The following is a 123,031-nucleotide window of genomic DNA, read 5'->3' as shown; positions in this document are numbered from 1 at the left end:
CTCCAAACACGACTTGAGTTTTTACCAAAAAGTTCTATTTTGGTTTCATCTGACCATAAGACATTCTCCCAATCTTCTTCTGGATCATCCAATGCTCTCTAGCAAACTTCAGACGGGCCTGGACATGTACTGGCTTAAGCAGGGGGACACGTCTGGCACTGCAGGATTTGAGTCCCTGGCGGCGTAGTGTGTTACTGATGGTAGGCTTTGTTACTTTGGTCCCAGCTCTCTGCAGGTCATTTACTAGGTCCCCCCGTGTGGTTCTGGGATTTTTGCTCACCGTTCATTTTGACCCCACGGGGTGAGATCTTGCGTGGAGTCCCAGATCGAGGGAGATTATCAGTGGTTTTGAATGTCTTCCATTTCCTAATAATTGCTCCCACAGTTGATTTCTTCAAACCAAGCTGCTTACCTATTGCAGATTCAGTCTTCCCAGCCTGGTGCAGGTCTACAATTTTGTTTCTGGTGTCCTTTGACAGCTATTTGGTCTTGGCCATAGTGGAGTTTCGAGTGTTTGAGGTTGTGGACAGGTGTCTTTTATACTGATAACAAGTTCAAACAGGTGCCATTAATACAGGTAACGAGTGGAGGACAGAGGAGCCTCTTAAAGAAGAAGTTACAGGTCTTTGAGAGCCAGAAATCTTGCTTGTTTGTAGGTGACCAAATACCTATTTTCCACCATAATTTGCAAATAAATTCATTAAAAATCCTACAATGTGATTTTCTGGATTTTTTTCTCATTTTGTCTGTCATAGTTGAAGTGTACCTATGATGAAAATTACAAGCCTCTCTCAACTTTTTAAGTGGGAGAACTTGCACAATTTGTGGCTGACTAAATACATTTTTGCTCCACTGTACATGTTATTCAATAATTTCATCCAAACTGCTTGCGCCTGTCAATGAGCATCTGCATAGCTAGGAGCTAAAATATAACTTGGTTCTATTTTTTACACTTGATACGCTGCAAGTCCCTACTCTGCCAACTCATTGGTTTTTAGGAGCATAAACCCACATGGGTGATTGAAAGATGAACTGAGGTCCACACTCCAGTCCAGTTGGTACCTTAAAGTTGGTTGCCAACCGCCATATAAAGTCAAAATAAGAACAAGAATGAAGGAGGAGAGATTACTAGAAACGAACTCGGTTTACCCTTTTATCTATGGATTAATTGTTATAGTAAAGGACTTTGTGCATTTCAGGTCAAATAACAATCCAGTGTTTATATCCCAGGACAAATGAGCTAGCAACAGCAAGCTAGCTAGCTAAATTGCCATGAATGTTTAATGCATTTAGATCTGTCCCTAAACTAATATAGTTGGTTCAGAGTTCATTTTGATATTTCAAATTGCGTGTCCTGATCGTGTCTGGTGTGGATGGACAAAATCAACATGCGCGCAATGGAGGACACACGTGTGGGTTCTCGTCAGAATGCTGGTCTATACTGCTTTGGTGGAGGATGATGAAAAGGTTCCTATGGGTGATTGAGTACACCCTGTAGACGTGCAACTGTGAGAGTTGGAACTAAAGGCAAAATGGAATCAACAGATATTAGACCTTGAGCACAAGGAAATGGAAAGAGGTACAGGCAGACTAGAACAAGAACTAGGAGAACATGCACATACCATCTGATTAAAAGAGATGGAGCTGGAAGCGTGACAAAAAGAGATAGATCTGGAAGTACTCCGAATCAAATCAGGCCATCCTACACCCTCAACAGAGTTTAATCTTGGTCGGGAAACAGCCGGATTGTACCGCCTTTCAACAAAAAAGGAAATCGATGTATATTTTACCCTGTTTGAGCAGATTGCCACATCCCTCAAACTTCTACAAGATATTTGGTCACTGATCCTCCAAAGCATTCTTGTGGGAAAATCCCAGAAAGTGTACACCGCTTTATCTCGTGAACAGAGCTCAGATTATAACACTGTTAAAGCTGCTATCCTTCAAGCATATGAGTTGATCTCAGAGGCATACAGACAACAGTTCCATAAACTATGAAAGACCGAATCACAAAGCCATGTTCAGTTTGCAAGGGAACAAGCATGACTTTTTGATTGGTAGTGGGGTTCTCAAGAGGTCAAGGACCTTGAGGATTGAATTAAAGACACTCGTACTTCTCATGCAGTTTAAGAATTGCCTTTATGAAAGGGTTGGTACCTACATTTATGAGCACAAGGATCTCACTCCTGAGAAATCTGCAGTCTTTGCAGATGAGTTTGTGTTGACACATAAAACTACCTTCACAAATAAAGCACCCAGTAGTTATCATTACTCAAAAAGCAATCCAGAGAAGCCACGTCCTACTGTGAGGTTTCAGTCTTTTTTCAACAATCCCAAAAGATAAGGATCAGCAGAAAACTGGTTTGAAGTATCCACCAGTTTGTCATTACTGCTGTGACAAAGGACACAATGTCCTTCCGTGTTCAAAGTTGAAATAGAGAGAGAGGGAGAGAAAAAGCTGTTTCTTCTTATGGGAACCCTCCAGCTCATCAAGTCTCTGGTTGGGACTGGTGTATCACCTAAACAAGATTTTGGATCCGATGTGTATGAACCCTTTGATTCAGACGGTTTCGTGTCTCTGCCAAGTAGCAATTATGTTAAGCAGGCGGTAAGATACTGCGAGACATTGGGGCAGCCCAATCCTTTATTTTGGAGGGTGTTATGCCTTTGTCTGACCCTTCATCAACTGGTTACAGTGGGTTAGTGGACCTCAAGTCTAATCTTGCTTCTGGTTTCGTTGTCGTTGGAGTGAGGCCTAGCCTAGCAGTGAAGGGGGTCCCATTAATTTTGGGAAATGATTTGTCTGGAAGGAAGGTCATGCCAAATCCTCTTGTTTGTAATGAACCCAGAGTAGAGGAACCTGATCCCACCATGGTCGATCTGTCCAAGATGTTTGTGTGATCCTGATTTTAGTAAACCTCCTGAGTTGACCTCTCCTTTGAAAACCCCAAAGGTGAGCGAGTTTGTAGGACCACTGAAGACAGAGAGGGTCCCTGCAGTTGGCACATCAAAGTCTAGGAAGCAGCTCATTGCTGAACAGAGTAAAGATGTTTCCCTCTACAGACTCTTTTCTGAGAATCTGTTTGTCCGGAATATGATGGCGTTTGTGTGGGTTACTTTGACAGAGATGGTGTTCTAATGAGGAAATGGCATTCTCGCTCCACTTCTGGGAAAGACAATTGGTCCAGTGTATCTCAAATTGTCGTTCCAGTTACACTTTGACAATATATGCTGAGGTTGGCTCACGACGGTAGTATGGCAGGCCATCTTGGGGTCAACAAGACATATGACCATATCATGCGTCACTACTTTTGGCCTGGTCTGAAGCAGGATGTTGTGACTTGCTGTAAATCTTGTTGCATTTGTCAGAGGATGGGTAAACCAAATCAAGTTGTACCGGTTGCACCTTTGCAGCCTATTCCTGCTTTTGACAAACCTTTCAGCGAACTGTTCTGGTGGACTGCGTTGGTCCTTTGCCCAAACCAAAGAGTGGTAATCAGTTTCTCTTGACCGTCATGTGCGCTGCCACTAGATTCCCTGAGGCCATTGCACTGAGGAAAATCACAGCTCCCAGTATTGTTAAGGCCCTGGTAAAATTATTTTCAATGTTTGAACTTCCGCAAGTAGTGCATTCAGACCAAGGTTCGAATTGTATGTCAAATAACTTCCAGGAAGTGCTACAGCAGTTGGGGGTTTGCCCATTTTCCTTCTAGTGCCTACACCACAGAGTCTCAAGGTGTTCTTGAGAGATTATATCAGACTTTGAAGTCTATGTTGAGAGCTTACTGCTTTTGAGTTTGAGAAAGACTGGAATGACGGGATTGCTCTTGTGCTGTTTGCAGCATGGGAGGTTGTTCAGGGAACTCTCGGTTTTAGTCAGAATGAGCTCAAGCTAGGATATCACGTCAGAGGTCCTGAAAGAGAGGTTGTTGCAGGGCAACACCTTAAACACAAAAACACATCTGTTGGAGCATGTTAGCGCTTTCCGATACAGATTGAACCGTGCCTGTGAGTTTGCCAGTGAGAATCTGGAAAGGGCGCAAATTAAAAGGAAAGTTTGGTACAATCAAAAGGTTAGAAGCCGCACTTTAGATGTGGGTGACCTAGTCCTGTTTTTGTTGCCAGTTCTGCGGTCACAGTTGGAAGCTCGCTTTTCAGGCCATTACCCCATAGTGTAAAAAAAATGTCATTTGGATTAAATCATCAGTACAGGAAAAATAGTGTCTGTCATATCTGTGCCATGTCAACATGTTGAAACCATACTTCACCCTCTGTGATCGGGTGGAGACGTTGGTGGGGACCGGTAGTGATGTTCTGCCAGTGGCCACTGCTGTCACCATTGACAATAGACTTCCACTAGAGCACGAGGAAAGCTTAATACACCCTGTGCCTGTGGGGCGGCAGAGTAAAAAACACCTTGATGTATTTTTGACGCACTTGTCTCTGATATGCGTATTATTAAGTGAATCCCGAAAAGAGAGAAACTCCCAAGTGATGTGGAATTCATGCTTGAGCACAGCATTGCACAACATGGCAACTGTATTTGGAGTTCGCCCTGTATTCAGACCCCTTGACTTTTTCCACATTTTGTTACGTAACAGCCTTATTCTAAAATTGATGACATTGATTTTTTCCTCATCAATTTACACGCGCTACTCCATAATGACAAAGCAAAAACAGGTTTTTAGAAATGCTTGCAAATTTATAAAATAAAAAAACTGAAATATCACATTTACGTAAGTATTCAGACCCCAGCAATTACAGCCTTGATTCTTCTTGGGTATGATTCTACAAGCTTGGCACACCTGTACTCGGGGAGATTCTCCCATTCTTCTCTGTAGATCCTTTCAAGCTCTGTCAGGTTGGAACCACTATTTCCAGGTCTCTCCAGAGATGTTCAATTGGGTTCAAGCCCCGTCTCTGGCTGGGCCACTCAAGGACATTCAGAGACTTGTCCCGAAGCCACTCCTGCATTGTCTTGGCTGTGTGCTTAAGGTTTTTGCCTGGTTGGAAGGTGAACCTTGCCCCAGTCTGCAGTCCTGAGCGCTCCGCAGTTAGCTTTCAGTCATCTTTCCTCGATCCTGACTAGTCACCCAGTCCCTGCCGCTGAAAAACATCCCCACAGCATGATGCTGCCACCACCATGCTTCATTGTAGGGATGGTGCCAGGTTACCTCCAGACGGCACATAGAATGGCACATGATTCTGTCTATTGTTTTCGATGCTTTTAGAGTGACACTTCTGTTTTTAGTGGGAAATACCTGGAAAATATTAAACCCTACTGAGTACTGAGCTAGTTCACCTCAATGTGGGGCAACTAGCCCTTTAGTGATGTAACACAGGGCTGATGTATATCAGATAACTGGGTCTGTCTGTCATAATGGGATCAGCCTGGTGATTAAGAGTTATTTGAAGAGGCGAGCACATCCCAAGGCAAAAGCAGGCTTAACCGTAGGTCTTGTATGTTTACATTGGCTGTTGTATGTGTATATTGACAGAATTTGTTAGTGAATAATGGTGCACTAAGCTTAAGAGATAGGATCATATGTGCATGATTCAAATATTCTGTAATGTGTAGGCTATATAACATCTATATTTTGAACATATATTTGATTTATCTTTTCATTTGCATGCATGGTTGAGAAAAAGAGCCCAACATGGAATACTAGGTACATGCATGCAGGTACCTAGTATTATCTGTAAATAGCCCACCTAACTGCCTCATCCCCATATTGTTATTTATTTTTGCTCTTTTGCACCCCAGTATCTCTAATTAGGTTTCACTTTTCTTGCAGTTCTCTCATGTCAGGGAAGGGGTGGATAGGTCAACGAGACAGTGATAAACAGCTGACACTAATAGAGGGAAAGGAGGGAACAAGCATGCATCTTAGAAAGAAAGGTCATGTGGTAACACTAATTTACAGCCGCTTCAGTACTAGAAAGTAAAGTCCATTTTAGCAGCTAATCTTAATACCAGAAACATACGGTGGAAATACAAGAAAATCAAAGGGCTATCAAATGAAGATCAACTAACTATTATAAACTGTAAGACTCTATCCAAAGGTTGGAGTGATTATAGACTCCTGATTATAATGCACTCTTTCTCTCTCCCCCTCTCTCTTTCTCTCTCGCTCGTCCCCCCTTTCCTCTATCTCTCTCCCCCATTTCTCTCTCTCTCTCTCTCTCTCTCTCTGAATCCTTGAGAAGCACATCCAAGTCATTTAATAGTTGAGCTCTGTGGCCTGCAGGGATTTACCTTTCCATCATCAACAGTGGCCAGGGACCAGGATAAAAGCTCTATTGTAGCTCTACAAAAAGACACTGTTGCCATTCCTATAGCACATAGGGAAAGTTAAATGGAAATTGTTACACACCACAGGATTGTGTGTGTGAGACGACATATGATTGCAATGCTGTTCTGTTGCAGTCTGGTGATGCCAGATTGTTTGTATTTGCTATACATTTCTCTGTAAAAGTTAAATAAAGTTAGGAAACAGCTACTCATTCAAGGGTTTCACTTTAATTTGACTATTTTCTGCATTGTAGAATAATAGTGAAGACATCAAAACTATGAAATAACACATATGGAATCATGTAGTAGCTAAAAAAGTGTTCATTTAAACAAATAAAAAAAATGTATATTTCAGATTCTTCAAAGTAGCTTTGCACACTCTTGGCATTCTCTCAACCAGCTTCACCTGGAATGCTTTTCCAACTGTCTTGAAGGAGTTCCCACATGTGCTGAGCGCTTGTTGGCTGCTCATCAAGGCACAGGGTGGCTACTTTGAAGAATCTCCAATATAAATTATATTTTGATTTAACACTTTTTTGGTTACTACATGATTCCATATGTGTTATTTCATCGTTTTGATGTCTTCACTATTATTCTACAATGTAGAAAATAGTACAAATAAAGAAAAACCATTGAATGAGTAGGTGTGTCCAAACTTTTGACTGGTACTGTATGTCATCATGTAGGCCTCCAGCCTTTTATCCACAATAAATCACTCTCTGGTGGGAAAATGCTCATATTGTTTCATCAAGAATGAAGAATATTCACATAAATCTTTTGCCAATTAGATGGAAGCCTATTTTATCATTCCATCTCTCCTTGATTTACTATATACAGTATCTGTCACCTGAAGGGATACATCCTGTATACAGGTTTTGGCTGACTTCTAAACCCTGTATTAGGGATTTGCGTTGGAGATTAAGTAGAGTGCTGCAGGCGGCCAGGATTAGGATTAGGGTTTTAGTGGCACAGTGTAGTGGGTCTCTGGGTTAGTGTGTCAGTATATCAGTGATTCACTAGGTTTGTTTCCACTGGAGCTCAATATACTTTTCATGAATTCACTTTCTGGGGCAGTGCATAGGCCACTCCTGCAGTGAATGCCTCACATGTCAACATAAAGCTACTGTCCTCAAACTGAAGAACACATACAGCACAGCCAACTGCATGGGCAGAGATGGTTTTCATGTTATTATTTAACAAATGTTTATCCCAAAGTGATTATTATTGACATGTAAAATGTATGGATTTGCATCACTCAACAATACTTTTTAAATGCTCCCAATGGAACGTTTTATCTCTATGCGTATTGTAACCTTCAGTTTAAGCATGAGAATAGTGTGCTATTCACCTGCTATTCATTCGGCATGGAGTGGAAATGAAAGAAATGAAGGTGTGTCTACAGATACGCCTTATGCTGACCATGACTTAATTCCCTCATAATTCCACCACCTTCAAGTGCGAGGAAACCATGAATACGGTAGAGCAAACGTGCCAGTCCCAAGTTGAAAAAGCTAGAAATAACAGCATTCTCTATGCACTGTCATTTATAAATGTATAAGAGCTACAGGTAAATGAGTAAGTAATCCGCTTGTAGAAGGGGATTGTAAAATACACAAAGTAATTGTTTTAGATTATTTTTTCCTTATGATCACTGGAGACTAATATGAAACCAGTCATAAGGAAGTAAACTGAAAATCATATCAAAATTACATGTGTTGTGGCCCTTTTTCAACAAGTAGGCTATAAATAGCTGTGCCGTTATTTCCTCATAATTTGCGTGGATGAAATTTGGAAGCCTGCCGAGTTGAGGTGTACACTTTAAAATGTTTTTATTTTATGCCCAGGCTTTTCTCTGTTTTATTTTACAATTTCTATCATGTTAAATATTAGCCAGTATCGGAATCCACCATCACTAATACCCACATACATTCATAACTGTCACTTAGTGCTAGTTTCCTTGAATTGTAGCCTACATTTTGCATCATTCCATTCCGTTGACCTTTCTTTCCTCTGTCACGTCTGTGTAGTTGTTCCTGAGGGTCGCTAGCATTAGTGAATCATGTTACACTAACGTTGTGCAATAATTTGGGACATCTAGCCTATTTGAATCATTATGGAACTCAGACCAAAATTTGCCTAAATAATCGTCAACAGGATTTGGACCTAGGGCCCCCCCTGGGTGCACGTTTTGGTTTTTGCCCTAGCACAACACATCTGATTCAAAATAACTTACTCATCATTCTCATGCTGAAACAGAAAAGGGCTTTCGCCAAACTGTTGTCACAAAGTTGAAGCATAGGATCGTCTAGAATGTCCTGTAAGCCGTCATTGTCAATAAGAATTTGTTCTTAACTGACTTGCCTAGTTGAATAAAGGTTCAATTAAAAAAATATGTATCCAAATGGCTTACTCATTTACCTAGCTATTATCAATAGGTCAGGCTCTTATCAATTTGTAATTTAAAGTGCATAAAGAATGGTGTTATTTCGATCGGGAAAAATAAAGTAGATGTTGTTCCACAGGTTGCTCAATCTTATTTCTCGCACGCAAAGGTGATGGAATTGTAAGGGAATTAAGTCAAAGTCAGAAGAAGCGTATAGAGAAAAGTGTATAAAAAGGAAATTATATTCAATTTAACTCGGGTTGGAATTCTCCCCTTGATTTTCAGTGCAAAAGAAAGACACTGAACAAAAATATAAATGCAACATGTAAAGTGTTGGTCCCATGTTTCATGAGCTGAAATAAAAGATCCCAGAAATGTTCCATACGCACAAAAAGCCTATTTCTCAAAAAATAAATAATGATCAGCATGACTCAGTATGATTCAGCATTACACAGGTGAACCTTGTGCTGGGAACAATAAAAGGCCACTCTAAATGTGCAATTTTGTCAAACAACAACAATGCCACAGATGTCTCAAGTTTTGACGAAGCTTGCAATTGGCATGCTGACTGCAGGAATGTCCAAGTTGACAGAGAAATTAATGTTAATTGCTCCACCATAAGCAGCCTCCAACGTTGTTTTAGAGAATTTGCTAGTTCGTACAACCGCAGACTACATTTATGACGTCGTGTGAGCGAGTGGTTTGCTGATGCCAGCGTTGTGAATAGAGGGCCCATGGTGGCGGTGGGATTATGGTATGGGCAGATATAAACTACGGACAATGAACACAATTGCATTTTATCGATGGCAATTTGAATGCACAGAGATACCGTGACAAAATCCCAAGGCCCATTGTAGTGCCATTCATCTGCCGTCATCACCTGCTGTTTCAGCATGATAATGCATGGCCCTGTGTCGTAAGGATCTGTACGCAATTCCTGGAAGCTGAAAATGCCTCAGTTCATCCATGGACTGAATACTCACCAGACATGTCACTCTTTGAGCATGTTTGGGATGTTCTGGATTGATGTGTACGACAGCGTGTTCCAGTTCCAGCCAATATCAAGCAACTTCGCACAGCCATTGAAGAGGAGTGAGGCAACATTCCAAAGAGCCACAATCAACAGCCTGATCAACTCCATGCGAAGGAGATGTTTCACGCTGCATGAGGCAAGTGGTGGTCACACCAGATACTGACTGGTTTTCTGATCCATGCCCCTTCCTTTTTTTGTATTTGTGACCAACAAATGTATTGCTGTTTTGCCAGTAGTGAAATCTATAGATTAGGGCCTAATTTATTAATTTCAGTCGACTGAGTTCCTTATATGAACTGTAACTCAGTAAAATCTTTGAAATTGTAGCATGTTGCGTTCATATCTTTGTTCAGTATATATTACCAATGTATCCAACTATGTATTTTGAAGAGCTTATGATTATAGAGAACTTGGTGTGATATGAAACACTACACTACTACATACCAGATAAACTTTCGGAAACTCCAGCAAACTGAGTGCGTCAACTATTCAAGTTTTATCATTCTAACTTTTCAACCTTTCGGCCTTCGCCAGTCCATTTACGTGCTGACCATAACCTATTTCTCTCTGACCTTTGGGGCCGGGTGCGGGTGGATGCATGATATGCTCACAGAGGCTGCTTGGGTGCCAGAAATATGGCAACTATTTACCTGACAAACACAGACAGTCCATAAAACCACTTCCAGTATTTGTCCGGGCAAACACGCTCTTTGCCTTTCAGACGCTATTGATTTTCATTTTTGATATATATATATATATATATATATATAGATAGATATAGATATATAGATATATACATACAAATAAATCCAATCACTGTCATAGTACTTTGCAGATTAAATATGGGAAGTTGAATTGTGTTACTGTCTTTTCAAAGAGAGTAGCTTAGAATTTTGTATTTTGATGAAGATGTTTGAAGTCATAGCTGTGTAAACATTAAATGGGAACTTGCAGTCATCACTTGCAGTTGACTATAATGCTATATGCAAATAGGTCTGAAGCGTATTAGAAAACACTACAATTCTCAACACCAACTCATATTGCATCATCCCATTTTGAATGATGTCTTTGCACTCAATAAAATATATATATATATATTCCACTGTGCCATAAATCCATGTTTGAATGATACTGTTCACAACAATAACAAAAATATGCAAATATTGATTTATGGGACAGTGGATATTTTTTTAACAAAATAGAGTGCAGAGAAATCATTCAGAATGGGATTCTGATGTAATATGAGTTTAGAGTTTGTGTTTTCTAACATGCTTTAGACATTTTCATAAGGCATTGTAGTCAAAGGCAAGTGATGACAACCAATTTTCTATGTAACAAAACAAAATATATAAAAAAAACTACAAGGACAGAAGAGTGAAAATAAGTCCACATGTATTATAAAAAGATTTAAAAAAAAAAAAAAAAAAAATCCCCTTAAGTTGCAGTGTTGTGTTGTTCTTTGTAAGCATTTTCTTTCTGGTAAAACAGGAAGTGCAACTCCTTGAGAAATCAAAAACATCAGTGTCAAGTCAAAAATATTTATTTGTTTAAAATACATTTTCAATAGAATTATGGAATACAGTACAATAGACACATAAAAAATAAAGTTTATTAATACAAATTATTCAAAATATCATGTAATATAAAAAGACAATAGAATCTACTGGAATTGATATTCAATCAAAATGCTGGTGTCATTATCCAGTTACAGTGTAGAGAAATTCTGTTTACAACAGATACAATATGAAGTTATTTCAAGGGCCACACATACTGTACATAAAAGCAAGGGCTTACGGAAATAACCTGATAACAACATTTTGGCCATTATCATTGTTCTAAATATGCAGTGACTGAGTACCAAAAATAGGAAATGGCAGTAGAGAACAACCCGTTGCAGAATCTCATAAATATACAGTAAGCCGATAAAGTGCTCATGAAGAAATCATTGCCAATCATGAAAGTTATGAGGCTTTCTGTTTGGAAAAACTTTCACTTTTTGGTCTCACAATCAACGGTATTAGTTATCATCATCATGGTACATTCCAGACTGCAGTACATGTTCCCTATGGAAGGATGGCTCCTCAATGTGACATACATTAAGCTCTAGGACAGGAAGTGCTTGCAGAAAAACAATATAATGTTCTATTATTCTAATGTTCTAAAGAGCAAGGTAACCAGGATGTGTTTGCTATAGGATCCTGAGGGCAATGCTAGCATATCATACTGCAATGCAATATGGGGACTTTTGAACCATAGTCCAGGGTAGGGTAGGAAAGTCTACAGTACAGTATACACGGTTACTGCCAACCACACACAAGATGCACACCAGTAACAAAGCTGCAAAGAGGTTTCAGCTTTAAAAACTTATCATAAACACACATTATACCCATTTAGTGTAAACATTATAGCACGAAAACAAAGATAGATACTTCATTTGCTTGAATGAATTAATCTAATTTACATCAGCCCTAAACTTTAGATTTTGGAAAATGCAAACTCCAATGTGCCTTGGAACATGCACATGCTTGTTGACCTGTGTGCTTCATGGACCTTCACGTTCCCTGACACTGTGGCAATAGCTAAATGTTTGCTTGTACAGCTGAGTAATAACCTTGAGTTCATGCCGTCAAAGCCAGACTGTTGCCTAACTGACTATCTGAGCAAATAATACAGTGCAGATGCTGATGAAACCATTTTTAACCTATCCACATCAGATATCTGCTCCTGTCTGGGTGGTTTCCCAGGAGTGAGATTTTTTGAAAGCTTTTACTGCTGTCTTGTGTTGTATAAATCATCAGAATTGCATGAGTCTCTAGAACGTAGCTCCTCTGTGGCTCTCAAGACAGTTTAGAATTCAGAATCAGAACACCCAATTTGCCTTCTAAATTACAAAACAGTGGGGAAGTCCAAAATGCTCTGCAATGTATGTAACTATACTTGTAATGGACTAGAAGGAGTTTGACAACTTTCAACTTAAGATTTTTATATTTTTATACTAGTGTATACAATGGCACTATATTATGATGTGCATTCTCAGTCGGATATGTACGTGGGATATGTGTGAAAATTGTTGATGCAACACACATCTTATTAGAAACAAAGAAAAAGAGTAAGCTCTACTCCATTTCCCTTAGGTCCAGGCACTGACTGCATAAATCTTACTGTCTTAGCTCACCTCACGCTCACCAGTAATACAAAAAAACTAAGTATAAAAGGAAATACAATAATAACAGCTCATAGTTTTACAGTAAATTAAAAAAGGAATGAAGGCGATACATGAATCTCTCTCCTCTTTCTGTCATGTGCTATCTGTGTATGACCAATTGACTGAACAAACCCCTTTGAGCACTCAGTATTATTCCCCATTGGCATTCAAAAACCCTCTATCGAATTGATGAAGACGGAATATCTTAAATTCTATACTACATGATCGTGAAGTATGTGTTATGTGTTTGCATCTGTTTGTGCATGTGTGACACGTTCAATCTAGTCTTCTCAGACTAAAAGCATAACTAGCTGAATGTCTCGTCTTTCTCTTTCTTCCATTTCTTTACGTACAGCCGCAGGACTCTACGATCATGTCAGGGACGTCGGTCTTCACGATGCTGTGCTGTGAGTTGAAGTAGACCATAGACAGAGGCCTGCGCTGGATGGGCACACAGCAGGAAGACACTGCTGTATTGATGCCATTGGCTTTGAGCTGGCTGAAGACTGTAGCGTGGAAGGAAGACGCGATGCCTGGAGACCCAGCCAGGGCCTGGGGACACTGGCCCATACAGTAATTCATGTGGTACCCTTCTGGAGCTATTATCCAGTCCTGCCACTGGATATCCTTGAACTTCACGTAGAAGTCCTTCTTGCAGCAGACCGTAACATCATCTCCGCACTGCAGGGACCTCTTCTGGAGGATGTGTTTGGGGTCCTCGCGGAGCCGCACCTGGGCCACCATGAACGGCTGGTGGGCCATGTCCACGGTCTTACCCAGCTCACACAGGTTCTGGCTAACGCCATTCTCCCCGGCTACCCTGGACTCTGCGCAGGTGACTTCCAGCTGTAGCAGCCGCTGGCCCCCATCCATGAACGCTTGCAGGGTGTGTGTAATGGGGAAGGTGTACCAGTTGCTCTTCTGCACATCCAGGATCTTCTCTAGGAGAAGGGTGCGGTTAGAGCAGCTTCCCCCAGGCCCGGAGAGGTAGATGTGTGCTGTGACGGTGGGGCGGGGCCCCGAGTTAGGGGCGTCAGAGGAGCGGACGTACAGCCACAGGGCTGACTGGAGCACCTGAATGCTGTGGCCTTGCTCCTGCAGGAACTGGAAGGTGAGGCGTGGCTGAGCACCAGTAGTGTCCATCTCATCTAGATCACAGAGAGAAGATAGAGTGTGAGGATTGGTTTGGCATTTTATCGCAATAAACAGTATTACATGTAGGTGTATATATAATTTACTGTAAATCACGTGTCAAACTCATTCCATGGAGGGCTGAGGGTCTGGGGTTTTCGCTCCTCCCTTGTACTTGATTGATGAATTAAGGTCACTAATTAAGGTCACTAATTAAGGTCACTAATTATCTGGTTGTCTTGGGCTTAATTGAAAGGAAAAAACAAAAACAGGCAGAAACTAGGCCCTCCATGGAATGAGTTTGACAGCCCTGCTGTAAACCCTGTACCAGTCTTTCAGGGTAGTTCTAAGTGATGCCAATATTTTTCATATAAGTTCACAAGTCAAAGTTACAGCATGTTATTTATTTAAGCAAAGATACAAATCTCAATATATGTAACATATCACACTAATTGAAGTGTCCTGGATTTACCTTACTATGTTACGTCATCCAGGTTCAAAATTGAAATCAAATCATTAATAGTTTCAATTGGTATGAGGTCAAATAGAAATGACATGAGCTAAAGCTCGAGGTACAGATGTCGGATCTTAATATTTAATCGCAGGAGGAAAATAATCCTGGAGGATTTTAATGGACATTTAATATTTAGAATTGCCGCCAGGGGGCAGCTGGAAGCAGTGTTTGGAGCCTATACAATCATTTAGACCGCAGGTTCACTGGGTGTCAGTTCAAGTAGCTTATGTAAGCTACGTGCAGGCTACAGCAGGTCTCATGTGAATTCTTATGTGGAATATAATAAATTGCCAATATCTGTAGGGTGAAGATGTATTTTTCATTTGGGATAATCCATTTTTTTTAAATAAATTGTTTTATTATATATTGAAGGCAAGCAATACGCGAGATAACCATTAATTTATCTTAGGTCCAGCGGGTACAGCCACTGACAATGGCACACATATGCCAGAGTAGGCATGGCTTCAAATCTGGCCCACTACTGCCCTTTAAATTGACGGAATTCGTACTTTTCTAGTTACGCTCTGTCGGCTGTACTTTTACTCAAGTAATTTCTGAATGAAGCAACTTACTTTTTACTCTGTTACATTATTTATACCAAATAACTTCAGTTACATAGATTTATACTATATCGTCACTGTCAGATAACCTCCTAACCCATTTTTTTTTACACATTAAATCGATACTATTGGTTCCCCTTTACGTCTGTATGAACGTTTCACAACCCCTTGACCTATGAAATGTATTCAAAATAGCTTGTTATCCAAACTCCTCAGTCCATTGCTGTCAAAGTTGTCCGTTAAACCAAGTTACCTCCACCACCGCTCAATTCTCTCCTGAGGATATCTTTGTTCGTGGGTTCTTAGCCAGACTCAAGCAGAGGAAAGTTACACTTTAATTACCTTCAGCATTTGTAATATTATAGATTTCTGGAGTAAGATAAGTATTTATAAGATATATTTCTGCTATTGAAATTGTGTTTTGAGGACTAGTTAAATAGCTTTGGCTAATCCACAATCTGACAAAGTTTAATCTCCTGTTTTTAGCTCCCCATATGATCTGTTTGTTGGCCAACTAGCCAACTTGTTATTGGCATAAAGAGTGAACAGATTAATCGAATGTGTGTGGCAATAGCTAACTAGCTATTACAGTAGGTTGCCAAGCTGACTAAGACAGCTAGCTGCAGTGTCAACCATGTAGCTAGCTAAAAAAAAAAAAATGTAATTCCATGGTGAAACGTCTTTGATTTCCATATTAGTAACATGATTGAAAGTGAAATTTCGGTATTGATTGTTTGACTGTTGTAACACTTGTAACAATTAAAACATCACACTTGGTGTAAATCTTTTTAGTATGCATTCACCATCACATATACATGAAATTATATAGTGAACATTTTTTAATTAACGCTATTGAAATCGTAAAATTATTCCAATGTCTCGACTACCATATACAGTGCAAAGTATTCAGACCCCTTGCCTTTTTTTCATTTTGTTATGTTACAGCCTTATTCTAAAATTGATTAAATAAATACAAATCCTCAATCTACACACAATACCTCATAATGACAAAGCGAAAACAGGTTTTAAGAAATGTAGAAATTGAGCTCAGGTGCATCCTGTTTCCATTGATCATCCTTGAGATGTTTCTACAACTTGATTGGAGTCCACCTGGGGTAAATTCAATTGATTGGGCATGATTTGAAAAGGCAGACACCCGTCTATATAAGGTCCCACAGTTGACAGTGCATGTAAAAGCAAAAATCAAGCTATGAGGTTGAAAGAATTGTCCGTAGAGCTCTGAGACGACAGGATTGTGTCGAGGCACAGATCTGGAGAAGGGTACCAAAAAATGTCTGCAGCATTGTTCCAAGAACACAGTGGTATCCATTCTTAAATAAAATAAGTTTGGAACCACCTAGAACCGGCTACACGGCCAAATTAAGCAATCGGTGGAGAAGGGCCTTGGTCAAGGAGGTGAACAAGAAACCGATGGTCACTCTGACAGAGCTCCAGAGTTACTCCCTAACTATAACATTTTCCCACAAGATAGAACTGCCAAAGGGGGTGGAGTTGGAATCTACTGCAGAGATAGCCTGCAGAGTTATGTCATACTATCCAGGTCTGTGCCCAAACAATTCAAGCTTCTTCTTTTAAAAATCCACATTTCCAGAAACAAGTCTCTCACCATTGCCACTTGTTATAGACCCCCTTCAGCCCCCAGCTGTGCCCTGGACACAATATGTGAATTGATCGCCCCCCATCTATCTTCAGACTGGTTACTGTTAGGTGACCTAAACTGGGACTTGCTTAAAACCCCAGCCATCCTACAATCTAAGCTAGATTCCCTCAATCGCACACAAATTATCAAGGAACCTACCAGGAACAACCCTAAATCCGTAACCATGGGCACCCTCTTAGATATCAATTCAATTTACCAGCTTGCCCTCTAAATACACATCTACTGTCTTCAACCAGGATCTCAACGATCACTGCCTCATTGCATGCGTGGGTAATGGGTCCGCAGTCAAACGGCCACCCATCTCTGTCAAACGCTCCCTAAAACACTTCAGCGGGCAGGCCTTTCTAACCAACCTGGCCCGGGTATCCTGGAAGGATATTGACCTCATCCCGTCAGTAGAGGATGCCTGGTTGCTCTTCAAAAGTGCTTTCCTCTCCATCTTAAATAAGCATGCCCCATTCAAAAAATGTAGAACTAAGAGCAGATATAGCCCTTGGTTCACCCCAGACTTGACTGCTCTTGAACAGCACAAAAACATCCTGTGGTGTTCTGCATTAGCATCGACTAGCCACCGCAATATGCAACTCTTCAGGGAAGTCAAGAACCAATATACTCAGTCAGTTAGGAAAGCTAAGGCTAGCTTTTTCAAACAGAAATTTTCTCCCAGTAGCACCAATTCCAAAAGGTCTTGGGACACTAAAGTCCATGGAGAATAAGAGCACCTTCTCCAGCTGCCCACTGCACTGAGGATAGGAAACAATGTCACCACCGATAAATCTATGATAATCGATAATTTCAATAAGCATTTTATCCACGGCTGGCCATGCTTTCCACCTGGCAACCCCTACTCCGGCCAACACCTCAGCACCAACTGCAGCAACGTGCCCCCCATAACCGCCATCGATAAAAGACAGTACTGTGCAGCCGTATTCATCAACCTAGCCAAGGCTTTCGACTCTGCCAATCACCGCATTCCTATCGGCAGACTCAATAGCATTGGCTTCTCAAATGACTGTCTTGCCTGGTTAACCAACTTCTTCTCAGACAGAGTTCAGTGTGTCAAATCGGAGGGCCTGTTGTCCGGACCTCTGGCAGTCTCTATGGGGGTGCCACAGGGCTCAATTCTTGGGCCGACTCTTTTCTCTGTATTTATCAATGATGTCGCTGTTGCTGCTGGTGATTCTCTTATCCACCTCTACACAGACAACACCATTCTGTATATATCTGGCCCTTCTTTGGACACTGTGCTAACAAACCTCCAGGCGAGCTTCAACGCCACACAACACTCAATCCGTGGCCTACAACTGCATTTAAATGCTAGTAAAACTAAATGCACTCTTTTCAACCCATCGCGGCACGCACCCGCCCGACCGACTAGCATCACAATTCTGGACTGTTCTGACTTAGGTATTTGGAGTTGTCCACATATTCTAGGTGTCTGGTTAGACTGTAAACTCTCCTTCCAGACTCACATTAAGCATCTCTAATCAGAAGTTAAGTCTAGAATCGCTTCCTATTTCGCAACAGAGCATCCTTCACTAATGCCGCCAAACATACCCTCGTAAAACTGACTATCCTACCAATCCTTGACTTCGGCGATGTCGTTTACAAAATAGCCCCTAACACTCTACTCAGAAAACTAGATGTAGTCTATCACAGTGCCATCCGTTTTGTCACCAAAGCACCATATACCACCCACCACTGTGACCTGTATGCTCTCATTGACAGACCATAACTACATATCCATCGCCAAACCCACTGGCACCAGGTCATCTATAAGTCTTTGCTAGGTAAAGCCCCATCTTATCTCAGCTCACTGGTCACCATAGCAACACCCACTCATAGCACACCTCCAGCAGGTATATTGCACTGGTCATCCCCAAAGCCAACACTTCCTTTGGCTTTCTTTCCTTCCAGTTCTCTGCTGCCAACGACTGGAACGAATTGCAAAAATGTCTGAAGCTGGAGTCTTATATCTCCCTCTAACTTTAAGCATCAGCTGTCAGAGCAGCATACCGATCACTGTACCTGTACACAGACAATCTGTAAATAGCACACCCAACTACCTCAGCCCCATTTTATTACTTACCCTCTTGCACCCCATTATCTCTACTTGCACATCGTCATCTGCATATCTATCACTCCAATATTAATGCTAAATTGTAATTATTTTCGCCTCTATGGCCTATTTATTGCCTACCTCCCTACACTTCTACATTTGCACACACTGTACATAGATCTTTCTATTTTTCATTTGTGTTATTGACTGTACATTTGTTCGTGTAACTGTGTTGTTGTTTTTGTCGCACTGCTATGCTTTATCTTGGCCAGGTCGCAGTTGTAAATGAGAACTTGTTCTCAACTGGCCTACCTGGTTAAATAAAGGTAAAAATAACATAAAAAAATAAAATAAAATAAAATACAGAGATTACAGAGGAGTATAGAGTGCAGTGATGTGTCCTTAAATTAGCATTGGTGGCAAATCTGATGGCGGAATATTAAAGAACATCGAGCAGCTCAAGAGCACCCTTACCTGCCGATGTATAATTTACATCTCTGAAATCTAGCATGGATAGGATGGCCATTTGATTAATAAATACAATAAGAAAGGTAGCTTATAAAACTAAATTTAGGGTCTTCAATTTAAGTACAGAATAATACAAAATGTTCTGAGACCAGCTTGAATCACTAAATTCATTTGAATTTCCTGAAGCATCTAGAAAATTATTGCCAACAAAATAGTGATCAAGTTAAGATTAGACATCTGTATGCCTACCTTGATATCCCCCAGTTATCTCAAGTCAGGGTTTCAATGTAAATGTCTGAGCTCAGTATTTTAATTGACCTGGCTTATTTCCAATTTTCCAAAAGCGCATTCGATTCAGTCAGTCGTGCACAATGGAGGTAAATAACCAAACGCCCAATAAAGTCCATAAGAAAGTAAACAATAGTGACACTAGTGTAGGCTACACTATAACGTTCAAAATAACTGAACTTACCCATTTCTGCGAAACTCACTATTTCATATCCCTGATCTTTTTTATCATTGATCTTCATTTCAAGTTCAATGGTGCCGTCCGGTCTGACTCGCCCCGCGTGCAGTTTGCGGAGAGCCGTGATAAGCGCAGCGCTGGGCACAGTGGAGGTGATGTTCGGTCTCTCTTTCAGGTGCAGCTTGTTCAAGATCTGTTGCTTAGCGATCTCAACCAGGAGCCTCTGCTCCGAATCCTTCTCCATCGGCGGAATGCCACAAGACGCGCAGCCAGACGTGGTCCCTGCGGTGGTCGCAGTCTCCAGTCCCTTCACCAGCAGAGACGTCATCAATGAAAACATTAGAAATGTGGAAGAATAAAATAGCATGTTGGTGGGCTCTCTAGACACATGGATACTATGTATTTTAGAAGCAGGCGCAAGTTTAAGTTCCGATAATATTAAAGAGAGCATGTTTGAAAAAGTTGTTCCCCGAGTTGCTTTGGATGCTGATCGATTTGCATTCATTCAGTTCCTGAACTGTTCCAGTCAGAGGGACCTTGTTCCTGCAGGTGGATACCTCGAAGACAAGGATGAGAGAGCGTGAGCGGTACTTCAACACCTAATGATGCTCCACAGAACTGGGGTTATCCACCAAAAGTTGTGACACGTTATAGGAACACACCAATGAGCGCATCAAGGAAATGACAGGCACCGTCTCTGACAGGACACACACACACACACACACACACACACAAAAGCAGAGAGACGGCGGATAGCATGGCACATGCGCTTTAGCACAATTGGCCACATTATTACGCACAGTGCTGTGAAGGATAAGAGAGGGTATATTATCGATCACAGTCATCACTACACTATATCACCGAATAATAAACTCCAGTTGCCAAACACTTGTGGAATGCCACGTAGCCCATAAGCGTAGGCAACTTTGACGCGTCCTTATTTGAATAATGGCATGGAGCCAAGGTATTACTCAGCGCGACGCGTCACGAACTGTGAACTTTATCCCAGGTAGTTACCCCTCTTTTTACTCAAGCTCCATCTGGTCAAATAGCTTGATAATGTAAAGCAGCACATGTAGGCCTACAATAAACATGACGCAATCAATTAGGCCTATTGCTCTGTCGGGAAGGTTTCTGCAGAGGGAGGGGCCAGTATTGATAACTGAAGTACTCTCTCAATTACAACTTGAAATCGAAGTCTTGTATAATCTATGCTTTTTCTGTATCATGTATTTAACCATGTGAATAATTTGCTTTATATTGGCAAGGTCGCAGATGTAAATGAGAACTTGTTCTCAACTAGCCTACCTGGTTATAATAATTCACATGGTTATTCACATGGTTATTTTATTTTATCACATCTCAATACTTGCCTTGCATGATTGCCATCTCTGTTCAACTATTACATTCCACTCCTTGCCACTCCAATCATTGGTCAAATGATTCTTTGGCAAATGACAGGAATGGATTGGAATCTTCGCTAAAAAAACTGGTACCCAGACTAGTACTTCCTCGCCACCATGTGGGGAGTTGTGGATACTAGAATGAAACTACAACAGGCATTGCAACACTAGAGGCTACAGTAAGGTGCACATTTTATTATTGTGGCTTATGAAATGACATCTTTTGTTGCTCGCGCTACAGACAGCTAAATCGGTCCGCTAATAGGTGACTAGTAAAGGCCTAGTGCACAAGTGCACTAAGTTGTTGTTGTCCTTTTTGTTTGCTGTCACAGTTTACCATAAGGTGTAAAACATTACCAAACTAAATATGTAACTAGTAGTTAAGTGGTTTTCTGACCAGGTACATTTTTGCTCTTACTTGAGTAGTTTAAGGCTAATTTTACTTGAGTAAATTACAATCTAAGTCACTGCACTTTTACTTAACTACACATTTTCAGTACTCTACCCACCTCTACAAATTATTATTGGTCGGTCACCGCTACCGCTCAGCTGCTCCCTAAATAAAGATGACGTCGGTGTTAGTCAGAGATATGTAAATAATGACGAGATACTCATGTCTCCGCCCTAACAATGGAAGTCGTTCCAAAGGCAGTGAGGCAGGCAACAAGTTTAAGTTTGCATATTAAACGCATAGAAATGAATTGGTCTTATTTTGGTGAGAGTGAACCCTCTCGCTTCACTTCTTCCTCGTTGCTTTAGTCCTGCTTGCAACAAAAGTCTTTCAATATATATTTACCCTCTGGTTGGTATCGTCATCGGAACAATTTAGTCCTTTTTTAACAGACTAAGGTTGATTGATCTATTTTACAAGCATGGCAAATCTACTGTGGCAATTTTACCCAACATTTTGTATGAATGGAAACTGACATTGGTGTACTGTTATTTAATTTGTTTACTATTTATGTTTTCCAAAAGTGTATGGTATGATCATTTCTCAAGATTAGGGGTAAAATGACCTTGGACTGTCCTTCATTTTTTATATGTGTAACTTTCTAGAGTCAATCGGGAGATTATGTTATTTTTTTTTTTTTGTGGAAAAGTTTTATTGGCACAATTCCTTTAAAAACAGTTCATACATTTTTTACATCATTTATACACATAAAAACGGCAGCAAAGCATAAAACACAGCATTTGAAAGTTACATTTAAATTTGTTAAAAAGTACATGTTGTTAAAACCAATGAAAACAACTATGAATAAAGGGAGATTATGTTATTCCGCTAGACCATGCCAGATCGTCCACCCATGACAGCAGAATCCTTGACAATGCATATGAAGGCCACCTACTCGGTGACAATGGATATGCCTGTCGTGGGTACCTTATGACTCCCCTTTTAAAACCCCAGACATCTGAAGAGAGAATTACAACCCCTCTCATATCCTGGCAAGAAGTCTCACAGAGAGTTTTTGGGAGTGTGGAAAAAAAAGATTCCCCTACCTAAAGGAGGGGCTCCGCACAAAGATGGACACTACCATGACAATCATTATTGCAGTGGCGGTTCTGTATAACTTTGGCAAGAGACAAGGAGATGAGTCACCTGAGGAGGACCTACCTGAGGAGAATGAGGAAGGTGGCCAGGTGCAAAATGCTGCCAATGCAAATGAGAATGCTGTGAGGAGACCTTGATTGAGAACCATTTTGCAGCCAAAGGTGTGTATAATGTAACATTGGTAACATGTAAAAAGCAATATTATGTTTTGATCGAAACTCACAATTCCTAATTAGGCTATCTGTATTCAAATGTATTATTAAGACTTTGTTATTCTCAATACCATACAGGGTGGAACTAGAAGCACCAGAACACAAGAGTGGGGACAAGACTGGAGGACACAAAATTGTTTGGGAAAGCATTTGTTTTGATAAATTATTGTTTAAATAAATAAAAAGATCAGCATTCTTTACACAGTGGGCATTTGTTACTCTGCAGGAGTTTCTGTTTCTGAAATTGCAGTAGCTCTTTTTGTAAATTCAGGACCTCAATGTGCAGTAGATTTTTCTGCACATCTATCACTCCAGTGTTAATAATGCTAAATTGTAATTATTTCAGCACTATGGCCTATTTATTGCCTTTCTTCCCTAATCTTACTACATTTGAACACACTGTATATATATTTTTCTATTGTGTTTTGTTTTGTTTGTTTTGTATTGTGTTTGTTTATCCCATGTGTAACTCTGTGTTGTTTGTGTCGCACTGCTTTGCTTCGTCTTGGCCAGGTCGCAGTTGTAAATGAGAACTTGTTCTCAACTGGCCTACCTGGTTAAATAAAGGTGAAATAAAATTAAATTAAAGATTTCTCTCTCCAGCTCCAAAACTTCAATATGAGCACCTGTCTTGTGTTTTTGCTGCTGCCGCAATATCCAGGCACGGCTGTTTCTCCAGATCACAGGGTATCGGCTCAACTAAAGGAAATAAAATTAACTCATTTTTAGTAGGCAATTTACGTGCCAATTGTGTACAACAATTGAATTGGGGCTTATGATATGCCCAGCCTTGGTACGAATTATGATGTTTACAGGCCTGATAACAGTCAGATTGTAGTAAAGTAGCATTAACGTTCATTATAGTCATTGATATTTACCAGTTCAATCAATCAATCAAATGTATTTACAGTTGAAGTCAGAAGTTTACATACGTCTGTTAATGACTCCAACCTAAGTGTATTTCAACCACTCCCAAAATGTCTTGTTAACAAACTATAGTTTTGGCAAGTCGGTTGGGACATCTACTTTGTGCATGACACAAGTAATTTGTCTAACAATTGTATACAGACAGATTATTTCACTTTTAATTCCTTGTATCATAATTCCAGTGGGTCAGAAGTTTACATACACAAAGTCGACTGTGCCTTTAAACAGCTTGGAGAAATTCCAGAAAATTATGTCATGGCTTTAGAAGCTTCTGATAGGCTAATTGACATCATTTGAGTAAATTGGAGGTGTACCTGTGGATGTATTTTAAGGCCTACCTTCAAACTCAGTGCCTCTTTGCTTGACATCATGGGAAAATCAAAAGAAATCAGCCAAGACCTCAGAAAAAAATTTGTAGACTTCCACAAATCTGGTTCATCCTTGGGAGCAATTTTCAAATGCCTGAAGGTACCACATTCATCTGTACAAACAATAGTATGCAAGTAAAAACACCATGGGACCACGCAGTCGTCATACTGCTCAGGAAGGAAACGCTTTCGGTCTCCTAGAGATGAACGTACTTTGGTGCGAAAAGTGCAAATCAATCCCAAAACAACAGCAAAGGACCTTGTGAAGATGCTGGAGGAAACAGGTACAAAGTATCTATATCCACAGTAAAACGAGTCCTATATCGACATATCCTGAAAGGCCGCTCAACAAGGAAGAAGCCACTGCTCTAAAACTGCCATAAAAAAGACAGACTACGGTTTGCAACTGCACATGGGGACAAAGAACATACTTTTTTGAGAAATGTCCTCTGGTCTGATGAAACAAACGTAGAACTGTTTGGCCATAATGACCATTGTTATGTTTGGAGGAAAAGGGGGGATGCTTGCAAGCAGAAGAACACCATCCCAACTGTGAAGCATGGGATGGCTGCATCGTGTTGTGGGGGTGCTTTGCTGCAGGAGGGACTGGTACACTTCACAAAATATATGGCGTCATGAGGAAGGAAAATTACGTGGATATATTGAAGCAACATCTCAAGACATCAGTCAGGAAGTTAAAGCTTGGTCGCAAATGGGTCTTCCAAATGAACAATGACCCCAAGCATACTTCCAGAGTTGTGGAAAAATGGCTTAAGGACAACAAAGTCAAGGTATTGGAGTGGCCATCACAAAGCCCTCACCTCACTCATACAGAAAATGTGTGGGCAGAACTGAAAAAGTGTGTGAGAGCAAGGAGGCCTACAAACCTGACTCAGTTACACCAAATCTGTCAGGAGGAATGGGTCAAAATTCACCCAACTTATTGCGGGAAGCTTGTGGAATGCTACCCGAAATGTTTGACCCAAGTTAAACTATTTAAAGGCAATGCTACCAAATACTAATTCAGTCTATGTAAACGTTTGACCCACTGGGAATCTGATGAAAGAAATGAAAGCTGAAATAAATAATTCAAATCAAATTTTATTTGTCACATACACATGGTTAGCAGATGTTAATGCGAGTGTAGCGAAATGCTTGTGCTTCTAGTTCCGACAATGCAGTAATAACCAACAAGTAAACTAACTAACAATTCCTAAACTACTGACTTATACACAGTGTAAGGGGATAAAGAATATGTACATAAGGATATATGAATGAGTGATGGTACAGAGCAGCATAGGCAAGATACAGTAGATGGTATCGAGTACAGTATATACATATGAGATGAGTATGTAAACAAAGTGGCATAGTTAAAGTGGCTAGTGATACATGTATTACATAAGGATGCAGTCGATGATATAGAGTACAGTATATACGTATGCATATGAGATGAATAATGTAGGGTAAGTAACATTATATAAGGTAGCATTGTTTAAAGTGGCTAGTGATATATTTACATAATTTCCCATCAATTCCCATTATTAAAGTGGCTGGAGTTGAGTCAGTGTCAGTGTGTTGGCAGCAGCCACTCAATGTTAGTGGTGGCTGTTTAACAGTCTGATGGCCTTGAGATAGAAGCTGTTTTTCAGTCTCTCGGTCCCAGCTTTGATGCACCTGTACTGACCTCGCCTTCTGGATGATAGCGGGGTGAACAGGCAGTGGCTCGGGTGGTTGATGTCCTTGATGATCTTTATGGCCTTCCTGTAACATCGGGTGGTGTAGGTGTCCTGGAGGGCATTCTCTCTACTATTATTCTGACATTTTGCATTCTTAAAATAAAGTGGTGATCCTAACTGACCAAAGACAGGGAGTTTTTACCAGAATTAAATGTCAGGAATTGTGAACAATTGAGTTGAAATGTATTTGGCTAAGGTATATGTAAAACTTCCGACTTCAACTGTATAAAGCCCTTTTTACATCAGCCAATGTCACAAAGTGCTATACAGAAACCCCACCTAAAACCCCAAACAGCAAGCAATGCAGATGTAGAAGCACGGTGGCTAGGAAAAACTCCCTAGAAAGGCAGGAACCTAGGAAGAAACATAGAGAGGAACCAGGCTCTGAGAGGTGGCCAGTCCTCTTCTGGCTGTGCCGGGTGGAGATTATAATAGTACATGACCAAGATGTTCAAACGTTCATAGATGACCAGCAGGTTTAAATAACAATAATGACAGTGGTTGTAGAGGGTGCAACAGGTCAGCACCTCAGGCGTAAATGTCAGTTGGCGTTTTCATAGCCGATCATTCAGAGTTAGAGACAGCAGGTGTGGTAGAGTTATTTATGCTTACTAAACACATCTTCATCCGATTTGGGTCCATCTTCTCTTTAATCTGCGTCGATTCATTAAATCTTCTTTCTTTTTGACAGTCGTGTTGTCTGTCTTTTCATCCTCAAGTATGTTACTAAATTCCTCCATCAGCTCCGACAAGAGGTTTTTTTCATGAGCGGAGAAATGTGAACTTCTTTGATGTGCAATGATCAGGTGGCTAGCGGACAAATAATAAAATGCCTAAATAAAGTTAAGTAATGACAACAATAAATTATATTTTATGATATCTTAGTTTATAAACTAGCTAGCTACAGTAGCTACCGTTAGCTAACAAATACATTTTTGGTCTAGTGCAGCAAATAACGGATTTTATTTCAAAGCAGCCAACCCATGATAACCTTTCACGATGGAGTTGCAGTAGTTCTAACATTACATTGTTATTAATCACAGTTTAAAACCGTTAATTTTAAATCTGGATAAGTAAATATATGATTAAGAGGTGCAACACATAACTGATTAATTATAAACCTAGATTTACAAAACCTAGATTAGTTCTAATCTTAGATTAATTTAAACCATGTTGGTGCAGCCCACCCAGAGCATATGACATTTTCCTCTGATTTTCAAAACAGAATACATTTTAGCAATACCTTGTATCAATCAGTAGATAAATCTGTTTAATAACCCATTAACTGCTCTATTTCTAGATTCATCAAGTCATGTCAGAAGCTAGCAGATTAACGATAGTTTACAGCTGTAAATTCCAATAAAACTACATCACGTTTTGAATTTCACTTTCCTTGCGTTTTTTTACAACACTATCCTGAATCTTGCAAATACTTTTTGTGGGTCAGAGTGCAGTATTTATTTAGTATTAAATGCCAAAAATACTGTAAATTAGCATGTTTTTTTACACTTGCTTTAGCCATAGGGAGCAGTGTTGTCAAGACAATTGTTGCCTAGCAACGCTTGGGTCAGCAGGAGAGAACATTTTCATAGCTCGACAAAATCACATGATCGGTGAAATGGCATTAGACCAAATAGCTATTGCAAAGATTTCGAATGCTTCCCTGGTCTGGATGACCTGGAATGATAAAGAGAAGATTTCTCATGCTCACTAGCTTAATCCTCCTTCTCAGGATTGTGCTCCATGCTTTAAATAACTAACTCAACTGTACCCCTCTGATTGGATAGAACGGATTAGGAATAGCTTCTACCAAAAAACAGTTACAGCTGTTTATCAGAGTTTAGAGTGACAAAAGTGGTTAGCTAACGTCTACTACCACCTCTCTGTGTCATCATTAATTAAGCAGCCTGAACAGAGCCGTTGCTATGGATACTCACAGACAGAGGGCAAAGATTATGATGAGGGTGAAGAGTGACCACAATCACACAACTTCTGACTACACAACTACTGACCACACATCTAAATCACCACAACTACCTGGCCACAACTACTGACCACAACACGACTGACCACAACCACAAAACTACTGGTCACAACAACAAACCTACTGACCACAACTACTGACCGCAATTACTGACCACAACCACACAACTACTTACCAGAACTACTGACCACAACTGACTACACAAATGCTGAACCACACAACTAAGGACCACAACCACATAATTATTGACCACAACAAAACAACTGACCACAACTAATGACCACAACTACTGCTCAGCACTAGCTCTTGTCCAGCTCTGGTCCTGGGCATAGCTAGCTTACTCTGGCTCGCACTAGCTTTGGTCTAACTGGTTTGCACTATAAATTATAACTCATTAATATGTATAAATTAGCATATAATACCTAACAATAATAATTGTAACTCTTGATTCGTTCAAGCTAAATACACCGATAAACTTTCATATTATTCATGCTATCCTAACTTTTCATGTACCAACTTTTTTTTTTAGCTATAACCAGTTACCACAATTACTACCGTAGACACTACTATAATGTTTTTCAAAACCATACATACTTTACTATTTAAAGCAACAAAAAAATAAAGTAAAAGGTTTTAAATTCCACCACAAAATTCCACCACGTCTTCTTCTTCATATTTAGCACGCTACTCCTCTTACACCGTTTAAGCTAGAAATGCGGCTCAAACTTTAAAATGTGCATAATGGTCACGCCTGAGTTGCTTGTATACAACTTTTTGAAATATTAAACTTTTTGTCCTTTTTGTCATCCATCAAAAAGGCATTATTGTAGGCCCTATTGTGACATTATCACTTCCAACTTCCATTTACTGTAAATGCAATAATGCAATTTGACACAATTCAGCTACTTTGAGCGCTTGGCTAAAATTTAGACAAAATTTAGATCGTTTACATCTTTGTTTACTTCTCTGTTACTCATATGGCGTTTCAACCCCGAAAAATATTCTGCTAAAACATTACAGCTGTTTTAGTAATCACATCAACAACATTTTCTGTAACGTTTTTGCAAACAACTGCCATTTTGACCACTACCCCAACAAGTCAGAAAAAACAGAGCATTTGACATTTTAGGAATAGCTTGAATCAGATAGAGCTGTTTTATTTAGCCATCAACTGCTCTTTTTCTAGATGTAGCAAGTCATGTCATCAACAGCTGCAACAACAGATGCAAATTCCAATAAAACTACATCACACTTTGAAGGTCACTTTCGTTGTTTTGTCTAACAACAGTATCATGAATCTAACAAATACATTTTGTGGGTCAGAGTGCAGTATTTATTTAGTATTAAATCACAAACGTACTGTATGTTAGCATGTTTCTCACACTTGCTTTAGCCATAAGGGAGCAATGTTTCCAAGGCTACTGTTCCCTAGCAACGCTTTGCTCGGCAGGAGAGAACGTCTTCATAGCTCGACAAATTCCCATGATTTATGAATCTTTTTCAGACCGAACAGCTAGTGGTAAGATTTCAAATGCTTCCCTGGTCTGGACGACCTGGAATGATAAAGAGAATATTTCTAAGGCTCAATTGCTTTGTCCTCCTTCTCAGGATTATGCATCAGCTCCATGCTCTATATAACCCAACTGACTAGTTTACCTGTCTCTAAAGACACGGGTGGGCTCTACCCCTCTGATTGGATAGAGCGGATTAGGAATAGCTTCTAGGGTGACAAAAAGTGGCTAGTTAACATCTACTAACAGCTCTCTGTGTCATCATTGAGCAGCCTGAACCGAACCGTTGCTATGGATACTCTATAGCCGCAGAAGGCAACAAAAGCCGCAGAAGGCAACAATTATGATGAGGGTGAAGAGAGTGACCACAATTACTGACCACAACCACACAACTGCAGACTGCAGTCACACAACTACTCACCACAATTACTGACCACGTCCACACAACTACTGACGAAAACCACACAATTTCTGACCACATCTAGTGACCACAATCACACATCTAATCACCATAACCACTGATCACAACCACCTGGCCACATCTATTAACCACAATTAATACCACAACCACACAACTACTGATCACAACCACACAACTACTGATCATACACCTGCTTATATAAATTACTAACTGAACACAACTACTGACCACAACTAAACAATTACTGACCACAAAACTAAGGACCACAACCACTCAACTACTGACCACAACACTACTCAACACAATTACTGACAACTACTGAACACAACTACTGGTCATTTAGCTATTTGATTTGCAATTTTAGGACCCCTTTACGTGCATCTCTAGAAGACAGAATACATCTCCTTCCTGAGTGGTATTTATTATTTTGTATTTTTTTATTTAACCTTTATTTAACCAGGTAGGCTAGTTGTGAACAAGTTCTCATTTACAACTGCGACCTGGCCAAGATAAAGCAAATCAGTGCGACACAAACAACAAAGTTACACATGGAATAAACAAGTGTACAGTCAATAACACAATAGAAAAAAAGAAAGTGTATATACAGTGTGTGCAAATGGATTGAGCAGGTAAGGCAATAAATAGGCAAAAGTAGTGAAGTAATTAAAATTTAGCAAATTAACACTGGAGTGATAGATGTGCAGATGATGATGCTCAAGTAGAAATACTGGTGTGCAAAAGAGCAGAAAAAGTACATAAAAACAATATGGGGATGAGGTAGGTAGATTGTATATTTAAAGATAGGCTATGTACAGCTGCAGCGATCGGTTTGATGCTCAGATAGCTGATGTTTAAAGTTAGTAAAGGAAATATAAGTCTCCAGCTTCAGCGATTTTTGCAATTCATTCCAGTAATTGGCAGCAGAGAACTGGAAGGAAAGGCAGCCAAATGAGGTGTTGGCTTTGGGGATGACCAGTGAGATATACCTGCTGGAGCGCATGCTATGGGTGGGTGTTGTTATCATGACCAGTGAGCTGAGATAAGGCGTAGCTTTACAGAGCAAAGACTTATAGATGACCTGAAGCCAGTGGATCAGGCGACGAATATGTAGCGAGGGCCAGCCAACGAGAGCATACAGGTTGCAGTGGTGGGAGGTGTATGTGGCTTTGATGACAAAACGGATGGCACTGTAATAGACTGCATCCAATTTGCTGAGTAGCGTGTTGGAGGCTATTTTGTAAATGACATCGCCAAAGTCAAGGATCGGTAGGATAGTCAGTTTTACGTGGGTATGTTTGGCGGCGTGAGTGAAGGAGGCTTTGTTGCGAAATAGGAAGCCGATTCTAGATTTAATTTTGGATTGGAGATGTTTAATATGAGTCTGGAAGGAGAGTTTACAGTCTAGCCAGACACAGGTATTTGTAGTTGTCCACATATTCTAAATCACAACCGTCCAGAGTAGTGATGCAAGTCGGGTGGGCAGGTTCGGGCAGCGAACGGTTGAAAAGGATGCATTTAGTTTTACTAGCGTTTAAGAGCAGTTGGAGGCCACAGAAGGAGTGTTGTACGGCATTGAAGCTCGTTTGGAGGTTTGTTAAAACAGTGTCCAAAAAAGGGCCAGATGTATACAGAATGGTGTCGTCTGCGTAGAGGTGGTTCGGGAATCAACCGCAGCAAGAGCGACATCGTTGATGTATACAGAGAAAAGAGTCGGGCCGAGAATTGAACCCTGTGGCTCCCCCATAGAGACTGCCAGAGGTTCAGACAACAGGCCCTCCAATTTGACAAACTGAACTCTGTCTGAGAAGTAGTTGGTTAACCAGGCAAGGCAGTCATTTGTGAAACCAAGGCTGTTGAATCTGCCCATAAGATTACGGTGATTGACAGAGTCAAATGCCTTGGCCAGGTCGATGAAGATGTCTGCACAGTACTGTCTTTTATCGATGGCGGTTATGATATCGTTTAGTACCTTGAGCGTTGCTGAGGTGCACCCGTGACCAGCTCGGAAACCGGATTGCACAGCGGAGAAGGTAGGGTGGGATTCGAAATGGTCAGTGATCTGTTTATCAACTTGGCTTTCGAAGACTTTAGAAAGGCAGGGCAGGATGGATATAGGTCTGTAACAGTTTGGGTCTAGAGTGTCACCCCCTTTGAAGAGGGGAATGACTGCGGCAGTTTTCCAATCTTTAGAGATCTTGGACGATACGAAAGAGAGGTTGAACAGACTGGTAATAGGGGTTGCAACAATGGCAGTGGATAATTTTAGAAAGAGAGGGTCCAGGATGTCTAGCCCAGCTGATTTGTACGGGTCCAGGTTTTGCAGCTCTTTCAGAACATCTGCTAACTGGATATGGGTGAAGGAGAAGCTGGGGAGGCTTGGGCAAGTAGCTGCAGACGGTGCGGAGCTATTGGCCAGGGTTGGGGTTGCCAGGAGGAAAGCATGGCCAGTCGTAGAGAAATACTTATTGAAATTCTTGATTATATCATGGATTTATCAGTGGTGACAGTGTTACCTAGCCTCAGTGCAGTGGGCAGCTGGGAGGAGGTGCTCTTATTCTCCATGGACTTTACAGTGTCCCAAAACGTTTTGGGAGTTTGAGTTATAGGATGCACATTTCTGTTTGAAAAAGCTAGCCTTTGTTTTCCTGACTGTATTGGTGTATTGGTTCCTGACTTCCCTGAAAAGTTGCATATCGCGGGAACTATTCGATACTCGTGCAGTCCGCCACAGGATGTTTTTGTGCTGGTCGAGGGCAGTCAGGTCTGCAGTGAACCAAGGGCTATATCTGTTCTTAGTTCTCCATTTTTTGAAAGGGGCATGCTTATTTAAGATGGCGAGGAAATTACTTTTAAAGAACGAGCAGGTATCCACGACTGACGGGATGAGGTCAATATCCTTCCAGGATACCTGGACCAGGCCGACTAGAAAGGCCTGCTCGCAGAAGTGTTTTAGAGAGCGTTTGACAGTGATGAGGGGTGGTTGTTTGACCGCGGACCCATAGCGGATGCAGGCAATGAGGCAATGATCGCTGAGATCCAGAATGAAAACAGCAGAGGTGTATTTGGAGGGAAAGTTGGTCAGGATAATATATATGACTGTGCCCATGTTTCCGGATTTAGGGTTGTACCTGGTTGCTTCCATGATAATTTATGTGAGATTTAGGGCATCTTGCTTAGATTGTAGGACTGCCAGGGTGTTAACCTCTTGATGCTCTGGGGGCGCTATTTCATTTTTGAATGAAAAACGTTCCCGTTTTAAACAAGATATTTTGTCACAAAAAGATGCTCGACTATGCATATAATTGATAGCTTTCGAAAGAAAACACTCTGACGTGTCCAGAACTACCAAGATATTTTCTGTGCGTGCCCTAGAACGTGAGCTTCAGGCAAAACCAAGATGAGACGGCATCCAGGAAATGAGCAGGATTTTTGAGGCTCTGTTTTCCATTGTCTCCTTATATGGCTGTGAATGCGAGAGGAGTAAGTCTGCCCTTTCTGTCGTTTCCCCAAGGTGTCTGCAGCATTGTGACGTATTTGTAGGCATATCATTGGAAGATTGACCATAAGAGACCACATTTACCACGTGTCCGCCCGGTGTCCTGCGCCGAAATTGGTGCGCAAAAGTCAGTATTTTTCCATGGAATTTAGAGAAGAATGCAAGCTTCCACGAACGATATATCAATGAAGAGAGATGTGAAAAAACACCTTGAGGATTGATTCCAAACAACGTTTGCCATGTTTCGGTCGATATTATGGAGTTAATTCGGAAAAAGTTTGACGTTGTAGGTGACTGAATTTTCGGTTCGTTTCGGTAGCCAGATGCGATGTACAAAACGGAACGATTTCTCCTACACACAGACGCTTTCAGGAAAAACTGCGCATTTGGTATGTAACTGAGTCTCCTCATTGAAAACATCCGAAGCTCTTCAAAGGTAAATGATTTTATTTATTTGGTTATCTGGTTTTTGTGAAAATGTTGCGTGCTAAATGCTACTCAAAATGCTAAGCTAGCTTTGCATACTCTTACACAAATTAGTCAATTTCTATGGTTCAAAAGCATTTTTTGAAAATCTGAGATGACAGTGTTGTTAAGAAAAGGCTAAGCTTGAGAGCAGATGCATTATTTTCATTTTATTTGCGATTTTCAGAAATCGTTAACGTTGCGTTATGCTAATGAGCCTGAGGCTTTAGTCACGATCCCGGATCCGGGATGGGGAGTTTCAACAGGTTAAGCATATCCCAGTTTAGGTCACCTAACAGAACGAACTCTAAAGATAGCTGGGGGGGGCAATCAATTCACATATGGTGTCCAGGGCACAGCTGGGAGCTGAGGGGGGTCTATAACAGGCGGCAACAGTGAGAGACTTATTTCTGGAGAGATTCATTTTTAAAAGAAGAAGCTTGAACTGTTTGGGCATAGACCTGGAAAGTATGACAGAACTTTGCAGGCTAACTCCTCCCCCTTTGGCAGTTCCATCTTGACGGAAAATGTTGTAGTTGGGGATGGAAATCTCAGAATTGTGAAGGCTGCGTGGTCCCATGGTGTTTACAGTGGGGCAAAAAAGTATTTAGTCAGCCACCAATTGTGCAAGTTCTCCCACTTAAATGTACAGGCCTCTCTCATCTTTTTATCATAGGTACACTTCAACTATGACAGACAAAATTAGAAAAAAAAATCCAGGAAATCACATTGTAGGATTTTTAATGAATTTATTTGCAAATTATGGTGGAAAATAAGTATTTGGTCAATAACAAAAGTTTATCTCAATACTTTGTTATATACCCTTTGTTGGCAATGACAGAGGTCAAACGTTTTCTGTAAGTCTTCACAAGGTTTTCACACACTGTTGCTGGTATTTTGGCCCATTCCTCCATTTGTTTGTTACTTTGATCCCAGCTCTGTGCAGGTCATTCACTAGGTCCCCCCGTGTGGTTCTGGGATTTTTGTAGGTGACCAAATACTTATTTTCCACCATAATTTGCAAATGCATTCATTAAAAATCCTACAATTTGATTTTCTGGATTTTTTTTCTTTCTCATTTTGTCTGTCATATTTAGTGTTCCTATGATGAAAATTACAGGCTTCTCTCATCTTTTTAAGTGGGAGAACTTGCACAATTGGTGGCTGACTAAATACTTTTTTGCCCCACTGTATACTTGCGTAGTATTGTTTGTACAGATGAACATGGTACCTTCAGGCTTTATGAATGAACCAGACTTGTGGAGGTCTACATTTTTTTTATTAGGTATTGGCTGATTTCTTTTGATTTTCCCATGATGTCAAGCAAAGAGGCACTGAGTTTGAAGGTAGGTCTTGAAATACATCCACAGGTACACCACCAACTGTATGCGAACATGTTTACACAGGGCCCAGCTGTAAAAGTCTCAGTGTTCCTTGTTGAAATGAAGCTATAATAATAATACAAAATACTCAAATGGTGTCAATTAGCCTATCAGAAGCTTTTAAAGCCATGACATCATTTTCTGGAATTTTCCAAGCTGTTTAAAGGTACAGTCAACTTAGTGTATGTAAACTTCTGACCCACTGTAATTGTGATACTTTGAATTATAAGTGAAATAATCTGTCTGTAAACAATTGTTGGCAAAATGACTTGTCATGCACAAAGTAACAAAGATAACAGACTTGCCAAAACTATAGTTTGTTAACAAGAAAGTTGTGGGGTGGTTGAAAAATGAGTTTTAATGACTCCAACCTAAGTTTATGTAAACTTCAGACTTCAACTGTATGTATATGAAAAGTTAGGATAGCCTGAACATGTGAAAGTTGGTTTTGTGTCTCTAGCTTGAATGGTTCAAGATTTATTGTTGGTTGGTTATTTTAAGCGAATTTCTGCACATTTACACTACCGGTCAAAAGTTGTTTTTTTAAAACTATTTTGTATATCGTAGAATAATAGTGAAGACATCAAAACTATGAAATAACACATGGAATCATGTAACCAAAAAAGTTGAGTATGTATTTGAGATTCTTCAATTAGCCGCCCTTTGCCTTGATGACCGCTTGACACACTCTTGGTATTCTCTGATCTTGATACCTTTCAGTGTCCCTTGCTAGTTTCTGTCCCACAATATTGTTGTGCTCCATAAGGTGTTTCCATTCCCTCATGCTTGTGTACACAAAATTCTGCCGCTTTGGGGAATTAAAACACATTAATCATTACTACCAACACACAAACAGCGAGTGAGTTAGCTACAGTATATCGACAATTCTATTTTTAGTAACAGAGTGTTTTCCAGACAAGGCTGAAATAGATGGGTACCAAATTGAATTACCAAATAAGAGTAACATGAGTTATCTGAAAAGATTTGGCATGGGTCTTCAGATCCTCAAAAAGTTCTACAGCTACACCATTGAGAGCATCCTGACCGGTTGCAACACTACCTGGTATGACAACTGCTCAGCCTCCGACCGCAAGGCGCTAGAGGGTAGTGCATATACGGCCCAGTACATCACTGGGGCAGAACTTCCTGCCATCCAGGACCTCTACATCAGTCAGTGTCAGAGGAAAGCCTTAAAAATTGCCAAAGACTACAGCCACATAGTCACTTTACCCCCACATTGACTCAGTACCGGCACCCCTGTATATTGCCTCTTTATTGTTATTTTATTGTTGCTCTTTTATTTGAAAATGTTTTACTTTAGTTTATTTAGTAAATATGTTGTTAATTCTTATTTTTCTTAAAACTGCATTGTTGGGCATGTAAGTAAGCATTTCATGGTAAGGTCAACACCTGTTGTATTCGACGCATGTGACAAATCAAATTTGATTTGATTTAGGTGTCAAGCTTATGGTCATGTGGCAGCAGTGTGTAGGAGGGAGATTCCTAGATATGAGAAGTGTGCAAGATGACATGAGACAAAGGAATGTATAGTATCGGTGGAAAAAGTGTGTGTAAACTGTAGGAGTAACCATGGTTCTGGAGGTAAGCGGTGTCCGGTGAGAGAAAGGCTGGTTGATATTGCCAGAATCAGAGTAGTGTAGAAGATGTTGTGTGCTGAGACAGTGCCGAGAGTAGTAGAGAAAGTGCCAAGGCTCAGGAGAAGACCAACGGCAGGAGGGCTCAGGATCATGGCAGGCAGAGGTCAGTAGTCCAGAGTGGTGTGACAAGGCAGGCAGAATGGTCAAAAACCGGGAGAGCTAGAAAACATGAGGCGACTCCAAGATGCTGGCCTTCTAGGCAGAGTTGCAAAGAAAAAGGAATATCTCATACTGGCCAATATAAAGAAAAGACTAAGAAGGGCAAAAGAACACAGACACAGGACAGAGGAACTCTGCCGAGAAGGCCAGCATCCCGGAGTCACCTCTTCACTGTTGACGTTGAGACTGGTGTTTTACGGGTACTATTTAATGAAGCTGCCAGTTGAGGACTTGAGGCGTCTGTTTCTCAAACTAGACTTGTCCTCTTACTCAGTTGTGCACCGGGGCCTCCCACTCCTCTTTCTATTCTGGTTAGTGCCAGTTTGCTCTGTTCTGTGAAGGGAGTAGTACGCAGCGTTGAACGAGATCTTCAGTTTCTTGGCAATTTCTCACATGGAATAGCATTCAATTCTCAGAACAAGAGTAGACTGACGCGATTCAGAAGAAAGGTCTTTGTTTCTGGCCATTTTGAGCCTGTAATCAAACCCACAAATGCTGATGTTCCAGATACTCAACTAGTCTAAAGAAGGACAGTTTTATTGCTCCTTCAGCTTTGTTTTCAGCTGTGCTAACATAATTGCAAACAGGTTTTCTAATGATCCTTATGCCTTTTAAAATGATAAACTTGGATTAGCTAACACAACGTGCCATTGGAACACAGGAGTGATGGTTTCTGATAATAGCCTTCTATGTAGATATTCCATTTAAAAATCTGCCATTTCCAGCTGCAATATTAATTTACAACATTAACAATGTCCACACTGTATTTCTGGGGGTAAAGGCGGTCAAGCAGGAACCAATTGGAATCTCGAGGGGAGGGGAGGGCGTTCCTGCAGATGCAGGAATGCCCACATGCAGGAACACCCCGAATTGCGGGTTGCAATCACACAGTATTGGAAGCCGGAGCTGAAGGGTATCTCGTTTTTCTTTATTTTATCGAAAGTGTAAGGTTCTCGTTGTTTTCATTTTAGAAGTTATTGGATTCGTTCTCTCTGATTTCATCTTCCACGTTCGATGTAGATACCTCTCACGTGTGTGCGGTTTTGAGTCGATTGCGTTTGACAGTGCAGTGGCTTTCACCGTGAGCCAACTCAGCCAGGGCAGCGTTTGGTTAGCCATGGAACCAACGTTACTAATTAGCTAGCGATTTATTCTTACCATTATTAGTTGGCATTGGGTAAACCATTCGGAGGGTGGTTGACAAGCGGTAATCGCTAACTAACCGCATACATATCGGCATTTCTTCAATTGTCTCGTAACCCATGATCTTGTCATCGATATTTTTTTAATCGAATTTGTTACGTTAGCTAACGTTGAAGATAATTAGCTAGCTAAAAGGAGCAGGTGAGCTGACACCTTGTTTGACAGCTAAGTTAACGTTACTGTTACCGTTAGATAAGAAGGAAAGGCTAACTTGGTTGCTGCGTATTGTCCGTGTGAACTGTCCGTTTAGCTAGCTAACGTTAAACATTTGGGAACTCGGCACTGCACTAGCAGCTGCTAGCTTACCCTACACTAATGTTAGCCTGTCTGTGTACCAGCAGTAGCTAACGCGTTAGCAGCCTTCAACTCGAAAAAAAAAACATCGAAGAAGCTTTCATTTGAGAGAAGACTCATCTAAACAGTAAGCAAGAGTTTTTCAAATCTTCTACCAACCACTGTAAATTAGCTAACTAACTAGCTAGTCTACCTAATGTACTTGCCAGAATATACCGACCCTATCGTGAAGCTATTTTACACTGAGCTGCACTGAAGTCTGAACTCAATCATGGCTACATTAAGAGACAATGGAGCTGGTGTGAGATATGGGTTGGAAAACGTACCTCAATGTAGGGATGGGATATGCCACTGTACTCCAAATCGTACCTTTTATCAATACTGCTAGTTATCCCTGAAAATTGCCCTTTTTGTCATGTTAACTAGCAGTAGCCAACAGCAGCCATTATGAAATTACATGTTGGGTTGAACAACAAATGAGCTGATTGGCTGACACTGCCATTCCAAAATGGCTGCGGTGGCTCCTGCTAGTTAGCATTACGACGAAAAGGGCAGTTTTCCTGGAAAACTAGCAGTATTTCAATCTTTTCGATGTGTCCGTGTGGATGAAGTTAACTTGGAGTACAGTGGCATATCCCATTCCTGCATTGAGGAAAGTTTTCTGACCCATATCTCCTGTCGGCTCCAGTATCTTTAATGTAAACATGATTGCACTCCGAACTCCGTGTATTGGAGTGCGGCACTTGGGGTGGACACCCACCTCGATCAATGATAGAAGATTTGAAATGGACAAGATGGTGGCGAAAACATTGGATTACTTCATGCAGCAAAACATTTATTTCATTTAATAACGGAGCATTTTTTTCAATTCAAATTAACCCTCTGCAACAAGACATGGAAATTTAGAAGACATGTGTTGTCTTCCATGTCGCTGTGCTATGCTTTACACAAACTACTTTGTAACGGCGGTATGGAAGTGTAGCTATATTTTGTTATGGTCTCAACATATGCACAGTGCCAAGCACTGTGTGTGTGTGTGTGTTAGTTAGTCATTCTCCCAAAAATGAAGGTAGAGGGGCAATAGTTGATTTCTGGATGCATTGTTGGATACCCTACATATCATACAGATTCCTAGGAACTGTGTTGTGGGGGGATTGAAAGCTTTACTGGAAATATAGCCTCAGCCTACATGTTTTGGGAAGCACTATTCAAATACTCTTAGTTGTAAAGGATCAAATACCCATCATATACTATACAGCCTAAACTAACGGTACTCCACAATCTGGTTTGAATATCACAGAATAGCATGGTCTATTCCCCCCAACTCATCTTGCCTAATGAGCACATAAGAGATTGGATAGGAAAAGCATGTAGTGCAGATGAATGTACGCTGCTCACTAACTGTGCAGCAGCAGCATATAGTAAATTGGTGTCAGAATGTTATGGGTGGGGCATGTGGTTTTTAGAGAGTAGCTTGTGTGGTTTTAAGGACAGGCTTGTCTTCAGTAGGTGAACCATTGATTCAACAGTCTGCTCCTAATGAAGCGGCAGTGTGGTGGGAGTTGCCTGCTGTGACTGCCTGTCTCTGTCATCCACCTCAATTTGCTATTGCACTGGTGGCTGTACCCTAACTATCATTTGGTACATAAACACATGTAAATATGCAGTTTCCCTTATTTGAGTCTGTTTAGTTTACATTTTTTTGTTGGAACATGAAAAGGCTCAAGAGACATTTGATTTTCTATCCTTACCATGTGTTATCTAGCCACATTTAAAACATATATTTTATTTTATAGATTTAACTGGTTTGACTAGATTAGACATACAATTGATAGGCCTATAGATGGAAGTTGTATATCATAAATATAATTCTTTGAGATGGTGATTTGATAGCCCTGAGTAATTGTGATTCAAAGTGATGAGTCATCTCATTCTGTTCTACCCTATTCAAAACCACTTACATATTGTGTCTTGCCTATTCTCCCTCTGAATGGCACACATACACAATCCATGTCAAGGCTTAAAAACTCTTCTTTAACCTGTCTCCTCCCCTTCATCGACACTGATTTGAAGTGGATTTAACAAGTGACATCAATAAGGGATCATAGCATTCACCTGGTCAGTCTGTCATGGAAAGAGCATGTGTCCTAATGTTTTGCACACTCAGTATCCTATCTATCTGAGAACTAAACATTTTTAGTTTTATAAAATTGTTAATTTTATGTTTGAGCAAAGAACACAGCATAAGCCATGGCAAAATTAAATGAATTCCATGAAACTTGCTTTAAAACGGCATTTTTCACTCAGCTAAATTGCAAAATGGGAGTAATTGCAGGAAATCAGCTTTAAAAACAGAAATAAAAAAATCTCTGCTCTATGGATAAATTTGTAGAATTGCAGGAAGTTGGCTTAAAAATGCAACTGTTTCTATACCTTTTTGATCCAGATAAAATCCTGGGGTAGATTCACCGCCATAGAACCCTATCCCTACTCATCAGTTTGTCTACCTGAGATCTGCTTCTGTGTTTGCAGCAGCAGCGGCAGTGGAGATGGTGGCTTTTTCTAGAGAGACGTGAAGAGATATTTATAGATCTTTGCCTGAGCACAGATCTGGTGCTACTGCTACTTCTCTCTTTCTCCTCCTCTTTCCCCCCTCTCTATTCACCCTCTCCCTCCCTCTCCTTCTATCTACCCCCTCGAATTTATCTATGTATCTCTCCTTCTCGCTGTCTTTCCCTCCACACCTTGTTAGATGTATATAATCCTTCCACTGCTTGCTAGATGTAAATAATTGATCAGACCTGGAGGCTGGGAGGGAATAGGTGACAGGTTGCAGGGCTCTGGGTCCAGGTTTACATTGGACGTGTGTGTGTGTGTTGGATTGCATGGCTGTGGGTCCAGACTGGATCAGACCTGTCATTACTGTCAGTAGCTCGACTTCCATCCAATTGACGACACATTTTAATGCGAATATTCTAAAATCTGTATGAAAACAATATGCACATTGTCCCACAAGATGTTCCATCAATTGTACTTTTTGCGGATGAAAAACTGTGCGTGATGATGTAGTGCACATGAAAATAAAATTTTTTTGTGGTTAAATTCCCATGTACGGAATAAAAAAACAAACAAGTTATTGGTTTTATCCCCAATAAAAGGTTGGCTATATAGCGGTCTTGGCACGTGTGCTCTTGCCAACAGCTCACAGATACAGTGCAGGTATAGCCTACATGATGACATTGTTATGCACAAAGTAGCAAGATAATTTTTTTGTCAAACTGCAGTCAATAATCGATCATCATGTCACCAGAATAAGACCCTCAATATTTATTGGAAAGGAGCATCATCGCTGTGCACTTTCACCACCCTGTGAAGTATATGACTTATTTAATCTGTAATTTGTAGCCTAATAAACTGCATGCTTTCCCAAATCGTAGGGGGAGGACCCCACAACATATCATCGCGTGACTCCAAGTTACTTTGGTATAATGATTATTATATAAATATTTCACATAAAATAATTTCCCATCGCCAATTCATGCACAGATCATTTTACAGGCAGAAAAATATCCCACCTTGTCTAGCATATTTTATTTTGTCGACATTGTCAACATGTACTTTTATCGCAAAAAAAGGTTGGGGGGGGGGGTGCTGGTTTGTGCTGCAAAGGAGAGGATTTAGGCAGTAAACCACTCACTGGGAGAAGACATGAACCGGTATAGAGGGGGAGAGAAACTGGATCATCAGTCATCACTATTAGAGCTGATATTTCAGTCACAAGATGTCCAAACAAAAGCATGCAATTAATCCATTGTTGTGAGATGTATAAATTTGGGGCAGCAGGTAGCCTAGTGGTTAGAGCGTTGGGCCAGTAACAGAAAGGTTGCAAGATTGAATCCTCGAGCTGACAAGGTACAAATCAGTCGTTCTGCCCCTGAACAAGGCAGTTAATTCACTGTTCCTAGGCCGTCATTGAAAATGAGAATTTGTTCTTACAGTGGGGCAAAAAAGTATTTAGTCAGCCACCAATTGTGCAAGTTCTCCCACTTAGAAAGATGAGAGGCCTGTAATTTTCATCATAGGTACACTTCAACTATGACAGACAAAATGAGAAAAAAAAAATCCAGAAAGTCACATTGTAGGATTTTTAATGAATTTATTTGCAAATTATGGTGGAAAATAAGTATTTATTTGGTCACCTACAAACAAGCAAGATTTCTGGCTCTTACAGACCTGTAACTTCTTCTTTAAGAGGCTCCTCTGTCCTCCACTCGTTACCTGTATTAATGGCACCTGTTTGAACTTGTTATCAGTATAAAAGACACCTGTCCACAACCTCAAACACTCGAAACTCCACTATGGCCAAGACCAAAGAGCTGTCAAAGTACACCAGAAACACAATTGTAGACCTGCACCAGGCTGGGAAGACTGAATCTGCAATAAGTAAGCAGCTTGGTTTGAAGAAATCAACTGTGGGAGCAATTATTAGGAAATGGAAGACATACAAGACCACGGATAATCTCCCTCGATCTGGGGCTCCACGCAAGATCTCACCCCGTGGGGTCAAAATGATCACAAAAACGGTGAGCAAACATCCCAGAACCACACGGGGGGACCTAGTGAATGACCTGCAGAGAGCTGGGACCAAAGTAACAAAGCCTACCATCAGCAAGGGCATTGAAGATGAAACGTGGCTGGGTCTTTCAGCATGACAATGATCCCAAACACACCGCCCGGGCAACAAAGGAGTGGCTTCATAAGAAGCATTTCAATGTCCTAGAGTGGCCTAGCCAGTCTCCAGATCTCAACCCCAAAGAAAATCTTTGGAGGGAGTTGAAAGTCCGTGTTGCCCAACAACAGCCCCAAAACATCACTGCTCTAGAGGAGATCTGCATGGAGGAATGGGCCAAAATACCAGCAACAGTGTGTGTGAACCTTGTGAAGACTTACAGAAAACGTTCGACCTCTGTCATATATATAAAGGGTATATAACAAAGTATTGAGATAAACTTTTGTTATTGACCAAATACTTATAACCATAATTTGCAAATAAATTAATTAAAAATCCTACAATGTGATTTTCTGGATTTGGTTTCTTCTCAGTTTGTCTGTCATAGTTGAAGTGTACCTATGTTGAAAATTACAGGCCTCATCTTTTTAAGTGGGAGAACTTGCTCAATTGGTGGCTGACTAAATACTTTTTTGCCCCACTGTAACTGACTTGCCTAGTTAAATAAAGGTTACATTGTAAAAAAATAAAAAATAATAATTATACATACATACAAAAAAATAAATGGCAATAAGATTTGGCTACATCTGCTGGTCGTTCTGTGTTTTGGAGGATTGGACATATTATCACTACGCTTGGAGTGTGAATGGTTAAACATTAAAACGAAATTGAAAAATGTGTCTTCCCCAGAATTAAAGGCACATTCCAGTTATCACGAAACTACCATGAACAGGTCCCGATCATCATAAAGGGGAAAAATAAAAATGTAACATACCCAATGCAACAATGCTGTAACGTTAGTATGAGATTTGCATCGTTCAAATTATATGCCATGATTATAAAGTGCTCGACACGCCATCGTTGTTAAGTTGAAAAATGGCAGTGAAAGGTATGCGACAGCAGCGAAACTCTGCCCCCCAGTCAGTACAATATCGAGTCTGCTGCTGCTCTCTGTGCTTTTAGCTGACCCTACTTTACGTAGCTATATATTTTTATATATTTATTTCCATACTTTATAGATTTATATCTATATACTGTATCGATTTTATTTCTATATACATTTTTCTTTCCTCTGCTCCTGACTGCATATGCTGCCATAGAAATTGAATGACTAGAACGTACATCCCAATTCAAGTCAGTGAGGGCATAATAGGTGGTCATAAACGCTTATGACAGTTTTATTTTCATGACTTGTCTTCATCCATAACCTTCGATTATACGGTAATTGTGCAAACCCTAATGTTTATCAGTGCTGTGCCCAGCTAGCTAAAACTCCATCCCTGTGTTTGTCAGTGACGCTAGCTAGACGCAAGCAGGCTACAACAATTTTAATCAGCTGATGAAATTACTTGTGACCGATATAGCCTACTTGTACAGGAAAATAGACAGTGAGAAAGTTGTAAAAACATCTATCAGAGTATGCATCTGTCTACCCCAGTGCCTGTGTATCATTGTGAGTGAGCCATGCACAATTTAGGTCACAGGAGACAATGCTCCCAAATAGATTTTTAATTTTGGAATATTGATAAGTGGCAGTTGATGTCAAGTGCGCGTTGTCTCTGCTAATTTAGGTTAAAACACTTAACAGACTAGATTGATCACTATTGAACACAAGGGCAAGTGGCAACTCGATAAAGGGGTTATGGGCCATGTGTTTGGTTTGAGATTCAGCCTGTGACTACATTTGATAGAACGTCACTAGCCTAACATTTGCCATATTTTTGTCATGATGCATGAGAGCGTGTGCGTGTGCATGCATGCATACATAACGGTGTCTGCATGTGAGAGAGGTGCATGCATACTAGAGGTCGACCAATTAATCGGAATGGCTGATTAATTAGGGCCAATTTCAAGTTTTCATAACAATCGGTATTTTTGGACACCGATTTGCCTTTTTAATTTTTTTTTAATTATTATTTTTTTTTTTTACACCTTATTTAACAAGGCAAGTCAGTAAAGAACACATTCTTATTTTCAATGACGGCCTAGGAACGGTGGGTTAACTGCCTCGTTCAGGGGCAGAACGACAGATTTTTACCATGTCAGCTCGGGGATTCATTTTGCAACCTTCCGGTTACCAATCCAATGCTCTAACCACCTGCCTTAAATTGCACTCCACGAGGAGCCTGCGTGGCAGGCTTGACTACCTGTTACGCGAGGGCAGCAAGAAGCCAAGGTAAGTTGCTAGCTAGCATTAAACTTAACTTATAAAAAACAATCAATCTTAACATAATCACTAGTTAACTACACATGGTTGATGATATTACTATGTTATCTAGCGTGTCCTGCGTTGCATATAATTGATGTGGAGCCTGTTAATTTCTCATTGAATCACAGCCCACTTCGACAAACGGGTGATGATTTAACAAGCACGTTTGCGAAAAATCACCTTTGTTGCACCAATGTACCTAACCATAAACATAAATGCCTTTCTTTAAAATCAATACACAAGTATATATTTTGTAACCTGCATATTTAGTTAATATTTCCTGCCAACATGAATTTCTTATAACTAGGGAAGTTGTCACTTCTCTTGCGTTCCGTGCAAGCAGTCAGGGTATATGCAGCAGTTAGGGCCGCCTGGCTCATTGCGAACTGTGTGAAGTCCATTTATTCCTAACAAAGGCCATAATTATTTAGCCATAATTGTACATAATTATGACATAACATTGAAGGTCATAAAATGTAACAGCAATATTTAGACTTAGGGATGCCATCTGTTAGATAAAATATGAAACGGTTCCATATTTCACTGAAAGAATAAACATATTATTTTCGAAATGATAGTTTCCGGATTTGACCATATTAATGACCTAAGGCTCGTATTTCTGTGTGTTATGTTATAATTAAGTCTATGATTTGATAGAAGCATTCTGACTGCGCAGCGGCAGGCTCGGCTCGTAAGCATTCATTCCAACAGCACTTTCGTGCGTTTGCCAGCAGCTCTGTTTATGACTTCCAGCCTATCAACTCCCGAGATTAGGCTGGTGTAACCGATGTGAAATGGCTATCTAGTTAGCGGGGTGTGCGCTAATAGTATTTCAAACGTCACTCGCTCTGAGACTTGGAGTAGTTGTTCCCCTTGCTCTGCAAGGGTTGCGGCTTTTGTGGAGCGATGGGTGCTTCGAGGGTGGCTGTTGTCGATGTGTTCCTGGTTCGAGCCTAGGTAGGGGAGAGGGACGGAAGCTATACTGTTACACTGGCAATACTAAAGTGCCTATAAGAACATCCAATATTCAAAGGTATATGAAATACAAATGGTATAGAGAGAAATGGTCCTATAATAACTGCAACATAAAACTTCTTACCTGGGAATATTGAAGACTCATGTTAAAATGAACCACCAGCTTTCATATGTTCATAGCTTTCATAGCTTTCTTACATGGCACATATTGCACTTTTACTTTCTTCTCCAACACTTTGTTTTTGCATTATTTAAACCAAATTGAACATGTTTCATTATTTATTTGAGGATAAATTGATTTGATTGATGTATTATATTAAGTTAAAATAAGTGTTTGTTCAGTATTGTTATAATTGTCATTATTACAAATAAATAAATACATGTAAAAAAAATAATCGGCAGAGTAATCGGTATTGGCTTTTTTGGTCCTCCAATAATTGGTATCGGTGTTGAAAAATCATAATCGGTCGACCTCTAGTTCATACCTGTGTGTGTGCGCGAGAGAGTGTGTTAGGCATGGGTGGTATCCAGATTATCTTCAAACCGACCTTGTGCCATACCGGCATATTCGGTAATACCGGCACTGAACACGGGGTGCTTTAAAAAAAAAAAAACACTGAGCCTTTGCTCCAAAGGTTAGCAGTGCTAATAAATGCGTATAAAATGCAATAGAGCATGCTACTTAAATGCTAATGAGTGCATTGCAAACAATTTATATAGTGTCTTACCTAAAGTATTTGCAGGACAGACATCCCAGCTCATATTTATACAAGTAACAAATTATTTGCTGTTACTAAGCAATGCTTGATTTTGGAAGAAGCCCACCACTAAATAGCATGTTATCAGCATGTTAAATGTGCAACTGGAGGGGAAAATAATTCTATACCACCTTTACGTACATACCCCAACCAGAAGCCATGGATTACAGGCAACATCCACACTGAGCTAAAGGCTAGAGCTGCCACTTTCAAGGAGCGGGACTCTAACCCAGAAGCTTATAAGAAATCCTGCTATGCCCTTCGACGAACCATACAACAGGCAAAGCATCAAAACAGGACTAAGATCGAATCGTACTACATCGGCTCTGACGCTCGTCGAATGTGGCAGGGCCTGCAAGCCATTACAGATTACAAAGGGAAGAGCCAAGAGCTGCCAAGAGCTGCCCAGTGACACATGCCTACCAGACAAGCTAAACTTCTTCTATGCTTGCTTCGAGGCATGTAACACTGAACCATGCATGAGAGCATCAGCTGGAAGACTGTGTGATCATTCTCTCCTCAGCCGATGTAAGTAAGACCTTTAGACAGGTTAACATTCACAAGGCCGCAGGGCCAGACGGATTACGTGAACTCTGAGCATGCGCTGACCAACTGGCAAGTGTCTTCACTGACATTTTCAACCTCTCCCTGTCCGAGTCTGTAATACCAATATGTTTTAAGCAGACCATCATAGTGCCTGTGCCCAAGAACACTAAGGTAACCTGCCTAAAATGACTACCGACCTGTAGCACTCACGTCTGTAGCCATGAAGTGCTTTGAAAGGCTGGTCATGGCTCACAATCAACACCATTATCCCAGAAACCCTAGACCCACTACAATTTGCATACCGACCAACAGATCCACAGATGATGCAATCTCTATTGCAGTCCGCACTGCCCTTTCCCACCTGGACAAAAGGAACACCTATGTGAGAATGCTATTCATTTACTACAGCTTAGCATTCAACACCATAGTGCCCTTAAAGCTTATCACTTTGTATGATATGTATGATTTTATCTTTCCTTTTGAGCCCACGGCAAGAAGGCACCAGAGCCTACCGTGATAATGGGTTCTCTCCAGATAAGTCACACAGTACATGGAAAGCATGAGGTGTGGCTAACATTTGCAAGCTTGAGCTAGCATGCACACTCCGTAGCACAGAGTAGATCCTCCATATGACGTTGAGAAATAGTGCATTATAGGTAGTTTAGAAGATATCTGTAAATAAGTGAATAAAAATGTAATAACGCAAAAACATAACTGTTTGTTCTACACTTTAACTTTTGTCTGAAAATTAAATATACATTTTACTCTACTACGTTATCCACTCCAGTCAGCAGATGTAAAATCTAGTGGACGGAACGCTTCTTTCAACAGCAGCAAGTTTGTCCGCCACCTCGGTAGCTTGCTAGCCAAAATAGCCAAACCAATAAAGCTCTTTAGACGCTTTAGTGTATATTAGCCACAGTCTTTTAAACCCTCTTCTGTCGTCTAGTTAGTTATCCGATTTAAATTCATATTTACGGTGTTGTTATTAGTCAGCTAGTGGGTTGGTCAAGTTAGCAATGACCTAGCTAGCTAACAACACAGCAGCAGGACCGCTACCTCTGCCTTTGTGCAAGGAGGAGCAGGAGGAGCACTGCCAGAGCCCTGCAAAATGACCTCCAGCAGGCCACAAATGTGCATGTGTCTGCTTAAACGGTCAGAAACAGACTCCATGAGGCCCCGACGTCCACAGGTGGGGTTTGTGCTTACAGCCCAACACCGTGCAGGACGTTTAGCATTTGTCAGAGAACACTAAGTTTGGCAAATTCGCCACTGGCGCCCTGTGCTCTTCACAGATGAAAGCAGGTTCACACTGAGCACATGTGACAGAGTCTGGAGATGACATGGAGAACATTCTGCTGCCTGCAACATCCTCCAGCATGACAGGTTTGGTGGTGGGTCAGTCATGGTGTCGGGTGGCATTTCTTTGGGGGGCCGCACAGCCCTCCATGTGCTCGCCAGAGGTAGCCTGATTGCCATTAGGTACCGAGATGAGATCCTCAGACCCCTTGTGAGACCATATGCTGGTGTGGTTGGCCCTGGGTTCCTCCTAATGCAAGACAATGCTCGACCTCATGTGGCTGAAGTGTGTCAGCAGTTCCTGCAAGAGGAAGGCATTGATGCTATGGACTGGCCCGCCCGTTCCCCAGACCTGAATCCAATTGAGCACATCTGGGACATCATGTCTCGCTCCATCCACCAATGCCACGTTACACCACAGACTGTCCAGGAGTTGGCGGATGCTTTAGTCCAGGTCTGGGAGGAGCTCCCTCAGGAGACCATTCGCCACCTCATCAGGAGCATGCCCAGGCGTTGTAGGGAGGTCATACAGGCACAGAGGCCACACACACTACTGAGTGTCATTTTGACTTGTTTTAAGGACATTACATCAAAGTTAGATCAGCCTGTAGTGTGGTTTTCCACTTTAATTTTGAGTGTGACTCCAAATCCAGACCTCCATGGGTTGATGAATTTGATTTCCATTGATAATTTTTGTGTGATTTTGTTGTCAGCACATTCAACTATGTAAAGAGAAAATTATTTAATAAGAACATTTCATTCATATCTAGGATGTTATTTTAGTGTTCCCTTTATCTTTTTTGAGCAGTGTACATTTGATTGATTGGACCCTGGGACTAAACACCTCCCTCTGCAACTGGATCCTGGACTTCCTGACAGGCCACCCCCAGGTGGTAAGGGTAGGTAACAACACATCCGCAACGATGATCCTCAGTTGGTGTGTGCTCAGTCCCCTCTACTCCCTTTTCACTCATGACTGCACGACTCCAACACCACCATTAAGTTTGCTGATGACACAACAGCTGTAGGCCTGATCACCGACAACGATGAGAGCCTATACGGAGGAGGTGTGAGACCTGACCGTGTGGTGCAAGGACAAAAATCTCTCCCTCAACGTGATCAAGAAAAGGAGATGATTGTTGATTACAGTAAAAGGAGGACCGAGCACGCCCCCATTCTCATCGATGGGGCTGTCGTGGAGCAAGTTGAAAGCTTCTATTTCCTTGGCGTCCACATCACCAACAAACTAACATGGTCCAAGCACCACAAGACAGTCGTGATGATGGCACGACAAAACATATTCCCCCTCAGGAGACTGAAAATATTTGTCATGGGTTCTACAGCTGCACCATCGAGAGCATCCTGACAGGTTGCATCACTTCCTGGAATGGCAACTGCTCGGCCTCCAACCGCAAGGCTCTACAGAGGGTGGTGCATATTAGAGGTCGACTGATTATGATTTTTCAACGCTAATACCGATTATTGGAGGACCAAAAAAGCCGATACCGATAAATCGGACAATTTTATTTGTAATAATGACAATTACAACAATACTGAATGAACACTTATTTTAACTTAATATAATACATCAATAAAATCAATTTAGCCTCAAATAATGAAACATGTTCAATTTGGTTTAAATAATGCAAAAAAGATGAAGAAAGTAAAAGTGCAATATTTGCCATGTAAGAAAGCTAACGTTTAAGTTCCTTGCTCAGAACATGAGAACATATGAAAGCTGGAGGTCCCTTTTAACATGAGTCTTCAATATTCCCTGGTAAGAAGTTTTAGGTTGTAGTTATCGGAATTATAGGACTATTTCTCTCTCTACCATTTGTATTTCATTAACCTTTGACTATTGGATGTTCTTATAGGCACTTTAGTATTGCCAGTGTAACAGTATAGCTTCCGTCCCTCTCCTCGCTCGAACCAGGAACACAACGACAACAGCCATCCTCGAAGCAGCGTTACCCATGCAGAGCAAGGGGAACAACCACTCCAAGGCTCAGAGCGAGCGAGTGACGTTTGAAACGCTATTAGCGCGCGCTAACTAGCCAGCCATTTCACTTCGGTTACACCAGCCTCATCTCGGGAGTTGATATGCTTGAAGTCATAAACAGCGCAATGCTTGACGCACAACGAAGAGCTGCTGGCAAAACGTAGTTACGTGTAGTTAACTAGTGATTATGATTGATTGTTTTTTAAAAGATAAGTTTAATGCTAGCTAGCAACTTACCTTGGCTTACTGCATTCACGTAACAGGCAGTCTCCTTGTGGAGCCGGGGCCGAGCTTCCTGCCTTCCAGGACCTCTATACCAAGCGGTGTCAGAGGAAGGCCCTAAAAATTGTCAGACTCCATCCACCCTTTTCACTCCGTTTTCTCTGCTACCGCATGGCAAGCGGTACAGGAGTGCCAAGTATAGGTCCAAGTGGCTTCAAAACAGCTTCTACCCCCAAGCCATAAGACTCCTTAACATCTAATCAAATGGCTACCCAGACAATATTTTCATTGACCCTCCCCTCTGGAACGCTGCTGCTACTCTGTTATTATCTATGCATAGGCGCTTTAATAACTCTATCTACGTGTACTTATTACCTCGACACCGGCACATTGACTCTGTACTGGTACCCCCTGTATATAGCCCCAGCTATTGTTATTAAATGCTGCTCTTTAATCATTTGTTTTTCTTATCCGACTTTTTTAGTTATTTTCTTAACTGCATTGTTGGTTAAGGGCTTGTAAGTAAGCATTTCACTAAGGTCTACACCTGTTGTATTCGGTGCATCTGACAAATACAATTAGATTTTATTTAAATTAGAAGAAATTAATGCACAACTGCAGAGAATTTAGCACATTTTAGACAGTTAAAGTGGATCTGACAGCGTTTTAACTATGCAGATATTTAACAAACATATCATGTAAGTAAAACATATCATATTCCCAGTTTATGCTACGAACCCAACTTTATGTGGTTTTAAAAATAGGTTCTAATTGTTTCCATGACGTACAGTAAGACATTTTTTGCAGAATAGGTAGATGCAGTTCAATGCATGAGTAATATAGTTCACCAATACATTTCTTAGTAGTCCAAAAAATCAGGTTGTAAATCACAGCTGGCCTGGTGTATTGTTTGCTTCCTCCACCCATTCGTGATGCACTGTTTTAGTTTCAGTTTTCAGACAGGTGAAGAAGCCGAATGTGGAGGTCCTGGGCTGGCGTGGTTACACGTGGTCTGTGGTTGTGATGCTGGTTGGACGTGCTGCCAGGTTCTCTAAAACAATGTTGAATGCAGCTTATGGTAGAGAAATGAACATGCAATTCTCTGGAAACAGCTCTGGTGGACGTTTATTCATGCCAATTGCACCCTCCCTCAAAACTTGAGACATCTGCGGCATTGTTGAATGATAACTGCACATTTTTAAAGTGGCCTTTTGTTGTCCCAAGCACAAGGTGCATCTGTGTAGTGTCCAGACTGTTTAATCCGCTCCTTGATATGCCACAGTTGTTAGGTGGATTAATTATCTTTGCAAAGGAGAAATGCTCACTAACAGGGATGTAAACAAATTTGTGCACACAGTATGAGGGGAAATAAGCTTTTTGTGCGTATGGAACATTTCTGGTATTTTTTTTATTTCAGCTCATGAAACACTTTACATGTTGCTTTTATTTTTGTTCAGTATAATTGTGTAATTATAGAACGCTTGTGGATTTCTATTAAGAAGCAAAGTGGAGACAGCATTGTAGGCAACATTGTTCCATTTGCTGCATTGACCATGCAGATTGAACACAAGTGTCTCATGGTTGAGCAGCAACAAATGCGCTCCTTGAGTGAAGGGACAGGGCTATGTCTGTGTGGAAAGTGGCATGGAGAGCAAGTGAGAACGGAGAGAGATGACTTAAGTAGCAAGTAAACTATACAAATGGATGTTAAAATCGGCCGTCACTGTAAATAACAATTTGTTCTTAATTAACTGACTTACCCAGTTAAATAAAGGTAAAATAAAAAAAATCACATTTAACAAACCAGACATTCAAATACTGTTATAGAAGGTAAATAAAAAATCCAAACTGTTCCATGGATCAATACCGGTATATAGTAAAATATGGTATATTGCCCAGCCCTATGTTACGCTGCATGTGGACATTGCACAAACATGGACAGCTTGAGTGTAGATGCATTTATCAACACAAGATTGTTGGGCCAAAGACAAAAAACGATGCTGTAAATTGGCTATCATAGTGATTTACAGCATGTCTACAATTACCTAGAAAATCAAAATAAGTTGTGTTTGGAGTACAACCACAGATGAAGGAGAATACATATCTTTGATACAACTTCAGCTGTCCCAGAACTAGTATGGCAGTCTATTTTTATGGTCTATTAGGATTTGGCTGTCTAACCACACACTGACATACACTGCTCTCTGGGTGAGGTTCTGTCTTCAAGGCTCAAGTGGGTGATGAAGTCCATTCCTGCTATTTAATGCAGAGGCCTCCAACCTTCTCTAGCTCTTTTCCATGTCCTTAGTGCACTACTTTCTCTTGTACACTGTTTTATACCTAATATACCTGGCTAAAATAAAGATCAATAAACAACTCTGGAGGGGGGCAAAACAATTGAATTCACACCCAAAATTGTTTTGTTTTCCCTGGTTTTAGATTTTTTTTGTTACATTACAATTGTTCATATAGAAAATTGGATGTTCTGATTCCATGTCAATGTGCAACTCGGACTACCAATTTTTTTTTTTTTTAGGTCTCAAAGAAAACTAACATACAGTTGAAAGTCAGAAGTTTACATACACCTTAGCCAAATACATTTTAAACTCAGTTTTTCACAATTCCATTTAATCCTAGTAAAAATGCCCTGTCCGAGGTCAGTTAGGATCAACACATTTTAAGGATGTGAAATGTCAAGGGGGTTGAGTACTTTCGCAAGCAACTGTACATACAGTTGAAGTTTACATACACTTAGGTTGGAGTCATTAAAACTAGTTCTTGAACCACTCCACAAATTTCTTGTTATCAAACTATACTTTTGGCAAGTCAGTTAGGACATCTACTTTGTGGATGACACAAGTAATATTTACAGCAATTGTTTACAGATGATTATTTCAGGTGTACCTGTGGATATATTTCAAGGCCTACCTTCAAACTCAGTGCCTATTTGCTTGACATCATGGGAAAATTTTAAAAAATCAGCCAAGAACGCAAAAAATTGTAGACCTCTAAAAGTCTGGTTCATCCTTGGGAGCAATTTCCAAATGCCTGAAGGTACCACGTTCATCTGTACTAACAATAGTACGCAAATATAAACACCATGGGACCACGCAGCCGTCATACCACTCAGGAGCGCAAAGGACCTTGTGAAGATGCTGGAGGGAACAGGTACAAAAGTATATGTATCCACAGTAAAACGAGTCCTATATTGACATAACCTGAAAGGCTGCTCAGCAAGGAAGAAGCCACTGCTCCAAAACTGCCATAAGAAGGCAGACTACAGTTTGCAACTGCACATGGGGACAAAGATTGTACTTTTTGGAAAAATGTCCCCTGGTCTGATGAAACACAAATATAACTGTTTGGCCATAATGACCATCATTATGTTTGGAGGAAAAAGGGGGAGGCTTGCAAGCTGAAGAACACCATCCCAACTGTGAAGCACGGAGGTGGCAGCATCATGTTTTTTAGGTGCTTTGCTGCAGGAGGGACTGGTGCACTTAAAATAGATGCGATCATGAGGTAGGAGAATTATGTGGATATATTGAAACAACATCCCGAAACATCAGTCAGGAAGTTAAAGCTTGGTTGCAAATGGGTCTTTCAAATGGACAATGACCCCAAACACACTTCCAGAGTTGTGGCAAAAGGGCTTAAGGTCAACAAAGTCAAGGTATTGGAGTGGCCATCACAAACCCTGACCTCAATCCCATAGAAAATTTGTGGGCAGACCTGAAAAAGCGTGTGCGTGCAAGGAGGCCTACAAACCTGACTCGGGTACACCAGCTCTGTCAGGAGGAATGTGCCAAAATTCACCCAACTTATTGTGGGAAGCTTGTGGAAGGCTTTTATTAGTGTATTGTCGTAGAAATTCTACACAGGGACACTCAATCTTAAATGAATCATTGTTTATTAACAACAAGCTGGAGAGGTCACAGTCAAACTTAAATATATACAGTACCAGTCTGAAGTGAGCTCCCCCGGGGCAGTCCTAATTCTCTTTTACATACTGCTTACACACACAAGTTATATTTGCATGATTCATCGTTCTTAATTCATCATTATTGTTTGGTTCATGCATATAACCGACCAATACTGGTTCATGCATGTGACAGACCAATACCTCACAAGGATTCTCCTCTCCAAGCTGAGACCTTGAAACTGAGATATCCACTTACTGTATCAAAGTAGTCGAGTTTAGTATTTGGTCGCATATTCCTAGCACGCAATGATTACATCAAGCTTGTGACTCTGCAAACTTGTTGGATGTCTTTGCAGTTACTTTTGGTTGTTTCAGATTGTTTTGCCCAATAGGAACAGAATAATTAATGTGTTGTCATTTGGAGTCACTTTTTATTGTAAATAAGAATGGGAACTTTTTCCACACTACACCCATGTGGATGCTACCATGATTATGGAGTATCATTAAAACCTCTTGAAACTAGCAATCCCGGATCCGGGATTGTAATCATAGCCTCAAACGAATTAGCATAACGCAGCGGACATAAATACCCCTAGAAACTTTTCCTATTCATGAAAATCGCAAATAAAATAAATATATTCAAACACAAGCTTAGCCTTTTAACAACACTGTCATCTCAGATTTTCAAAATATGCATTACAGCCAACGCTAGACAAGCATTTGTGTAAGTTTATCATGGCATAATGCTATGCTAGGCTCTGCTGGCAGCAGGCAACATTTTAACGAAAATAAGAAAAGCAACCAAATTAAATAATTTACCTTTGAAGAACTTCGGATGCTTTCACTCACTCAGACTCCCAGTTAGATAGCAAATGTTCCTTTTTTCCAAAAGTGTTATTTTTGTAGGCGAAATAGCTCCCGTTTGTTCATCATGCTTGGCTGAGAAATCGACCGGAAAATGCTACCACTACAACGCCAAACATTTTTCAAAATTAACTCCATAATATTGACAAACACGGCAAACATTGTTTAGGATCCATCCTCAAGGTGTTTTTAACATATATATTCGATAATATATCCGTCGAGGCAATTGGTTTCTCATAAGAAGCGATTCGAAAAATGGCTACCTCAGTATTTTACGCAAGATTTTCTGCGGGAGACACCATGTGACCACTTGCTATATATGGTCCCTTACGGCTATTCTTCAATGGAAATGTATAAAAAGACGTCACAATGCTGTAGAATGCTGTGGAAAACGTAAGCTCATTCGTAGCTCTTTCACAGCCATATAAGGAATCATTGGCATGAGGCGGTTTCAAAAAATGCGGCACTTCCTGGTTGGATTTTTATCTGGGTTTCGCCTGTAACATCAGTTCTGTTGCACTCACAGACAATATCTTTGCAGTTTTGGAAACGTGAGTGTTTTCTTTCCAAAGCTGTCAATTATATGCATTGTCGAGCATCTTTTCGTGACGAAATATCGTGTTTAAAACGGGAACATTTTTCACCCCAAAAAATTAATAGCGCCCCCTAATGCTTAACTGGTTTTAATGAATTGTGAATAATGATGAGTGAGAAAGTTAGAGGAGCTTTCTCACTCACTCCCCCCTTTGCCAACAACCAGGTGTATGATCTTTGTTCCTCTTTCTCACCGAAGCATAACCAAAACAAACTGTAAATGCATCCCAAAAATGTGTAGAGTCACACGCTTGATGTCAGGGGTCACGTTAATGCAGGATTCCGCATTTTTCACACAGAAAAGGAACGAAAATATCTTGCTGCTTTTTGTAAATGCAGATCTAAAATGCTTCTTATTTGTAAACTCTGTTCATGCTCAGAAAGGATTTTGCTCCAGATCATGTATGTAAAAGTGCAACTGAAGCATGAAATTAGGCCTGTTTTTGCTCACATCATTGGATCACCAGACAGCGCTCTGAATGATGTGTAGGATACTTTTCTCTGGTACTTTCCTCCATTGTAGTTTTTCTCCGGTAGAAAGTTAAATTGCAAAACGGTTAATGTAGCTGGCTACATTCTTTCAATGACCAACATTAGAAATATGATGGCCATGCATCGTTTTTGCAAAAAACGACCTTGCTTTTTCGTTAGCTAGTTTACTTGTGACTGCTAGCCCCATATAGGCGGAGATGCAAAGAAAAAGCCATATCTCAGACTGGCCAATAAATATAAAAGACTAAGATGGGCAAAAGAACACAGACACTGGAAAGAGGAACTTTGCCTAGAAGTTGCCTCTCCACTGTTGAGATTGGTGTTTTGCGGGTACTATATAATGAAGCTGCCAGTTGAGGACTTGAGGCGTCTGTTTCTCAAACTAGACACTAATGTACTTGTCCTCTTGCTCAGTTGTGCACTGGGGCCTCCTACTCTTTCTATTCTGTTTAGAGCCAGTTTGTGCTGTTCTGTGAAGGGAGTAGTACACAGCGTTCTGCGAGATCTCGCATGGAATAGCCTTCATTTCTCAGAACAACAGTAGACTGACGAGTTTCAGAAGAAATGTCTTTGTTTCTGGCCATTTTGAGCCTGTAATCGAACCCACAAATGCTGATGCCCCAGATACTCAACTAGTCTGCAGAAGGCCAGATTTATTGCTTTTTTAATCAGTACAACAGTTTTCAGCTGTGCTAACATAATTGCAGAAGGGTTTTTGAAATGATCAACTAGCCTTTTATAATGATAAACTTGTTATAATGATAAACTTGGATTAGCTAACACAATGTGCCATTGGAACACAAGAGTGATGGTTGTTGGTAATGGGCCTCTGTACGCCTACTATGTAGTATTTTCCATGAAATAATCTGCTGTTTCCAGCTATAATAGTCATTTACAACAATGTCTACACTGTATTTCTGATCAATTTGATGTTAATGGACAAAAAAAATGTTTTTCTTTCAAAAACGAGGACATTTCTAAGTGAACACAAACGTTTTGAACTGTAGGTTATATGGTTTAAAATGCGGTGCAATTTCGCCAGCTATTTCTGAGAAGTGCAAATGTCATCTGTAAGATGGTCCCTGCATTCAGTATAATGTTAAGTGAACATTCCTTCCCTTTCTCTTCATATTGGATATTTATCCAGCTCCTATGAACAGTTTGGATGTGTGTAAAACCCTCTGTTTTTTTGCCTTTGTCTTTATTATTATGCGCCCACGGGGAGCAAATATGTTGCTTATAACTGTATTTATAAACAGCCTATTTAAAAACAAGTTTTGTTTTTATTAGAATTATACTGTCTTTTTAGGTCTTATCAATAGCCTGGTGAATTGAATCTTGCTTATTGACTACGTTGGCAAGTTCATGTCCAGACAGCAATTTGCAATTGATAATTTGCAATTAGGCCAGTGTGAATGCTGTAGCCTGTGTTTTAACAAAAAAAATCCATATTGGAGCAATGCAATTAGAACAATGTGGACTGTAAACATGTTCAAAATATTAAGCAAATGCAGGACATTTAATGAACTAGGTTATTACGGACTAACAGATTTGAGAACGAAATGGGATGAAAGACCATAAATACGCAACTTGGCGCAACCACATATTTAGCCATGGAGCATGTTCTGATTTGACAATCCATTCATCCTGTCTAGGGAATGATCTTTTCCCCCTGCTAATGAGCTCTTTCTTGCAATCTTTTCTTTCTTTTTTTTCTTTCTTTATGCCCATCCATACCCCTGCAGTGCATTTCTCCTACCAACACCAGTTTGTTTTTCATCCAAACCCAAGGGCACTTAATGAGACTAGTGTAGCAGAGAATCTAGCACTGTTGGTTGTAATTGAGGACTTGATGGTTAGAGATGGTCACATGGCTTGCTCTTGTGGATCTAGGTTATATGTGGCTTCCTATACAGCAAGGAGGGATGCAATGCAAACCTTGAGTGGGTGAATGGAGGAATGAACATTTCATTGTCCGTTTCTCGTCATTGAAGTGTGTCTTGCCGTCGTGCTGCTCCCCCAGTGACATAGTCCTTTAAACAGCTGGGTTTCCTCACTAGCCCTGGGCTGCCTGTCAGCACAATTATATTGTTACTGAGAGAGAAAGGGAGAGGGAGTGCGAGGAAGGGAGGGTTGGTGAAGGAGTAGAGTAAGGTAGAGCAGTGTGCACATGATATAGTGAGAGGAGAGGGCTTGCTCGCTCTCTCGCTCACCGTCTCTGTGCTTGTACACTTCATTCAGAAAAAGGGGCAGTCAAGAGGGGTCCTTCCTTCCTCGTTTACAAAACCCTCGACATAGAATAGCTCTGACCATGTACAGCTAGCTAGAACAGACGAGGAGGACAGACAAGACCGTGAGTGCTCCCAGACCATAAAATACGCTTTAGGCTAGATGTCCGTGGGGGAGGGATGGATTCTCCTCGGATACAGTCAGTTTTTATTGAGACTAAAGTGATGTCAGCGATCTGCTAGCGTAGTGATATGTTGTAGCCGGTCGTTCCACCCGATCATTCATCCTGCAAAACCTCTGCATGGGAGCTGCAAATCTCTAAACGCAGTAAGCAAGCGATGTGTGTTTGCGTGTGCGCCACTGTGTTTTATATTATTCACATTTACCAGTTACGCGGATGTGTCAAAGTTAAACTTCAAACTATTATTCGGTGAATTGCCTTAGCTTATCGCCTCTTATCGGTCTCTGTTCGTGTCCTGTCTTTTGTAACGTTGATAAAGTATGATTTAGCTTCCTGTCTGGCTCTACGGTAGCTGACATCTGTCTGGAGCTTAGAATAGCTTCTATAAAGTACAGTTTTATAGGGCTGGGAATTGCCAGGCACCTCACAATACGATATTATCACGATACTTCGGTACCGGTTATGTATTTTTGATTCTGTGACTTCATTGTGATTCGATGTTCCAAAAATATTGCTCACCATGTGTCTGCTGCAGGGAGATGAGATCATTAGAAAACAAGTTTTGATCAGTCAAGGAAATAAAAGTGCTGAAAACAAATTGGCTCCCTATTTTAAAAAGCTATTTTGGAAAATGTTGGTGCAGATACAGCCAACTTGCGCAAAAAATATTTTTGCGATATTGTCAAAACGATAAGATTTCATTAAAATAATATTCCGGTATGTAACTTTCCATTTGTCCCCATAACTGCGGTTTTATAATCAATATATTTACCCTTCTGTAATCTGTTCACCTGCATTGGTTTTTAGATGGTTTGGATGTACTGGTTTTAATTGTGATGTTAATGAAATCACCGACTGTCTATAGACTGTTCCATTTTATTAGTGGTGCATGTAGGCTATGCTGCATAATTATGGCTTTATTTATTGTGCTAGTGTGTGGGTTGGCTAGTGTGAGAACACACACTTTGGTGAAGACCGTGCTGAGGTAATGAGGAATTCCCTGCTACTGTGTTGGCCTGTAGGCGGGAGGGGAGGGGAGGCCGGTGCAGGGGTGGAGAGTTGACAGGAAGGGTCCGTCACTTTGGGACCTGTCATGGAGCAGAGAGGACGGAAGGGAGGTAGTAGAGGGAGGGATAACAGAGACTGAGCCAGGAGAGATGGAGACACGGAGTGAAAGAAGTGGGGAGGAAGGGAGTGGGAGTGAGGTCACCCCGTTGGTTGCTTAGTTGGTTTGTGCATCTACGCAGAGAAGAGGGGGGGGGGGGCACAGACAGAATTTGTCATAAGGAGCCTGCTATCAATGGAGATGTGTACTGTACTGTAGCTATATGTGACCGCAAATAGATGATTCTTACAAAACATTGGGTGGGAACATCTGGCTAACCATTAAGACTAACACAGAACATAATGTGCTAGAAACAGAGAGCGGGATGGGGAGAAAGTGGGTGCAGGTGACAGAAGAAGAGAGGGTGGGTAGGAGATGGAGGGAGAAAAGAGTGTTTGCTAGAGGGAGACGGCGAGAGAGAAGAGTGCTTGCGAGAGAGGGGGAGAATCTCAATTGCGTACTCCCCGCATCCTTTCTCCTCGCCTCCTTCTCTCAAAACCCATTGGATGAGAAAGCCAGAGGTCCCTCCCCTCTGACCTTCTCCTACAATTGGTTTTGAGAAGGAGGTGAGGAGAGAGTATGCAATTGAGATCCTCCCAGAGACTGAGAAAGAGAGCGCAGCAGCAAAATCCTCTTGAATAAAAAATCTGCTGCTATTTATAGCATAGTGTCTTCTTCTCTCCTCCCTCACACCAATCGCTCACTCTCTCGTGTCTCTTTGTCTCATTTGCTCTTTCAGGTGAATGAAAATCTGCCTTCTTTACCCCGTAATGCTTGGTCTCGCCTCTTTATACTATAGCCATTTCCTGAGACTTCTTTGTCAGGAGATGGTTTTTGTGACTGTCACTTTGTGTTACTGTCTGTTTCTATCTAATGTGGGGGGTGTTTAGCAAATCTATCTTTGGTGAGACATGGGAGATATGTTGATGGGTGTGTATCAGATAGTATGCATTAAATAAGGTGTTGCCTAGGTTTTAGATGTCCATATCAGAGGCAATTAAGCTGCTATTGATTTGCAATATGCACCCGAGAGCTTGACATTAACATTTTTAGCCACTTGTCCTTTGGACAAGTAGCAGGGCACTACGCTGACTTAAATGTTTAAAAAAAATTTTTTTTACAAGGGGAGCACATGTGCACCTAAGTTGAAAAATGTAGGCACACACAGATGTTTAGGAGCACAATGAAAACATTTTTAGGTAATAAAGCTAGAATCCTTAATTCTGGGCACACTGGCGCTCCTAATTTAACATTCCAGGTCACACATCAAAATATTTACTCGCACATTCAAGTAGAAGGGTCGTAATGTAGAGCCCTGAGTATGCCAGATTTAATTTGTAATTTTTACGTCTCCGAAAGCTAAAGTCACTTAAAAATAATTGTCTGTAACACCATGGGCCAAAAGGGGGACTGTATGGTCGTTATCAAGACATGGCCAATGTTGAATAGAGGGAAATTCCAGTTTTCCAACGGTGTCAAGTTTTACAACCAAAATATATAGGATTGTAATAATTAACGCGCATCAGTTCGTCAACTGCGTGTTAGCCATTTGCCAGTTATTCACGAGTGCCGATGGAGAGTTTTATCAGACATAACAATGACATTAATACATGCTATTAGCTAAATAGTTAAGTTCCAACATAGCCAGCCCAGCTACACAATGTTTTAAATAGGTTATGTAGTAGACTATCCTTTAGTTTATAAGAATACTGCTGCAATGTCTCTCTCCTCGAGCCCACTGGCACACATGCAGGTAATGCACACACCTTAACATTTCCAGGATTTTAATGACCGAACGAACCCTGTTTGCCTACCAAAAATTATCTTTAGAAGGCACAACATGTCGTTTTTTTGTCACAGGTGGGCTATTGCAGCCGACGACCACACCGGGTTCCACTCCTATCAGATAAAAACAAGAAAAGGTGGCTCCAGTGGGCACGCAATCACCAACAATGGACAACTGAGAAGCACAAAAATCGGCGAATCCCGGTTCCTTTTGCATCATGCAGATGGCCATCAGGATTTGGCGTAAGCAGCATAAGTCCATGGCCCCTTCCTGCTTGGTGTTAACGGTACAGGCTGGTGGTGTAATGGTGTGGGGAATGTTTTCCTGTCACATGTTTGGTCCCTTGATACGAGTTGAGCATTTCCATGCCCAGAAGAATTCCGGCTGTTCTGAAGGCAAAGCCTCAATTTCTCTGGGAATGGAATTCACAAGGTGTCAAGTGTTCCACAGGGATACTGGCCCGTGTTGACTCATATGCTTTGAGTTAGCTGGATGTCCTTTGGGTGGTGGACCCTTCTTGATATACACAGGGAACTGTTGAGTGTGACAAACCCAGCAGCGTTGCAGTTCTTGACCCAAACTGGTGTGCCTGTCGAGGGCTGTGGCGGTAATGAAATGTTGTCAGCCGGTTATTGTCATACACAATGCCACACATGCCTCAAGTTTTGAGGGAGCATGCAATTGGCATGCTGACTGCAGGAATGTTCACCAGAGCTTTTGCTGCTTGAGAATTGAATGTTCATTTCTCTACCATATCCCGCCTACAACCTAATTTTAGGGAATTTGGCATTACGTCCAACTGACCTCACAACCACCGCTCACGTGTAACCACGCTATCCCAGGACCTACACATCCGGCTTCTTCAACTACAGTGAGACCAGCCTCCCTGACTGCTGATGCAATTTAGGATTGTTTCTGTTTGTAATAAAGACATTTTTATGGGAAAAAACTCATTCTGATTGGTTGGGCCTTGCTCCCATGTGGGTGCCCACCCTTGGCTGCGCCCCTGCCCAGTCATGTGAAATCCATAGATTAGGGCCTATTTATTTTATTTAAATGAAAATTTTCTACTATAAACTCAATAAAATCTTTAAATGTTGCATGTTGTGTTTATATTTTTGTTCAATATATATTCCCGTCTCTTACATTGCGTGTTCTGATAGGGTTGATTCTCCAGGGGGCAGAGGGCTAGGCTGGTGGGAAGGGAGTAAAAGGAGTGGCTGAAGAACCTACAGGTTTATCTATGGGCTAGTGCTGAGCAATTAGTGTTTTTTGAAGTTGTTTCTGTTAGATAATACTTGTTGTTTTTAATTTTGGTTTTGATAACATTTTAAATGTGCGTTATGAAAAATGTACATTGAAATGATTTTACACCTTAATTTAAATCAAATCAAATTTTATTTGTCACATACACATGGTTAGCAGATGTTAATGTGAGTGTAGCGAAATGATTGTGCTTCTAGTTCCGACAATGCAGTAATAACCAACAAGTAATCTAACTAACAATTCCAAAACTAATTTCTTATACATAGTGTAAGGGGATAAAGAATATGTACATAAAGATATATGAATGAGTGATGGTACAGAGCAGCATAGGCAAGATACAGTAGATGGTATCGAGTACAGTATATACATATGAGATGAGTATGTAAACAAAGTGGCATAGTTAAAGTGGCTAGTGATACATGAACGACATAAGGATGCAGTAGATGATATAGAGTACAGTATATACGTATACATATGAGATGAATAATGTAGGGTATGTAAACATTATATTAGGTAGCATTGTTTAAAGTGGCTAGTGATATATTTTACATCATTTCCCATCAATTCCCATTATTAAAGTGGCTGGAGTTGAGTCAGTGTCAGTATGTTGGCAGCAGCCACTCAATGTTAGTGGTGGCTGTTTAACAGTCTGATGGCCTTGAGATAGAAGCTGTTTTTCAGTCTCTCGGTCCCAGCTTTGATGCACCTGTACTGACCTCGCCTTCTGGATGATAGCGGGGTGAACAGGCAGTGGCTCGGGTGGGTGTTGTCCTTGATGATCTTCATGGCCTTCCTGTAACATCGGGTGGTGTAGGTGTCCTGGAGTGCAGGTAGTTCACCCCCGGTGATGCGTTGTGCAGACCTCACTACCCTCTGGAGAGCCTTACGGTTGAGGGCGGAGCAGTTGCCGTACCAGGCGGTGATACAGCCCGCCAGGATGCTCTCGATTGTGCATCTGTAGAAGTTTGTGAGTGCTTTTGGTGACAAGCCGAATTTCTTCAGCCTCCTGAGGTTGAAGAGGCGCTGCTGCGCCTTCTTCACAATGCTGTCTGTGTGAGTGGACCAATTCAGTTTGTCTGTGATGTGTATGCCGAGGAACTTAAAACTTACTACCCTCTCCACTACTGTTCCATCGATGTGGATAGGGGGGTGTTCCCTATGCTGTTTCCTAAAGTCCACAATCATCTCCTTAGTTTTGTTGACGTTGAGTGTGAGGTTATTTTCCTGACACCACACTCCGAGGGCCATCACCTCCTCCCTGTAGGCAGTCTTGTCGTTGTTGGTAATCAAGCCTACCACTGTGTCGTCCGCAAACTTGATGATTGAGTTGGAGGAGTGCGTGGCCGCGCAGTCGTGGGTGAACAGGGAGTACAGGAGAGGGCTCAGAACGCACCCTTGTGGGGCCCCAGTGTTGAGGATCAGCGGGGTGGAGATGTTTTTGCCTACCCTCACCACCTGGGGGTGGCCCGTCAGGAAGTCCAGTACCCAGTTGCACAGGGCGTGGTCGAGACCCAAGGGTCTCAAGCTTGATGACGAGCTTGGAGGGTACTATGGTGTTAAATGCCGAGCTGTAGTCGATGAACAGCATTCTCACATAGTTATTCCTCTTGTCCAGATGGGTTAGGGCAGTTTGCAGTGTGTTTGAGATTGCATCGTCTGTGGACCTATTTGGGCGGTAAGCAAATTGGAGTGGGTCTAGGGTGTCAGGTAGGGTGGAGGTGATATGGTCCTTGACTCTCAAAGCACTTCATGATGACGGAAGTGAGTGCTACGGGGCGGTAGTCGTTTAGCTCAGTTACCTTAGCTTTCTTGGGAACAGGAGCAATGGTGGCCCTCTTGAAGCATGTGGGAACAGTAGACTGGTATAGGAATTGATTGAATATGTCCGTAAACACACCAGCCAGCTGGTCTGTGCATGCTCTGAGGGCGCGGCTGGGGATGCCGTCTGGGCCTGCAGCCTTGCGAGGGTTAACACGTTTAAATGTTTTACTCACCTCGGCTGCAGTGAAAGAGAGGCCGCATGTTTTTGTTGCAGGCCGTGTCAGTGGCACTGTATTGTCCTCAAAGCGGGCAAAAAAGTTATTTAGTCTGCCTGGGAGCAAGACATCCTGGTCCGTGACTGGGCTGGTTTTCTTCTTGTAGTCCGTGATTGACTGCCACATACCTCTTGTGTCTGAGCCGTTGAATTGAGATTCTACTTTGTCTCTATACTGACGCTTAGCTTGTTTGATAGCCTTGCGGGAATAGCTGCACTGTTTGTATTCGGTCATGTTACCAGTCACCATGCCCTGATTAAAAGCAGTGGTTCTCGCAATCAGTTTCCCATGAATGCTGCCATCAATCCACGGTTTCTGGTTAGGGAATGTTTTAATCATTGCTATGGGAACGACATCTTCAACGCACGTTCTAATGAACTCGCACACCGAATCAGCGTATTCGTCAATGTTGTTGTCTGACGCAATACGAAACATGTCCCAGTCCACGTGATGGAAGCAGTCTTGGAGTGTGGAATCAACTTGGTCGGACCAGCGTTTAAAACCCCCAAATAGTGAACATTCATTAATTTGCCAAAATATTCCATTTACTCTGTCAGGGTCCACATTGCGTACGCATCAAATGAAAAATACTATAATATTTCATCTCATCTCTCCTTAGGGAGTGGCAGCCAGCCAGACAATGTTATCTCTGCTCAATGTATTGTCTTTAGTTATCCTATTTAGCTAGGCTAGCCTGCCTAAGTATGCAGCAGAGCTGTCTGACAATCATTTTACTCGTTCTTTAAAGTACACTGAACAAAAATGCACTACATGACCAAAATTCAACGAACGTTTCATTCCAAAATCATGGGCATTAATATGGAGTTGGTCACCCATTTTGTGCTGTAACAGCCTCTGCTATTCTGGGAATGCTTTCTACTAGATGTTGGAAGATTGCTGCCGGGACTTGCTGCCATTCAGCCACAAGCATTCGTGAGGTCTGGCACTGATGTTGGGAGATACAGTCGGCGTTCCAGTTCATCCCAAAGGTGTTCGATGGGGTTCAGTTCTTCCGCACCGATCTCGACAAACTATTTCTGTATGGGCCTCGATTTGTGCTCGGGGGCATTGTCATGCTGTAACAGGAAAGGGCCTTCCACAAAGTTAAAAGCACAGAATCGTCTACAATGTCCCCTTTGTATGGTGTAGAGTGAAGATTTCCCGTTACTGGATTTAAGGGGCCTAGCCCAAACCATTATTCCTCCTCCACCAAACTTTACAGTTGGCAGTATGCATCGTGGCTGGTAGCGTTCTCCTGACATCCGCCAAACCCAGATTCGTCCGTTGGACTTCCAGATGAAGGGTGATTCATCACTCCAGAAAACACGTTTCCACTGCTCCAATGACTGCTAGCTTTATACTACTCCAGCCGACGCTTGGCATTGCGCATGGTAATTTTAGGCTCGTGTGCGTCTGCTAGGCCATGGAAACCCATTTCATGAAGCTGCTGTCAAACAGTTATTGTGCGGATGTTACTTCTTCCAGAAGCAATTTGGAACTCTGAAGTAGAGCTGTGGCGGTCACAAAATGTAATCAGCCGGTGATTGTCAAGAGAATAACTTGGTCTCACGGTAATTGACCGTTAATTAACAAACACATTTAGCATCTCCTGTCTTCCGCGCATAGCCTACAAGCCACTGATGTAGACCTTTTTTAGAACATCTACATTTAAAAAAGTCTAATAAATAATATAGCCTACACCTTCACAATAAATCCATTATTTATTTTAGACAGGTCTAAAGAAACTTGATAAGAAAATGTAGTCTATTTCAGAAGAATAGAATAGCATACTCTGCTTTGTCCTTATGTTTGGTCCTGATCTGGTTATACTATATGGCTGTGAGCTATACTAGTTAATTTAGCAGACAAGATTTGGTTAGAATTACGTGGCATTATTGTATATTATGTTATAGTATGAAGAATACAATTGAACACAGCTGAATAAAAGAGAGGATATTTTCTCCAAACGATTTGAGGTAGTGAGCACATGCGGCTATTCTGTGTTCAGGGGTTAACAAAGAAATAGGTACTCCTATATGCCTTAGAGTTATTAATGTAACTTTCGTAAACTCAGCAAAAAAAGAAACATCCTTATTTTTTAGCAAACTTAACGTGTGTAAATATTTGTATGAACATAACTGATACGTAAACTGAACAAGTTCCACAGACATGTGACTAACAGAAATTGAATAATGTGTCCCTGAACAAAAGGGGGATCAAAATCAAAAGTAACAGTCAGTATCTGGAGTGGCCACCAGCTGCATTAAGTACTGCTGTGCATCTCCTCCTCGTGGACTGCACTAGATTTGCCAGTTCTTGCTGTGAGATGTTACCCCACTCTTCCACCAAGGCACCTGCATGTTCCCAGACATTTCTGGGGGGAATGGCCCAAGCTCTCACCCTCCGATCCAACAGGTCCCAGACGTTAACTTTCACACATTAACAAGTCCAATACAGCAAATGAAAGATAAACATCTTGTTAATCTACCCACCGTGTCTGATTTTTAAAATATTTTACAGCGAAAACACAACATGTTTACGTTAAAAAAACACAGCCATTTTTCCCAGCCAAATATAATAACAAAAGCAGATTTAGAGAGAGAATGAATCACTAACCTTTGACAATCTTCATCAGATGACACTCATAATACATTTATGTTTTGTTCGATAATATACATATTGATATCCACAAATCTCGGTTTACATTGGCGCCATGTTCAGAAATGCCTCCAAAATATCCGGAGTAATTACAGAGAGCCATAAATAAATTCCCTTTGATCTTTCATCAGAATGCAGTGCAAGGAATCCTAGTTCCCGCAATAAATCATTGTTTTGTTACATAATGTCCATTACTAGTGTCCAATTAGCTACTTTTGCTAGCACGTTTAGTTCATATGTCCAAAAGCTGGCGCCGGTCCAGGCGAACTCGGACGAAAACTTCAAAAAGTTATATTCCAGGTCGAATAAACTGGTCAAACTAAGTAGAGAATCAATCTTCAGGATGCTATTATCATATATATCCAATAACGGCCTATAGAGTAATGGAACGCAAGGCAATATAATGACTACTGTGCGTAACCAGGAACTGGCATTCTGCCAGACCAGTGACTCAAAAAGCTGCCATCCGGTCCCACATCACACTAGAGACTTCATTCCACGTTCTACTGACTGTTGACATCTAGTGGAAGGTGTAGGAAGTGCGAACAGATCCATATCTTATTTAGATGTGAATAGGCGATGAGTTGACAATCAACCAGCCCCAGAATTTCCACTTCCTGTTTGGAAGTTTGCCTGCCCTATTTAAAAAAATATTTTTTTACCTTTATTTTACTAGGCAAGTCAGTTAAGAACAAATTCTTATTTTCAATGACGGCCTTGGAACAGTGGGTTAACTGCCTGTTCAGGGGCAGAACGACAGATTTGTACCTTGTCAGCTCGGGGATTTGAACTTGCAACCTTTCGGTTACTAGTCCAACGCTCTAACCACTAGGCTACCCTGACGCCCCTATGAGTTCTGTTATACTCACAGACATAATTCAAACAGTTTTAGAAACTTCAGATTGTTTTCTAATAGTAATAATAGTAATAGTAATAATAATATGCATATATTAGCATCTGGGACAGAGTAGGAGGCAGTTCACTATGGGCACGTAATTCATCCAAGGTGAAAATGCTGCCCCCTATCCCTAAAAGGTTTTAAGGCATTGATGTTTATGGTTAGATACATTCGTGCAACGATTGTGATTTTTTTTCCACATGCACTTTTGTTAAATCATCGTTTGGCGAAGTTGGCTGTCTTTGTTAGGAAGAAATAGTCTTCACACAGTTCTCAACGAGCTAGGCGGCCCAAACTGCTGCATATACCCTGACTCGGTTGCACAGAATGCAAGAGAAGTGACACAATTTCCCTAGTTAAAAGAAATTCATGTTAGCAGGCAATATTAACTAAATATGCAGGTTTAAAAATATATACACTTGTGTATTGATTTTAAGAAAGGAGTTGATGTTTATGGTTAGGTACACAATGGTGCAACGACAAGCGAATGCGCTTGTTAAATCACCCGTTTGGCGAAGTAGGCTATGATTCAATGATAAATTAACAGGTACCGCATCGATTATATGCAACGCAGGACAAGCTTGATAATTACACATGGTTGATGATATTACTAATTTAACTAGTGATTATGTTAAGATTGATTGTTTTTTTGATAAGATATGTTTAATTCTAGCTAGCACCTTGGTTCCTTGCTGCAGCCTGCCACGCAGTCTCCTCGCGGAGTACAATGTAATCGGCCATGATCGGTGTCCAAAAATGCTGATTACCTAATGTTATGAAAACTTGAAATCGGTCCAAATTAATCGGCCATTCCGATTTAATCGATCGACCTCTCGTTGTGATATTAAAATAAACTTAAATAGCAAATGGAGGACACTTTTCAGTGGTTCATTTTCATGCCAGCCAGGTAGGCTGTACTCCTGTTGTAATGATGAGCAATGTACTTAATATTAGGAAAGTTGAGGTATAAATATTGTAGGCCTGGAAAGCTGATGGTATCCTCTTTTTAATATAGACCATCACTCTGTTTTGTCACGCAAATTGCATAGCCTATAGACACGTGCTACGCGTTTCGGCTGGCTGGTCTGACGATCCCGCAGGTGAAGAAGCCAAGGTGTGGAGGTGTGGAGGTCCTGGGCTGGGGTGGTTACATGTGGTCTGCGGTTTTTAGACTGGTTAGACATACTGCCAAATTCTATAAAAAGACTTTGGAGAGGTGGGTTATGGAAGAGAAATTAACATTCAATTCTCTGGTACCAGCTCTGGTGGACATTCCTGTTGTGACACAACTGCACATTTTAATGGCTTTTTATTGTCCCCAGCAATAGCAGCACTTGTGTAACTATCATGCTGTTGAATCAGCTTCTTGAAATGCCACACCTGTCAGGTTGATGGATTATCTTGGCAAAGGGGAAATGCTCACTAACAGGGATGTAAACAAATTTGTGCACAAAATTGACTTAGCCACAGAGGATCAATAAATAAAAATGGCTGTGAATTGTTTAAAATCAGATGCGTGTTGGCCTCTGCTTATTTTGGAAGCCCACAATATGTGCAGTGCATGTGGCAATATGTGTGAAGATATCTGGAGTATAAAGGGAGGGGTGTTTGGCGCCGATATGGCGTATTTCTCTCCAGAATGGACAATATCGCAATATTATTTTTTTGCGCAAGTTGTCTGTACCTTCACCAAACTCCAGTATTTTTCCTGCGTAGCTTGTTCCCCATCTTTTAAATCAGGATGCCAATTTTGTTTTCAGCACTTTTGTTTGTGGCTGATCAACTTATTTTCTCCAGGCTGTCTTTTGCCCCTCTGCAGCAGACATATGGTGAGCGGTATGTTTTGACGATGGAGTCACAATACATATAGAATTGTTAGTATTGCAGTACATCTCGTATCGCCACCTATCGTGATATCATATTGTGTGGTCCCTGGCAATTCCAAGCCCTACTGGACAGGTGTGCTGCCCAAGTCTGTAGCCTTAACTATTGTTGGATGTCTGGGGTTGAGAGGGAGGTAGCAGGGGGCCTGGCTGGATGGATGGATTGAGAAAGTGAAGGAGGATGGGAAGGGTGTGGCATGGTGCCTGGCTGGCTGGATGGTGTCCTCCATTCAAATCATCCCCTCTTTCCCTGGGGGCTGCAGTCTGGTTCAGGCATTCCTGGAAAACCCCTGAATGGAAGGATGTGTAAAGGGAGGGAAGGAATTCCACACCAACCCCACACACTGAAGCCTACTGTATGAACTAACTTTGAGATAAATGGTAAGGGCCATGTGTTTTAACTGGCAATATTTGTAGAACTATAAGGTATTTATGAAACATTTGGTGAATGCTTTCGGCTATGTTGGCACAGTATGTGGAAAGTAGGGAATCAGCCTAATGATGTGTGGGGCTCAGGCTGGGCTGAGTAGGCTACTAGAAGTCCATATGTGAGTGCAGGACCCCGGAACAGGAAGTTCACCTCTCTATCTGTCGAGGTTTACTAGTTAGCTCTTCAGACCTCACTCCTTCTCCCCCTCTCTGTGTTTGTCTGCTCCTCAAATCTGCTAAGTTCAGTGTTCACTTGGAGCAGATCTGCTGCAGCCTGCACCAGTAAGCTTATTCACCAACATAATACAGAACATAACAGAGCAGAGTGTGTGAGGGAGTCAACCATCTGTACCAGGATTTACGTTAGCCGGAAATAGCTAGGTTTTGGCCCAAAATAAATACTTTTTTAAAAATAGAAAAGCCGATAAATGAAATTGGTGCCAGCCAATTGTCTGGGAGGAAAAGAAAAGGCTTTTTAGCCTATTAATTGATGGAAATAGCAGTCTGTCAACACATTTGACTGGTCATGCTTATCAGTCTGTAGGTTAATTTGCATAGTTTAGTGGTATTAAATTGGCCTGTGTGTTCAGTATATTCGTTGATGTTTCTTATTTATCACACGAGTACAGATGGGGCCTTTGAGTGGGAAATCTGGCAGACAGCACGAGAGCTGCTGCTACCGCATCCCAAACACTAAATGCAAAGGTAGGCTTCATCAGCACGTCACACACCACTTTGCAATGACCTGGAGGCAGTATGCGTTTTCAAAACATATACTTAATTGTTTGAAACCTGAATTTTTTTTAAAAACTTCATATTTTGAGGCATGTCTTACCTTGCTTCAAAGTAGCCTAGCCCAAATCAGACCATATCCATGGAGGCAATTATTTGATATAAACTTTCTTTCATTGTCCAGTAGCCAAATGCACAATCCTAGTCATATTAGCAACCCACGTTAGTTGTTTCATATTAGATCCCCTCTTCTTTCTAAATGTTGAAACGATATTTTACATCTGTCTCATGAAACTGTTCTCATGTGCTTTGTGGAACAAACATTTGCACTTGGCCTACTGCATTTATAATGTGAATAAATACGTTTATCAACATTTTAAGCTAAACGTTCTGATCTGTTACGTCAGACTCTTCCTTTTTACTGTTTTTGGGCTGTAGCCTAGGCATACTGGTTGTATGAATGTGGGATCTATCATACCATAACTGTAAATGTGGATAGAATAACTATCTTCAAAGTGCGCATGAGAATTAGGTTAAAAAAAAGGGCTGCACATCGTTGCATCACCCTTTATGCCATGTTAATATGAATTACCATAATCTTAAGGGGGTTAATGTCATTCTGAGCACAGTGGGTGGACACTAATCAGGTTACGCACCCAATGCATATAAATGCATTAAATTAAAATGCGGCCTGTCAAATGTCCGGTGAAACCCTGATCTGTACATAAACCAGTGTGCGAAACCCTGATGTCTTAATCTCTCTGTGTGTGTGTGTGTGTGTGTGTGTGTGTGTGTGTGTGTGTGTGTGTGTGTGTGTGTGTGTGTGTGTGTGAGAGCTGAACTCCTTAAATGCACAGAGCCAGGTAATTGGGGAAGGAAGCAGGGTGATATAGCCTAAAAAGAGAGGTGTGTGGCAGGCAGGCAGGAAGGGGGTACGACAGAAAGTAGTCTTGGTGACAGAGCCTGTTGCCATGGAGCTGGGCCTCCCATTGGTGGAGGCATGGGCCAATCACACAGCAGCACAGTCCGTTTCATCATTGAGAAAAAAAAATTCTGCTCTCTGCCATTTCTCTCTTTCTCCCTCTCATCACTGACTACTATAAAAAGTGCCGGAATTACACAAGGTTTGTAATGTGAGCGGGACTAGCTTCTGATGTTTGTCTTGACACACATTTTGTGTGAGTGAATGAAAATGTAGCAACCGATCTGTTGCAGGCAGCATTTTTTTGAATGAGGCTAATCAAGATACACGCTCATTGGCACAGATTTATCCTAGATTTCTACACATGTAGCCTAGTCCTAACCTCATGCTGTGCCTAACTCCAATGGGTGCAACTCCACTGGTATTTTAGTGTCTTGAATAATCTGCCCGTTTGTTAGGAAATGTGAATGTAAAGGCTTGTGGACATGAAAGGATGCTGCATGGTGGAGTCCCCCTGTCTGTCCTCCGTGGGTAGCAGTGCTGAGAGGCGGTGACTCATACAGTTGTTTTTGGCTTAGGGTACATCCCGTCCCAGTAACACTCTTTATGTGTACTTGTGACTTGCCCCTTCTCCTTATTCATCATCACCATTAGAATATGATATGCTAAATGACTTAAATGTAAATGTAAAAGTGTGGGTGAAAATAGTTGTGAGGTAGGCAATAGGCTAGTCGATTGTTAGTCATTCATAAAAAAATGCTCTCATGCTGTCTTGGCCTAAATAACCCCCGTCTTTCTCACGCTCCCCCGCACACATTCCAGCACTCCTTCCCTTGTCAATAATGCATAGAAAGATCAGTAATCCCCTCTTTCTTTCTCACCTCTATGTCATTCGTAATGAATGAGGGAGGTGTGACATCCTGGCCAACACCTTTTGCTCTCATGCGCCATCTCTTCATATAATTCTCTCACTTTCTCCACCCCCACCCCCCCCCCCCCCCTCTCTCTCTCTCTCTCAATCCTGACCTGCCATACACTCCTTCCTCATATGTGTCATAGAGGATACCCCTGCTCTGTCCCTCCTCTCTCCCTCCCCCCTCTTTTCTCTGCAGTGTTCTTTTTTCCTCTTCCTCTTTTAATGTCTTCTCTTAAATTGTCAGCCTGCTGACGCCATCCTCCTCCTCTCTGCTCAGCCCACTCACTCCTGTGGGACACGCTCAGCTCTGACTCATTCACTCTCACCCTCGCTCCATCACTCTCACCCTCGCTCCATCACTCTCTCCCTCGCTCATCACTCTCTCCCTCACTCTCTCCCTCGCTCCATCACTCTCTCCCTCGCTCCATCACTCTCTCCCTCGCTCCATCACTCTCTCCCTCGCTCCATCACTCTCTCCCTCGCTCCATCACTCTCTCCCTCGCTCCATCACTCTTTCCCTCGCTCCATCACTCTCTCCCTCGCTCCATCACGCTCTCCCTCGCTCCATCACGCTCTCCCTCGCTCCATCACGCTCTCCCTCGCTCCATCACGCTCTCCCTCGCTCCATCACGCTCTCCCTCGCTCCATCACTCTCTTTCTGAGACACACACTCTCCGCAAACACTTTTTCTATTACTCTTTCTCTACTATTTTGTCGGACCAAGTCATTACACAATTAGACAGACATGAAAAGCTACAAGTAATTTAGTAAAAACCATAGAAATCACAGTAGTTTAACTTAATCATAAAACAGCAAATTAAAAATGAGGCACAACAATAAATAACAGTATCATCAGCATAACAGTAAAGTTGCGTATTTTGCACATTTTTGTCTAAATTATTTATATAAATAGTGAATAAGATGGGACCAGTACAGAGCCCTGGGGCACACCATTAGACAGACAATTTAACAGCCCTTAATTGAGTGCACTGAGTTCTATCAGACAGATAGTAGGCAAACCATGCAACTGCATGCTCCGAAAGACCTATGCTCGACAATCTCTGCCTCAGTATAGCATGATCAACTGTATCAAAAGCCTTAGAGATCAATACAAAGTGAGGCACAGTGCTGTTTTTTGTCAAGAGCTTCATTGTGAAAACCTTCATGGCAGCTGTAATTGTGCTATGCCTCTTCCCGAAGTCTGATTTGGTACATTGATAAAATAGTATATAAATAGTATAACTCTTTTAGCTGTTCACTAACAAGGGTTTCAAGTATTTTCGCCAGGGGTGACGGCTTTGAGATTGGACTATAATTATTTAAGAGTTGGATCTCCCCCTTTTTGAAAGTGGTAGGACAAGTGCTGATTTGCAGATCCTTAGACTTTCATTACATTTCAGGGTTAGATTGAACAGATACATACGTGTTTCAGCTATGACATCAGCAGCCAGTTTTGAAAAGCAAGGATCAGGATATCTCTGATCTAAGGATTTCAGGGCTTTCTGTGCCTCCTGCACTGAAAATGGCAAAAAAGCTAAAAGTACGACCAGTGATGCACCGATATGCCAAAAGAAACCCGATACCGATAACTGATATGGAATTTTTTTCTGGCCTTTTAACCATTCTAGTACAGTTAAATAGTTAACACACACATGGACACAGCGGTCTAAGGCACTGCATCTCATCTGGTTTGAATCCAGGCTGTATCACATCCGGCTGTGAGTGGGAGTCCCATAGTGCAGTGCACAATTGGACCAGCGTCGTCCGGGCCGTCATTGTAAACAAGAATTAGTTCTTAACTGACTTGCCTAGTTAAATAAAGGTTACACCACACTGACCAAAAAGTTATTGTGTATGCATTTACGTATGTCCCCATTTCCAGTAAAACATAATCAAACCCTATTTCACTTTCTTGCTGTGTTGTTTCGTTGTTCATTTGTTTCATTCTCAACCAGGACTTCTTTGGAATGCTGTTTTGGGGTCTTACGTGTCAAAAAAGACGCATCAAAAACATTATTTGATGTGTCAAATAACAATCTGTTTCAGTAGCTGTAGTTAGCTAGCTAACTATATAGCTAAATGTCATCTAAAATTACCCTAATTTATAAGCCAGTTCTTATTTGATTAATGGTGGTCGGACCCATCTATGTGAAGCTTGCCACAATAGTGGACTTTGCGGTTAGCCTTCAAAATACATGTTTGGCATAATTCTAATTTGTATTAATTTGCATCACTGTCAATGACATACTTTTATTTTGAAGTCAGTACGCAAATTCAACTTGTGCCTAATGCTTATTGTGGCTTGCTTCACAACACATAACCCGGTCTGGTCTAACCTCACTAGCCAGATTAAGCTAGCTGGCTGCTTATAACATTAGCTTTGGGCAACAGGGTTAAGTAACTGGCTAGCTATTTATTTTTATTAACTGAAGTTCAATTTCAATAGACGAACAACAAGTGGCAACCTAGCTAATTCTTACAATGATTCCTAAATCATTGCTAAGAATAATGAAAATAACTGCAGTTTCTACTGGTCATTGTTTTCAGGCTGGTTGTCAAATCAAATTTTATTGGTCACATACACATGGTTAGCAGATGTTAATGCGAGTGTAGCAAAATGCTTGTGCTTCTACTTCCGACTATGCACTAATATCTAACCAGTAATCTAACAAATTCACAACTACCTTATACACACAAATGTAAAGGGATGAATAGAATATGTACATATAAATATATGGATGAGTGATGGCATGCGTCATAGGAAAGATGGTATGGAATACAGTATATACATATGAGATGAGTAATGTGGGATATGTAAACATTATTAAAGTGGTGTTATTTATTGAAGTGGCAAGAGATTGAGCCTGTATGTTGGCAACAGCCTCTGTTAGTGATGGCTGTTTAACAGTCTGATGGCCTTGAGATAGAAGCTGTTTTTCAGTCTCTCTGTCCCAGCTTTGATACACCTGTACGGACCTCGCCTTCTGGATGATAGCAGGGTGAACAAGCAGTGGCTCGGGTGGTTGTTGTCCTTGAGGATCTTTTTGGTCTTCCTCTGACATCGGGTAATGTATTGGTGCTAGCTAGGTACCAAGCTAAAGCTAGCTACCCCAGAAGTTGCAGTCGAACAAATGATGCTTTATTACCAACGCAATATTGTAAACACATCGTTCGTGGCCGGCGTTTGCTTGTTTGCAGACTTTTTTGTACAGCTTTGACAGTGCAACTGTATCTTTTTGGACACGCAAAGACCCAAACGGCTTTCCCTAGTTTGTATTTCTTGAAGCTAATAGCAGTGACGCTATTACTGTGTAACTCCGGTAGGGCAATGTCTGAAAAATAGCGCACTTGGTAGTGTGTACCGGTGCTCGACCAGTCGGCAAAAGCCAACATCACCCACGACAGAACGGTTGATTGTCAAGGGCAATAAATTCCATTATCTTGGCTTTAATGGATTTTGCCTTTGAGTTGTCTCACTGAAATATTCTTACTCTTTCAAATGACTGCTCGACTCGTTGACTGCTCGATCCACACAGAAGACATTGTGGGCAAGGTTAGGAATGCTGTGTTGCATGTGTAGCGCAACATTTTACGCTGAGTTATTATGTCATGTTACCTACATTATATAGGTATGCACGGTAGCTTTGACATCGTTTTTTAACTAGACATGATACCGATGTTTGCATTTTTAGCTAATATCGTCCGATTCCGATATGTTCACCGCTATATCGTGCATCCCTAATTACCGGTTCATCCACACAGGGTTGTACAGAGCAGGGGTATGACAGGACATGTTGCTTGTTAACCCTTCTCCTACGACTTCCCAGGCCTTCGTAAATCGAATCAAAATCTGTCTAAAAAGCGAGTTTTTTTTTGCATGGGTTGCGCATCTGTGGTGAAAGGTGACAGAGCTAGAGCAGTGTTGGACCATAAGACATCCCGAAAATCTGTCTTCTTAGGACGCTTTAGACGTTATCGTCACAGTTTGGCCTACAAAACTATTGAGACTAAAGATGACTCACAAAGTCAGATATTAGCATTTTTCACACATGTTCAAATCATCTATGAGGGACTTTGTTGAGCTTCACAATCAATTTGAGATACTTTCGGTTGATTTGGACATGCTAATATCGGTCCAGTGAATTGAATTGGATTTGTGCGACAAATGGAAAAAAAGCGTGTGGGAATAGTGCCAGGTAAACGAAACCATAGAAAGGATTGCTGTCATACCTTGTCCATAGACTGCTTGCAGGGTAAGGAAAATAATATCATTTAGGAATTTGAGTGAACTATCCCTTTAAAGGATGCTGTGTAGGCTTTTATTAACTCTTGCAAATGTCTAGTGTTGACCATTGAGACCATTTCATGTGTCTTTCATTCATTTTTAGAAAGCTGTTATGTGACGAGGATGATTCGGGTCTTTTCTTCCTGCACTCCTCGGCTCTGTTTTCTCTAATCTACATATTTATTTCTAAAATCAATCTTCCTTTTGCTCGCTCTCGCACTCCCCCCCATACCAATGGCAGCAGCTGAGAATGACGTCACCGTCTCCCTGGCAACTCTGCCTGTGAAGAAGGGAGGAAATGGTAGCTGAGAATAGGCTGGCTGGGGTAGCCCGGTTCATTCATAAGCACCTCAATTTCACACTCATTCAGTTTTTCTGGCAGAGAGAGACAAGTGTTATTTTTAGCACAGCATGTCCCTCTCTTCTGCCCATTAGAGCCACAGTCTCTCAGCCATGTTATTCTCCAAACAAAAAATTACACATTTGTTCTGCTCAGACCTTTATCTAGTCATTCGATAATGTTGACGTGTGTGTTTGACTGTGTGAGAGTTTTGCAACGTGTCCGTGTCTCCCTGTCTTTATCTGCGTAGATATAAGGCTGTTCTGTGGTGCAGAGTTGCATAAGCCGGGACTCCTCAGCGCCGAGTGCAGTTGGTTGGCGTTCATCCGTGTGCGTGCCCTGGTCATTGATGACGCTGTTGCTGTGCCTGGGTCTTCCCCTACTGTGGGAATCCCTGCATGCCATACTGCTGCAGCACCACACACACACACGCTCTCTCTCTCACGCTCTCTCTCTCGCGCTCTCTCTCTCGCGCTCTCTCTCTCGCGCTCTCTCTCTCGCGCTCTCGCTCTCGCGCTCTCTCTCTCGCGCTCTCTCTCTCGCGCTCTCTCTCTCGCGCTCTCTCTCTCGCGCTCTCTCTCTCGCGCTCTCTCTCTCGCGCTCTCTCTCTCGCGCTCTCTCTCTCGCGCTCTCTCTCTCTCGCGCTCTCTCTCGCGCTCTCTCTCTCTCGCTCTCTCTCTCGCGCTCTCTCTCTCTCGCGCTCTCTCTCTCGCGCTCTCTCTCTCGCGCTCTCTCTCTCGCGCTCTCTCTCACGCGCTCTCGCTCTCGCGCTCTCTCTCTCGCGCTCTCTCTCGCGCTCTCTCTCTCGCGCTCTCTCTCTCGCGCTCTCTCTCTCGCGCTCTCTCTCTCGCGCTCTCTCTCTCGCGCTCTCTCTCTCGCGCTCTCTCTCTCTCGCTCTCTCTCTCTCGCGCTCTCTCTCTCGCGCTCTCTCTCTCGCTCTCTCTCTCGCGCTCTCTCTCTCTCGCTCTCTCTCTCGCTCTCTCTCTCGCGCTCTCTCTCTCGCGCTCTCTCTCGCGCTCTCTCTCTCGCGCTCTCTCTCTCGCGCTCTCTCTCGCGCGCTCTCTCTCTCACGCGCTCTCTCTCTCTCTCAAACACACTCACACACACTCTCTCAAACACACACACACACACACTCTCTCTCAAACACACACACACACACACACCCACTCTCTCTCAAACACAGCATCCTGATGATGTCAGAGGAAACTGTGTTAAAGCTGAAGTGTGTGTTTGTGGGACAGATGGTGCGTTTTTCAAAGCTTCTGGTATTAGTCTTCCTATGTGTGTTTGTTGTTGAGTAGTGAGAGCGCTGCCTGTCCTGAAGATGTTAGCAGTATGTCGTCATGGTAACATTTAATGGAGTGCTGTTTATGAGTGGGAGAGAGAAACACACCATCTTACCTGTCAGTTTGTGTAAATTGGTTAAAAAAAAACAAACGTTTCTGAGCGAAAACCATACTTTTTTTCAGCTTTGGTCTGCAAGTGGTCATTCATGCATTGGCTGAATTCCTACTTCCACAGCTAGCCTTATGGTTTTACTCATCCCACGCTTTGAGCAGTGAGTCAGACTGGACCCAGTCAGAGAGCCAGTGTGTTGTAACTGTTAGTGAAGTCATTGTCTTCCTGTTATCCCCAGGGGTCGTGGCTGGTGGAACTATCTTCAACATGCTGCTTCACTGATACGCACAGACGGAAGGATCGACAGACAGACCCAGTCAGCGGGTGCCACCACTTTCTTCCCTGTTTCAGCTGTTTCTCCCACCGGCTACCTCCCCCCTGTACAGAACTTGCTATGGAATGCCCTCACCTAGCGGATCAGCACAGTCCTCTTTAGGACCCTTTCCTGGGAACCCACTCCATAAGGAATCAGCATAGCTGATCTGTCTCAGGTACTGTTCACTGTATACATTAACTACATTGTCCGTGTCTCCTGATTCTTACCATGTTTAGGGTTTTCCTTGGCCCTGTACTGCATTTGAAACTCAGGACCATTTAATGGATCTATCCTCTCTCTCCCTCCTCATCTTGAAGTAGTCTCTGGATCCTCCTACCCTCCACCCTCCCCTGAGAAGATGTCTGTGAGCCTGGCTGGGGAGGATATCCAGACGGAGGGTGAGAGTGGAAGTAGTGGAGTGCTCCATGATGACTCCAGCAACAGAGGGAAGCTCTCCCCATCCCCTGAGCCCTGCCAGTGGAAAGAGGGCACTGGGACTGGAGGCACTGGGGAGGGCATGGAGGCAGAGGAGAGTGCCACACAGGACTCACAGGTAACTGACCTCCAGGCGACTTTGGATGTGTCCCAATAATCTCTCCTTTCTCCCGAAGTGTGAACTTGTTCACTTTTCTTCATAGGTTTGAAAAGGAAATGACTGGTATATGGAAACTCTAGTCCATGCCAACATTAATCCAATGCTTTTAAATGTGTGGGCTGTCGTGAACGGGTGCACACTTCTGGAGGAAAGAGAGATTATTGAGAAGCACCCTTTGCCTCCTCTGCACTGCACTCGAGTTCCAATTTCTGGAAAGGTTTTTAAGGAATACTACAGTCCAGAATTGAATGTCAGTGAATTTTGTGGCTATTTAGATTAGAACATATTCAGCCATTTATATTGTGATGACAAAGTATATTTTTGCAGACATGGGTTTTTTCCTGCTTTGTTTGAACTGAATCTCCCATCATGCATTGCGTAGTTGCTTATGGCCATGATGTGTATGTGCTGCAAGCTTGTGAAAGGAGTGTAGTGGGGGTGGGTTGGCAGAGATGGATGTCGTTACAGTTGAGACAAATTGAACCCTTTGGAATGCCTGTCATTGAAACATTACAAACAAATTGCATGTTATCTTCATGCCTTGTTTGAATATTGAATTTGAAGCATAGGTGTCTATTTAGCTAGGTCGATTCACTGTAGGTAGCTGCTACCTGCTCTGTCTGGCATGCTGACTAGCTAGCTAGTGACTATGCTGTTACTAGACAAGTACTCCAAACTAGTTAACAGGTTAGACTGCATAACTACATATTATAGCATGTCAGTCAGTTTGCAAGAGTATCTATCTAGTTGTGTTTCTGCTTGCTTAACGCATGCAGCTGACTAGTACTGCTAGCAAATTGTTACACTTGGTCCATTCAAAGGTAGCTAGCTAGTTTGTTGAAACAGTAAAATATGTTGCTAGCTGTGCTTCTAGCTTCAAACACTATCTGCATATTAATGGAGTAGAAATGTCAGGTGAACAGTACTTTATCAGCAACGTTATATTCCATCTTGTGCCAATCCAGTGGTTTTGCCTACCAGCTGTGCAGCGCGGGCTACACGGAGAAGCAGAACAATTGGTAGGCGGAAACCACTTGATTCGCACAAAATGGAATAGAAGCTTGCAGATAAAGTTCGTCATTACACAATTTCATGTTTACAACATCTAAAGACCCGCAGCACTACACTGAGAACTTCGCCATTTCTAAAAGGATGTATTTGGGTGTTTGTTTTTCCGGAGACCCCATACTGCAGAATGAGCAATAGGGAAGTATATTGCGGGTGCGGTTTGTGTTTGGACCCTTCCATAACATGCCATTTACATTAATAGAGATTTGGTTCTAAAATAGAGAACCAATCCTTTTAACTTTTTTCTCTCACTAAAATACGGTTTTCACAAACGTTATTTAACGTTGTAAATCTTAAGAAATTGTCATTTTGAGTGTAGCTAGTATTCTTAGTATTACCACGTTTTCTCCCCTTGCAGAGAAGGGCTCAGAACCACGGCCATGGGAGGAAAAGGGCCAGGGTAAGGACTGCATTATTCTGTCTGTTGCATTGTTGTTGGTTTAAGTTTGCATATCGTGATCCTAATCCAGGAACTTATGTCCACCCGTTAGGGCTAGTAGGACCCCTTCTACCATCCACAAAGTTCGCTCATGCAAGTTAGAAGGTTAGATGGACCAGGAGAAGTCGCGTGTATTTATGGAAATCGGCTTTTGTGTGTGTACTCACAATTTCCTTGCTAATAGGATAATACATGTTCTCTTCCCTTACATCTCATTTCTGTCTGTGCACACCACACACACGCACACCCTCCTTGCAGCTGGGTTAGGTCTTTGCATCAAACCGCTCTCCCTCTGTCTGTCCCTACATCATTTCTAGTGTAGGCTTCATCATGACATCATCTGCTCTCTCACTAGATTGAGATGATGGGAAGTGGGTTAGCCCTTCCACCAAATGAAATCCTTCCCTTCCCTTGAATTATGAAGGCTATACATCTCAAAAGGATCACATGCATGTCTGCTGGTGCTGAGCGATTAGTAGATCAGGCATACTGCTCAATACAAGCGATCCATCATTTACATGTATTGTCGGGTAGACACAATTGCATTCGTGAAGTATTCAGACCCCATCACTTTTTCCACGTTTTGTTACGTTAAGACTTTTTTTATTAAATGGATTAAATAATTTTTTCCCCCCACCTCATCAATCCACACTACCCCATAATGACAAAGCAAAAACAGTTTTTTAGAAAGCAATCGGGGAGTAGTGCTTTGGTCAGGGAGGTGACCAAGAACCCAATGGTCACTTTGACAGAGCTCCAGAGTTCCTCCGTGGAGATGGGAGAACCTTCTAGAAGGACAACGATCTCTGCAGCACTCCACCAACCTTTATTTTACCTTTATTTTACTAGGCAAGTCAGTTAAGAACAAATTCTTATTTTCAATGACGGCCTAGGAACAGTGGGTTAACTGCCTGTTCAGGGGCAAAACGACAGATTTTGTACCTTGTCAGCTCGGGGATTTGAACTTGCAACCTTTAGGTTACTAGTCCAACGCTCTAACCACTAGGCTACACTGCCGCCCCGGCAATCAGGCCTTTATGGTAGTGGCCAGAGGGAAGCCACTCCTCAGTAAAAGGCACATGACAGCCCGCTTGAGTTTGTCAAAAGGCACCTGAAGGACTCTGACCATGATAAACAAGATTCTCTGCGGGGGGGGATGAACGTAGATAAGTACAGAAAGATCCTTGATGAAAACCTGCTCCAGAGCGCTCAGGACCTCAGACTGGGGAGAAGGTTCACAATTCCAACAAAGCTTGAGAGGGTCTGCAGAGAAGAATGGGAGTTACTCCCCAAATACAGGTGTGCCAAACCTTGTAGCGTTATATCCAAGAAGACTCTGCTGTAAACACTGCCAAAGGTGCTTCAACAAAGTACTGAGTAAAGGGTCTGAATATTTATATAAATGTGATATTTCCTTTTTTTTAAGTGGGCTATTGTGTGTGGATTGATGATGGAAAATCTATTTAATCAATTTTAGAATAAGGCTGTAATATAACAAAGTGGAAAAAGTGGAGCGGTCTGAATACTTTCCGAATGCACTGTACCTAAGTAACTGTCTATATCCCTCTCGTTCTTGAAGCATTCTGTCACTCCTTTCCTCGTCTGTCTGCCAGCCCCACAGGCTTGCCCGGGCAAGATCCCATGAGAACAGGCTAGGTGCAATGGATTCCGGTCATTGTAGTTAAGTGCAGAAAACGTGGTGATTAACTATGAATATTGGCCTGTTGAAGACTACACCTTCCTGCAACGTCACAGTTTATGCCTGATATGATTTCTCTCCACAGAAACGGCGCATTGAGCACACAAAAAAACACAAAGTAAATGGTTTTCATATAATTGAGCTGACGTAAATAAACTGACATTTCAGCTTAAATCGCTCAGCACTGCCGGCATGCAGCTTTTTTTTCTCACGTCAGTTAACTTTTACCTACTTTACACTACTTTACACTACAACATTTAACATATGTTTAAAAATATTTACAGTGTGCAATGTTGTTTGGTCTATTTGTATCTAAGGACCAAAGTACTTTAAGTTTCTCCTATCTGGTTGTATGTATGATAGTCCAATGCCAAGCTGAAGCTGGTGAGGAGCCTGGCGGTGTGTGAGGAGTCATCAGGTCCGTTCTGTACTGACGGACCTCCAGACCAGGACGTCATCCAGCTGCACATCAGCTGCCCATCAGACAAGGAGGAGGAGAAGTCCTCTAAGGATGAGTATGAGAACGAGGAGAAGAACAAGGACAAGACTCCACGCAAGATGCTTTCACGAGGTAAGCTGCCTACCTGAGGGGAGAAATGGTTGTCCTTACAATGAATATCAGTTCAGGAGTTAGGGTTTTTAAATGTAGCGCTGAAGAGGGATATGCAGGGAGTGATTTTATTATTATTAGGGAGAGTGTGTGTAAAAAAAGATCAGAAATAACACACTGTGAGCCAAGCAACTCTGACCGTGTGCGTGCACACGAGCATAATGTATACCCTTGCGTGGTGTGTTTGTGCGTAGCAGAAAATAGTTGAAACATAGTGGAAACAATCCTCTAAGTGCATTTTGAAACACACCCTCTCTGACTCCTCTGACGCTTTGTGTGTGTGTAGATGCTCATAATTGCATGTGTGCGGTTTGTAGATGGTGTGTGTGTGTGTGGTGTCATTTTTTTCTGTCTCTTTCCCCTCCAGACTCCAGCCAGGAGTACACAGACTCCACCGGCATCGACGTGCACGAGTTCCTGGTCAACACACTGAAAAATAACCCCAGGTAACACACATACACACACTTAAAAACAACCTGAGGCAGAGGAACCTTATCGATCTCCTATCACAGCCACATCACTAAATGGTATCTAGATGTAGTCTGTTGCCATATGAGCCTGCAGGTCCCCCTAGTAATGGAAATGGATTGAGAAATTCTGTTCTAAGGGCCGAATCGCAACAAGTTTTTTCCACAAATCTATCATCAATGCATGACTGAAGTGAAAATCCAAGTTACGTGCACAGATCTCAAGTTGGGTTCCGGCTGTAAGCGAATGCTGCTGCAGTTGTAGTAATCCTGCGGTGGTCTGGACGCTACAGTAGCTGCCCAGCCTCAGTCAGGACAGCTTGCTGGAGTATTCACTGCGGTGAATGGAGCCTTTGCTCTTTGTATGAGTAGTTGCCACGTTCTCTGTCTCGCTCTCTCTCTGTCTCCCTCACTCTCCCTCTCTTTCTCTCCAACAGGGATCGAATGATGCTGCTGAAACTAGAACAAGATATCCTGGAGTTTATTAATGACGACGAGTGAGACACATTTCCTATATATATATATATATATATATATATATATATATAGTACACTAAAGTAGTACTCTAGATAGGGAAGAGATTGCCATTTGGGATGCATACACATTCTCTACTACAACTCGACTCACTCTACTTACATTTTTAGCTTTCTATGTCTCCGTCACAGTATTTTTAGATGGTAAATTGTACTGTAGTTGGTATATCAGCCTGGAAATCTGTGTCCTCCTGTCGATTGGATGGTATACAGGGTTGGAAATTAACACCCGCCAAATGCTGGGAGATTTGGTCATTGGAGGGTAAGAATGTATATTTTACCAGCCACATTGGTAGCTGGTCGCACAGACCATTTGGGAACATTGTTTATTTTTTTAAATCTAAATGCCGCATGTAGAAGAAGTTGGTCAAATTGACAAGGAAGGCTACTAAAATGTGACTTTGTCCTCGTGTTTCATGGCCAGTTATATTGTTTTGTTCACACGCTAGGTGGTTGTTCAATGCCACTAGGAAGAGGGATTTCTTTCATCAGAGACAAGCGAGTACCCAAGTTACCATGGTAACTGCTCATCCTTTAAGGGGGCAGCTTTACATTTTTGGTCTCACCTAAGGTTTGAGCATGGATCACTCCTAAAAACTGTTATTCATGAACTTTTAGTAATTTCTTATCATTAAAATGTCTTTTTTTTAAATGTCTTTATCATTACTTTTGTTCTCCAATATGTATTTGTGTGCTGCTACATTTCTACTCAGGAGTACATCGTGAACTCCAGCGTGGTGCCCTGGGGACGGATTCACGAAACCTTAAGAACAAATTTCTTAACGTCCATTTTTTCCCTAAACTATAGACAAAGTTGCTATTTCTCAATAAAGTTATTGGAAATGTTCTTAATTTTTTCCCTATATTTCTGCCTAAGAGTATACGCAAGAAATTGGATTCTTGAAAATAATGTTTTAGATTTCTTCTTGGAAATGTACTTAAAACCTCTTGATACTACCCATCCCGGGTCCGGGAGCATAATCATCAACGGACACTAATTAGCATAACGCAACGGACATAAATATTACTAGAAAGTATTTCTATTCATGAAATCACAAGTGAAAAATATTGAAACACAGCTTAGCCTTTTGTTAATCACCCTGTCATCTCAGATTTTGAAAATATGCTTTACAGCCAAAGCAAGACAAACATTTGTGTAAGTTTATCGATAGCCTAGCATAGCATTATGACTAGCTAGCAGCAGGCAACCTGGTCACAAAAATCAGAAAAGCAATCAAATTAAATGGTTTACCTTTGATGAGCTTCGGATGTTTTCACTCACGAGACTCCCAGTTAGATAGCAAATGTTCCTTTTTCCCCAAAATATTATTTTTGTAGGCGAAATAGCTCCGTTTGTTCTTCACGTTTGGCTGAGAAATCGACCGGAAATTGCGGTCACTACAACACCGATTTTTTTTTTTCAAAATATCAGTCCTGCAATATCAGTTCTGTTATACTCACAGACAATATTTTTAGTTTTGGAAACTTTAGTGTTTTCTATCCTAAGCTGTCAATTATATGCATATTATAGCATCTTGTCCTGACAAAATACTTCCGGCGCCGACAGAGATGGCCGCCTCGCTTCGCGTTCCAAGAAAACTATGCAGTTTTTTTACGTGTTATTTCTTACATTAGTACCCCAGGTCATCTTAGGTCTCATTACATACAGTCGAGAAGAACTACTGAATATAAGATCAGCGTCAACTCACCATCAGTACGACCAAGAATATGTTTTTCGCGACGCGGATCCTGTGTTCTGCCTTACAAACAGGACAACGGAATGGATCGCATGCAGCGACCCAAAAAAACGACTCCGAAAAAGAGTGAAACGAGGCGGTCTTCTGGTCAGACTCCGGAGACGGGCACACCGTGCACCACTCCCTAGCATTCTTCTTGCCAATGTCTAGTCTCTTGACAACAAGGTTGATGAAATCCAAAGCATTCCAGAGGGACATCAGAGACTGTAACGTTCTGTGCTTCACGGAAACATGGCTCACTGGAGAGACGCTATCCGAAGCGGTGCAGCCAACGGGTTTCTCCACGCATCGCGCCGACAGAAACAAACACCTTTCTGGTAAGAAGAGGGGTGGGGGCGTATGCCTTATGGCTAACGAAACATGGTGCGATGAAAGAAACATACAGGAACTCAAATCCTTCTGTTCACCTGATTTAGAATTCCTCACAATCAAATGTAGACCGCATTATCTACCAAGAGAATTCTCTTCGATTATAATCACAGCCGTATATATCCCCCCCAAGCAGACACATCGATGGCTCTGAACGAACTTTATTTAACTCTTTGCAAACTGGAAACCATTTATCCGGAGGCTGCATTCATTGTAGCTGGGGATTTTAACAAGGCTAATCTGAAAACAAGACTCCCTAAATTTTATCAGCATATCGATTGCGCAACCAGGGGTGGAATAACCTTGGATCACTGTTACTCTAACTTCCGCGACGCATATAAGGCCCTGCCCCGCCCCCCTTTCGGAAAAGCTGACCACGACTCCATTTTGCTGATCCCTGCCTACAGACAGAAACTTAAACAAGAAGCTCCCACGCTGAGGTCTGTCCAACGCTGGTCCGACCAAGCTGACTCCACACTCCAAGACTGCTTCCATCACGTGGACTGGGACATGTTTCGTATTGCGTCAGATAACAACATTGACGAATACGCTGATTCGGTGTGCGAGTTCATTAGAACGTGCGTTGAAGATGTTGTTCCCATAGCAACGATTAAAACATTCCCTAACCAGAAACCGTGGATTGATGGCAGCATTCGCGTGAAACTGAAAGCGCGAACCACTGCTTTTAATCAGGGCAAGGTGTCTGGTAACATGACCGAATACAAACAGTGCAGCTATTCCTTCCGCAAGGCTATCAAACAACCTAAGCGTCAATAGAGAGACAAAGTAGAATCTCAGTTCAACGGCTCAGACACAAGAGGCATGTGGCAGGGTCTACAGTCAATCACGGACTACAGGAAGAAATCCAGCCCAGTCACGGACCAGGATGTCTTGCTCCCAGGCAGACTAAATAACTTTTTTGCCCGCTTTGAGGACAATACAGTGCCACTGACACGGCCTGCAACGGAAACATGCGGTCTCTCCTTCACTGCAGCCGAGGTGAGTAAAACATTTAAACGTGTTAACCCTCGCAAGGCTGCAGGCCCAGACGGCATCCCCAGCCGCGCCCTCAGAGCATGCGCAGACCAGCTGGCTGGTGTGTTTACGGACATATTCAATCAATCCCTATACCAGTCTGCTGTTCCCACATGCTTCAAGAGGGCCACCATTGTTCCCGTTCCCAAGAAGGCTAAGGTAACTGAGCTAAACGACTACCGCCCCGTAGCACTCACTTCGGTCATCATGAAGTGCTTTGAGAGACTAGTCAAGGACCATATCACCTCCACCCTACCTGACACCCTAGACCCACTCCAATTTGCTTACCGCCCAAATAGGTCCACAGACGATGCAATCTCAACCACACTGCACACTGCCCTAACCCATCTGGACAAGAGGAATACCTATGTGAGTGCTGTTCATCGACTACAGCTCGGCATTCAACACCATAGTACCCTCCAAGCTCGTCATCAAGCTCGAGACCCTGGGTCTCGACCCCGCCCTGTGCAACTGGGTACTGGACTTCCTGACGGGCCTCCCCCAGGTGGTGAGGGTAGGTAACAACATCTCCTCCCCGCTGATCCTCAACACTGGGGCCACACAAGGGTGCGTTCTGAGCCCTCTCCTGTACTCCCTGTTCACCCACGACTGCATGGCCACGCACGCCTCCAACTCAATCATCAAGTTTGCGGACGACACAACAGTGGTAGGCTTGATTACCAACAACGACTAGACGGCCTACAGGGAGGAGGTGAGGGCCCTCGGAGTGTGGTGTCAGGAAAATAACCTCACACTCAACGTCAACAAAACTAAGGAGATGATTGTGGACTTCAGGAAACAGCAGAGGGAACACCCCCCTATCCACATCGATGAAACAGTAGTGGAGAGAGTAGCAAGTTTTAAGTTCCTCGGCATACACATCACAGACAAACTGAATTGGTCCACTCACACAGACAGCATCGTGAAGAAGGCGCAGCAGCGCCTCTTCAACCTCAGGAGGCTGAAGAAATTCGGCTTGTCACCAAAAGCACTCACACACTTCTACAGATGCACAATCGAGAGCATCCTGGCGGGCTGTATCACCACCTGGTACGGCAACTGCTCCACCCTCAACCGTAAGGCTCTCCAGAGGGTAGTGAGGTCTGCACAACGCATCACCGGGGGCAAACTACCTGCCCTCCAGGACACCTACACCACCCGATGTTACAGGAAGGCCATAAAAATCATCAAGGACATCAACCACCCGAGCCACTGCCTGTTCACCCCGCTATCATCCAGAAGGCGAGGTCAGTACAGGTGCATCAAAGCTGGGACCGAGAGACTGAAAAACAGCTTCTATCTCAAGGCCATCAGACTGTTAAACAGCCACCACTAAAATTGAGTGGCTGCTGCCAACACACTGACACTGACTCAACTCCAGCCACTTTAATAATGGGAATTGATGGGAAATGATGTAAATATATCACTAGCCACTTTAAACAATGCTACCTTATATAATGTTTACATACCCTACATTATTCATCTCATATGCATACGTATATACTGTACTCTATATCATCGACTGTATCCTTATGTAATACATGTATCACTAGCCACTTTAACTATGCCACTTTATTTACATACTCATCTCATATGTATATACTGTACTCGATACCATCTACTGTATCTTGCCTATGCTGCTCTGTACCATCACTCATTCATATATCCTTATGTACATATTCTTTATCCCCTTACACTGTGTATAAGACAGTAGTTTAGGAATTGTTAGTTAGATTACTTGTTGGTTATTACTGCATTGTCAGAACTAGATGCACAAGCATTTCGCTACACTCACATTAACATCTGCTAACCATGGGTATGTGACAAATAAAATTTGATTTGATTTACTTTCGGGACGTTATTTTTCCAAAAATGAAAATAGTGCCCCCTAGATTCAAGAGGTTAACTTTAGGGCAGCTAAACCCTTGTCTTGAGACGAATGGATACTTTTGTAACCATTAACATTTTTTTGCGTCACAGACAGTTGGCTACCGGGTATTTAAATACAGCAAAAAAACAAATTAAATGCACATTATCTAGCTAGCTAGTAATTAACAATATTCTAGACGTGTTTAATAGCTTGCGCTATCTCGTCAATTTGCAAATAAACACTTGGCTAACTCAGCTTACGACGTTAACGTTAGCTATGTTGGCTATGAAATTGTTACATGTTAGCTAACTTACTTACAGGTCGCGCAGTCTCTCTACCACCGTCTCTCCTATCATGGAAATCACCTTCTCCAGATGCTCCACATTAATTGTCTCTCAGGTTCCTTCTTCTTAGCTACCGACTTCTTTTTTACGGCGTCACTGTCCCTTGCCATACCCCGGAATGCAGAGTCAGACTCGGCCAATCTCACCCATCCTCTCTTTTTGGTCAGCAACCTTTCCCTGGCTGCTATTTCCTCCACCGTCACTTCAAGCTCTTGTTTGCTGAAGTTTTTATTGCGCTTTCCTTGATTATCCACTTGACTTTGATATAGCTCGTCTGATGCCTAATGTGTGAAAAATAACAATCCTATCATCCGCCACATAGGCTTATTTATTGGTTTCAAGCACGTCACAAATGTCAATGCCACATAAGATATTTACAAAGTTCCTAAGAAAATTTGAGGAACTGCATTTACAAAATATCTTATGAACCTCTTATTTTTTTCTTTAAAATACTTCATATATTTGTTCTGAAAAAATGTTTTGTGAATCCGGACCCTGAACTTTTGTGCACTTTGTTTATTCTTGAAATTCAGTTGTAGAACTAAATGATCTAAATTATTTATTTGTACCCCATTTCCTAGTATTACTAGTAATACATTTATTGTTTTAGAAAAATAGAAAGCACGGTCATCTGGATTTTTTTATATATATAATATATAATGACCTGTATTGCGGAAACCCTATTTTGGCAGGTAAAGAATCTTGAATGGCTGGTGGACCAAAATGTTTATTTACCACACAGATGGTGTCTTTACTCTCATCTCGAGTTTATTTAGTCTTTTTTACCATTTTATCTAAGAAAGATGTATAGAGACGTGTAGAGACACTGTACTTCCACAAGGGTATCATTACTTGACTGATAGGTTGGTGTCCATCACAGATATCCTATTAAATTAGTTATAATATGTAGTTAATATAATATGTAGTTCTATGGTGTCATCTTCTCCTTTCCCATCCAGCAACCAGTACAAGAAGTTCCCCCAGATGACATCGTACCACCGCATGCTGCTGCACCGTGTAGCTGCCTACTTTGGCATGGACCACAACGTAGACCAGACTGGCAAGGCCGTCATCATCAACAAGACTGGCAACACACGCATGTAAGTGGGAGGATGGTAGAAGTTAGAAGACCATGAGTGGAACTTAAATGGCAATGAATAGAAGTTGGAGGACAATTAGTAGAACATAGAAGGAAATGAATAGAAGTCAGAGGTCAATTAGTAGAACTTTGTAAGACAAAGAAACAAATAAATTCCATATTCCGACCAAGAGTTGCTGAATATGTTTTCTTCTTCAGCCCAGATCAGAGGTTCTCCGAGCACATCAAAGATGAAAGGAATTTGGACTTCCAGAAGAAGTTTATCCTCAAGAGGGACGATGTTAGTATGGACAAGGATGATAATCAGGTGATGATAGACACTTCTTCAAGTGTAGCTTTGTATAATGTAGTGATTTTAAAATATTTTAATCATTTTTAAAAGTATTTCTTGCTCTCTTTAGCTTTGTTGATCTTTCTACAACACGAGATATGAGAAGGCTGAATATCATATCCCATTGACTTTAGTATTGATAACAAATTGTTGAATAATAAATTGCATGTTTTACCTCACACTTACTGTATGTGAGGTAAAAGATGCTCTGAAGAGTATTCAGTGAATACCACTTCTGTCCAATGAGGTTGCTGATCCCGCCCCTCTTGTCCAATCGCAGATCCGTGTGCCGCTGCAGGATGGGCGGCGCAGCAAGTCAATAGAAGAGAGGGAGGAGGAGTATCAGAGGGTACGAGACCGGATCTTCGCCCGAGAAGTAAGTGGTGGGGCACACTCAACAGTGGAGATGGGTAGTTGGACTAACTTGTTAACTTGTCCCCCCTGTCTGTTCCACTAACCATTCCTCCCATTGTATAAACTAACAGCTAATTGTATTAACTTATGGGTGGAGAGAGAACGACTTACTTCATACAGTAGAGTCTATTCAGGTGGAATAGAATTAGACGGCAGAGTAATAAGTGAAGTTAATATTTTTGGAGGTCGTGAGTGAACCTTAGGTAACCTTAGCTTATACAGTACTTGACAGAATTGGCATGAGTCAGTTTTCACTGTCTAGGCAGTTACTTTAAATGAGAATATGTTCTCAATAAACTACCCGGTCCAATTATTGCTAATAAATAAATATAGTTTTGGGATCGACTAGCTGTAGCTATTCGTAATGTACAGGTGTCTCTTCCTTTTCAGTCCTCTCAAAATGGATACATCAACGACAACAGGTAAGCTCACAGTAACAGTACAGTATGCATCACAATGGACAACTTCATGTTGGCGTTAATCCCCAGCCAGTTTAGTCCCCTAGGTGGGTAGGAGAAGTAGTCATGGGGTGGCCTGGTCACATCAGGGCTCCTAACCCTGTTCCAACTCCCCTGGCACCATCAAACTATGCCACCAAGTTACATTTAGGTGTATTTCAAGACATCAAAGTTCACATGCAATGATGCTGGCAATATAATCATGCTGGCAGTACGTTGAAGTTTCACGGACCAGGGTTAGGTTTTGTTGAGTTGGAATTAATGATGTGTATAAACCCTGGATTGCTGATGCTATGTATTGGCCATTGAGAGGCTTTGAAGCAACCAGTCGGCCATATTGGCACTCCCCAGTAGGTAACAGTCCTCCACAGGAACGAAAGGAATTTTATAGTATTTCAATTAAATGTTACAAGACAAAATTAAAGGTATTTTAGATATTTTGTTGTAGTGGGGACATTAACATTAGTGATCTCTAAAAATGATACTTTAATGACATTTTTTAAATATTTTATTGCTAGCTCACATAATATATTTTAATAGTCTGCATTAAGGTGTCTGTAATAGAATAAATGTTGCAAAAATGAATTTAGACATTAATAAATTTAATAATATAATATTAATATTAATTAATATAACTTCCTAAATATTTTTTACAACGGTGGGGGAGTTCCAAGATGGGCACCATGGTAGCTTCAACACAGCGCTCCCTATCAGTCATCTAGTGTATAATTTATTGGTTGGAATGTGGGGTGAATTGATATTCATGTGTAGCTGAGAATATATTCCAAACAAATAAGTACAGCTTTCAACCCCTCTCCCTTTCTGATAGAGATGAACGATTATTAAACAGATGTACTGAGAGAAGAAAAGAAGTATGATAACTTTGTTCCTTGTTTTGAGCGGTCTACATTTTTGCTCTGTGTGCATTATTTCTCTGTTCTGGGGGTTAGATACAGTGCAGCACTGTTACCTAACAACCTACCTACCTGGCCCCCTCTCCTATACCCACCCACTAACACCCGGCCTTGCCTTTCTCTCCTTCCACTATCACCCAACAGACTTTCCACTGAAGGCTACTCCTCTAGCTCTCAAAAGAGGAGACAGATCTTTAGGTACTGACACAACCTGGTGATGTGTGACTAGTAGCCTGTGATTGTGTTGTCATGCCCATCTACCCTCTATCTAGTGGTGATTTTATGACTGACTGGGTGCGTCCGGAATGGCACCTTATTTCCTATGTAGTGAACTACTTTTTGACCAGAGACCTATGGACTCTGGTCAAAAGTAGTGGACAATAAAGGTCATAGGGTGCCATTTCGGACGCATCCACCGGGTGTTCTTGCTTGGCGTGGGGTTGGCACTGTGAGGTCCACTGCATGGCTGCTTTGTGGTTGGTTTTTCTGGGAGTGGGTACTACTTATTTATCTACCTGTCATCACCACTACTACATCATTTATAGTACTGTAGTACTGCATTGCATCCCCCTATTTTTTGTTGTTGATTTGGTGGTTGTTAATCTGGTTTGGTTTTGTAACCCCTTCATCTTTGCTCTACTACTTGCACAGAAGTTGTCTCTACTACTACTGTCTGGTATCCTAAGGAGAGATCTCTCTGTGCTTGGTTGTGATCTGCAGCAGTGAAACAATCATACTGAAAAGTCTTTAGCCGACTAAGCTCAGTAAAGTTTAAAAAGGGATTTGAGGTAGGTTGTAATTAGTTCCATAGACATTTGTGAAAGGAAGTTTGACTCTTTTTACTGACTCAGATCTTTTCACGTCGTTCAGTCAAAAAGAATGACTCTTCAACTCATTTTGTTAATTTGATTCAGTAATGGCCAGAGCTCGCAGGACCCCTACCGGCGAAAGACGAACTAAAAACTCTGAAATACTTATGATTCTACAAGCCTCTCGTTCACTATAGCGGGCTTATTGGAGCTGTTGTTTGTGACTGAGACACAAAAGTGTGCTTTAAACAATGTACTGTACAAATATTGTTTCTTGAAATGAGGTCTAGTTGTGGCACAACCGGCATAGATTGTAAACAACTTTTGGCGGAATGACTTGACTGCCGCGAACAGCAGGTGTTCTTAATGTTTGGTATTCTCAATGTAGTTATGGTCTGATTTTCCAGAGGGAGGGCCTTGAATGCGTTTCTGTGTGTGGAGTTAGGGTGATGTTTCCCTGCATTAAAATCACAGACTCTGGATGTGCATTTTCTTGTTTGCCTATGGCCCTATACAGCTCGTTGAGTGCGGTCTTAGTGCCAGCATTGATTTGTGGTGGTAAATGAGCAGCTATAGTATAAACATGTATATTAACTCTCTTGGTAAATAGTATGGTCTGCAGCTTATCATGAGGTATTACAACAACAAAAAACTTCAGTCTTCCTTAATTAACATTAGAGATCGTGCACTAGCTGTTGTTAACAAAGAGGCACACCCCTCCCTTCGTCTTACCCGAGTCTGCCATCTGGTCTTGATGCATAGAAAAACCAGCAAGATGTATACTGAACAAAAATGTAAACGGAACATTCATTGATTTTACTGAGGTACAGTTCATATGAGGGAATCAGTCATTTGAAATAAATTAATTATGCCCTAATCTATGATTTTCACATTTACTTGGAATACAGATATGCATCTGTTGGGCGTACGGCCAAATTGATAAATTAACATTCAATTATTTGGCAACAGCTCTGTTGGACATTCCTGAAGTCAGCATGCCAATTGCACGCTCCTGTGGCATTGTGTTGTGACACAACTGCACATTTGAATGGCCTTTTATTGTCCCCAGCACAAGGTGCACCTGTGTAATGATCCCGCCGTTTAATCAGCTTCTTGATATGCCACATCTGTCAAGTGGATGGATTATCTTGGCAAAGGAGAAACAGGGATGTTAACAAATTTGTGCACAAAATTTGAGAGTTACGCTTTTTGTGCATATGGATAATTTCCGGGATATTTTATTTCAGCTCATGAAACATGGGACCAACACTTTACATGTTGCGTTTATATTTTTGCTCAATGTAAATGATCCATGTCCTCGTTCAGCCATGACTCTTGTCCCGTTGATAGGGTAGTCTCGAATGGAGCTCATCCTGTTTTTCTCCAGTGACTGCATGCTTGTCAATTGAACAGAGGGCAACGGCGGTCTATTTTGTCAGCCGGTAATTGTCAAGCAAATTACTGCCGATCTCACGATAATTGACCTTTAATTAACATACACGTTTAGCATCTAATGGCTTCCATGCGTAACCTACAAGCCACTGAAGCAAAAGTTTTGTAACATCTACATTTTAAAAAGTAAAAAAAATCTGTTTATAGCCTATATCTTCACAATAAATGCATTATTTATTTTAGACAGGTCTAAAGAAACACGATATGAAGAAAATGTAGTCTCTTTCAGAAGAACAGAATAGCATACTCTGAGTCTTTGTTAGGTCCTGATCTGGCTGTGCCATATGGATGTGGGCTGCACTCATATTTTATAGTATGAAGAATACAATTGAACAAAGCTTAATAAAAAATAAAGGATATTTTCTCCAAACGATTTGAGGGCTTGCGGCTATTCTGTGTTGAGCGGTTAACAAAGAAATAGGTACTCCTATATGCTTAATTTAAAGTTATTACTGTTACTTTAGTTGTGATACAAATGTTGGGCTATATGTTTAGATTTAAAAAAAAAAATACATTTCAGGCTGCATTATGTGACTAATGATGATTTGAAAAAAAGTTGTATGAAAGGCTTGAGCCCTGCTTGGTTTTTGTGCAGGCTGTACACACTTCATCAGTCTCTCATTTACAATTTCACAAGCACTTAATAATGCCTCAAATTTCCCAGCGGCATCCCCTTTGTGTGGCCGTAATGCCCCCTAAAAGAATCCATACCTTTTGTGGCCATTGTGCCCTTGGGCTGAATAAAACTTTAATTCCCTTCTGTCTGTGTGCTCTGACATACCTCTCACTCACATGGCTGTCCATCATGTGATCGGATCTTTCTCACAGGCTACAAGTGAAGACGAGACACATTGGGGACACAACTGCGCACATCCTTATCCAATTCCGAGGTGCCCAATGATGATATTGGAAGAACTGTCCACATACTTTTCGTCAGCCAACAAGATGAGTAGGCCTAACGAACATCAAAAGCACTAGCCTATGTCAATCAACTATCCCCCATAATACAAAATTTGACCTATTCTGTGCGAGAAATAAATATTCCAAACGTAGTCTGGGACAGTTTGTGGGATGTGATAGATTAATACAACCACAGTTTTATCTCTTCATTCATAGACTCAATTATGGACACTCTTACTGACAGTTGTGGCTGCTTGGTCGTTATGTATTATTGCCTCTACCCTCTTGCCCTTTGTGCTGTTGTCTGTGCCCGATAATGTTTGTGCCATGTTTTGTGCTGTTGCCATGTTGTGTTGCTACCATGCTGTGTCGTCGTAGGTCTCTCCTTGTGTAGTGTTGTGGTCTCTCATCGTGATGTGTGTTTTTGTCCTATTTTTATTTGTTTATTTTTTTATCCCAGCCCTCGTCCCCGTAGGAGGTCTTATGGTATGCCGTCATTGTAAATAAGAATTTGTTCTTAACTGACTTGCCTAGTTAAATAAAATATCAAATAATAGCACGGGGAAAAAATGATACGCAATGATAAACTATTCGGCTATTTCTTCACATAAGCGCAGCAATGAGCACATAAGCTTGACTGTTCCATCAGCGGGAAAACACCATTATCAAAAGTGACCACAAATGCGATTATGCATGTAATGCTTTTATTATAAAGGTGTGTTTTTATGGTGAAAAACATCTTGTCCAAACTTGAAACTCACACGCTGCTTATGTATGCCAGTTAGGCTCTACACCCATTGTAAAGCGGATTAATGTGCTTCGTTTTAAGATTTTTTGGGGGGGGCCATTTTAGTTGTTATACAAACCTTATCAAAACATATAGGCCTATGGGCTAGGCTTCATGAGGTGTGGGACTGATTTTAAAAAGTCACCAAAAATGTATGCTTTCTTTCCTTACACTGGGCATTATTCACAAGTGATATTATATAAATCACAGGTGATGGGCTAATATTGTCACCCATCAGACTATTCTTGATTTAATCTGGGCTCTACATACACAACATAGAATGTGTCTAATTTGTTTTAATTTAGAATGGACCATTAACATGCAGCTGTATCAGTAAGGGGTAGAAGGGGGGGGGGGGACATGTCATCTATGCACTTAAATAACAAATGGAGGACGCTTTTCCTGTGGTCCATTTTATGCCAGCCAAGTAGGCAATACTCCTGTTGTAAAGACGAGCAATGTGCTTAATACTAGGAAAGTTGATAAATATAGTAGGCCTAGCCTATAGATAGCTGATGGGATCTTCTTTCTAATAGAGGCCATCAGTTTTCTCACGTAATTTCAGTCTATAGAAATGTTGTGCAACATGGGCTCTCATGAAGTGTTCGATTAGATTTTTGCCCACATTTGCATTGACGTCAGAGTGATTAGAGGGACAATAGTGCTGAGTACCAGGCATTTAGCAAGTTTACTAATGACCATCAGCGGTTTCAGAGCTTGGAGAAGGCTAATTACTGTGACTAAACATCATGTGGAATTTGACTTCTTTCATGACTCGTGACCGCCGGTGTGGCGGTAAATGCGGTCACCGTAACAGCCCTGGTCTGGAGTAAAGCAGAACATCCAGAGCTGCAGACTCGTTGAAGTAGACATTTTCATCCCAAATCAAGGTTGGTGATCCCTGTTCCGATGTCCAGAAGCTGTTTTAGGTTATAGGAAATGATGGCAGAGACAAAGTTAAAATCCGCTTTAGGATCCCTCAGTCATTTCTCAAAATATCTGGCACAGACGAGTTTAGCAGACTTGGCCGTTTTGCCTGCCTGTGATGTCTTGTGGTGGTATAGCTTGTTATTGTTCTGTGGATATTTCCCTCCAATAGGGTACCACAGTATGTGCAGTCATCGCACCCCACTGTATTTCAGTTGAGTTGAATTTTCTATTGTTAGTCAAAAATCCAAGCATTTGTTGTCAGCATTTGAGGTGATGAGTCTGAATACTCAAACACTGTCATCACGGTACTGTCCCGAACTTGCATTTGTCAAACTTGATTGAGATGCAATAAAATCCATATTAGATTAAGATGAAGTAAGAAAAAGTAAGCCGTAGGATGTAAACATAGCGACAGTGAGCCGATATTGGGGTAGGACAGTAGGTTATGACAAGTTGATAGCGTCCTGGTTGTCGTTGGATGCATTCTAATAATGCCAAGTGTGATTGATCATCTTGGCAGCAGCGCTCATCCAGGGTGACAGCACCTTATGAATATTGCAGCAAGACGGTGTGTTTCTATCATAGACATTAAGACCCGGTAGATGGTGATAGCGCTGACATATTCCTATGGGGAAACTCCCGACGGCGCATGGTGGTGGAAGAATTTGAAGCGCGCCATATTGATGAGTGGGGCTGAATGGCACCAGGAAAAGCACTAAGGATCACGCCGAACGGGTGATGGAGGCCAAAACTAGCAAAGGATCATTGTCGATGTAGTAGTTTTCATCCTGGTCTGAGAGAGATCCTTGATGTCTATGGCATGAGGGCGTGAGCCTCCTCGTAGCTTGCCGGCCCGCGATTGGTCGGTGTCAGCACGTGGAACTTTGTGACGACGAATGTAGTAGTCACAATGGATCGCTATTTAATTCAAATAGGCGTCGCTAGGTTGCTACACAGTAGCCGACCAGCAGCGCTTGTGACTTCACGCTTCAGACCGCACCCGGGGAGGCCTGGTGTGTGTGTGTATGTATGTATGTATGTATGTGTGTGTGTGTGTGTGTGTGTGTGTGTGTGTGTGTGTGTGTGTGTGTGTGTGTGTGTGTGTGTGTAGGCGTGTTTTGTCCATTGGCCTTATTGTATTTGTAGTGGTGTGTCAGGTGTGAGTTATGGACCTTGTCTCACACCCTCATTCTGCTGTCCTTATGTCTTCTTCTTGTCCTTTTTTCTTTCACCTTGGTGTTGATTGGATAAAGCATCAGTCACCTGCATGTGGTTCTCTGTGTTGGTTTTTGTTGTGTGTGTGTGCTGGTTGGGGGAGGGTGCACTACAGTGTGTGGTGGCAACTGTGTGGTTTGTTGCCTGAATTTTGGTTTCACCAGCCAGTCGACGTCTTTATTGCATTTGCATTTTGGTTTGTTGAATGCTGTGCGGTTTACTGATGTCAAAGTTGTGAACGGAGAGTGCCCCATGGTGGCGGTGGGGTTATAGCGTTCTCATGCCCTGTCAACGTGCATGCTCTTAACCTGTTTCTGATCACCCTGTGCCTCTGTACCCCGTTTCTCTCTCCTTCCCTCTTTCTCGCCACCTCTCTGTTCCTCTTTCTCATCTACCCTTCTCCCTCATCTTCCCCTTTCTCCCTCTGTCCTTCTCTACGCTGCCCCTTTCACTCTTTCTCTTCCCCTTCACTTCCCTCTCTCCTCTCTCCCCTTTTCTAGGGGTAACCGTGAGAGCTCCAGTCGTGCTTCCAGCAGCCGCCAGAGCAGTACGGACAGTGAAATGAAGTGCCTGGAGCCAAGGCCCTGGAGCAGTACAGACTCAGACAGCTCCAATAAGACCCTGCGGCCCCCGGTCACAAAGGCATCCAGCTTCTCTGGCATCTCCATTCTGACCAGAGGAGATAGTCTGGGCAGCAACAAGAGCTCACAGGGTTCCTGCAGGGGCTCACGCACTGGTGTGTATTTTACGCTGCGCGCACACACACACACACACACACATTTCCATACTGAACAGAGGAGACCGTCTGGGGAGTAACGACAGCTCACAAGTTGTAGAGGAAAGAATTGCTGAAGAGAGTACGGAAATGTTGAGGAAGCAGACAGTACGGTTTCTGTGTTTTGACTTTCATCTCCTGCAGGTCTGCCCCTGGTGAGTCCAGATGGTTGTCCTCAGCCCCCGGCCCCCCAGCCTGGCCCCTGCCCTGGGGGTCGCAGCCTGCTGCCCTGCCCCTCCCAACAGGTCCAGACCCAGCCTCCCCAGACCGCCCTGCTGCCCACCCCACTGCAACACCCCTTGGGCAACCACAACCATAATCACAACCACATGATGGCTCAGGTGAGGGAGAAGCTCATGGCATGAACTTAATTTTTGTAGAAAAATGTAACTGGAAATTAGTATATTCTTGCATTTTTCCTCTTCTTTTGCCCAATAACTGCCCTCTGTGTCCTTACCTGAACTCTGTCTGCGTCTCCTCCTCTCCTTCTCCCTCCATCTCTCCCTCTGTTCGCCGGTGGGGTCTCTGCAGCCAGCTCAGCCTGTGTCCTACTCCTCATCCTCCTGTCCCCAGGTTCTGCTGCCTGTCTCTCCTCCCCAGCAGTACATGGTACTACTACCATCCTGTCTCACCACATGCACTAACAGATACACAATGAACACAGGCTGTTTGTAAGGCCGTTGGTGTAAATGGGGAATTATCATGTTACCATGTCAATCGTCTAATGACTAATAGTGATTTGTTTGTGAGACTGATGGTGAGAAAGGCATGGTATGGAAGGCTCAGTAGCAGTGGAGTGTACTGTAGCCATTATACACTTACCGTTCAGTTTATTAGGTACAGCACCCAATTCACAAATGGATGAGTCACATGGCTTGTCACATAAAGCAGGCAGAATGCATCGAGGCATTAGAATGGGCAAAACGAGTGACCTAAGAGACTTTGAGCGTGGTATGATTGTTGGTGTCAGGCGCGCCAGATCCAGCATCTCAGATACGTCCTCCTTCCTGGGATTTTCACGCAAGACAGTGTTTAGGGTTTACTGAGAATGGTGCGACCAAACAAAAAAACATCCAGTCAGAGGCAGTGCTGTTGTTGAAAACACCTCTTTGACGAGAGAGGTTGAAGGAGAATGGCACGAGTCGTGCAAGCTAACAGGCGAGCCACAAACAGACAAATAAAGATGTAGTACAACAGTGGGGTGCAGAACGGCATCTCGGAATGCCGTTTTTGTTAGGGGGAGGTAGTTGGAATGGTTTACTCGACCGACATTGGACAATTGAGGAGTGGAAAAATATTGCCTGGAACATGGCAGCAAGTTCAGCTTACTTTAGTGGCATGCACATTCGCTAGACCCTCAACCCAAAAGCGCATTTTGGCACGAGATGGAGAACTGGCTGTTCACAGCATGAACATACCGCTGTCCAATCTGCAGCAACTGCGTGATGCATGAACTAACATCCCTGTGGAACGCTTCCGACACCTTGTAGAATGCCCCGAATAATTCAGGCTGTTCTGGAGGCAAAGGGGGGTCCGAACCAGTACTAGGTGGGGGTACATAATAAACTGAGTGTATATACTGTTATACAGTGGGGTTCAAAATGATTCACACCCTCGTTAAGGATGATCAAACCATTTTTTTTTTATACTGAACAGCGTAGCCTAGTGGTTAGAGTGTTGGATTAGTAACTGAAAGGTTTCGAGTTCAAATCCCCGAGCAGACAAGGTACAAATCTGTCGTTCTGCCCCTGAACAAGCAGTTAACCCACCGTCATTGAAAATAAGAATTTGTTCTTAACTGACTTTTCTATTTAAATAAAGCTAAATAATAATAATTCTATGTGCATTTATTGTATTATTTTTTTAGTACTACTCAGAGAAAGTAATACAAATAATTCTCTAAAAGCTAGGGGTCAATTGACGCCCCTCTTTTCAATACCTCACCTTGCGAGGATAAAGGTAATTTTCTAAACATTTTATGAGATTGGAGAACACGTTGGGAGGGATCTTAGACCATTCCTCCATACAGAATCCTTCCAGATCCTTGATATCCCTTGTGAACTTTACCCAGTATGTTTATGGTTTTCAACCCACTAGTAACTCTAACCCCTCGTCTCTCTCTCTCAGGGTGAGGAACTAGCTCCCCAGTTCAGCCAGATGACTCTGAGTAGACAGGGTTCCAGCGAGGCCCCGGAGCCCCCCACCATGTACCAGACCCAGGGGCCCACTGTCCTCACCCAACACCCCCCACCCCAGACTGGCTACATCATGGCCACCACAAGCCAGCCCCTGGCCCCTCCGTCTGGCTACCAGCCTAACACTGGACACCCCCACCCCCCTCCTCTTCCACCACCTCCCTCCCAGACCGTCATGCAGCCCCCTCCACCGCCCCAGGGATATATGCAGCCACCTCCCCCGCAACAGGTATTATATCGTTTTTTTTGTTGATGCAATCAGATGTTTGTCAAGCCCTTTTTACATCAGTAACTGGATAAATAAATATATATGCACAAATGTAATGAACACAGAGCTGAAGTTGGAATATAAGTTGACCGAAAGTGCACACACAGCTTGAGAAGCTAGAGAGAGTCAAACACTTTTTGTTAGACAACTGTACCATCAAATGTAAAAAAGTGTCAATGGTGTGATTCCTGTGAAATCGCAGCTGGATTCACACACGGCGACGGTATGACAGTGTCTCTCTCCCACTCAGTGCTGTGTGACTGGCTGTGAAGTCTGCGCTCTCTCTGCTATCTTTTCTCTACCTCTATCTCTCTCTACACATCTCTACCTCTACACCTCGCTATACGTCTCTACGTCTCCCTGCCTTCACCACTACGTCTCCCTGCCTCCACTGCTGCGTCTCTCTCGGTCTCTCTCTTCTCATCACACTGCCCTCCAGCCAAGTCAGTAACGAGGCGTTTGGATCCATAAAATATTAATTTATATTCTGGAGGACAAAACCTCCACGTCATTGATCCTACACTGGGGTTCCTACAATGCCCAAGTAGGAATTTGGCAAATAGCTGTACTCTCTTGCTGGCTTCATAGCTAGTGGCAGTGCTTTCACAGTAAGGAGAATACCATGGGTAGAGTGAGATTTCTCTAGAGCGCTACTAGTGCACTAGTAGTTCCTGTAGTGTGCCCTTCATGACAGCCACTAAAGCTTTAAGGCAGCATGGCTCACAGCTTACAGATCTGTCTCTCTCGCAGAACTAAACAATAGGGAGCTAACTCCGACGGAGTCAAGCTCGTAGGGTGGAAAGCAAACACCCTGCACTGCCTGGGATAGTTTGTTGGATGTGCAATAGTTGATTTCTAGTTTGCTTCTCTATTTATGCACCTTGGTTGGAATATATAAAAAAAAAAACTGAACTGTGTATTTCTCCCTCCCTCTACCGAACCCCTCCGCAGATTCATGTGTCGTATTACCCACCAGGGCAGTACCCCAACACGGGGCAGCAGTACCGGCCTGGACCCATGTCTCACCAGGTGTCCTACCCTGCCCATACCCAGCACTCCCAGCCGATGCCCCAGCCCACACAGCAGTCAGGTCAATATCATGTCCATCCCTCTCATCTACCCATCTGACTGTCTTTAAAGTGCTGTGCAGTTTAAATTACATCCGACCACATCCTTGTTCACCCACCAATTTAGATTAATCTACTTCCATGGGGGTACCGAATACAGCTGTTTTAGAGAACCAATTACCAGATTTTAAACAGGATCATTAGCATGTCAAATTCAGGGTTTTGGGGGGGTCAAACGCCAACTACCTTTCTACACTTCATATTAAATTGAACATGCACAGTTGCGTGAGAATCTTGCTTAGATCCAGTAGTGTGGGTGAACAGTAAGCAGGGCTTGGGAAAGCCAGGACTCCTGTACACTGTGTTTTTCCTGAATAAACATTTATCAACAGTGTGTTGCGTTCTAGGCATTAAAACCTTCATCAAGGCGTTGATGACCGCATCGCTGCCTACCTGATTCGGCAACACTGTATATGGGAGTCCGTTCGGCCACCCAGTCAACACGATCAACAGAAACACCACCAATAAGGTTCAGATATCTAAAATATTTCAAATCAAATGTTATTTGACACATGCGCCAAATACAACAGGTGTTGACTTTACAGTGAAATGCTTATTTACGGACCCTTTCTCAAAAATGCAGTTAAAAAGAAAGACAAAAAGAGGAAATGGTAACAAAAAAAACTAAAATCAATAACTAGCCTATATACAAGGAGTACCGGTACAAAGTCAATGTGCGGAGGCACCGGTTAATTGAGGTAATATGTACACATAGGTAGAGTTATTAAAGTGACTATGCATATATTAGAATAACTGAAGGTAGCAGCGGTGTAAAAGTGGGTTTCAAATAGTCTGGGTAGCCATTTGATTAGATGTTCAGGAGTTTTATGGCGCAGGGGTAGAAGCTGTTGAGAAGCCTCTTGGACCTAGACTTGGTGCTCCGGTACCACTTGCCATGCGATAGCAGAGAGAACAGTCTATGACTAGGGTGGCTGCAATCTTTGACAAATTTTAGGGCCTTCCTCTGACACCTCCTGGTATAGAGGTCCTGGATGGCAGGAAGCTTGGCCCCAGTGATGTGCTGGCCCGTTCACACTACCCTCTGTCGTGCCTTGCGGTTGAAGGCCGAGCAATTGCCATACCAGGCAGTGATGCTCTCATTGAGAAGGACCTGGGGACCCATACCAAATCTTTTCAATCTCCTGAGGGGGAATAGGTTTTGTTGTGCCCTCTTCACGACTGTCTTGGTGTGTTTGGACCATGTTAGTTTGTTGGTGATGTGGACACCAAGGAACCTGAAGCTCTCAACCTGCTCTGCTGCAGCCCCGTCGATGAGAGCCACATGGCCACGATGGCACCACATGGCCAGGTCTCCGACCTCCTCCCTATATATAGGCTGTCTCGTCGTTCTCGGTGATCAGGCCTACGACTATTGTGTCATTGGCAAACTTAATGATGGTGTTAGAGTCGTGCCTGGCCGTGCAGTCATGAGTGAACAGGGAGTACAGGAGGGGACTGAGCACACACCCCTGAGGGGCCCCTGTGTTGAGGATCACACATGGCGTATGTGTCGTTACCTACCTTTAGCACCTGGGGGTGGCCCTGTCAGGAAGTCCAGGATCCAGTTGCATAATGAGGTGTTTAGTCCCAGGGTCCTTAGCTTATTGATGAGCTTTGAGGGCACTATGGTGTTGAACGCGACGCTGTAGTCAATGAATAGCATTCTCACATAGGTGTTCCTTTTGTCCAGGTGGGAAAGGGCATTGTGGAGTGCGTCTTCTCTGTGGATTTGTTGGGTGGTATGCAAATTGGAGTGGGTCTAGGCTAATGGTGTTGATGTGAGCCATAACCAGCCTTTCAAAGCACTTCATGGCTATAGATGTGAGTGTTACGGGTCAGTAGTCATTTAGGCAGTTTAGCTTAGTGTTCTTGGGCACAGACACTATGGTGGTCTGCTTAAAACATGTTGGCATGACAGACTTCACAGGGAGAGGTTGAAAATGTCAGTGAAGACACTTTCCAGTTGGTCAGCCAATGTTGACCTGTCTAAAGGTCTTACTCACATTGGCTGCGGAGAGCGTGATCAGTCTTCTGGAACAGCTGGTGCTCTCATGCATGTTTCAGTGTTATTTGCCTCGAAGCGAGCATAGAAGTAGTTTAGCTCATCTGCTAGGCTCGTGTCACTGGGCAGCTCTCGGCTGTGCTTCCCTTTGTAGTCTGTAATGGTTTGCAAACCCTGCCACATCTGACGAGCGTCAGAGCTGATGTAGTACGATTCGATCTTCATCCTGTATTGATGCTTTGCCTGTTTGATGGTTCGTCAGAGGGCATACTGGGATTTCTTCTCAGCTTCTTGGTTAGAGTCCCGCTCCTTGAAAGCGGAAGCTCTAGCCTTAGTGAGGCTGTTGCCTGTAATCCATGGCTTATGGTTGGTATGTATGGTCATCAACGCACTTATTGATGAAGCCAGTGACTGATGTTGTGTACTCCTCAGTGCCGTCGGCGGAATACTGGAACATATTCTAGTCTGTGCTAGCAAAACAGTCCTGTAGCTTAGCATCTGCTTCATCTGACCACTTTTTTTATTGATCGAGTCACTGGTGCGTCCTGTTTTAATTTTTGCTAATAAGCAGGAATCAGGAGGAATAGAATTATGAATTATGGTTTGATTTGCCAAATGGAGGGCAAGGGAGAGCCTTGTATGCATCTCTGTGTGTGGACTAAAGGTGGTCCAATGTCTCCCCCCGGTTGTACATTTAAAATGCTGATAGAAATGTGGTAAAACTGATTTTAATCACCCTGCATTAAAGTCCCCGGCTACTAGGCGTGCCTCTGGGTGAGCGTTTTATTGTTTGCTTATGGCGGAATACATCTTATTCGACGCTATCTTAGTGCCAGCCTCAGTCTTTGGTGGTATGTAGATGACTACAAAAAATACAGATGGAAACTCTCTAGGTAGATAGTGTGGTCTACAGCTTATCATGAGATACTCTAGCTCATGCGAGCAATACCTTGATACGTCCTTAGATATTGTGCATCAGCTGTTATTTACAAAAATGCATAGTCCGCCGCCCCTTGTCTTACCAGACACCACTCTTCTATCCTGCCGGTACAGCGTATAACCATTCAGCTGTATGTTGATAGTGTCGTCGTTCAGCCACGACTCTGTGAAGCATAAGATATTTGTTTTTAATGTCTTGTTGGTAGTTTAATCTTCTGCGTAGGTCATCGATTCTATTCTCCAAAAGTTGCATGTTTGCTTGCAGAATGGAAGGAGATAGGGGTTTATTTGATCGCCTACAAATTCTCAGGAAACAGCCCGCCCTCTGGCCCCTTTTTCTCTGCCGCCTCTTCATGTTAATCGCGGGGATCTGGGCTTGTTCCTGAGAAAGCAGTATATCATTCACGTCGGGCTCGTCAGACTCGTTAAAGGAAAAATAAAGATTCTGCCAGTCCATGGTGAGTAATCGATGTCCAGATGTTATATTCGGTCATAAGAGACTGTAGTGGCAACATTATGTACAAAATAAAACAATTTAAACAATCGGTTGGGGACACGTAAAACGTCAGCCGCCTTCTCCGGCACTGTTTTAATTGGGTTGAGGTCGGCTGACTGTGGAGGCCAGGTCATCTGATGCAGTACTCCATCACTCTCCTTCTTGGTCACATAACACTTACACAGCCTAGAGGTGTGTTGGGTCATTGTCCCAACTAATGATAATTCCATTAAGCGCAAACCAGATAGGATGGTGTATCGCTGCAAAATGCTGTTGTAGCCATGCTGGTTAACTTCTTGAAACTCCCCATCCCGGATCCGGGATCGTGACTAAAGCCTCAGGCTCATTAGCATAACGCAACGTTAACGATTTCTGAAAATCGCAAATAAAATGAAAATAATGCGCCTGCTCTCAAGCTTAGCCTTTTCTTAACAACACTGTCATCTCAGATTTTCAAAATATGCTTTTGAACCATAGCAATTGACTAATTTGTGTAAGAGTATGCTAAGCTAGCTTAGCATTTTGAGTAGCATTTAGCACGCAACATTTTCACAAAAACCAGATAACCAAATAAATAAAATCATATACCTTTGAAGAGCTTCGGATGTTTTCAATGAGGAGACTCTCAGTAACATACCAAATGCGCAGTTTTTCCTGAAAGCGTCTGTGTGTAGGAGAAATCGCTCCGTTTTGTACATCACATTTGGCTACCGAAACGAACCGAAAATTCAGTCACCTACAACGTCAAACTTTTTCCGAATTAACTCCATAATATCGACCGAAACATGGCAAACGTTGTTTGGAATCAATCCTCAAGGTGTTTTTTCACATATCTCTTCATTGATATATCGTTCATGGAAGCCTGCATTCTTCTATAAATTACATGGAAAAATACTTGCAGCTGACTTTTGCGCACCAATTTCGGCGCAGGACACCGGGCGGACACGTGGTAAATGTGGTCTCTTATGGTCAATCTTCCAATGATATGCCTACAAATACGTCACAATGCTGCAGACACCTTGGGGAAACGACAGAAAGGGCAGATTTACTCCTCTCGCATTCACAGCCATATAAGAAGACAATGGAAAACAGAGCCTCAAAAATCCTGCTCATTTCCTGGATGCCGTCTCATCTTGGTTTTGCCTGAAGCTCACGTTCTAGGGCACTCACAGAAAATATCTTTGCAGTTCTGGAAACTTCAGAGTGTTTTCTTTCCAAAGCTACCAATTATATGCATAGTCGAGCATCTTTTTGTGACAAAATATCTTGTTTAAAACGGGAACGTTTTTCATCCAAAAATGAAATTGCGCCCCTAGAGTTTCAACAGGTTAACTGTGTCTTGAATTCAAAATAAATCACTGACAGTGTCACCAGCAAAGAACCTCCACACCATCAAACACCACCTCCTCCATGCTGCACAGTGGGAACTACGCATGTGGAGATTATCCATTCTCCTACTCTGCATTTCACAAAGACACTGCGGTTGGAATCAAAAATCTCAAATCAGACCAAAGGACAGATTTCCACCAGTCTAATGTCCATTGCTCGTATTTCTTGGCCCAAGCAAGTGTCTTCTTATTGGTGACCTTTAGTAGTGGTTTCTTTGCAGCAATTGGACCATGGAGGCCTGACTCACGCAACGCAGTCTCCTTGAACAGTTGATGTTGAATGTCTGTTGCTTGAGCTCTGTGAAGCATTTCTTTGGGCTGCAATTTCTGAGGCTGGTAACTCGAATGATTTTATCCTCTGCCATTCCCGTGGTGGTCCTCATGAGATCCAGTTTCATCATAGCGCTTGATGGTTTAAAAAGTGCTTGGCAGTGTTCTGGATTGACTGACCTTCATATCTTAAAGTAAAGATGGACTGTCGTTTCTCTTAGCTTATTTGAGCTGTTCTTGCCATAATATGGACTTGGTCTTTTGCCAAATAGGGCTATATTCTGTATACCCCCCTACCTTGTCACAACACAAAAGAAGGAAAGAAATTCCACAAATTATCTTTTAACAAGGCACACCTATTAATTGAAATGCCTTCCAGGTGACTACCTCATGAAGCTGGTTGAGAGAATGCCAACCGCATGCAAAGCTGTCGTCAAGGCAAAGGATGGATACTTTGAAGAATCTCAAATATAAAATATATTTTGATTTAACACTTTTTTTTTTTGTTACTACATGATTCCATATGTTTCATTGTTTTGATGTCTTCTCTATTATTCTACAATGTTGAAAAAAAGAAACCCTTGAATGAGCAGGTGTGCCCAAACATTTGACTGGTACTGTAAGCAGGGCTAAACTTGACTAGGCAGTCAGGATAGATAATAAACAGATTAGCAGCAGGGTGAAAGTGTGTGTAGTGTGTGTATGAGTTTGTAGGTAGAGTCCAGTGAGTGTGCATAGAGCCAGTGCAAAAAAAGTAACAGGGTCAATGCAAATTGTCCAGGTAGCCATTTGATTAACTGTTCAGCGGTCTTACGGCTTGGGGGGTAGAAGCTGTTCAGGAGCCTTTTGGTCCCAAACATGGCGCTACGGTACAGCTTGCCTTGTGGTAGCAGAGAGAACAGTCTGTGACTTGGGTGGCTGGAGTCTTTGGCAATTTTTAGGGCCTTCCTCTGACTCCGCCTGGTATAGAGGTCCTGGATGGCAGGGAGCTTGTCCCCAGTCATGTACTGGGCCTTACGCACTACCCTCTAGCGCCTTGCGGTCGGAAGCCAAGCAGTTGCCATGCCAAGCGGTGGTGCAGCCAGTCAAGATGCGCTAAATGGTGCAACTGTAGGACTTTTTGATATCTCTTTACATAATGATCAAGGTCAGCTAAATAATGGTCACCATGATTAAATGGCTATTTTAGTTACCACAGTGTGTAATTGGGGAGAACAGTACTGATGCAATGATTTCCCGAAAGTTACCATGATTATACTCGTAGGACCCTGAGCATTAAGGCTGCAACAAGCCTACCCCCTGCTATACTGTCCTTGGCAACTTTTTAAGCTCCAGACCCGGGTCTTCCTTGGCTTTAGATGTACATTCCTTTCTTTCTAGACAGCCTGTGTTAACATAACCATGACGTGATATGGTCGTCACCAGTAGGTACAGGGGTAATAGCAGTGCAACATTCCCAGAATACACTCTCACACACACACACACACACACCTGTATAAACACACTGCATGTTGTTTCCAGCAGGTCTCCAGACCATGATGCCCAGCCAGCAGCCCCAGTACCAGGGGATGATAGGAGTACCTCAGCAGCCCCAGAACCAGGCCCTCATCACTTCCCAGAGGCAGGGCATACAAGGACAGATGACAGGGATGATGGTCCAGTACCCACAAATGTCCTCATATCCGGTACAGTAGGCCCTCAAGTCAATTCAATGAAACTTGATTTATTCCCTCAGGGGCAATTAAGAAAGGCAAATTGCCAGTCTTACATGTAGGTGTATTGAATTGACTTGAATTCCATGCATGATGATGTGCATTCTTAAATCACGCAAAGTGTACATGAACGTTCAAGGCTCTGTTTTTATTGAGTATGCCACCTCTGTGATGGTATTCCTAGTGTCCTTTTTTTTTTTTTTTTTTACTGTTATGTCGACGATGAACAGCTGTACATTTCAATGGAACATGGTAAAATAACTACAACCCTTTTCTTGATAAAAGTCTTCACCGGTTTGTGACTCTTGTCTCTTTAAGACGTGGATCTAAAGAGGAGCCAGACAACTTCTCTCTTCGATTAGGGATATTTATGAATGTGTTGTTTAGTTCAAAGACAAACCCCAGAACATAAATGAACCCCAATAACCTTTCCCAAGTTAAGTATTCCACAGTGTCATTAGTTTACGCCCTGTTCTGGCTAAGCGATATCTACAGTATATATCAACTTCTACATCTCCCATCAGGTGCCGGTGTCCAATGAGTCTCAGCAGGTGGTACAGCAGCAGTACCAGCAGCAGGTCATGGTGCCAGTCAGCCAGTCTCTCCAGACTGTCCAGGGGGTACAGGGACCCATGCCAGGCCAAGGGATGCCCATATACTACAGCGTCATCACCCCCACACAACAGAACAGCACAAGGTAGATGGGTAAAATAAGATTTATTATATAAGTGCTTGATATTGTATAGGAAAAAAATCCACTACTCCCAACATGTCACACACACACCCGGGTGATGCCACAGCAGACATTTTGATCTCGAACACTAGATAACATGTTCTTAATAAGTATTAGTTACAGCTCACTTGTAGAACTCACAGAATTGTAATAAAGTACGCTTAATAAGAAAACAAAAGCATTGCATATAATTTGTCTGAACTCCAGAAGCAGAGTAATGGTCTGAATCCATCCAGGTATGAATTAAGTTGTTTAACACCATCTGTGACAAGACGTGTTCTGCCAGTGCGTCTATCTGTAACACGTTCTCCTGCTGACACGTCAACAGCTTGAATGCACTCTTAAGTGTTTGACACAATGATAGAAACTCACAAGACTGGAATCAATAAGCAACCTCTTGAACACTTGAATATGTATTTTCTGTGACACACACACACACACACTTGCTGCTTTCAGATTCCTACTACACGCTTGCTAAACAAAATATTTGCATTGTAATTGAAGTCTAGCAGACCGCAGCTTGTCGGCGTGATATGCCTACCGTCTGTGCATGTGGCGGGCTGCCAAGTGCTTACACAGTGTGTGTGTGTGTGTGTGTGTCTGTCGCTGTGTATGTGTCTCTCCCAGCCCATCAGTGGGGTACCTGCAGCCCAACTCAGAGCAGTACCAGATAAGCCAGTCTCCATCCCCTTGCAACCCTCAGCAGATGCAGCAGCAATATTCAGGTGACTGTTCATCTGGTTCACAAAGAGATGTTTTCGGACTTTGTTGATTTACGTCAATCGGCTGTGTTCGTACTGGCCTTGACATATAAGCCTAGACGTATAAGCCGAGACCAGCATTGCGTTTAGGAGGTTGCAACATACTGTACATGGGCCATTGCAAATAGAAATGCCACAAAGAGAGCTAACATTATTCTTAACTCTACGGAAAGTGTGTTCTCCACTATATATTTTTCAGGACGCTTGACAACATTGTGTCATGCTAAATGTGGCCTTGCCTGGATTGAAGAACACTGCTGCACTGTGTAACTTCATTCAACTTTGTCTGTGTGCTACAGGAGTGCCAACCCCAGGCCCCGGGGTGATGGTCATGCAGCTTAGCGTCCCCAACGGACCGCAGCCTACCCAGAACCCTCCTCTGGTACAGTGGAACCCCTGCAAATACTACAGCCTAGAGCAGAGGCCCAGCAAGCCTGGAGAACTCTACAAACCTGACAACACACAACAGGTAAACAATACCACTATACTCATACCCCTCTCACTCACATTCACTCACTCACATACATGTAATACAGCATGCACATACTGTATAGCATTCATGTAAAGGATCCTGGCAGAGTTCTGACCCCCCCCTCCCCTTCCTTTCCAGGCCAGTACTCAGATGAGCAGTCCCCTGGCCTCCCCTACCCAGTCCCCCACTCTCTCCCCTCAGGCAGCGTGAGCAGCGTCTGTCCTGGCCTCGGCCCCCTGCCCCTACTGTCACAGTTCCCCCGGCCCGGACCAGGGCCTGCGCAAGGTAACAACACACGGGCACACACACACACAGGTGTGCAGTCACACACAGTCATGCTTGTGCACACACATATGTATATACAATGCATTCGGAAAGTTTTCAGACCCTTTGACCTTTTCCATATTTTATGTTATAGCCTTATTCTAAAATTGACCATTTTTTCCCCCCTTATCAATCTACACACAATACCCCATAATGACAGCAAATACAGGTTTTTATAAATTGTTGCACATTTATTACAAAATAAATTGAAATCACTTATATTTAAGTTAAGTATTCAGAAACTTTGCAATGAGACTCAAAATTGAGCTCAGGTGCATCCTGTTCCCATTGATCATCCTTGATGTTTCTACAATTTGGAATCCACCTGTGGTAAATTCAATTGATTGGACATGATTTGGAAAGGCCTGTCTATATAAAGTCCCACAGTTGACAGTGCATGTCAGAGCAAAAACCAAGCCATGAGGTCGAAGGAATTGTTCAGCTCAGAGACAGGATTTTGTCGAGGCACGAATCTGGAGAAGGGTACCAAAACAGTTCTGCAGCATTGAAGGTCCCCAAGAACACAGTGGCCTCGATAATTCTTAAATGGAAGAAGTTTGGGACTAACAAGACTCTTCCTACAGCTGGCTGCCTGGCCAAACTGAGCAATCAGGGCAAAAGGGCCTTGGTCAAGGAGGTGACCAAGAACCTGATGGTCACTCTGACCGAGCTCCAGAGTTCCCCTGTGCAGATGGGAGAACCTTCCTGAAGGACAACCATCTCTGCAGCACTCTACCAATAAAGCCTTTATGGTAGCCAGACTGAAGCCACTCCTCGGTAAAAGGCACATGCCAGCCCGCTTGGAGTTTGCCAAAAGGCACCTAAAGGACTTTCAGACCATGAGAAACCAGATTATCTGGTCTGATGAAACCCAGATTGAACTCTTTGGCCTGAAAGCCAAGCTTCATGTCTGGAGGAAACCTGTCACCATCTCTACGGTGAAGCATGATGGTGGCAGCATCATGCTGTGGGGATATTTTTTCAGGGACTGGGAGACTAGTCAGAATTGAGGGAAAGATGAATTGAGCAAAGTACAGAGAGATCCTTGATGAAAACCTGCTCCATTGTGCCCAGGACCTCAGACTGTTGCGAAGTTTTACCTTCCAACAGGACAAGGACCCTAAGCACATAGCCAAGACCATGCAGGAGTGGCTTTGGGACAAGTCTCAATGTCCTTGAGTGGCCCAGCTAGAGTCCGAACTTGAGCACGATCAAACATCTCTGGAGAGACCTGAAAATAGCTGTGCAGCGACTCTGCCCATCCAACCTGACAGGATCTGCAGAGACGAATGGGAGAAACTCCCCAAATACAGGTATGCCAAGCTTGTAGTGTCATACCCAAGAAGACTTGAGGCTGTAATCGCTGCAAAAGGTGCTTCAACAAAGTACTTTCTAAATTTTATTTATCCATTTGAAAAAAAAATAACACCTGTTTTTGCTTTGTCGTTATAGGTGTGTATTGTGTGGATTGAGAGAGAAACTATTTAATCATTTTTAGAATAAGGTTATAACATAATAAAGTGGAAAACATCAAGGGGTCTGAATACTTTCTGAATATATACTGTACACTGAGTTTACACAACATTAAGAACACCTACCCTTTCCATGAGACTGATCTTGTAGAAGCTATGAACCCTTATTGATGTCACTTGTTAAATCCACTTCAATCAGTGTAGATGAAGGGGAGGAGGTAGGTTAAATAATGATTTTTAAGCCTTGAGACAGTTGGGACATGGATTGTGCACAGGGTATGGTAGTAACTCAATATTTGGAAGATAAACCAATTTTATTGGTCACATACACATGGTTAGCAGATGTTATTGTGAGTGTAGCGAAATGTTTATGCTTCGAGATCCAACAGTGCAGCACTATCTAACAGGTAATATCTAACAATTCCACAACAAACCCTAATACACACAATCTAGTAAAGGAATGGGATGAAAATATATAAGTATAAAATATATGGATGAGCAGTGACAGAGCGGCTAAGATGCAATAGACGTTAAAGAATAGATAGTGAAGGATACAGTGCAGTTTAAGTCGGAAGTTTACATACATCTTAACCAAATACATTTAAACTCAGTTTTTCAAAATTCCTGACATTTTAGTCAAAATTCCCTGTCTTAGGTCAGTTAGGATCACCACTTTTATTTTAAGAATGTGAAATGTCAGCATAATAATAGTGATTTATTTCAGCTTTTATTTCTTTCATTACATTCCCAGTGGGTCAATTAGTATTTGGTAGCATTGCCTTTAAATTGTTTAACTTGGGTCAAACGTTTTGGGTAGCCTTCCACAAGCTTACCACAATAAGTAGGGTGAAATTTGGCCCATTCCTCCTGACAGAGCTGGTGTAACTGAGTCAGGTTTGTAGGCCTCCTTACACACTTTTTCAGTTCTGCCCACAAATTTTCTAAAGGATTGAGGTCAGGGCTTTGTGACGGCCTCTCCAATACCTTGACTTTGTTGTCCTTAAGCCATTTTGCCACAACTTTGGAAGTGTGCTTGGGGTCATTGTCCATTTGGAAGACTCGTTTGCGACCAAGCGTTAACATCCTGACTGATGTTTTGAGATGCTGCTTCAATATGTCCACATAATTTTCCTTCCTCATGACGCCATCTATTTTGTGAAGCGCACCAGTCCCTCCTGCAGCAAAGCACCCCCACAACATGATGCTGCCACCCCTGTGCTTCACGGTTCGGATGGTGTTATGGCGGTTTTGGAGCAGTAGCTTCTTCCTTGCTGAGTGACCTTTCAGGTTGTCAATACAGGACTTGTTTTACTGTGGATATAGATACTTTTGTACCTGTTGTTCTGGGATTGATTTGCACTTTTCGCACCAAAGTACTTTCATCTCTAGGAGACAGAACGCGTCTCTTTCCTGAGCGGTATGGCGGCAGCATGGTCCCATGGTGTTTATACTTGCATACTATTGTTTGTACAGATGAACGTGGTACCTTCAGGCGTTTGCAAATTTCCCCTGAAGGGTGAACCAGATTTTTTTTTCCTTTGGTCTTGGCTGATTTCTTTAGATTTTTTCCCATGTCACGCAGAGAGGCACTGAGTTTGAAGGAAGGCCTTGAAATACATTCACAGGTACACTTCCAATTGACTCAGGCTAATTGACATTATTTATCAGAAGCTTCTAAAGCCATGACATACTTTTCTGGAATTTTCCAAGCTGTTTAAAGGCACAGTCAACTTAGTGTATGTAAACTTCTGACCCACTGGAATTATGATACAGTGAATTATAAGTTAAATAATCTGTCTGTAAGCAATTGTTGGAAAAATTACTTGTGTCATGCACAAAGTAGATGTCCTAACCGACTTTCCAAAACTGTAGTTTGTTAACAAGACATTTGTAGAGTGGTTGAAACACTTCATAGGAGTCATTAAAACTCGTTTATGTAAACTTCCAACTTCAACAGTATGAAAGCCTCCAGACAGATTTTAAACAAGTTTAAATGAGTTTCCCCACAGAGGAGATATGAGAGCATTCAAGTTTCCCCGCGACTGCGCCACCAGCGCACATGCGTTGTTCCCCGAGCCAATCGCGCAGACCAAAGAGCCGGTGATGAAGGAGTTTGCTTCTGCTGCAGCCTTTACTGTAAAATATAACACTGCCCCTCGGTTAAGATAAAACCATGGTCCTTTATCTTTCACCCACTTCCACTCTGACCTGTTCATGACCTTAAAATCTCGTCTTTGGCCAGCCACTAATAGACCCCGAGAACCTGACTTTGCATTACTCACCTTACCCTTATGGCTGGCACTGACCCAGACACACACACACACACACACACATACCCATCTCATGTATAACATGCCCTCTCACTAGTGCTGAGCAATTAGTGCTTTTTGAGGTTGATTACGGTGCAATTTTCCTTTTAAAACATTAAATGCACTATGTATTATGTGGGTAGAATGCTGTAACACAGAATAAAACAATTAATTAAAGTCACATGATGGTTATGACTGCCCATTACTGCAAATCACTTAACAACCATCATTTATTTACTCGAATACAATATTTCATATGTGTATATTACGTTTGTTTTATTAGATGACTTTGTTTCATTCCAGGTATTTTAATATCTATAGAGCTGCTACTTATGCGGTCTGACAAAATCACTATTTTAGTAGTTCTTCAGAGTAAATCAGGTTTACTTTTGACTGACTGCTGAACACAAACTATCCATCACTTACATCATGTATTTTCTTGTGCATTCTTGTCACAGACCTGACAAGTACTGTAGGCGCGCAATGGGTTAAGGTCATAGTTTATCGCAAAAAAAAATGTTGTAATTAACCATGTGGAATATTGGCCTGTTGGAAACTGCAACTCCCTACTACATTGCACAGTTCAGGTTTGATCTGATTTACCTCTCGCTCACAGAGGAAGAACAAAAACTAAATGGAATTCAAATAATTGAACCGACAGTCAATTCGTATTTTAGCATGTGTATGTTTGTTGTGTCCCGTGTGTGTGCAGGTGATGGGCGCTACTCTCTTTTGGGCCAGCCTCTCCAGTATAGCCTATGTCCCCCTCTCATGCACAGCCAGACCAACTACAGCTCACATCAGGTACTACTTCTCTCCATCCCTCCCTTCTCACCCTCCTTGAAGCGCACTGCCGCTACCCCTCCATCCATCCATCTCTCCACTCCATTCCTGCATATCTACTAGCCTGCAACCTTGTTGACACTATCTGTTGGTGTGTTGCAGAGCCAAGTAGGAATGAAGCATGGTGCAAGAGTGAAGAGGCAGACACTGAAGTCTCAATCTACAGACCTGGGCACCACTGACGTAGGTAAGACAACAGACACAGACGTCTTCATTACGGTCGATGTGGTATATCTGCAGTATATTTTGTACTTTCACGATCCAAATGACCTCGACTCAAGGTTTGTGCCTACGATTCAATACACTTGACTTACGTCCTGCACACACACACACACACACACACACGCACATCCAGAACACAAATACTTGGTTTTTGTATTAACTCATTTATTTAATTTTACCAGGCAGGTCAATTAAGAACAAATACTTATTTACAATAAATGGCCTGAATGAATACAGTAGTTGTATTAGTGTCTGATCTTTCGCCTCCCTGTCTCCAGTGGTGAGTCGGGTGCTGGAGGTGACCGATCTCCCGGAGGGCATTAGTCGTCCAGATGCTGAGAAGCTCTTCAACCAGCTTTCCATGTGTGGTGCCAAAATCCAGTGGCTCAAGGACCCGGTGGCAGGGGGCCGTGGAGGTTATGGTTGCCCGGCAGTGCATCACGGCCCTGGGCATTGTCCTGGGGCTGGAGGGGGGAAGGGTGACGGCCCCGGCAGTGACCCAGCTCACCACTACACGGTGGTGGCTGTGTTCCCCTCTACCATGGCTGCACAGAGTGCTTCTTTTAAACTCAACAACAGTGGGGTCAGCCTCTTCAAACTGAGGGCTGCCAAAAAGAACTATGACCTGAGAGTACTGGAGAGGGCCAGCTCCCAGTGAAAAGAGAGGGGGATGAAGAAAGACTTTTGGAAATGAGTGGAAAGGAGTTGGACTGAGGGGACTGGACAGTTTTTGGACAAACGAGAAAAGATGGATAAGACGTCACACATTAAAGGGATGGGGTGAACACAGAACACAAATGGAGAGGATGGTGTTTGCATATTATAAAATTTTTGTTTTTGATTGTTTTATTTTATATTATTGATACCTGAAGAGCACATAAGACACGTGAGCATGTGGATCACTGTTGCCATAAATGCGTGCCATCACACACACACACTCTTATGTACAGACAGGCAACAGGATCACGTAGCACACACCTGAACACACTGGACAGTTCAACCTCAGTCCATCCTTCCCCTGCTCTCCTCCAGCCTTCCTCCTTTTTCTGTCTATACTTTCTCTTTCCTCCCATCACCCCGCTCTTAGGCGCACATATTTATGCACTGTCACTCTTTCTAATTTGTATCTATTACTCTCTCTTACCCTCTCGCCACTTGTCTCATACTCTTTCATGCTCTCTTCCTCTGCTTACCCCCACTCACTCCTCTCTCTCCTCTGGCTTTCTGTTTGCCTTATACTGCTGTTGTGGGTTTCTGTATTGCGCTATTTTTCTCAGATGAGTATTGTTCTTTTGCGGTTCAATATATTTATATAAGTGATGTAAGGAATAAATCTATATATTCAGTGATTTTTTTTTTTTCAGTGGTTAAGTTTAGGATCCCCTTTATGATCCCCTCTCAACCTGTTCCTTCTGCCCCCTTTTCTCCTACCTCACGACTCCAACTTAACCCTTCCTACCCTTGCCCCTCTTACCCTGTTCTATCCTACCCCCACTACCATATCCTCCTCTACCCTTACTCTCCCATCCTACACCATTGTCCAAATGTACCCTGTGCTCCCCCTACTGTTACTTCTTACCCATTCTCCCCCCACCCCACTCCCCATAATTACCCCTTTCCACCGCCCCACTATCCCTAATTACCCCATATACCCCTACCTAACGATCCCAATTTACCCCATGTGTCCCCCACCCAAACTACCTCTTTCTCCCCTACCCCTCTTAACCCAATATACCCCACAACTTACCTCATTCTCCTGTTGACCCTCTAGCCCCCTCTCTCATCCTCATTGTGCTTGTGTTTTTTGTTGACAGCTGTGCAGAACGTATCAGATTAAATGGTTAAAAGTGCACAATGATTGCATAATGTCTGCTGTAAATTTGTTTTTAAAAATATAAAAGCAAAAAAAAAGTATTTGTTGTCATTGTTTTAACAGATCTGTGTGGAATCTTTGCTGTTAGATTTATTTAAGCAAAATGAATCATGAGATTGAGGTGTGTTTTGCAGTTAATGGAACAGACTTTCTTCTATCCAAGGAATTTAAGAAGTTCTGGGGGTATCAAGAAGCATCTGACAGTTGCTCCTTTTTAAATTCCTTTCTTCTGTTTCATGGAATTAAATAGAACACTGTGTATTATACACTCAGTGGCCAGCTAATTAGGTACACCCATCTAGTACCAGATCAGACCCCTCTTTGCCTCCTGAACAGCCTGAATTCTTCGGGGCATAGCGTTAAAAAGCCGCTCAATTGGTTTCAATTGTTTCATTACATGTTATTTGTCACATGCGCCGTATACAACTGGTGTAGATCTTACAGTGAAATGCTTACCTACAAGCCCTTAACCATGGACACGCATCAAGACCCTAACGTGTGCCAGGATACATACCCCACACCAGGACACCAGCTTGTACTGTTGACATCAGGCAGGATGGGACCATGGACTCATGCTGTTACACCAAATCCTGACTGCCATTGTAACAGTATAACTTTAGACTGTCCCCTCGCCCCGACCTGGGCGCGAACCAGGGACCCTCTGCACACGTCAACAGTCACCCTCGAAGCATTGTTACCCATCGCTCCACAAAAGCCGCATTCCTTGCAGAGCAAGGGAAACCACTACTTCAAGGTCTCGGAGCAAGTGACTTCACCAATTTGAAATGCTATTAGCGCACACCACCGCTAACCATTTCACATTACACTCACCCCCTTTTGACCTCCTTTTCCGCAGCAACCAGTGATCTGGGTCACGGCACCAATGTAACAGTATAACTTTAGACCGTCCCCTCGCCCCGACCTGGGCGCGAACCAGTCAACAGTCACCCTTGAAGCATCGTTACCCATCGCCCCACAAAAGCTGCAAGGGGAACCACTACTTCAAGGTCTCAGAGCAAGTGACGTCCCCGATTGAAATGCTATTAGCGTGCACCACCGCTAACTAGCTAGCCATTTCACATCCGTTACACTATCAGCATGATGCAACAAGAACTTGGATTCGTCGGACCAGTCAATGTTTTTCCACTCAATTGTCCAGTGTTGGTGATCGCGTGCCCACTGGAGACACTTGTTTTTAGCTGATAGGAGTGGAACCCTGTGTGGTTGTCTGCTACAATAGCCCATCCGCGAAAAGGATCGACGAGTTGTGCATTCTGCGATGCCCTTCTGCACACCGCTGTTGAACTGCACTGTTATTTAATCTGCGCTGTTATTTAATCCGCCTGTTATTTTTTTATTTTTTTTATTTCACCTTTATTTAACCAGGTAGGCTAGTTGAGAACAAGTTCTCATTTGCAACTGCGACCTGGCCAAGATAAAGCATAGCAGTGTGAACAGACAACACAGAGTTACATATGGAGTAAACAATTAACAAGTCAATAACACAGTAGAAAAAAAGAGAGTCTATATACATTGTGTGCAAAAGGCATGAGGAGGTAGGCGAATAATTACAATTTTGCAGATTAACACTGGAGTGATAAATGATCAGATGATCATGTACAGGTAGAGAGATTGGTGTGCAAAAGAGCAGAAAAGTAAATAAATAAAAACAGTATGGGGATGAGGTAGGTAAAATTGGGTGGGCTATTTACCGATAGACTATGTCCAGCTGCAGCGATCGGTTAGCTGCTCAGATAGCAGATGTTTGAAGTTGGTGAGGGAGATAAAAGTCTCCAACTTCAGCGATTTTTGCAATTCGTTCCAGTCACAGGCAGCAGAGAACTGGAACTGGAACGAAAGGCGGCCAAATGAGGTGTTGGCTTTAGGGATGATCAGTGAGATACACCTGCTGGAGCGCGTGCTACGGGTGGGTGTTGCCATCGTGAAGTCGAGGACTGGTAGGATAGTCAGTTTTAATCAAATCAAATTTATTTATATAGCCCTTCGTACATCAGCTGATATCTCAGTGCTGTACAGAAATCCAGCCTAAAACCCCAAACAGCAAGCAATGCAGGTGTAGAAGCACGGTGGCTTAGAAAAACTCCTGAGAAAGGCAAAAACCTAGGAAGAAACCTAGAGAGGAACCAGGCTATGTGGGGTGGCCAGTCCTCTTCTGGCTGTGCCGGGTGGAGATTATAACAGAAC

The 123,031-nt window shown here is 42.3% G+C and overlaps 2 protein-coding genes across 2 annotated transcripts; one reads left to right on the top strand and one right to left on the bottom strand.

The window, feature by feature from the left end:
• Nucleotides 1-11,270: 11,270 nt before the first annotated feature.
• On the bottom strand, nucleotides 11,271-20,441 carry LOC135542327 (inhibin beta B chain-like). Its single transcript, XM_064969208.1, has 2 exons — nucleotides 19,799-20,441; nucleotides 11,271-14,061 (listed from the first exon to the last, which is right to left on the bottom strand). Exons 1-2 carry the CDS (start codon nucleotides 20,295-20,297, stop codon nucleotides 13,259-13,261), a joined length of 1,302 nt encoding a protein of 433 aa, XP_064825280.1. The 5' UTR covers nucleotides 20,298-20,441; the 3' UTR covers nucleotides 11,271-13,258.
• A 17,495-nt stretch (nucleotides 20,442-37,936) lies between these two features.
• Nucleotides 37,937-120,867, top strand: LOC135542326 (R3H domain-containing protein 2-like). Its single transcript, XM_064969207.1, is given in 26 exon segments — nucleotides 37,937-38,687; nucleotides 80,472-80,724; nucleotides 80,867-81,102; nucleotides 82,571-82,612; nucleotides 84,714-84,921; nucleotides 85,328-85,406; nucleotides 85,865-85,924; nucleotides 92,296-92,436; nucleotides 92,634-92,742; nucleotides 93,047-93,142; nucleotides 93,571-93,602; nucleotides 94,697-94,750; nucleotides 101,146-101,381; nucleotides 101,565-101,761; nucleotides 101,952-102,029; nucleotides 103,548-103,844; nucleotides 104,835-104,973; nucleotides 111,630-111,790; nucleotides 112,342-112,514; nucleotides 113,178-113,275; nucleotides 113,611-113,780; nucleotides 113,922-113,979; nucleotides 113,982-114,068; nucleotides 118,601-118,692; nucleotides 118,834-118,918; nucleotides 119,232-120,867. Coding segments are annotated over 24 exon segments (3,267 nt in total). The 5' UTR covers nucleotides 37,937-38,687; nucleotides 80,472-80,724; nucleotides 80,867-80,907; the 3' UTR covers nucleotides 119,612-120,867.
• The last annotated feature ends 2,164 nt before the right edge of the window (nucleotides 120,868-123,031 follow it).

This window comes from Oncorhynchus masou, chromosome 6, assembly GCF_036934945.1.
Source record: "Oncorhynchus masou masou isolate Uvic2021 chromosome 6, UVic_Omas_1.1, whole genome shotgun sequence".
Classification (NCBI taxonomy): domain Eukaryota; kingdom Metazoa; phylum Chordata; class Actinopteri; order Salmoniformes; family Salmonidae; genus Oncorhynchus; species Oncorhynchus masou.
The sequence above is the reverse complement of the archived record's forward strand: the minus strand, read 5'-3'. Positions and strand labels throughout refer to the sequence as shown.

What these genes read in the sequence shown, in the direction of transcription:
- LOC135542327 (XM_064969208.1), bottom strand. Translation starts at nt 20,297, where the DNA reads ATGAATGCAAATCGATCAGCATCCAAAGCAACTCGGGGAACAACTTTT. An exon ending in AGTGAGTTTCGCAGAAATGG is followed by an intron (nt 14,062 to 19,798) that starts GTAAGTTCAGTT and finishes TCTGTGATCTAG; the next exon opens with ATGAGATGGACACTACTGGT.